Source organism: Armigeres subalbatus, chromosome 2, assembly GCF_024139115.2.
Source record: "Armigeres subalbatus isolate Guangzhou_Male chromosome 2, GZ_Asu_2, whole genome shotgun sequence".
Classification (NCBI taxonomy): domain Eukaryota; kingdom Metazoa; phylum Arthropoda; class Insecta; order Diptera; family Culicidae; genus Armigeres; species Armigeres subalbatus.
Genome location: NC_085140.1, coordinates 62,337,244 through 62,481,422, shown reverse-complemented (window position 1 = coordinate 62,481,422; position 144,179 = coordinate 62,337,244). Strand labels below are relative to the sequence as shown.

The 144,179-nt window shown below is 40.2% G+C and overlaps 1 protein-coding gene and 1 long non-coding RNA gene across 5 annotated transcripts in view; one reads left to right on the top strand and one right to left on the bottom strand.

Moving 5' to 3' along the window:
- LOC134208740 (uncharacterized) overlaps positions 1 to 8,877 on the bottom strand; it is a 10,200-nt gene extending 1,323 nt beyond the window's left edge. The window contains exons 1-2 of the long non-coding RNA XR_009978693.1: positions 8,516 to 8,877; positions 1 to 1,952 (exon numbers count right to left, since the gene is read on the bottom strand). The exon at positions 1 to 1,952 is cut by the window's left edge and continues 1,323 nt beyond it. This is a non-coding gene — a long non-coding RNA (uncharacterized LOC134208740). The remainder of the gene's footprint in view (positions 1,953 to 8,515) is intronic.
- Positions 8,878 to 80,392: 71,515 nt separating this feature from the next.
- LOC134214455 (uncharacterized) lies at positions 80,393 to 143,920 on the top strand. Of its 4 annotated transcripts, XM_062693824.1 has the most exons (6): positions 80,491 to 80,510; positions 80,586 to 80,626; positions 91,785 to 91,959; positions 131,290 to 131,365; positions 131,429 to 132,057; positions 143,145 to 143,920. In XM_062693824.1, exons 3-6 carry the CDS (start codon positions 91,792 to 91,794, stop codon positions 143,259 to 143,261), a joined length of 990 nt encoding a protein of 329 aa, XP_062549808.1. In that variant the 5' UTR covers positions 80,491 to 80,510; positions 80,586 to 80,626; positions 91,785 to 91,791; the 3' UTR covers positions 143,262 to 143,920. The 4 variants fall into 4 exon arrangements, with proteins under 4 accessions (XP_062549805.1, XP_062549806.1, XP_062549808.1 ...); XM_062693821.1 differs by lacking the exon at positions 80,586 to 80,626 and having other exon boundaries at positions 80,393 to 80,515; XM_062693822.1 differs by lacking the exon at positions 80,586 to 80,626 and having other exon boundaries at positions 80,415 to 80,510.
- Positions 143,921 to 144,179: the final 259 nt, after the last annotated feature.

Sequence of the window (144,179 nt, the reverse complement as noted above, 5' to 3'; positions counted from 1 at the left end):
AAGCAAGCAATGCTTGCTCACTGACAGCCTTTGCAATAACAGGTCAAATGGAAACTTAACAAAAACTTAAAACAGAAACTTAATGGGTTTTAACACAACAGTACAGACATGTGGATTTTGAATAACAGAATGGATCGAAATTGCAAAACAAAAACAAAAACATAACAGTTTGACAATGTTCGGGTGCAAAACAAAAACAAACACATGCTCAAGTGTCAAAATGTCAACAACAATCAACAAACATGAAGACAAACAAAACAAGGCTCGAGCAAAGCTCATCCGTAAACGTGACATCCCGAGAGATGAGACGTTGATGGTTGCGCAATGCTTAAGTTTAGTAACGCGGTGACTCCAACAATGAACGCATCGAAAACAGATAGGATGTAACGGGAACAAGAACAAAAACACATAACGGGTAACAGTAACAACATAACGTGTAATGGAATCCGAAGTCGGGGCAGGCAAAACCAGCGTTCATCGCTCGTTGGAATCCTAAGAACTCCACCAAGCGACGAAGGAGTTTTGGCTCGAGTTTAACAAACAACAAATGCATCCGAAGTGGATCCATTGCCGGCAACAGATGAAGGGAAAACAAAAACAAGATAACAGAAACAAAACTAAGTGCGGTAACGAACGGTGTAAGTCCTTAGCGGATAACGGATAACTGATAACAGGGATAACGGTGAACTAATAACAGAAATAACGGTGTAACAAACGCTTGAGCTGTCAGTAAGAAAAACATTGCAAAGAATGAAAAGAGAAACATAAACATAAGAAATTAGAGATAAAGTTAAAAGGCACTCGTAAAACGCTTACATCTAGATGAAAAAAGAAAATTGAATTACCTATTCTAGTGAAATGATAGGTAAGTAATTTCTTAAAAGCTAAACACGAAAAGCAAAACACACAAAAACAAGATAAAGCATATTCCAACAAGCGACAAAAATACGCTGATATCCGTACCACGTACCAACCACTTGCCGTAATGAATTGGAAAAAGATGAAATATTTATGGATGGAAATTGAAAAATGTCGTGAAGTTGCCGCAGTGAACCGATTCCTAGCAAAACACGTTTGTTCCGATCCATTCGTTTGTTCGCTGTTTTTTCTTCTTCTCCGCAGCTCTCGGCTGCCTGCCGAATCCAGGAGTCAGGAAATCGAGCCATGAAAAATGGGATTCCGTTGTTCGATTTGGCGCTTCCTTCTGGAATAATGGCGCATACATTGCCGCAATTCTCGGGAATCCGAGGCCGAGAGCGGGGAAAAAAGTGCAGTTTCAGCTAACTTCCGCCAAACGACGGCGACTGGAGTCGAAAGCTCGAGTCCGGTTCGACTTCGGCAACGACGGGTGTGGTGTGCAGTAAATTGAACTGTTGCTGACATTTCACGTATTCCATTGTTGGATCTTTTGTGTCGCTGCAGCTTCTTCCTTCGGTTTTAGGAAGGGGCTTCCGGCGGCGGCTGCGGCGGGATCGGAGGGAGAACAATCACAATCAAAAACGATTACGAAGCAGGATTTTTTCCTAGTTTTGGCGATGCAGGGGGAAAAAACCCGTGGTGTCGGACCAGACTAAGCCTTTTGTTCGACGACGATTGATCTATCACCTTAGTGCTGGAGTTTTGCTTGCACCGCAAAATTAGACCGTTTAGCTTCTACCGGTGCTGGTGTTTTGGGTCACACGTCTTTTTTTTTTGTTACCGCCATATTCGCAAGCATCGGATCCAGGGGCAGAGCGTTCCAATGCTGTCCCTTGGAGCCTTGGTGGATGCAGGGCAGCGGCAGTGTGGTGGTTTCGAGAAAACGCCGTGAACCGTCTCCCTCGGCCGTGTGTCGGTGCTGTGGTCCGTCCGAGGCCCCTCGGTTCGCCAATCGCGCAGTAGACCGGTTGAGCTGGAGGGGGACTCCCCAGAGGGTGTTGAACCGATGACAGTCCGTCCTTGGTTTCAGTTTCCTGGAACGAAATGAATCAAGCCGAAATGCACGCGCGTTAGTTTAAGTAGGTCTTTGGCACCGAAATGGAGGAAAAGGGGGGGCATGTTAGGCGAGCGTGGTGCATGAGTGTTAGTGGTTCGGAGGCGAGTGAATTTTGAGCATTTCGTTCCATTTTAATCTTTTTGACGATGAGTTTAATGAAATTCGGTTTGAAAGTTGTAAGACCTAGCATGGAAAATCTGATTGATTGCTATTTTCGATTGAGGTTATATTTCATGTTTGTGTTTTTGCATGGAGAGAACATTGTGTAAAATTGACTTTAACTGAGGATTATCCTAAGCATCAATCGAGAGGGAGCTATGTAAAATCAATTTTAAACAATAGCTAAACGAGCGATTCCTAATTGCATTCATCTGATTTGGAAATGTTTGTAAAACGTTTGATTCTGTTTGAGATTTTTTCCCAGTGTGTTTCTCTTACGAAACTCAACGCAAAATTGTGAAGCCTTGTGTTTGTGTGTGTGTGAGTGTGGTCCGGTCATCCCTCTTCTAACCCTCGGAATGGCAACGGATTGTAGTTGTGTTGGTCAAATGGGTGGATGGAAGTTGCTGCAATTGTTTGGTTTGAATTTTGATCTCTGTAAGCCAGTGTTGCCAGAATGAAATAATTAATATTCCATTGATTGTTGATGTCTTTTTTATTGGCACGATGAAAAGTCGAACTATAGCAAATGAAACTAAATATTAACAACATTGATACAAGTCTTTGAGTTGAGTCAACAGCGAGACATTAGCACGGTGAAATATTCCAATTTTTAAATAAGTTTTTTTAAAGAAGAAATATGTTTTGCTATTTAGATTTGAATTAAATTTTTTGATAGAAATTAAGGATGTGTTTTTTGTCTAGATTCAGATGGTATAAAAGTTGAAAAGTGCGATGTTTCCAAAAAAAAAGTTCTCGTCAATTCTAGTTTTTTTTAGCAAGCATGTGTTTCGATGGAAGTTATTAAAGAACTCTGAAAGAAAAATCTAGAAAATTTAGGCCTTGCGGATATGCGCTTTGCTTCGTGCCGTATCGAGATCTGTTTTGCTGTCTGATGGATTGGAATTGAAATTAATGAAACCCACTGGAAATATAAATAACAAAATTTGTTTACTTGGTTTGAAATCAGATTTTTTTTTAATTGCAGAATTTTGATTCTAGCGTTATATTAAAAAACTCAAAGATACAATCCATTCGTGTTGTACGCAAAGGTGACGTAGGACTACGGTGGCAAAATTTATTTTATTTTATTTGTAATTATAATTTGCGCGTCTTTACATTGATATTTTGGGTGTTTCAATCTTAGTATAAACTGTTTTATGAATCTCTAATACGCCTTTTTCATTATATTTTTTTATAAAAGCGTTGACTCCTTACTGATCGAATGAAATCGAGAAATGGCAAAAAAATAAATGTCCAAAGTCTATAATATTTTAGTGACGCTTTTTAGTTTTCGCAATCGAAAAGTGTACCCCGGTATAGAAAACACAGAAATAGTTCTACGTCAAAAAAAATCCTTACGCGAAATCTATTCAAATTCATATGTTCTGAAGATATCCAGAATGCAATTTGGGATTTTGATGGCTAACAAAAATATTCAAGAGTTTTTTTTTTTTAATCTTGCTTTTATTTAGAAGGCAATTTTTAAGAGTTCGTGAATCGCAACAAAATTTCGCATACTGAATATCGAACAAATAAAACATCACGCATACCCCTACATTGCTTACATCCAAAATGGTCTTGAATATTTAATTAATTTTGGAATTACTTGAGGGATCGATACTGATACTTTTGATTCCATAGCATCAACCTAAATGTATTTTTTTTTGCCAATAACAAAATCGGAGAAGTGTACCAAAATTAATAAGCACGGTTTACTGTTGTAGAGGTTTTCGAAAATAACTTTTTAATTAAAATTTCATCCCTTCAATAGATTTTGCTTCTGGTTATAAAAGTTTTGACATTTGTTTGTATCTAAAAAAAATATAAATGTATGCATCTTTTGATTCAGTTTAATAAATGGGTTTAGACTTTTATTTCATTTGTGCTTTGAAGATGAAGTGTTATATGAAAAGAAGAAACAAATAACGAGATTTGTTTTTTGATGGGCTGCAAAACTGTTGAATTTGTTCAGCCAAAATAATTCTATAAAATAAAAATAAAAAACAATACTGTGTTGCCATTTTTAATTGAATCTACTTAATAACTTTGATGTCAAAATCAAATTAATGTTTGTTGATAAAATTGTTTCTTTTCTGGTGGAAAATTTCAAATTATTGAAGCTTCGAAACAAATGATTTGAGGATTAAAGATTCAGCACTCGAAGACTTAAAGGTTCAACACATCTTGATTTGGAAGTGCTTCAATTTGCTTCACCGAACTAAGTTTTTTGAATGAAGAATTTTTGAGAAGAAAGGTTGTGATGAAAAGAATTCAAATCGAGGAAATGGCCAGAAGATGTTTTCAGATTTGTTGCAACACAGTATTTAAAAGATTTGAATTTTGAATTTGTTTACTCTGAAAAAAATATAGCATGTAGCAAATGTTCATGATCTCAAATTTTTGTTTCCTATGTCAGTGTATTCAAATTGGTTAGAAATTTTGCAATAATTGTTCGAAGGGGATACACTTTTCAAATCAAAATCTTCCACATAGTGCACATATTCACATCGGAGTTTTACAGAACATTGTAAATCATAATTGTTTGCCAGTCTATTTTTACATTTGCATTTCGTTTTGGTTTTTTTTAATATCTTGTTGGTTTGAATCGTCGATTTAAATGATTTTTTTGTTTGCATGCTTTTTCTCTTTTTCAAAGGTGACTTTTTTACAGAAAAATAATCCGTATTATGTTTTAATTACAGCAATCAGACATAGTTTTTTCAAGAATTTCTCGAACGCTTTTAGGGTAGGGTGAGTTCGCTAAAATTGTCGATATTTAGAAAAGATTTTTTTGTGTTGTTAAATGTACAAAAAATATTTCAATCCACACAGGACTTATTTTGAATTAATTAGAACAGAACTCCAGTATGATGCAAATGTTTTAGCAAATGATAAACAGAAGAGGCATTTTAAATGCAGTTTGCGTCTTTTACTTAAAACTGCATTTGTCGTGAATTCCAACTTGCTCGATTATGGCCAGTGTTTCCAGAGTATTGCAATAGCAGGACGCAAAAGCCCAGGTAGAACTTTTTTTTCAGTGTGATGATCCATTTGATAATAATTTTCAGTGTTGTCAAATTTTCAGAAAATTAATTCATTTCTCAATCCACACAGGATTTGTTTTGAATTCTCATATTATGTATAAACGGCTCGAGAGTTTGACTGCTTCTAGGATTTGGCAATTGCTTAGCATAAAATGATTCAGATGAATGAAAATTTTGTGATCTGTTCGTTGGTTTGTTAATTGTGATCGATGACTCATTGATTCCATATTTTAGTTGCTTTCAATTCGCTTGTTTGGAATATCATCCAATTGTTTTATGACAATATATTTAGTTCTCCCCGTTTGAATTTCACCACAATGTATTAGCTACGGCGAACAAATGAATCGTTGCATAATTATTGTCCGAATATGGTTTGAATTTTAGTTTGAATAAACTCGAAAGCCCATCCTTCGGCTAGAGAAGCACAAGCCATTGCATTGCAGAGTGCAATTGCCCAGAAGTTTTTTTTATCGTAGATTTGGAGTAAGACACCATCAGTGTTGCCGGAAACATATTTTCGTCATTCGAAATGGTCCAAAAATGGTGCACTGCGATGCAGGATGTGATTGTTTTGTGACTGTTCTCGTCCGCAACTAAGTTGTTCCATTTTTTTGTCGCAATGAAAGTAATTGCCACTGATTTTAAGGAAGAACTCGAAATGCGAAAATTCTGAATTTCTGACTTCACAGCTGCCGAATGTATTTTTTTGAATCCAATGGTGTGCTCTTTTTATCCGTTAATTTTAATTTTTTCTCCAAGTTTCCTTTACAGCAGTGTTGCCAGTTATGAAATTATTATGATTTTTTAAGGATTTTTTGATGAACGTTGGTTTTTGAGGTTATTCAAAGGTTTATAGTTTTGAATCCTTTATCCAGAATAACTTAGAGTTGCAAATGATAGAGCATCATGGAATGCAACTTTTGTGAACTAGGGGAACTGTTCTATTTTCCACATCGCTGTAAAAAAATCATCTCATTCGTGTTCTTTTTTGAAGTAAACTTTCAATTTTTCTTCATGTTATCTTCGAAGCAGTGTTGCCAGATATGAAATTATTGATTATTGAAGTGATATTTGACTAACGTTGATTTTTGTAGTCATTCAAAGGTCATGTATGCCGGAAACGGTCTATAATCTAAAACATGATTTAGCTGTCACATCGAATGCATTTTTTATAGCTTCGAATTTCTTTTCGAGCTTCACTTAATGTTTTGGTTTATTGACATGGAACGAAACATTTGCGAAAACAATAATTTGTTATATCCACTCTCTGGTGTGGTCCAAAAACATCCGTTGGGATAATTTTGTTTCTTCTAAATCTGTTCATTATTCTCCTTTCCTTTCTATATATGAATAATTGTTGATCAGTACCGCGTTTATCTTGCTTTTGGAACAGCTTTGATCTGACATTTCAATAAAGCAGTCAACTTTAAAATATACGACATTGAAATTGTAATATGTTTCTTTCTTTTTTGCGAAACTTTTGATCACAATCGTATATGAATTTGGATAACTTTTTTGGTTCGAAAGAAAAGGCAGCATCTTTCAGATGAGAATCAATTTTCATAGTGCTGTCTTAAAGTGGAATAATTGAATTTGTTCTAGCTTCTGGCGATGGTAGAGAGAAAAGTGGTTTACATACTTGAATTTGAACATTTTTCTTAACAGTGTCAGTGAGATAAAAGAAAACTGGAATTTTGGATGGTAAGTGCTGAAGAAATGACTTATAGCTTTTGAAAATTAAGTATCATTATTGAAGTGTTACCAAAAATGCTTCAGTCTCTAATTGTTTTATATTTTAGCAAATGCAGATTAAAAGCAAGATTTTTTTTTGTCAATTTCAAATTTTGATTACTTTTAAAAGGCTTTCTATTTATCGAATGTGATTGAAAAATCTCATGAATATGTTTCGAAATATCAAATTGTCCGTTACTATTAAATTAATTTGTCTATATTACAAGCTTTTCGCACGCGAGATTTGATTTGTTATTAATAATTTGCCAACATTATGAATTTTTATTTAAGGGTCAAAACCAGTTTTGAATATTGAAACTAAGAGTTTTGATAAGTACATAGCCAAAAATCAATTTAAATAATTGTATTTTTGTCAAAAGTATTCTTTAACGTATTGTGTGACTATCGAAGGACTGTTTTGAGATCAACTCTTTTTGAAAGCATTGATACCAACATGAAAAAAATTATTTTTGAAATCGAGGATTTGTGTTTGTATTCTGATATAAACTTATTAGAATAGAATATTTTGTTTGCTTGATTTGTACATCCCTAATTTCCTAATAATGCAATTTATCGAGAAAATTGAAAATTTGATTCAATAGTTTTTTAAGTGTGATTCAATAGTTTTTTGTTTCACACAAAACCATTTGGTAAACTTTTTGATAAAATAATTGCTTATGTTGATTTGGCAAACAAACAATTGCAACAATAATTTCTTTATATCTGAGATTTTGTTTCATTTTTTTTGTTCGTCAACTTTTTTTCAATGTAAGGTAGCATGAAATTTGTGTTCATAAATATTATCAGTATTAAGAAGTTATTTACATTAGAATAAACCTAAGCCGCGTTTCTCTTTTCGATATTAAGTCGAGTTACTAATTTCATTCATATCATCGGTCTTGCCAATTTTCAAAGTGAAAGAAAATATTTATGATACAAATTTCAGCTGCTGATGGACAATCGCAAAGAAGTAGAGTGGCAATTTTGATCAATAACACAAATTAGAACACAAATTTAGAAATTCAAAACAGAAAATTAGAATACTATACAGGTTTAAAATTCAATTCCAAGAAAAGTAATAATAAGTTTTGATTGTGTGCCAAATTTAATAATAGGAAAGAAAACTAATTCTAATGATAATAATTGTATTAACAAAAAGTGTAACAAAAATTTAATGAATGAACGAAAAGATAATAAATCATATGAAATAAACCGAAACTAGAGTTAAAGAAATATGCACATAAAAATAATTTTAAGAACCAGCTCTACTTCAGCGCTGACATGAATCCATTTCCAGCACTGCAGGAAGACCTGCAGCACATTCGAATCGGTGGTGATGGCAATCTCGGTCGAATCGTTTACCCCAGGGCGTTCCTCGTTTGTTAAGGGGCAAATCGCCTTTTCCCAAGAAAACACTTTCCAACCCAAATTCGACATCTCAGCTAAACATTTTACAAACATTTCGCTTTCTGTATCATCGCGGACTTTGCTGAGCTTTTTTTTCGTTTCCTTCGGACAATTTACTTCCGATAATCAAAGTTTTAATCTTAATAAGGCACTTGATTTTTCCTTTCAGCAAAAGTGAATTTTGAAAATAACCTACCTCCTTGAAGCGCGGAAACAGGACTCCTCTCTGTTCCAATCCCGCCGAGCTCCAGCCCGTCCTTGCGGATGCGTCCCTGATAAGGCGCTCGATCTCCATCCCCGGAATCTCTTTCGCACACACACCGATCGGCACCGGTTGATCCGGTTCGGCACTTCCTTCCTTTACGAGCCCCAGTCACTTCCGAAACAGATACTCAAATCAAACGTTCCAGCAAATCACAAACTTTTTGGACACTTATCACAAACTGACAGAACTTCGTTCGTTCCTTTTGCCGGAGGATTCAAGGGAGCTCGAAGGCTCCCTTTGCAGAACACTGCTCCGCTGCGGAACGAGCTACCTTCACTCGCCGAATGCTCACTGAACTGTGAATGGCTTCTGGGTTGCGCGCGGCGCTTTTATAATGCAACACGGTTCGCTCGCAAGGATCATGGAACACAGCTACCCGGACCGGTCTCAAGACGCAGAAAGGGAGCGAAAGCGAGACACCGAGAATGCGTCACCGCACCAGTCAGTAGTGGGTCGGACGGGTGCCGCGCCGGCTAGCTCATTGCGCCGCGTCGAGTCGGTCGATGTTGTGTTGGTGACTTTCTTTTGTTACGCCGATTCGTTTTCCCCCTCTGTTTCTAAACATTCCCATGCGTGCTCGCTCGTTAGGGACTCGTTCGTCTTGGTCGCCGTCGCTTGTGGCTTTGTTTGCCGTGCGTAATCGCAGTTGCCCAAGAAAAAGGGGACGACAACGCAACGTCGACAAGGATAAAGGAATCTTTGATAAGCGATTGGTTGATTGTGTGGCTCGGGGTAGTCGACGGAAGGGAAGTGTGTAAGCGCGCGAGATCGTTCCCAAGGACTTTCTCTGTCGGTTGCCCTCTAGCTGGTAAGGAATCAAGGGGACTTGGACGATTTCGGGTAAGGGGACTTGGCTTTTCTTGACGGTTGAATCTGGATGGCAGAGCCGCTATTGTTAGCGGCTTTTGATTTCGTTTCGATTAAATTATGCAGCTGACAGTTGGGTGATTGGAAGGAGAGCGTTGGAATCTATGGAAACAAGACATAGAACGAGCGATGCGGTACATTTTCATGGGAAAGTGAAATTAGTTGAAAACTGGGGGTAAATCTTTATATGTGTGAAGATACTGGTTTTTGGTGGGGTCGGGGTTAAATTCTAGAAAGATCTATGAGAATTTTCAAACCGCCATAACTGAATACTTTAGGGCAAAATTTCGTCCGAAATGAATAAAACTAATTGAAATAGAGCATACATAGTTGACATGTATTCGGTACATCCCTAGAAATGTAAATTTCAATGATAATTACAGTTTTAAAAGCTAATCGACTAGTTATAGTAGTTGAAATTACATCGAAAAATATGTAGGTATCGATGGTATTTATTTCATTGCATATTAATAACATTCATCTGTATTAATTGTATGTTGAAACAGCCGGTTTCGGCTTAATATGTGTAGTTTTCTATTGCTATCATATTTATTCGCTAACGAAATTAATTACGAAAATAATAAATCAAAACTATTTTTTTGGTTTTAATTGAGATTGAAGAGAAGAAGGAGAGGCGAAAAAAGCCTAAGAGTTTTTAAGTTTAATTCAAGGAGCAGTGTATTGATATGAACATGATATGCAGCTTGATGCCAACATTAGCCATTGGATTCAAAGTGTGAGTCAGCACAAGAGCAATATGCTTCGAAATGTATCTCTGATGTTTTATTTGCTGTTGTATTAACAGATTTGTTCTAACACTTGCTCTTATCAACAAACTCTCTTATCTAACAGTAGTGTATTTGGGAAAACATGAATCATGTGCCAGGCCTTCCAAATCAGGCGAAACCACAAACTGTTTAACAACAGGCTTGAACACGTCCATTGTTGCGAAGTTGATAGAATGTGCGACAAGTGAGTCGATGCAGATACTCATGTAGCAAAATATCATTTCAAATAGGTACGCACCATGGCTTTACCTTCTTCAAACTCAAATTCAAATGATCATTGATCGCGCGTATGAAATATTTAAAGGCTTTCCATCGGTTTCTCACCATTGTTTTTGGATAAATTTCTGGTTTGCTGGAGTCAAAACTTTCATTGGGTTAAATACAGACTTTATGTGCTGTTTTGAAGAAGCAAATTTGTCTTAAATCTACTCGAAATCCTAATAAATACTTCACGGTATCAGTCATTAGAGCAAAAACGTCCTTCGGAATTTGATCGACTAGTTCAGTAATTTTTTGGCACTTATCCTTAACCGATTTCCTCGCAGGTTGCATTCAACGCGGAATCCTGTCTAATTGTTTCCTATTTAAAATTGGCCGGATCTGACTATAGGCTCAGAAGTTATGGTCAAAACACATTATTTTTATACAAAAAGGGGTTTACGTTAAAATGTTTCACTCATTTTTTTGCAGTTGTCTTCAACATGGCAAAAGTTTGAATTGATCGTGAAATCCTATCCCATTGTTTCTAATTGAATATTGACCGGATTGGACTATGCTATGGACGTTATGGCCAAAATACATTTTTCCATACAAAAAGTGTGTAAAGATTTCTCACTTATTTTTTTGGCAACAGGCTGCATTTGACGTGGAATCCTGAGGTTGTGTTGCGCATTTCGATTCTAACGAAATTCTATCGAATCGAGCGTGTTTGGCATTGTGGTTTTCGATTCGATCTCGAAAACGAATTATCATTCGAGGAGGTACAAGAATAGCGAGTTGTTTAGGCATTATGGATACTCGATAGCACACACGAGAACGACTCAAGTCGAATGAAAACAGCTTGTCACCTATATTGTTTTCGAATGTTAAAATACTTCACTATTCCATTTACTTCCGCTATATTCACTTTTGTATCAACAGATACGTATTTCGTTTTCTACTTGAAAACTTCTTCAGTGTTTTGTTATCGACTAAGTAGAAGTAGAAAACGAAATACGTATCTGTTGATACAAAACTGAATATAGTGGAAGTAAATGGAAGAGTGAAGTATTTTAACCTTGTAACATTTTTCCCTAGGACGCTCAATATCAATTTAATAATTTCGAATGTTTTTCGAGAGTTAATTCTTGCTGAAAGTGTAGAAGTATATTCGAAAATTTTTCTGTACGTAAAGAGAATGAATGTTTTATTATTGTATCTCGAATGAAAGAATGTCATTAGTATGCCTTCTTTTAAAGTTTCAAGGCAATATGCTATTTTTAATTATTTTTTAAATGGAATTCAAGTGTGGTGTAATACGAGTAAATCTTCAGTTATGTTGGCATATTCGTTTTATTTGGTTGATTTTGATAAATCATAAAACATATTCATAAGGGAACAACCATAAATTACGTAACGCTTAGAGGGGGTGGGGGGGTTGAGCGATGTATGACGATTCATTCAAAAAAAATCAGATCATTCATGCAAAAAGTGTGGCATAGGAGGGAGAGGGTTGACAATTGCCACTTGTTGCATTACGTAATTAATTAATCTTCTCTAAAGTGGGCCAAAAACAAGTTACTTTGTTCATTATTATTAACTAGTTTATTTGTGGACGCAGTAGCGCCCATGGCAACTTTTTTTTTAATATAAACGGTTCATGATTCCATGCAATAAAAAAATCAAAATTTTCAAGGTCTGTTGTCTGTGATTTTTTCATCAAATGCTGTGTCTGGTTGTCTAAGGTTGTCAGTGGTTATGTTTCCGGCATCTGATATTTAAAAAGAATTGAAGTGTCAAATATTTTATTTTGCATGCTGCGTCTGGTTGGCTAGTCACCGGACAGACAAACAGGGCTATTATATATTATTTATATTTATATATATATATATATTAAGGTGGCTCATATATATATTAAGGTGGGGCCCTCCTTAGCCGTGCGGTAAGACGCGCAGCTACAAAGCAAGACCATGCTGAGGGTGGCTGGGTTCGATTCCCGGTGCCGGTCTAGGCAATTTTCGGATTGGAAATTGTCTCGACTTCCCTGGGCATAAAAGTATCATCGTGCTAGCCTCATGATATACGAATGCAAAAATGGTAACCTGGCTTAGAAACCTCGCAGTTAATAACTGTGGAAGTGCTTAATGAACACTAAGCTGCGAGGCGGCTCTGTCCCAGTGTGGGGATGTAATGCCAATAAGAAGAAGAAGAAGAAGAAGGTGGCTCAAAAAACACTTTTCCAAATTTTTTAATGGGCCTCCCTCTTGTTAGATTCTATTTGATGCCCTGATGCTCTGGACAAAATTTCAGCCGAATCGGTCAACGTTGTGCTAAACTCGTTGGAAGTTTATATGAAAAAATGTATACATCCGTATCCGAAAACAGTGATTTGCAGTTGGACGGCACAATTTACGATCAAGAACCATGATACTCATTCAGTTCTTGTAGAATTTAATACAGAATGTTATGCTTAAAACCGCGAAAAGATTAGAGTTTATTAGGCAAAGATATTAGCATATTACTGGAGTGTTGTAGGGGTGAATTTATTTCTTTTCAAAGGTAAAAGAAACGAAATTTGCTCAAACCCCACTGCAGAGAAATGCTAATAACTTAGCCGGTCAAACTCGAATCTTCTCGCGGTTTTCTGCATAACATTCTGTATTAAATTCTCCAAGATCTGAATGAGTATCATAGTTCTTCATCGTAAGTTGTGTAGTCCAGTTGCAATTTACTGTTTTTGGATGTTTCTGCATACATTTTTCCATATAAACTTCCAACGAGTTTAGCACTGGCCAAACGTTGACCGATTTGGCTGAAATTTTGTCCAGAGCATCAGGCCATCAAATAGAACCGAATAAGAGGGCGGCCCATCACAAAAATTTAACAAAGTTTTTCCCATACTAATTTGAGCCACCCTAATATATATATATATATATATATATATATATATATATATATATATATATATATATATATATACAGTGAGCTCTCCCTTACTCGATATTGAAGGGACCATCGAGTTAGGGAGGTATCGAGAATCTCGATTCGAGATAGGTACTTGGCCGAATACCGTTTGGCCGAGTAGTTAAAATTTGTTTCCTTATTAGATGAAGTGACAAGTGAGATGTTCGAAGTGAATATTGAACAGCGAGAAATGAGATGTTCGAATTAAATACAGAGTAGTGAGAAGTGAGTACTGAAAAACGGAAGTAAGTATTGAGTAGTGAGATGTGTGCAGTAACATGTGAGTAGTGTTAAGTGAGAAATGAGAAGTGAAAAGTCAGAAGTGATAGTTGCGAAGTGAGAACTAGGATGTGAGTAATGAATAAACAGAAGCAAGGAGTGAGAAATGTGAGATGATAATTGGGTGGTGAGAAGTGAGTGGAGAGATACAAGACAGAAAGAAGAAGGAAGATGGAAGAAGGAAGAAAGAAAAACAAAAGGAGGAAAGAGAATCTCGTTTCTTACTTCTCGTTCCCTGGTCAACACTTCTTTCTACGCACAACTCACTTCTCACTCCTCATTTCTCACTACTTACTTCTTACTTCTCTCTTCGCACATCTCGCTTCACACCTCCCTCTTTCCACTACTCTCTTCTCACTCCTAACCTAAAAGATGCCGTTTTGCACTTGAATGAAGATTTGCGTTCTCTAAGTAGATGGTTGAAATACAAACAGTTGAAATTAAACATAAATAAAACTAAATATATGATTATTTCGCGAAACCGAGTTAATGAAGATGCTCAGTACACAATACACATTGATGAAGAGACAATTGAGCGCGTCCGCGAGATTAAATTTCTTGGCGTGATTATTGATGACAAGCTAAAACATTGACAATGTTATCATGAAAATAGCCAAGAAGTATGGAATTCTCTGCCGGCTGAAAAACGACTTAACTATTGCAAGTAAGATACAATTGTATAAATCAGTCATCTCTCCTCTTCTAGACTTTTACCCTTCCATTTTATTTTTGTCGAACGCGACACAAATATCGAGATTACAGCGTTTGCAGAATAAAATAATGCGTTTAGTTTTAAGGTGCAACAGATTCACTTCCTCAATTTTTTTGTTGGACGCCTTACAGTGGTTGTCAGTGAAGCAACGGATTGTATATCTAACAATGGTGTTTATTTTTAAAGTAATTAATGGTTTGCTGCCTCGATATTTGTGTGATCGAATTGAAAGAGGAAGTGACGTCCATAGACATAATACTAGATCCGCGAATGATGTACGAACACCATATTTCTTGAATAGCGCTTCACAAAATTCGTTATTTTTCAAAGGAATAAATGTTTTCAATTCGATGCCTACGCACATCAAACGTGCAGCGACACTAACACAGTTTAAGCGACCATGTATCTCACACGTTAAAGCTGCCTTTTGAACAGCTACTCGATCAACTTTTTATTATTGACTAATTTTGTATCTTGACGAAGTTGTTTTTAAACGGATATTTTGTATGAACAAGTTTATTTACCTAATCATTGGGGCTTTAATGATCTATTAGTTCGCCTCTATGATGATGATGGATTTTTATATAGTTGACGTAATTTTGATTTGATTTTTTTGTGTAGTCTACAAAAGTTTGAGCCTCGCGCGCGTATTACCACAGCAAATAATTTTGAAAATTCAACGACGTGTAAAATTGCAGCTTATCCCATCAAACGAATTAGCATTCGAAATTCAATAAAATTTGATTGAATTTTACAAGCAAGCACCGTTTACATTTATTTCGATTTAAAAAAAATAGTGAGATCGATTCAATGTTACGTTTATTGGCATGCTCCAAATATGTGCATGAAAATACATTTAAAATCACAACATATTTTTATCTGTGCAGATATAGATAATTTTTTCACATTTATTTACAATTGTGCAAGTTTCGAGCTGTTTGAAGGATTCTTTAGATTAGTAGTAAGTCATCTGGTAGATTATTTAACTCACGACTGAACTCAGAACTTTTGATATCGACGGAGAGGTACCACAAGTTTTGGATTTTGTGATGTTCGAACTCCGTAGAAAAGTATGATGCTTACGAGATGTAGATTGCGGTCTTATAAAATTACATGAATACGGTTTTGGTGAAACTTATGAAATCTGTGCGAGAGGTTTCACAAGTATTGCCTTTTGTAGAGCTCGATGTATCACTGCTTGCAAAAGTTTAAAGTTGATATCAGCAGTTAATTTTTAAATTTATGTTTTTGCTGTATAGTAATGGAAAGTTACATACAAGTTTATATCTGTAGAAATAATCGGATCGTTTTTTATTTGTTTGCAAATCTGATTAAATTGATCTTAATTAATTATCTTAAAGATAACTCGTCCAGCTCAAACCTTTGTAGGGGTATGTGGCGGAACCATCATCATCATCATCATCATCCACACTTCTCACTTCGCAATATTCATTTTTTACTTCGCACATGTTTTTCTCACGTCTCTCTTCTCATTTTTCACTTTTCACTTCTCTCTTTTCACTTATAACTTCTTATATCTCACGTCTGACTTCTCATTTGTCACTTATCACTTTTCACTTCTAACTTCTCACTTCCCATTTCTCACTTCCCACTACTAACTTCTCACTTATTATTTTGCACTTCTCACTTCTAACTTTTCAAATCACACTTCGATTTTCCAAGTTCTCACTTTTATCTTTTCACTTCTTTCTTTTTATTTCTCACTTCTTATTTTTCACTTTTCACTTCATACTTCGCATTTCCCTTCTCACTTATAACTTCCTATATCTCACTTTTGACTTCTCATTTCTCAGTTATCACTTTCCACTTCCAACTTCTCACTTTTCACTTTTCATTGGTTACTTTTTACTTCTCACTACTAACTTCGCACTTCGAATTTCTCACTTCTTACTTCGATCTATTTATTTCTCACTTCTCATTTTTCACTTCTCACTTATAACTTCGTATATCTCACTTCTGATTTCTCATTTCTCACTTATCACTTCTAACTTCCAACTTTTCGCTTCTTACTTCTCACTTCTCACTTCTCACTTCTCACTTTAAAATTTCCACTTCTGAATTCTCATCTCTCACTTCTCGCTTATCACTTTTCACTTCTCACTTTTAACTATATCGTGCATGCAACTGTTTCTGGCAACATCGAGTTAGCGAGATGAAAATGCATTGGAAAATTACTTCGACTCAGAGAATGTCGAGTAAGAGAGATATCGACTTACGGAGGGAACGTAGTATGCTAGATTCAAAGGGACTTTGAATTTCATTGAGTAGAGGAAAATATCGAGTAACAGAACATCGAATTAGGGAGCGATTACTGTATATAAAGTACTGGAGCCGCTGTTTATGTGGGGGATACGGACTGCGTAAATTCCAAAATCCACATGAAAATCATGTTAATCCCGAACCTCATGTAGAAAACGATTCCAACGAAATAATTTAATTGAATTGAATGATCTTTATTTACGAGATTTTCGGCCCAAGGCCGGTTCATCTCGTCAACGAAAATAGTTTTTCGTGATTTTTTACGTATTTCCTGGCAATTTCGAAAAACCACGTAAAACATCTGGAGAAAATTCGCATAAAGGGGTGTCAAACAACTCCAGTGCATTTAAGTGAAACACATCTTCTTCTATATAATAAAAATGAAATGGTCTGTGTTCGTATCCGCATAACTCGAAAATGGCTGGACGGATTTTCTTCATTCCTTCAGCAGATATGTTCGTTATAGTTTCCGACGGGTTTATATGATATTTCCTAATGCAAAAATCATAAGCAAAGTTGAGTAAATCGTAAAAAAAACTAAAACAAAGATTCGTATGAGAATTTCGCATGGGCGGTTCACAATGCTCATTTTCGCCTACTATGCAGGACAACGTCTGCCGGGTCGACTAGTTATGTATAGAAACAGCAAGGTAATTTATGATTGAGCCTAGCTTTAGATTTATTTTTTTAAATAAACGTCGGTTGGTTCCCTAAACTCGATTAAAAATTAAGTTTTTTTTTGTCGTAGCAGTATCTCAAGTGGAAAGATGTTAGCAAAAGATGTTGAAAATCGGTCGCAACTGCTAAATAAAATTTTGCCTATCCATGCGCTGAAGTATGTCTTTCGAACAAACAAATTTTACAATGATATAAACAAATGTGAAAAAGAAGAGCTGTCTACCTATAAGTGTTGTTTTACTCATATATAAGCATATAATTCTCAACCCTTTTGAGCGAACGAGAAAGGCAATATCACTGCTATATGTAATCCACAATTAGGGTTTTATAATATTTATCTTTGGGCCCTCCTTAGCCGTGCGGTAAGACGCGCGGCTACAAAGCAAGACCATGCTGAGGGTGGCTGGGTTCGATTCCTGGTGCTGGTCTAGGCAATTTTTGGATAGGAAATTGTTTTGACTTACCTGGGCATAAAAGTATCATCGTGTTAGCCTCATAATATACGAATGCAAAAATGGGAACTTGGCTTAAAAACCTCGCAGGTAATATCTGTGGAAGTGCCTAATGAACACTAAGCTGCGAGGCGGCTCTGTCCCAGTGGCAGTGTAGGGATGTAATGCCAATAAGAAGAAGAAAATGTATCTTTCAAAGGTTCAAAAATAAAATTCCATCAGTTTGTAATATTTTTTTTTCAATTTTACTCATCTTTCCATGATGTTCAATGGTTTACCCTCCTGACTAAATAAAAATCATAATGAGATATTTTTATTGGCATTTAAAATGGCCTTTAGTAAATTTCAATTCGAAAAAAATTATCGAAAATCATGTCCTAGAAAAGTATTTGTATGAAAGGGCATGAATTTTTCTTTCCATTTCGGATTAAAATACTTGCCCGGCATCTAATTAATTTGACTTCTGAAGAAAGTTTTTCAGCTTGATCAAATTACGCTTCGTACTTGTACTGACTTCGTACTGACTTGTAATATTTTGTTCGTAGAATAAAAACGGAAATGAATTCACATTAATTCATTCGTACATTTGTTGTTGGATATCCTTGGTTGTAGTGTGGAAGGATATTTGGTACGAATTGTGGTCAATGTGGAAAACTTGTGCATAAAATGGGTACCAAATTTTTCATTGGCGCTTTGTGCGATTTGGCAGAACCCCGACCATGTCTTATTATGTTATCTTTATCGATGGTCACTTTGGTTTAGAATAAAATCATATTGTGCTTGTAGAATAAAAGAATAAAAATAATTCCTCTTAGAACCTAAATGCACATAAAAATTTACCATTTGTTTTCGTTTTATCATCAATAATTTAATAAAAAAGTTTTTTTTTATAAAAAAAAAGGTTTTTTTTCAAATTTGTTGGTATTCAGATAAATATTTTTTTGTTTACCATGTTCTGAAAACTCAGATGTAAATATGCACATTATGTGGAAGTTTTTTGATTTGAAAAATGTATTGGAGGTAACCACTTTCCCATCGATGGGACTCGATCCTAAGCTGAGAGTCATGAATTCGAGTCCCATCGATGGGAAAGTGGTTACCTCCAATACATTTTTCAAATCAAAATCTTCCACATAAAATGCATATTTACATCTGAGTTTTCAGAACATGGTGAACATGAAATATTTGAAAGATTTATTTATTTTAAATAAATGAAATATTTATTCGAACACCAACGCATTTGAGAAAATACGTCATTACTTTGTCTTTTTGTTACTATAGGTGAGGCCAGTGAGCCGGTAAGACGCGCGGCTGCAAAGCAAGACCATGCTGAGGGTGGCTGGGTTCGATTCCCGGTGCCGGTCTAGGCAATTTTCGGATTGGAAATTGTCTCGACTTCCCTGGGCATAAAAGTATCATCGTGTTAGCCTATTTTTTCAAAGAGAAATAATTTGTGTTGGGTATAGCAAAACAGATAGTGCAAATTTAAACTTCAAAATAGTGCAAAAATAAACGAGAACAAAATGTACGAAGTGTATAAAAGTATTGGAAATTTCGTAAGAAAACTGTTATTTATTATAGCTTTATTAAAGAGGTTTTCAGCCGGAGACTGGTTCGCGTTTTAAGAAAATTTGTTATTTATGGAGCTCAAATATATTAATCGTTTATATTGCAGTTAATATATAAGCAAATATGATTTATTTGAACAAAATTGAGGAGCCGTTTGTTAATGTAGACTTTTCTACTGAAATCATAAGTGGATTACTAATGAAATCCCATTCTTACGATTCCGGGTTTGGTTTGATGAATATTGAAAAGAAAATTTCTATGCATACACAAAGCCACGCTATCGCCAAGTTTTAGCTGCTATGGAAAGTAAGGTTATACACTAATCTGTTGTGTTGTTTTTTGATATTTCATGAAAGTCAAACCATTTTACATCTTGCTGGAGTGTTTTGACTTTCATAGAGTATCCAAAAACATCACAACTGATCACAATTAGGTTCCATATTCATAGTAAGCCCTTCACATTTGCACTTTCATATGGATGCCACTTATAGATGTACTCGATCTGCGATCCGCTAAGGCAAAATTCAAATTCTTTTTCTTATTCCCCCTTCTATCGATTATAAGAATGTGTCAAAAATGTATCTGTATTTCGTCTTTACTTGGAAAATTCTTCCGGTTTGTCATCAAATAGATTGAATACGTAGGGATTGATCTGTACAACATAAGTAAAGATTCCATCAGCTCAAAAACAGAGTCTCGAAAACAAAATAGTCTTTGCTATAATATTTCAGAAACTAATATTCGCCAGTGTCAGTGTACTATTCAATACTACTGTTACTGCTTCTAGACTTTATCTCATAGCTCCTATGTTCATCCCGCCATAAACAATGCAATGAAAAGGGTTTTGATTTGTTTCTTATTTATAATGATTTTTTCAGCAGTGAGCTCTCATGTTAGTCAAATGGATGAATATATGAACGGAAATGGAAACAGTTCTCTTAAAATCATTCATGGGCATAGTAACATGAGCCGAAAATTTCCGCATGGTTAAAAAATCATGATCAATATTTACGTCACCATCGGAATGTAAAAAAAAACCATTAACGACTTCATGAAAACAAATTCACTGTTTTCTACATGCCGACAAGAACACAGTTTCGTGTTTCTTTTTTCAAGGCTTGATTTGATGTCAAAGTCGTCATTAGTTCTAGTTTGTTTGGATCAGTTCAAAATTTAAATCCAAAAGAATAACCATTGCAAATTTTCGAATTCATTCGCATTGGACGAATCCTAGGAACAATTTTGATTCAGCACCGCATTGCTGTATAGGCGTTGCGTCGCAATGCACCGTAAGTATGACGTAATTTATGCACCCTTTTCGGCAAGCAAAAAAAAAGAGCCCAACGAAAAGGTAAATGCCCATTTCCAGTACTGCTTGCTTCCCGTCAGTTAGACCGTGGGAATGCGACGTGAATGCATTTGCAATCCGTATCACACTCGATCCAGTTCCGGAGGACGTGCTTTCTCACGAGTTGAGTTTTGAATTCGTGCAACCATCATCAATGGGGAGAAACTGTATCAAACAAGTGTGGGTTGTTGTGTTGGTTGGTATTCATACGTGTTGAATAAATTTTGAAGATGATGAATGCTCGACCGGAACCACTCAAATCCCAGCACGACATCCAATGGTTACGAACCTGCACCTTCATGACTCAGCCCTGTTATCATTCATTTCCTTGGGTTGTAATATCCGTTCTGTCCGACATGCCATTTGCTGCAAATAATTGACTCACCATCATCCTTACATTAGCAAGGATCCCATATCACTAGCAGTAAAGCAATTTTATAGCTTTCTTCCTTTCCATACTGTGTGTGGCGTCGTTGGGCGGCTATCGGTGTCTGTCGTCCTTCGTAAGGATTGTACCCTGGCGACGGTGTCGCCGGACGGATGTTCCGCATCAGTTTCATAATTGCTGCGCCACGCCAATCAAAGGATAGCACTTCGAAAATTGACTGCCTGATGGTTGATTTCGGATGGTGGTGGTCTCGTGACTAAATCCATTAGGTGCATGCTTGTTGTTCCATGAATGTTGCATTGTCGTGAGAAGATGAATTTATATACGGGCTTGGTTCTGGTCTGGGTGCATCCAGCCACACTAGTCATGATGGTTTGCATACAAAATCAACTCATCGACAGGGAGTGGTGCGGTGCGATACCAGCAGGACATTCGTTGGTGGAATTATGTTTATTGAATGATTTCCCATTTTAGCTTGTACCGATATCGGTCGGTTGTCGTCTTCAAACAAGTGGCACGCGTACGATGAACCGTGCTCGGATTTCATTCATCAATCTGGGTTCTCATACGGGTGTCTTAAAGAGTGGCATTCCATTGTTGAAAAGAGAATATATGAATGAAAAACCACCGTTGGATTCTTTGTCATTAGTCGAACAACATTGCTTTTGCTTGATTATTTAAGAACAATAATTATAATTTATTCTTGATTGTCAATTCTGAAACAATATTACATGTACTTTTTATCTCAAAAACATTCGAATCGATTCCGCTCGATTTCTCAAAAGTATTCAACTAAAGAATGCGTTGCAATCGCGCCGATAAAACACTCGCCGGACCGATTCTGTTATTGTCGCTACGAGATTCCGCGTCCACATCGATCCAAATTTATTCGAATTTTTCTCCCATAATCAGATTACCCCAGAACACCCATTACAATAAATGCTTTTCGAAGCGGAACCGAAAGTAGAACAACTCTTTTCCCGCGTTGCATTCCATCCTGTCCGCCGACCTTTGGAACCGGCTTCCGTTTAATATTTATTATTTCTGAGTCTGAATTGTGTCGGTGGAATAAATTTATTTGATTTTCTTTTTCCGTACAGGTATTTTACTGCAAACGACAAATAAAAACTAGGACCGATTTCGTTCCAAACAGGAACCGAAAATTGGAAAGAATTTAAATTCTACTTCGTCACAATCGATAAGCGAATGAATGCATTTCGGTTTTATTTTCCTGCTGCATCATTTTGTGTGATTTCGGTTGCCATTGCACTATCACTCCGGTTGGGTATGTTACAACAGCCAAGGGATTTACTGTGCCGTTCCTTATCGCATGTCCCGTCGTGGTGTGCCTCTCTGATTTCGTGTATGATAGTAAGGGTATGTGAGATTAGTATATTTTTACAGTTCCCGGTTTAATTTGCGTTGATGGAAGATAATTTAATTCTCGATACCTGTGGTGTATATTGGCAGAATATAAAATAATTCCTTTTAGTGTTATTATCTAAATATATTATCTAAAAGTGTTATTTGAAATTTTGAATTAGGTTCAACACCAATTAAATATATAATGTAACTATGTATTGAAATTAAAAAATTAAATAATAATGTAGGAACGGTATTATTTTTCTTAAATACCATGGTTTAGACCAATAGCAGTAAGGTCCAGAGAAGATTTGAATAATTTGATCAGGGGAATCTAAGATTTTTCCTCACGAACATCGGTAAAAAGTATCCTATCATACAACTATAGAAATCAAGCGAGCAACCAACGTCCTTTTGGATTCGACGGATGATATTGCATTACCATCTTCATTTAAGGGATTGAACCTGTTACAAATTAACGTTCGTGGCTTAAATCGTCTGGAAAAGTTCGACAAACTATGCGAATTCGTGCAAAATTTACCGGTGGTGGTCGACGTGTTGATTGTTGGAGAAACCTGGATAAAGAAAGATCGGTCTACATTTTACAATATTAGAGGATATGATAGCATACATTCATGCCGTACTTCGTCTGCTGGAGGACTTTTTGTTTTTGTCAAGAAAGAGTTGAAGTATGAAGTGACTGGAAATTCAATTGACGAGGGATGCCATCACATAGGTCTAAAGCTGATTGTCGAAGCTAATAAATTCTTTATACATGGATTTTATAGACCGCCAGATTACGAATTTTGTCGTTTAGTCACATGGTTGGAAACCATTATTGCTTCTTCAGATTCATTGACACCACAATTCGTATTGGGGGACATGAATCTACCGATAAATAATACAGCTTCAAAAGGTGTTCAAGCATATCTGCAGCTCCTTGCATCATACAATATGGTAGTGTCTAACACTGATATGACTCGACCAATAAGTAACAACGTATTAGACCATGTAATCGTTAATTCGGAACACTGTAACCAAATTCACAATTATACCCTGCATCTTAAGTGATCATCGATATATTCTGACACTATTCCAAGCTAAAGTAAGCAAAGAAACACGGGTATTCACCAAAGTGCTTACAGATTATCATCGTCTGGATGAACAGTTTGTATTGTTCCTAAATTCAACGGATTTTGATGTGATGTCCCCCAATGATCGCCTACTAGCAATAACGGATCATTACGCTAACCTTCATCAGATGAATTCAACAACTATATCTGTTGGAAATCAAAGTTAAAAATAACTGCTGTCCGTGGTTCAATGTGGAAATAAAAGATCTAAGTAGAAAGTCAAACAAGCTTTATAAGAAATGGAAGCGGAATCGTCATGACCAACATTTGAAACTGCTTCTGGACCGTTCTAATAAGGAACTAGTTGATTGTAAAAAGAAGGCCAAGTCAGCGTATTATTATTATCAACAAATAATCCAAAGGATCTCTGGAAAAAAATTAATGAGCTGATCGGAAACAAAGTAAAGAAATGTAACAATATTCAACTGCGAATCAATGGAACAGAACATAAGGATCCTGCGAAGGTAGGCGATGCGTTTAACACATTTTTCTCGACGGTCGGGGAGCATCTAGCACGCAGCTTGAAAACTGATGATGCAGCGGAGATCGTTACTATAATAAGCAACCTGGATACAACAAAGGCAACAGGAATTGACGGATTTCCTGTTGCAGCTTTGAAGAAACATTCTCTAGTTCTTTCTGGTGTGTTGCATCAACGACAGCATCTGCGGAACGAACTATCCAGATTGTCTGAAACGTTCGCTGGTTTATCCCATCTTTAAAGGAGGAGATCCCATGGATGCAACCAACTATAGACCTATCTCAGTATTACCTGCTATTAATAAGGTATTTGAAAAGGTATTATACATGCGACTCAACAACTTTCTTCTGGCATGCTCTATCAACATCAGTTCGGATTCAGACGAGGAGCTTCAACTGAGGTTGCGGTACTAGAGCTAATTGATGAAATTTCGTGTACTATGGATCAAAAGAACTGTGCAGGAACTATTTTCCTGGACTTGTCCAAAGCGTTTGATACGATTAATCACGGGATGCTGTTAAAAAAACTATCCGCATATGGCGTTCGAGGAGTTCCCTTCCGTTTAATAAAAAGCTATTTGTCAGATAGGAATCAACAAGTGGTAATCGAAGGAGTGAAGAGCGAGTCATGTAGTATAAGCTGCGGCGTTCCTCAGGGCAGTAACCTTGGACCATTATTTTTCCTCATATATATAAACGACATGTCCAAGCTTCCACTTATAGGCAAACCTAGATTATTTGCGGATGACACCGCTATTTCCTTGAAAGGCCCTAACGCGGAAAAAGTGGTTCAAGATATGGTACAAGACATGAAGCTTATCTCTGCTTATCTGGAAAACAACCTATTGGCCCTCAATCTGAAAAATCTAAAATGATGATATTCAGTTTGCTCAAACGCGATAAAGCTACATGGCCAAATTTAATAGTCAATGGTTCTATAATCGAAAGAGTATCTGAGTATGAGTATCTGGGAATACACATAGATGACCGCATAAATTGGGATGTGCAGATCCAAAAAGTTATATCCAAATGCTCCTCACTCTGCGGAATGCTACGGAAACTTTCCAAGTTTACCCCAACTCATGCGCTGATAAAAATATATCATTCGTTCATCCACAGTCGCTACCAATACGGCATTTCCACCTGGGGTACTAGTAATAAAACGCATTTGAAACCCTTACAAATCCAGCAAAACCGATGTATCAAAGCAGTCTTTAAGCTACCTTACCTTTTCCCAACAAGTGAACTTTACTCTATGCCTCATCATAAAGTGCTACCAATAGCAGGTATACATGAGCTGCATGTTTGTACTTCTATGTACAAAATTATCAATCGACTACCGTGCGGGACCGAAATCCGTACAGCACCGAAATCCGTCCACCTCTGGAGATATCAATAAATTAAAGGGGGCTAAAGGTAATTATTGTAGAAATAATTTATCTTGTCCTGTTCAGATACTTGGCAGTAAGCTTTTAAGGCATAGAAATGGAAAGAAGGCTTTGAAATTAAAACAACAAAAATCAAAAACAAATCGCCACCCACCAAACGCGGAGTTTTTGCCGCCATTTTGTTTTCGGGTAGAGCATTATTGCACCAAAAGTAACTGTGTTTCTTTGCTAATTGCAAATCATCACATAAGATAAGCGGAATACAAATCGAAGGGATCGCTTCTCAAGGTGCGTATCGAACTATTTACAGTTGTAGTTACAGTTGTAGGGGCCCTCCTTAGCCGTGCGGTAAGACGCGCGGCTACAAAGCAAGACCATGCTGAGGGTGGCTGGGTTCGATTCCCGGTACCGGTCTAGGAAATTTTCGGATTGGAAATTGTCTCGACTTCCCTGGGCATAAAAGTTATCATCGTGTTAGCCTCATGATATACGAATGCGAAAATGGTAACTTGGCTTAGAAACCTCGCAGTTAATAACTGTGGAAGTGCTTAATGAACACTAAGCTGCGAGGCGGCAATGTCCCAGTGGGGGATGTAATGCCAACGAAGAAGAAGAAGAAGTTTAGTCAATCAGACTGTTTCAATTTAAATATTTAATGAAGTAATAGCTGTACGGATTTTGATCCTTTGATTCGAAATCCGTCCGCGGTGGACGGATTTCGAGTTAGGAGTAGTTGATTTTATTCATTATTTTATTATGTTTTTCGTAGTTTTCAATGAGTAAATGTGAAACACTCCAAAAGTAGAAGCCTTCATGCTCCTATGTCAATGAAAAACGTTTTATTTACATTCGATTCCTATTTTCTAATGGCTTTTTCATATACTAAGGTGCTTAAGTGTACGGATTTCGATGCCCCACGGTAGACATTCATCATAACTGGTCATTCACTAACGCTTCTCATCGACATAGTACACGTAACGCGCATCATCTTCAGCGACCCGGATTTAGAACTGAGAGGGGACGACGAAGATTTTCCAACTTAGGACCAAGTTTATATAACAAAATTCCCGAAAACATTAAAAATTCTCCCATTCTTGCTATCTTTAAGCAACATCTCAACCAACACATATGTAATAATTATAGAAATACGATAATTAACTAGTAGTCTCTGAATGAAATTAAGTGATCTGTATTCTTTCCCCTAAAATTGTTTATAGTTAAGTAGCGAACACACCTTTAGAAGAACATAGGTTCAGTAGAAAATGTTCATAATTACAAGTTGTTAATCTGCCATGTATTATTATCTTATTATTATTATGAACTATTGTGATGAAACTTAATACAGTCGCCTCTCCACATCTCGATATTGAAGGGACCATCGAGATAGGGAGAGATCGAGGAATAGAAGGAAAATTGAAATGGGTACTAGATCCAAAAAAGCTCGTTGCTATGAAAAACAACAACAAAACAATCGTCGTTTTCTTTTGTTGATGTGTTTGTTATTGTCCTATGATGGTCTAGTAGCCTAAAAATTTGAACATATCGACATAAGGAGAGTGAATCCTGAACAAAATATGATCAGAACCCATCGAGATAGAGAGATATCGAGATAGGGAGGTTATCGAGATGTAGAATGTCCAAATGCATGTAGATTAAAGGGAATGAGGAAACCGTCGACAAATGGAGAGATATCGAGAGTAAATCCTGAACAAAATATGATCAGAACCCATCGAGATAGAGAGATATCGAGATAGGGAGGTTATCGAGATGTAGAATGTCCAAATGTATGTAGATTGAAGGGACCGAGGAAACCATCGACAAATGGAGAGATATCGAGATACAGAACATCGAGATGTGGAGAGTCGACTGTAAATAAATACACACTATGTTCAGTGAGGATGGAGATCGGACAGTTCCCCTACACCGTGCTGAACCTTCTGCCACTCCGGCCAAACCAGCAGAAAGCATCCCGTCCCAAGACCGCCTCTCTCTTCTTCTTCTTTCTGGTTTGAGTGGTGCTTTTCTTTTGCGCACACACCCACTTAACTGGACTGGCATCGCAGGCCATATGTCCAACCTATTTCAATTTATACTCCGTGGAGTTTACAAATCGTGATCTGCTTTATCGGCCTTTTACATTCGTATTTGAAATTCTGTTATATTGTTGTTATTTTTCTTTTTATGTCCGTAGACTTTGCTTGCTTTTATAGTCATGTTGGCTTTTTCCCTGTATAAGGGCTGTGGAGGGGGTGGGAATCGAACCCATGACCATCTGATTCAGAGTCTGACGTGTAGACAACTACTCTTTGGGGGGGCTACAACTCATGATGAATTGCGGGGAGCACCGGTTCTGATGATGCATTTCAACAAAAAAAAATTTGGTCCCCAACATATAATGAGCGAGAACAAAGCGTTATGTATTGAGAGTGATTTCTGCAGACCCTGCTCAATGTAAAACGCTTGTTCAATTCACAACAAAATGATTGGGCTGGTCGATTTTCTTAAGCATCGAAACATCGACATCGTATTCATCACTGAGACACATCTCAAACCTGAAGTGAATGTCTACATTATCAACTTTCGACTTTTGATGCTCGATCGGCCTGGTCCCGGGGAAGGAGAAACTATCATCTTGCGTTGAAACAGGGTTAAGGTTATCACCATCGTCGGCCCGATCGCCATTATCGCAGTGTACTATCCCGAACAAGCAAACATACAGAAACATCAATAAACTAATCCGGTGGGGTCGACGTTACATCATCGGTGGCGGTGGCCTGAGGGAATAGCACCACCAAAAAGGTGTTATCTTTCAATGGGGGGAAGTGGAACTTATGGTTGAGCCTATTCTGGAATTTTTCTCACCAACATGGATAATAATGCTTCTCAACCGATGATATACAAAGAACGCAGCTTTATAACTCTAGCAGAGATTGCTGATGAGAACGGCCAGCACTTCCACACAATCTTGAACAAGAAAATATCTGTCCGCATGAAGTTGCTGCCATCCCTCATGCAAACAAGCAGCTCCTCCACAGATTCCACAAACAGCTTCAAATCGTCCATAAAGAAGTTGTGTATTTGGTTGGCTTCAAAGTGATCCTATTCTTCGTCACAAGATAAGTAACACCAAGTAATGAATTCCGATAACTGCCCGGGGTTATCAAGTACCATGTTGACCAGTAAGTGGACCGGTATGAGTTTATTATACCAGATATTTGCACAAAATCGGGTCCTTGTGCAGCCCAATTTCCTGTCTTTTCTTCCGCCATCCACATCCCATCGCCGTTGTGTATGACGGGGTTCTCCGACAGATAAGATGAAATCTTCGGGAATTCTCCAATCTCCGGAAGTCCTACACACTTAGTTTTTATTTCTGCAGCTCGGCAAAAAACCGCACAGCCGTGCGCCAGCAAAAAGAAAAACTGCTATTTCGGCAAAAATGACATTTGTTAGCTGATTTTCGGCTAATTATTTGCTGATTTTCAGCAATTTTGACAGAAATCTCGGCAAAAAACATCTTTGCTGGGGCACGGCTGTGCGAATCTCGGTAAAAATCCAACTTTTTGCTAAGATCCCGGTAAAAAAAATTAAGTGTGTACGCCACAGTCGCCTCTGTCGTTTCGGATGTGGTTGTAGAGCTCCCTTTCGTTGATGTTGAACGTTCGGTTTGCTCCTTCCTCTTCGAACATTCTCCATAACGTCGCAATCATTTAGCAAGAGCATTCAACCGCTGTTATTTTTATCATTATTACCGAACTTACATCCATCGAACTTGATTGTCTGCATGAATAAAGATACATTAAAAACCCTACACATTTGAATTTACTACATGGTTACGAAAGACACTAGAACTAACAATGAAATGAAAATCATAATAACATAAATTGAAAAACCTGCACAAGACTTTAATGAGCTCGTGTTGTGCGTAGGGGAGAACCGTCCAAAATGCACCCCTGGGGAAAAATGGCCTCACTCATAAAATCACTCATATAATCTGTTGTAGTACATTTATGAACGAATATTACCATTACAATTCATAATTAGTTATCCATCATTGAGCTCCATTGGAAAAAATAGCAAAATCCCTTCATATTCACTCAAATTTAACGATTTGCTATTTTTCCACCACATCCGTAAGATTGTAGTTCAATCCATTAAGAAAAAAACAAACAACCATGCGTTCACCATCATTTTACATGCAATTGAGTCATTTTAGACCACCATTCGGGCGTTTTGCCCCAGGTCTATTTTTAAAACATTTTTAAAATGCGTTAGAAAGTCATGTAAACCTTATTGTTTTGAATAGGAGATCATTGTGAAATTTAGCAGGGTTTGTATATTTTGCACCTTTATGTTGAAATGGTTGGGTATTTTTGTTTATATGGACGAAAACATCGAAAAAGCTTAAGGGGTGCATTTTGAACCGTTTTCCCCTAATCACTACGATATTGCTGTAGTTTGAGGAAGCTTCGTTCTGTGAGAGGCTGAGGGATGATATTCAAAATCCAAGGAGAATATCAAGAGTTGAGGAAGCATCAATCCCACCCAGAAAAGCTTTGGAAAAAAGGTGGTCCTCATATTGTTCCGTCGCTTCTAGAGCGTGTCTATTCCCAATAATTGGCATATGTGTCAATAGGATGGCCAGTCGTTGGAGTTACGCCATGGCAGTGATAGCATGGTGTATCAAGTGAATTTTGATTAAAATCTTTCAATCCTGTCGATCCAAACTTGATGACAAGGACTCGAAACCACGGAAGCTAATTTTAAAACCGATCGAGCAAGATCGAGTACAATGATCGTAGGCAGTACGGGTTACGGAATTCGGAATAAATTCAGAAAATGAATCCGAGATTTCTATTCACCTTACTAATTTCGTAACTAAAATGATCAAGTATGTTCTGTTCTGAGTCGAAAATAACACTGAGGTCTTTCACTACGTTCATCCTCTCCAGTAGTTCGTTCACAATATGGTAGTTCCAGAGAATTAGCGATCTTTTTCTAGTGAATGGCTGTGCATTTCTTCCCGCTCAAAGTCAGACTGTAGTGATAACACCAGCTTACGAAATGGTCAATAAAGGTTTGTAGTGAACGACAGTCATTGTATCACGTGTGTCTTGATGACTCTGTATATTTTAAAGTCATCGGCGTACACTATTCAACAGCCTTTCGATACAACGAAGCAGACATCATTAAAGAACAAGGAGTACAAAAGTGGGCTTAAATTACTGCCTTGTGGTACTCCATAGTTGTTGCAAAATGAATCAGATTTAGTGGTGCCGATTTAGATCCTGACAACAAGTTGACGGACAGTTAGGTAGGACTTCAGCCATTCAACGACTTCGGAATTTCCACTAAAACTTTTTTCCACATACCTGGGATTATTTAAAAGTTATTTTCTTAGGAGTTTCCGAACGAATAGCTAACGGAAGTGACAACGGAGCTCCTGAATGCATTTCCGACATTAAATTTGTCCAAGAATTTCTTTGGACTTTCCTCTGGTATTATTTTTTCGAAATTTACTCTATGGATTTTTCTAGAAAATCCTCTGGGAAATTCTTTGGAGATAAATCCAGAAATTCTTTTGGAGATTCCTCAAGACATTCTTTTGAAAATTCAAAGAAGCAATTCTAAGAAAATTTCTAAAGTTTCTTCGGAAATTCTTTTATTAATTCTTTTACAAATTTCTTCATTGATTCTTTTAGAAATTCCTTTGAAAATTTCTTCCTCCAGGAAATCTTTTGTAAATTCTTTTAGTATTGTTACTTTTCAGGGACGTGCCTTAAGGGCACCGGCTAATATGAGCTTGAACTCTCAATTCTCAGAGTCGGCTACTTTCGAGGGGCTAATCAAGGTATTAATAGCGAAGTACACTACTTACAATCAACATTTGGTTTTTATTCAAGTGTAGGTGTAACTTACAGAATAGTTTGGTGTATGTGTGTGGAGCCGGCCGGCTAAAACTGCGTCGGTTACCACGAATCGACTGGGGCAAAGTTGGGAAAGACCTCATGGGTTGCGGCTGGGTCTAACGTGCGGGGTAACTAGTGTCCGGAGGCTTTGGACGGTGTGTTCAGCTGACCGAGAGACACTCGGTGAAGCTGACTTCAAGGGTTCGACGTAACGGGGGTTCGAAAAGCCTTCCGATGTGGGTCAAACGGTTGTCTGTAACCCGGATTCGTCCTCTGTACGGGCTTCACTTCCGTAAACAACTAGGAAGGCTTAGTTGGAAGTGCTCGATTCCTTGGACCTTGACTCGGCGTCCGTTTCAGGTTACGGTTAATGGGTCCTGATTAATGAGAGCATTTCAAATAGGTTAGGGTATCGCTGGGCTACTGGAATTTGGGGTTTGTACTGCATAATTAAGTGCTCTGCTAGCATACCTGATTTGATATGGGGTTTTCTCGCAGGTCAATTTTTCCACTCTCAAATACGTGCGTATTATAGCTCACAGCACAAACTGTATAAATAAACTTTTAGCTCTACTACGTATTGCTTGATCGGCGTACAATGTGGAAAAGAGCGCTATCATCGTACAGTACCCAGTAGCTTACCCTTTCTTTACGAAATTCCCTTTTGCTCATAGTCCTATTCCCAACTCGTGACAAGACGTGTTCTGTCCTCTGCAGCAGTTTTTCTATGTTTTGTGTAGTGTTCATGTTATACAAACTTTGTTTTTAATTCTATTTGACGGTATATTATTTATTGGATTCCATTCAAATATTCTAATTTTATCAAACGTGCATGTTTTTTTTTTATTATTTTTAACTTGTATATATATCTTTTATTTTAGCATAGATTATTTTTAAACAATATTTATTATTTACCCATGCTTAATGTTTATTCGGTATGCAATATAGGATTTTATGTCACAACTGTAACAGTATAATCCCATGGAATTTCTTCCAAGATTCGTGCAGAAACTGTTCCGGAAATTTTCTTGGATGAATTTTTCAGAATTTGTTTTAAAGAAAAAAAAGGAAATGCTAAACGAAATTTCGAAGGAAATTCCAATTAAAATTTATGAAACAACTTTTAAAGTAATTTCTAAATGATCTTAAAAGAATTTCTGAATGAATTTGAATGCTGAAGCTATTTCATTAAAAAAAAGTTCGAAGGAATTCCCAAACCAATTTCCGCATATAATTGGCCAAAACCATTTACAAAAGAAATCATGAAGAAATTTCCGAAGGAATTCTCCTAAGAGAAATTTGGAATGTGTCCCTGAAGCAATTTCCGTAGAAATTCCGACCAAATTTCCGAAGCAATCTCTGATGGAATTTCTAAAATAATGTCCCAAGAATGTCTTAAAAGAATTCGTTAGGGAGTTTTCGAAGAAGTCCCAGGAAGAATTTTTGAAGAAATTCTCAATTTGCAAGCATTCCTGAAGGAGTTTTTAAGGTTTTTCTTAAGGAATTTTTGAAGGAATATCTTGATGCATTTCCAAAGGATTTTCTGGTTCTATCTCCAAAGCTATTTCCTGAGAATTTGCCTTGGAGGAAATTCTGAAGAAATTTTTGGTGAAATGCACAAAGAAATTTTAGAAATTTCATCAGGAGTTCTTTTGGAAATTGCTTAAGGATTTCGTTTGGAAATTCTAAAAAAAATCTTAAACTAATTTTTAAGGAGTTTTCGAAAAAAAATTCTTGAGGATTTCTTGAAGGTCTTTCTAGATTAGTTGCGGTGGATTTTTAAAGAAATTTCTTGAGGAAAGAGAAGAAATTTACGATGGAATTTCTGGAGGAATTATCGAAGGTATGCCTGAAAGAATCTCTGGGTGACTAACCGAATTAATTCCTGGGAGAGGAATTTCCGAACGATTTTTTGAATAAGTTTTTAATTACTGAAGAAATTTTCTGAAGCTCTTCTCGAAGATCTTCTCGAGAAGCTCCGAAGAATTATGATATATTTTTATTTTTGTTTTTTTTTTAATTCCTTCAGATGTTCCTGAAGGAATTCTTGTAGAAATCCAAAAAAAATAAATGAAAATTTCAATAGGAATTTATTTGGAAATTCCATTGGAAATTCTTTCAATAATCTTCCAATAATTCTTGAGGAAATTGCTTCAACGATGGCTTCATAAATTCGTTTACAAACTCTTGTCCTAAATCTACTGAAAGTCTTTTGGGGAAATTTCTCCTGAAATACATTTGGAAATTCCGCCAGCAATTTCTTCTAAAATTTCTCCAGAAAATCAACCAGAAATTTCTTTGCGAACTCCTCCAGGAAAAATTTATAAAATTCCCCCTGTAGGGCATATTTAGTAAAAATTTAAATGTAAAATTCCTTCCAAAATTCCTGTCAGAACTATTCCATAAATTTCTTTGAAAAAAATCTTCCGGAAAATTATGAAAAAATATTAAGAATGAAAAAGTAAATCATAAAGGAATGTTCGGAAATTTCGTAAGGAAGTTTTATAGAATTCTCGAAGAAATTTCAAGCTTTGAAGTGTTTTCAAAAGGAATTTCCGAAGGTCTGAAGAAATCTCGGCAAGAATTGGTTAAGGTGATTATACAATGAACCCAGTAGTAAATTTCAAAATCATTACTTGTTTTTCTATCTCAATTCCAAAAGCCCAAATCTGACGTAATATATCCTGTACAATGCTGAAATTAAAGTTGATTATTCAGCATAGCAAATGAGCTCTAATAGTTTAATTCTCTCAGCTTTTGCTCTTGAAAAATCGCTGGAAAAAGCACGTGGTTTTCAAAATAGCCAATAAAATCCAGAGGAATGACCGAAGGAATACCTAACAATTTTCAAAAGAATTTCTGGATGAATTTCTGAAAAAAAAAATCCTTTGGGAAATTTTGAAGGAATTTCAAGAATTTCTTCCGAGAGTTTCCCAAGGGGTTTCTTGAGAAAATTAAAGTTCTGGCAGAATTCCTAAAATATATTCCGAAGAATTTCCAAATGTATTCCTAAGGCATTTTCAGTAAGTGTTGTAGGTATTGAAAAAAAATCCTAAAAGAAGGATCTTTCGAAATGGTCCTATAATTCCTGCTTTTAATTTTTTTCGAAGGAATATTATAAGAATTTCCAAAGAAAATTCTGGATGTATTTTCAGAAGAAATCCCAAGAAAAACCGAAAGAATTTTTGGAGGAATGTCCAAAACATTCTTGCAGATATTTAAGAATGTTGGAAATCTCGTCAGAATTTAATTCGAAAATTCCATTAGGAAATTCATGTACGAATTCTTTCAGAAATTTCTTTGCAAATTCCAAGAATTCCTTTAAGAAATTCATCGGAAATTCCTTCAGGAATATATACAGAAATTGTTTCACGAGTATCCTACGGAAATTGTTTTAGAAGAAATCCTTGAGAAATTTTCCCGGGAATTCCTCGAAAGGTACAAATTATTTACGAAAATACTTTTCGTAGTTTCTTCGAAAATTCCTTCAGAAATTCCCTCGGAAATGCTTCTAGAGATTCCTTCGAAAATTCCTTTACAAATTCTTTCAAGAATTTCTTCCAAAATTCTTTTAAAAAATCCTTCGGTAAGTCCTTTAGGAATGCCTTTGTGTGCATATTCCATAAGAAATTTGTTTGGGACTTCTACGGATAACCCTTTACAAATTCCTTTAAGAATACCTACGGAAAATATTGCAAGAATTCCTTCCAAAATTTCTTTAGGAGAATTCCTTCTATGAATTTTTCCATCAATTCCTTTGGAAATTGCTTTAGCAATTATTTCAGGGATTCTCAAACAAATTCTTCCAGTAATTCCTTAAGATATCCCATCTGAATCTGTTGGAGAAAATTCTTCGAAGTCCTTCGAAATTCTTCTTATAAATATCATCAGAATTTCACCCTGAAATATTTGCGAAAATTTGTTCAGCAATTCCATCGGACATTCATCCGGAAATTTAATTAGAAGTTCCTAAAGAATTTCGGATATTCCTTCGGAAATTCCATTGACTTTTCCGTTAGAAACCCTTCCGATAATTTCCTTAGGATTTTCTATTTCATTCGTTAATAGATTTCCGGAAAAAGAATCTCTCAACAAAATTTCGAAACAATTACCTACTGTGCAATTTCAGAAGGTTTTTTTATGGTTTTACTTGAAGCAAAAGAAAAATCTGAAGAAATATCCTGATGAATTTTCAAAATTTTAAAATGAATTGTCAAACAAATTTCCAAAGCAAAACATGAAAGATTTTTACTTGAAAGAAATTGACGAAGAAGTTTCCAATAGAATTTCCTGGGACCCATCAGAATTTCCAAGAAAATCCCAGATTTATCCAAAAATTCTTTCGGAAATAACCCTAATAAATTCTATGAAAATCATTTATTTTTATTCAGAGTAATTTTGACGTATACAATAAAATATCAAGGAAAATATCCGATTTGGTGGGTAACGTGGCCAACACATTTCGTTTGTCCCCCCGGGTAGACCTGATAGACCAATTGGACCAACTTGGACAATTTGAGAACCTAGAATATCTGAGTTGGACTTATTTGAATAATAAAGGATTCGCATGTACTCTAGGGACTTATATGGACTTGTTGGATCACTATAGGTTCATGCTTCAGGCACATAAAATTTTAATTTATTCAGATCAACTTCTCTACAACCTGCCGGATGTATTGGAGGCCTTAAGAAAGTTTTTGTTACAATATTTGCACAAATCTCATACAAATGAATCAGATTGAATAGCTCTGTTCATACAGGCTGTTAAACAGACTATTAAAACGCCAAATATGACCAGTTTCATATATCACTGCCTAAAATTACGCTTTTGGGCCATCTAGTTTTATACCAGTTTATACCAATTTAAACCATAAAAAGAGGGGATGGTGCCGTGGGGAGAGTTTGCATGTGCCTAAAAGTACAACTATTCCCCTTGATTTTAGTGAAAATCCGAGTAAAAACCTCTAAAAACTTCAGAGATATATGGTTTTCAAAATTAAAAGTTCGTCCTGGGCATTTACGGGTTAAAAGCGGAAAAAAAGGAATTCTTCCAGCAATCGGGAAAACACCTTGCTAGGTAATTTGTTGAAGATCGAAGCTATCGGTCCGCAGATAGCCAAGGAGCATTTGACGGGAACGTTTAGAGCAATTCAAACCACGGTAAAATCGGACGAACCGTTTTTGACATTCTTCAAACAAACATTGTAATAACGTATTAAGCGTATACAATGACGATGTCGTCACCATCTTCTACCATTGGTTGTACTCCATTCTTGAGATGCTGTTATTTAAAAACGGTAAAAGGAAAATCGCTCCCAGATTATACTACAAATTAGGAAATAAATATCGCTGCTATTCTAAACTAAAATTTAACCAAATTAAACAAAAGAAATTCGACAATGCTAGTCCAATGAAAATATGCAAAATATCGAATCTCAAAAGCGAGATACCACATCCCCTCACTTGAGCATGCGATTGTAATTTCCCCAGTGACGTTCAACATTCCGATCCTGGCCATGTACGAGCGCGTTTATATTTTTCTTTCTTCGGGAATTGGATTGCCATATCAGCATTGGAATAAATCACCATTGATTGTTTTACAACGACTTGAGCTTAAATCATTCGAAAATGCATCCATATCTACATATTTGTGTTCCCTGTCGCATGATATGAACATGCGACGACGACACCGACCGAATTTAAGTGAGACAGTAGAACAGTGTCGCGAGCGGTTTACATAATGGGGAACCGTGTTGAGCCGTCAATTGAGGATGACACGGGACTAATCGAGCAGGTTGCAATTTCGGGATAGGTAAATGAAGGAAATAACGAGTGGCACGAGTTTGATTGTCTTAGCAGGTAAAACCCGGCTGGGTCTAGACTCCGGAACACGAATTTAGCGAACAACTGTCTGAAGAATGAGTGGCCGGAAAGACGGTGGAATCCACTGATTTTGTTGATTGTTACCGGCTGGAGGGTTTAATATGAACGAGTACGATAATTAGTTGGTGGAAGACAGAAACATTGATTAGCATATGGTACCGAGAGTTCATGAAACATTAAGTGAGTTAGTCCCGGACGTAAATGACATTTCGGACCTGACATCAACATCACTTTTCTATTAAATTTTCGTAGAAGTGTTAAGAGTAATAACTTAGTATGTTTGCCAGCAATACCATTTTTATGCGAATTATAACTTTTATTTCTGTTTGCGTTGAAAAAGGTATCAAACTCGACATATTCCCATGAATTAATTTTTGATTTTTTTTTGCACGCTGAACCCTGATTGCGTTGTAATTTCTTATCCCTCTACTCGTGCCCGACCAGTAGATAGTAACAGATTTATATCAGACCTTGTTATTCTGTTACAGTAGTTTTTCATAACAGCGGTTGTTATAAAACATGTACCATTAGTAGTTAAAATAACAAAAATTGTAACAAAATCTCTTCTAGTTTTAACAAAAACATTACTAAATATGTTATTTATTGAACAAAAATATAACTCGTTGTGTTACATAAAAACTGGTGAAAATAGCTTGTACTATAACAAATTATGTTCTTGATAAGATTATGATTATCCATAATGTAGGCAATTAACTTTGTCCAGATGGCTCAAATTTGAATGTAGGTTCGAGTTATACTGTAGGTGGTACCTTCGTTTTTTTCCAATTCCTATCTACCAAAAATATAGGCAATTTTTTTTCGGTAGAAATAAACATAACACATTATGTTATAATCATGTTATGACGATCATGAAATTCTTTTTCCTCCATCTTTGGCAGAGAATTTATAACAAAATTATTGCAAGTTTTGTTATTTGTAACACATATTGATATAATTGTGATAAAATTTTGTTATGACTAACTGGTCGGGTGAGCCTGCGGCCCGTGAATCGTTAAAAACTAGAAGCGGGGCTCTGATTAAAGAATAATATTCGCGCTCTTAACGTCGCAATAGCACCCGGCACAAAACTCCGGTCTTATTTTGAAGACGAACGAATTTCCCTCAAGTAGGGTCTTTGACGAGCAACACGATGTTGTTTGTTCTCTTCGGTGTGTTGGTAGAGGTCTTTCCTGACGACGATGATGCAATGCCTTTCATTATTATTCGTCTGTTCACGTGGATTTATTTTCGCTGCTTCAATTTACTTTCTTACCCGCTGGCAAAAAGAATCAAGAACATAACCCGGCCGAAATAGGCACACGTACGGAGCTATTTAATTCCGGTTTCTTGGCGCACCCTTGTCGTAGGATACATTGCTTTGCCGTGCACAATCCCATCGTACCTTCTGAAGGGTGGTTGCTTCTGGTATTTTATTTTTTTTCTTATGTTTTGTGCGCAACGATGTCCTCGAAGGATACGGCGAAGAAAGACAAACGAAAAAGGCCAGGCAGTTTCTTTGCACACCTGGTTTTGGCGCACTTACGGGCAAGCTGCAAGCAGCAACTGATTGAATACAAAAGATGCAACGGTCATCATGAGAATCTTGGGATGATTTACGAAATCTCAAAGGTGACAAAAGGAAGGAAGAAGAATTCGCAGCCAGGTTGCGTAATTCTTGTTTCTAGCTGCACAAAGGGCATTTAAATTGAAGGCAACCGAAACAATAAGAGAAAATGAAACCAATTCTGGGTGCATATCACTAGGATCTTAGAACTTTTTCTACGCTCTCTGATTTATTGGGTGTCTCGAATGGTGAACCAAAATGCGTTGAGCCGAGCTGATTCACTAAGGATTCACAAGGATTTGCATAATTTGTAGTAAACTAGCTTAACCGGCAAGCTTTGTCTCGTCAAAAATTAATTAATTTTCTGATACTATTTTTTGCGTACACAATTTATCAAGAAAACAAAGCGGCTCTTCGGAATGATTTTGCCTTTTTATTAATCATAACATTTTGTTAAGAAAATTATTTTGAGCTTTTTAGTGGAATGTCTTCACTTGTCATAAGACGAGTTTGTACAATCGACTTGAGTCGAGTCAAGTACGAGACACTGAAGACGACCTTACTGTTGAGGTCGAAATACGTATCTGTCAAGATACAATTTAAGTGGTGGAATTCAATGGGATTGTACAAACTCGTCTTATGACAAGTATCATAACATGTTTCCCATTAACACTGCAGAAAGCGTAGAACGGCAACTTTGCCTCGATATATCTCAGGTGTTGTTAGTCCAATTGTCATGATTCTTTCCAGAAACAAGCTGTAGGATATCAGAACTTCGTTAGTGATAACAGATTGTAAATCCATGCATTGGTCGCTGAGAACCAGCCGGAATGTTCCATTCCACGTTTTTTGCAACACTTACAAATCGCATATGTTGCTTGCAAGTCATACCCGACCAGTTAGTCATAACAAAATTTTATCACAATTATATCAATATGTGTTACAAATAACAAAACTTGCAATAATTTTGTTATAAATTCTCTGCCAAAGATGGAGGAAAAAGAGTTTCATGATCGTCATAACATTATTATAACATAATGTGTTATGTTTATTACTACCGAAAAAAAATTGCCTATATTTTTGGTAGATAGCAATTGGAAAAAAACGAAGGTACCACCTACAGTATAACTCGAACCTACATTCAAATTTAAGCCATCTGGACAAAGTTAATTGCCTACATTATGGATAATCATTATCTTATCAAGAACATAATTTGTTATAGTACAAGCTATTTTCACCAATTTTTATGTAACACAACGAGTTATATTTTTGTTCAATAAATAACATATTTAGTAATGTTTTTGTTAAAACTAGAAGAGATTTTGTTACAATTTTTGTTATTTTAACTACTAATGGTACATGTTTTATAACAACCGCTGTTATGAAAAACTACTGTAACAGAATAACAAGGTCTGATATAAATCTGTTACTATCTACTGGTCGGGTACCTCACTGCTTGTATGAAATCCGTTCGAATTGAAACCATCAAACATTTTATGCCAAATAAAACTAATATTATGTTTTTATCATTTTGTGTTTCTAAAAATGCTATTTTGAAAAAATGAGCGAAAAACAAACATCTTCTTATACCGAGCGAGAACAAGGGTTTCGGAATTCGATGATTTGTGCAGTTGATGAAATTATAGTTTCTGGAAAAAAAGGAGTTGGATCGCGGCGCAAGCGCACTGGCTAGGCTGAAAACTGCAATTTAATAAATAATGACAAGTAATAACGATATGTCAAATTTAAAAACTAACAGTGGGTAATGTCTGTGACATAACCGCGAAGTGGACGTAGGACTTGGCTTGATCATGCATGTAAAAATAAATATTTTGCTCAGCATTATTACACGTTTCGTTACCAATCTAGAGAAAAAATATCAAAATGGAAGGCTATCAATCGATTTTTTATCTAATGTTTATCTAATGTTGTCCCTGTCCGGGCTGACAATAGTCATTCTCGTCGTATGAAGAAAGCGAAAAAAATATAGTCTTCGTCATAACATTGCCCGACGTGACATCTATTCGGTTTCTGCATGCCGCATGCCCACCACGAAGATAGTCGTGAAGCCAAAAGTAAAAAGACGATTTCCGTCGTCACTACTTCATATAATCGATTGCACGTCATTATAGACGGAGTAGTTAAAAACATAATGACGTCTAGAATAAAGAAATAGTACGAATTTTGGTAACATAAATGTTTCGATAGCATTTATAACATCTTCATACGTTACTTCAAATTCATTTTCACAAAGAAATAATAAAAATCTTCGCTGGGCAGCTGCCGCTTGAAGAATAATTGTATGAAGTCTTCGTTCTTCGCTGTCGTCATGACGATTTGGTTGCACGACGAAAGCTAACGTTGTGCGCGTCATTGACGATGCGTCGATTAGCAATGAAGACAATAAATCTCGTCGCTACTGCGGTTTTTCTTGCTGCGACGATGACTATTGTCAGGCCTGTCCCTGTCGCTGGATGTTGGTTCTCTACCGACCGCTCAAGATAAAATTTGAGCAGGAACTAAACTCGCGTGAGCCATGATTTTATCATTATATCAGAACTCTAGCCGAAGCTCCGCCCCTTTGATGAATAAGACCATAAGACATCGTTTGCTCACTGCTAGTCGTGGGTAATTAAAGTGACAAAACATTTCAAAATTATTATTTTCTAAATAATAACTAATGAATAAAAGAATTCACTATCAAAATAATTATATATGGGACATTCGAAGTATTTTCAATGCCATAATTGCCAAAAAAAGATGAACTATAGCATAGGAAATCCGCCGAAGCTCCGCCTTTTCGATGAATAATACCATTGTAAATCAGCTGATGGCTACACCTTTACATTGATCAATAAAGCGAATGATTTCTTCATTATAGCATTGCAACTTAAGCCGATGTTCCACCTCTTTGATGAATACATCGCAAAACATTTGTTGGTTCTACCTTTACGTTGACCAACCAAGCAAAAATCCCCATATATTGGGCAACAGACAGCACATTCACACCATCTTGGGTTACCAAAGATGACTAACGCCTAAAAATGATTGCCAGGGGTGCGATAATTGCAAATATTACACTAATTTTTCAATTTTTGAAAAATTTTATTACATTTTTCAGCATTTCATTTTTAAACTAAGATTCCAAATTGAGATCATGTGATGATTTCTAGCACATTATTTCGACATGTTATGCTGCACATTGAATTATACGTTTAAGCACCCCTCGCAATGTCTCTTCACTACATTTCTTGTCTTTTGTGATACCGCGACGCTACTGAGTTAACTCTTCAAATTAGCTAGAGTGGTAATAGTGGTAATAGAGTATACTTGCTGAAATACAAAATCACGTTAACCAAGAATATTCAAAAGCTTTCTACCAACGTTTGAAAGTTACACAAAATTCAGTAGCTATTTACCTATTTACATCAACAAATAAATCAAATTTTAAATTGAAATATTTAGACTCAAAACAGTGACAATTTTTGGAATTCTAATGAAGAAATTTCAAAATTTTTTGTTGAGATCTAAGAATAAGAAACGCATTTTCTTTTGTCGTGAGCGAGGAGGACAGAATTTTGTAACAATTTATCGCCATGAACGCGAATTAATAAAATTGTCACACAAACGCTCTCTAATTAGTTGATTGTACTACATTTTCAAAATGATTCTATTGCGAAAACGCTTTAGTAAGTATATTAGTGGTTCTGAAAAAGATCCATTCACAATGTTAGATGTAAATTTCCTCTTGACCGGTTCAACTGGGAGTTTATGATTGTTTAAAACATTATGAATCGATGTCTGCAGGAATACCAAACGCTTAACCGCTGCTGCCATCGGCCGAGAAAACTTGATCAGTAGTGTTGTCGTGACGATTCTGCCTTGCTCTTAAAAAGGCTTTAGGTTTGCGAATGCGTGTCTGACACGATGATGCAACCGTTGTAAATTCCGACGATGCGATGCTGTTATTGCTTTGCCTGTTTCGGTCTGATTGAGAGGAAAATTCGCGCTGTGCTATTTTATGCCTTCTTAGCAGACCTAGCGGGAGCGCATTCGTTTACGTCTGCATCAATCATATCGTGGGATTTGAACGATGCAAGAATGATGCGTTACCCATATCTATAGGTTCTCGTGAATTCAATGTTTTGCTTTGAAAACAGTTTTAGGCCTATTGAAACAAGTTTTCGGATATTATCAAGCATTAATATGAAAGGCATACTTGAAAGCTGTCGATTGAGGGGTTAACTGCAGAAATCTGTTCACTAGGGTAAAAGCTGTTACCGTTTGAAATCTTTCAACACAGCGTAACGCGGCCGATTTAGAAATTTTGAAATGACACCCGGTATAGTAAAGAGAGACGTAAGTCCTACGTCAAAATATTTGGTAGGCGTACTAGCGAAAACCATCCATCATAACCGGTACCATATAGTTTTCCATGAAAAGTTCCTAATTTTGAGAAAACCCGAGTTAGATGTCTTTCGCCACATAAATTTCTGGAGGTTAACTCATGCTGGCTATTTGCGCATATACGATAGCGCCTGGCTGTGGAAGTGGCGGGTAGAAAATCAGCCACTGCCAATAATTCATTCATATCACTTCAAGACAAAATTTCCAATACGACTAATCTGCTTTTGTAAACAAAGATTCAAACGACGATTTGACGAATCTGATAGCCCTCCCACGCAAACCAACGCCATCAATAGGTAGCGGAAACCTTCATCTACCTATTGATGGTGTTGGTTTGCGTGGGAGAGCTATCAGATTCGTCAAATCGTCGTTTGAATCTATGTTTACAAAAGCAGATAAGTCGTTTTGAAAATTTTGTCTTGACTTGATCAGTGTTGTCATTAACAGTCTATAGCAGACCCCACACGACGGAAAAAGTTTGACAAACTCTTGATTATTGAAGAAAAAGATTGATAGTGTGAGTGCGAACCCAAAATATTGAAGTAAATATTGAGGGAAATCAGAAAAGTTTGATATTCCTTTCAATATTTCCCCTCATCTCCCCCCGCAGTTTGCCCACAGGAGTCGATGACGGTTGAGTCTGTGCGTGTTTTGTGCGTTATACCGCTATTTGATTCGTATTAGTTCACGAAAAAAATGAGTTTTTCTTCAGCTACGACCATGCCGGCTAATCAGTGAAAATATTGAAGAAAAGTTTGATGAAAAGTTTGACGAAAAAAGTATTGTCAATATATGCCTCGTGTGGGGTCTGCTTATGGTCACACCGCAGAGCCGCGCTTACTGTTGACTTCTCCTTTGTGCGGCCTCGACAATGCCGGACCGAAAATGCCGATGATGCTGACGATTCTGCCTTGCTCTTGAGAAAGCTTAAGTTTGCGATTGCGTAGCAGAGACGATGGAGCAACACTTCAAAAGTTCTGGCGATGCTGTGGTTGCTTTGCCTGTTCTTTGTCAGATCTCAGGGTCAGATTGAGAGGAAAAAATCGTGCTGCGCTTTTCTATGCCTTCCTGACCTAGCGAGAGCTCATTCGCTGACGTCTGCACCAATCAGAGCGTGGCAATGGAATGATGCAAGAATGATGCGGTACTCATATTTATAGGTTCTCGTGATCTCAATATTTTGTTTTGAAAACAGTTTTGGGCCTATTGAAACAAGTTTTCAGATATTATCAAGCATGAATATGAAAGGCATACTTGAAAGCTGTTGATTGAGTGGTTAACTGCAGAAAACTGTTCAATAGGGCAAAAGCTATTAACGTTTGAAATCTTTCAACACAGCGTAACGCGGTCGATTTAAAAAATTTGAAATGACACCCGGTATAGTAAAGAGAGAAGTAAGTCCTACGTCAAAACTCTAGGATTCAGGATTTTTTTGGGGATTTTGATTGATTTATTTATCGGCTTTATCGGTCAGTACTACTCAACCCTAGCAGCACAATTCAGACAAATCTGGTCAGCAACTCAAATGTAACTAAAGTTGATTGCATTTGAGTCACAGGCACTTTTGTTAGTGGTATGGAAGCCACCACGCCTAGACAGGCCTGCCATAGCCTCAATCGTAATCATGATTGCAAAATCTGTTTCAAATTAGGAATTCAGGAATCTGAGGATTTAGAAATGGAAAATAGAAATGGGAATTTATTTAGGCATCAAGGAATTAAGGAATCTATGAATTCAGGCATTTGGAAACAAAGGAGTTCAGAAAAAAAACATCGTTGGGGAATCCAGAATGAATTCCTGGAGAATTCAGAATGAATTCCGGAAGGAAATCAGCATGAATTCCGGAGGCAACTCAGCATTAATTCCAGAAGGAATTCAGCATGAATGCCGAGGGGAATTTGGAATGAATTCCGGGAGGAATTAAGAATGAGTTCCAGGGGAATTCAGAATGAATTCCAGGGGGAATTCAGAATGAATTCCGGGGTAAATTCAGAATAAATTCCGGGGGAAATTCAGAATGAATTCCGAGGGGAATTCAGAATGAATTCCGGGGAACATTCAGACGGAATTCCAGAGGAAATTCAGAATGAATTCCTGGGGGAATTCAGAATGAATTCCTGGGGAAATTCAGAATGAATTCCGGGGGGAATTCAGAATGAATTCCTGGGAGAATTCAGAATGAATTCCGAGGGTGAATTCAGAATGAATTATGAGGGGAATTCAGAATGAATTCCGGGGGGAATTCAGAATGAATATCTGGGGGGAGTTCAGAATGAATTCCAGGGGGAATTCAGAATGAATTCCAGGGGGAATTCAGGATGAATTCCAGGGGGAATTCAGAATGAATTCAAGAGGGAATTCAGAATGAATTCCAGGGAGATTTCAGAATGAATCCCAGGGAGAATTCAGAATGAATCCCAGGTAGAATTCAGAATGAATTCGGGGGGGAATTCAGAATGAATTCCGGGGGAATTTAGAATGATTTCAAGAGGGAATTCAGAATGAATTTCAGGGAGATTTCAGAATGAATCCCAGGGAGAATTCAGAATGAATCCCAGGTAGAATTTAGAATGAATTCCAGAAAGGAATTTAGAATGAATTCCAGAAAGGAATTTGGAATGAATTCCAGGGGGAATTCAGAATGAATTCCAGGGGGAATTCAGAACGAATTCCAGGGGGATTTCAGAATGAATTCCAGGGGGAATTCAGATTGAATTCCAGGGGGAATTCAGAATAAATTCCAGGGGGAATTCAGAATGAATTCCAGGGGGAACTCAGAATGAATTCCAGGAAAAATTCAGAATGAATTCCAGGGGGAATTCAGAATGAATTCCTGGGGGAACTCAGAATGAATTCCAGGGGGAATTCAAAATGAATTCCTGGGGGAATTTCAGAATGAATTTCGGTGGGAATTCAGAATGAATTCCGAGGGGAGTTCAGAATGAATTCCGGGGAGAATTCAGAATAAATTCCGAGGGGAATTCAGAATGAATTCCGGGGAGGATTCAGAATGAATTCCGAGAGGAATTCAGAATAAATTCCGTGGGGAATTCAGAGTGAATTCCGGGGGAAATTCAGAATGAATTCAAAATAAACTCTGCGGGGAATTCAGAATTAATTCAAGGGGGAATTCAGAATGAATTCCAGGGTGAATTCAGAATGAATTCCAGGGGGAATTCAGAATGAATTCCAGGGGGAATTCAGAATGAATTCCAGGGGGAATTTAGAATGAATTCCAGGGGGAATTTAGAATGAATTCCAGGGGAAATTCAGAATGAATTCCAGGGGAAATTCAGAATGAATTCCAGGGGAAATTCAGAATGAATTCCAGGGGAAATTCAGAATGAATTCCAGGGGAAATTCAGAATGAATTCCAGGGGAAATTCAGAATGAATTCCAGGGGGAATTCAGAATGAATTCCAGGGGGAATTCAGAATGAATTCCAGGGGGAATTCAGAATGAATTGCAGGAGGAATTCAGAATGAATTTCATGGGGAATTCAGAATGAATTCCAGGGGGAATTCAGAATGAATCCCAGCGGATATTCAGAATGAATTCTAGGGGGAGTTCAGAATGAATACCGGTGGGACATTCGGAATGAATTCCAGGGGGAATTCAGAATGAGTTCCGGGGGAATTCAGAATGAATTCCGGGGGAATTCGGAATGAATTCCTGGGGGAATTCAGAATGAATACCTGGTGAATTAATAATGAATTCCAGAGGAATTCAGAATTAATTCCAAGGGAAATGCAGAATGAATTCCAGAAGAAATGCGGAATGAATTCCATAGGAAATTCAGAATGAATTCCAGAGGAAATGCAGAATGAATTCCAGAGGAAATTCAGAATGAATTCCAGAGAAAATTCAGAATGGATTCAAGAGGAATTCAGAATTAATTCCAAGGAGAATTCAGGAATTCAGGAGGAATTCAGAATGAATTCAGGGGAATTCAGAATGAATTCCAGGGGAATTCAGAATGAATTCCAGGGGAATTCAGAATGAATTCCAGGGGAATTCAGAATGAATTCAGGAAATTCAGAATGAATTCCAGGGGAATTCAGAATGAATTCTAGGGGAATTCAAAATGAATTCCAGGGGAATTCAAAATGAATTCCAGGGGAATTCAAAATGAATTCCAGGGGAATTCAAAATGAATTCCAGGGGAATTCAAAATGAATTCCAGGGGAATTCAAAATGAATTCCAGGGGAATTCAAAATGAATTCCAGGGGAATTCAAAATGAATTCTAGTGGGGAATTCAGAATGAATTCCAGGGGAGAACTCAGGATGGATTCCGGGAGGAATTTAGAATGAATTCCAGGGGGAATTCAGAATGAATTCCGGGGGGATTTAAGAATGAATTCCGGGGAAATTTAAGAATGAATCCCGGGGGGAATTCAGAATGAATTCCAGGGAGATTTCAGAATGAATTCCGGGGGCATTTCAGAATGAATTCCTGGTGGAGTTCAGAATGAATTCAGGGGAATTCAGAACGAATTCCAGGGAATTCAGAATGAATTCCAGGGGAATTCAGAATGAATTCCAGGGGAATTCAGATTGAATTCCTAGGAGAATTCAGAATGAATTCCAGGAAAACAATTTGAAATGAATTCCAAGAGGAATTCAGAATGAATACCTGGGGGAATTCAGAATGATTTTTTGTGAGAATTCAGAATGAATTTCAAGGGGGAATTCAGAATGAATTCCAGGGGGAATTCAGAATGAATTCCAGGGGGAATTCAGAATGCATTCCAGGGAGAATTCAGAATGAATTCCAGGGGGATTTCAGAATGAATTCCAGGGGGAATTCAGAATGAATTCCAGGGAGATTCCAGAATGATTTCCAGGGGAATTCAGAATGAATTCCGGGGGGAATTCAGAATGATTTCCGGGGGGAATTCAGAATGAATTCCAGGGGGAATTCAGAATGAATTTCAGGGGAAATTCAGAATGAATTCCAGGGGATATTCAGAATGAATTCCAGGGGAAATTCAGAATGAATTCCATGGAAAATTCAGAATGAATTCCAGGGGGAATTCAGAATGAATTCCAGGGGAAATTCAGAATGAATTCCAGGGGAATTCAGAATGAATTCCAGGGGAATTCAGAATGAATTCCAGGGGAATTCAGAATGAATTCCAGAGGGAATTCAGAATGAATTCCAGAGGGAATTCAGAATGAATTCCAGAGGGAATTCAGAATGACCCAGGAATTCAGAATGAATGCCAGGGGAATTTTGAATGAATTCCAGGGGAATTCAGAATGAATTCCAGGGGAATTCAGAATGTATTCCAGGGGAATTCGGAATGAATTCAAGGGGAATTCAGAATGAATTCCAGGAATTCAGAATGAATTCAGGGGAATTCAGAATGAATTCCAGGTGAATTCAGAATGAATTCCAGGAATTCAGAATGAATTCCAGGGGAATTCAGAATGAATTCAGGGGAATTCAGAATGAATTCCAGGGGAATTCAGAATGAATTCCAGGGGAATTCAGAATGAATTCAGGGAATTCAGAATGAATTCCAGGGGAATTCAGAATGAATTCAGGGGAATTCAGAATGAATTCCAGGGGAATTCAGAATGAATTCCAGGGGGAATTCAGAATGAATTCCAGGGGGAATTCAGAATGAATTCCAGGGGGAATTCAGAATGAATTTCAGAGGAAATTCAGAATGAATTCCAGGGGGAATTCAGAATGAGTTCCTGGGGGAATTCAGAATGAATTCCTTGGGGAATTCCCCCTGGAATTCATTCTGAATTCCCCCTGGAATTCATTCTGAATTCCCCCTGGAATTCATTCTGAATTCCCCCTGGAATTCATTCTGAATTCCAAAAAAATTTCTCATGAAAATCCTCCTGGAACTAGTTTTGGAATATCTGTAGGAATTCTTATCTTTTTCCTGGAATTCCCTAGTAACCCTAAGTGCCCTAGTAACATTTTAGTTCTATTCTAGTTTAAGATGGTTTGGTTTTCAAGGCCGTTATAAAACTAAAAATGTTACTTGGGTGTTGATATTTGTATCCCGTATTTCCTAAAATAACTTCAGGATTTCCGAGAATTCTTGTAGAAGCTTTTTGAATTTGGCTTTTCTAAAATTTCCATCATTTTCAGTTTTTCTAGGGGAGTTTTTGATATACTCTACTCATGAAATGATGCCTCCAGAAAGCAACTATTGTGGGAAATGTGAGTCGATGTGGGCTATACGCAAGCTATAAACTTTTCATTTATATAGTTTATTATGCTTTTTTTTTATATACATATTTTTCTAAAATTATCTTCAGAGGCTCTAAGAAAGTGTTTGAATATGTTGGATTGCTATTGGCATTGAGCATTGTAGCAGTTGTGGTGGACGAAGTACATAGATGTAAACTCTATAAAAAATAAAAATCAAGAACGATTGTCGTATGGCTGCCATCATGTAGTTTACTGATTATGAATCGACTGTACGTTTTAATTATATTTATTGAACGGCTACTCAGTCTTATAATTATTACAGAGAGTTTATTATTCACCCGACGTTTCGACACGGGGATCGTGAAATCCTCGTGTCTAATCGTCGGGTGAATAATTAGTTCGTTGTAATTATTGTAAGAATGAGTAGCCGTTCAATAAATATGATTAAAAATCGAGGAAGTTCTAGGAGATATTCGGTTTTATTTCATCATCCTACCTATCTCATTACCTTCTTATTTGTTTGGATGGATCTAGCGAGTCCTAGGAAGTTCCTAACCCGAAGGCTATCATGGCTCTTGATTGCAATTTCATTCAATATCTGTAGATTTTGGTACAGACCACCCAAGACGAGCCAGCCATGGGCTGAAAGTCTCGTAAATAAAGAATATAAAAAAATAACAAGCCATCGTGGTTTACAAATATTATTAGAAGTATTTTAAAATTGCTTTCCTATTTGCAACGTAATGTTCTTCTTCTTATTGGCATTACATCCCCCACTATACCACTTATACTAATTTTGTATAATTTACCACAATTTCAATCATAATAAAAGATTTTAAATACTTTTTGTTGGTTGTTTGCTATCATATTGTACTCCCCCTCCCCCTGTACGTACAACTGTAAAATGCAAAAAGGTTCGTCTCCTTTGTACATTAGTTTAACAAGAAATTTAGTGGGAATTAACTCCCTCAACAGCAAATTAAAATATTTTTTAGCTAATCAAATTGTTTGAAAATCTAATAAAGTATTTTTTCTTGTTGGACGTAACACAAGACGAGACCCATACAAAAATGCTTTTATCGTTGAGTACCGGTGCCTTCTGAATCGAAGTTCTATTGTTTCCAGTTCTAAACCATCACCAGAAAACCAATTGCCGATTCAATATCGAATTATGCTAATGCAAACTCGCCCACCGTAGCCGGTACCCACAAGGCATAAGCCATCCAGCATCCAAAATCATATCCGAGCGGTTTTATTGCTCCGAAAAGCATACATTTCTATTCAATCAGGCAAACTTCATTAGCGTGTATTCTCTGCCGCTTCGGGGGGAGCTGCCTGCCGACGACGACGACGACGGCGACCTTTCCGAAGCACGCTGTTCGTGAACGGCTGGCTCGTGCTGCTGCTGCCACGGCTGCTGTGTACCGGCAATAAATATTCAACTGAACGCATTATGAAAATTTATTTCACGTGCGAGCACTTGGTGCGACCCCATTTGGCGCATTCCCGTGCCTATTAGAGAGAGGAGCAAGTTGGTCGGTCCAATAGTATAATAGTTGGCTCCATGCAGTTCCGGCCTAGTGAAATCCTACTTTGTGCCGTTTTCTGAGTCCCGTGCGCACTGCAGAACCAATGTTGGAACCAATGCCGGTAGTTAACTGAGGACGGACCGTTGCGTTGTTGTATGCAAAATAAGCCAAAGGCTTATAGTTTTCAATTTAGTCCGGTCAGTCTCCTGGGGGGTTGCGTTCTCACCGCACACCACACAAACCACAGAGATAAAAAAGGATGGTGAGGATTTTTCTCTCTGAATTTTTGCATTCATTTATTACAAAATAGTGTGCACATAAGATTATTGCCACCACGCAGCGTTCGTAGGTCGATGAGATCCAATGCATGAAACGGTCTTTCCGTACTTTAGAATATTCAAGACGAGTTTTCGAACAATTCACCAGTAGAGGACCCGGCTCCGTTTTTCAAAATCAAAACCAGTTTCATTCCTTTAATTTCCCCAACGGACATGTAACAGAAATTTCGCAGTGCTACGTCGCGTCACCCAGCTTTTTCTGGAATCGACAAACGGCTGGGGTTATTTTATGTGAATTTCGGTTTTCAAAGCGAATCTTGATGACGTACCTCACATCCATTAGATGATGTCACCTACAATCCTTTAGAAGACCGAACGTGATGGCATTATGCGGTATATAAATCAGAAACGTTTGACTCATTAAATCTTCCGGATTCTTCTGGTTGGGTAAATACGTCGTCACGCTTGCTGTTTATGGTGTCGCATCCAGGGCTTAGGATGAGTTTAGCTAAATGGAGACATTCCAGTAATTATCTCTGTGACGTCTTGGTTCTAAACTTAATAGATTTTGAGCCTTCAGTAAATGATGTCGTAGATTTATGTTTCAAGCTTGTTGTGTCACGTTGTGTCGTGTTTTTATTCACATACTAAGCCTTCCAGTGACAAGCTTTTTCACAATAAATGAAAACCTAGCAAAATTTGTTTAACTACTCCAATGGCAACATTGTTCACACAGAATATATTTAGCATTAGCATCAGCATTAATATTAGCATTGTCCAACAAACACAATCCAAATCCAATCCAAATCCAATCCAAATCCAATCCAAATCCAATCCAAATCCAATCCAAATCCAATCCAAATCCAATCCAAATCCAATCCAAATCCAATCCAAATCCAATCCAAATCCAAACCAATCCAAAACCAATCTAAATCCAAACCAAAACCCAACCCAATCCAAACCAATCCAAACCAATCCAAACCAATCCAAACCAACCAAATCCAATCCAAACCAATCCAAACCAACCAAACCAACCAAACCAACCAAACCAATCCAAACCAATCCAAACCAATCCAAACCAATCCAAACCAACCAAACCAATCCAAACCAATCCAAACCAACCAAATCCAAACCAATCCAAACCAATCCAAACCAATCCAAACCAACCAAACCAATCCAAACCAATCCCAAACCAATCCAAACCAATCCCAAACCAATCCAAACCAATCCAAACCAATCCAAACCAATCCCAACCAATCCAAACCAATCCAAACCAACCAAACCAATCCAAACCAATCCAAACCAAACCAATCCAAACCAATCCAAACCAATCCAAACCAATCCAAACCAACCAAACCAATCCCAAACCAATCCAAACCAATCCAAACCAATCCAAACCAATCCAAACCAATCCAAACCAATCCAAACCAATCCAAACCAACCAAACCAATCCAAACCAATCCAAACCAATCCAAACCAATCCAACCAATCCAAACCAATCCAAACCAATCCAAACCAATCCAAACCAATCCAAACCAACCAAACCAATCCAAACCAATCCAAACCAATCCAAATCCAACCAAACCAACCAAACCAACCAAACCAATCCAACCAATCCCAAACCAATCCAAACCAATCCAAACCAACCAAACCAATCCAAACCAATCCAAACCAACCAAACCAATCCAAATCCAACCAAACCAATCCAAACCAATCCAAACCAATCCAAACCAATCCAAACCAATCCAAACCAATCCAAACCAATCCAAATCCAATCCAAACCAATCCAAACCAATCCAAATCCAATCCAAACCAACCAAACCAATCCAAACCAATCCAAACCAATCCAAACCAATCCAAACCAATCCAAACCAATCCAACCAATCCAAACCAATCCAAACCAATCCAAACCAATCCAAACCAACCAAACCAATCCAAACCAATCCAAACCAATCCAACCAACCAAACCAACCAAACCAATCCAACCAACCAAACCAATCCAAATCCAATCCAACCAATCCAAACCAATCCAAACCAACCAAACCAATCCAAACCAATCCAAACCAATCCAAACCAATCCAAACCAACCAAACCAATCCAAACCAACCAAACCAACCAAACCAATCCAAACCAACCCAACCAATCCAAACCAACCAAACCAATCCAAACCAACCAAACCAATCCAAACCAATCCAAACCAATCCAAACCAATCCAAACCAACCAAACCAATCCAAACCAATCCAAACCAATCCAAACCAATCCAAACCAACCAAACCAACCAAACCAATCCAAACCAATCCAAACCAATCCAAACCAACCAAACCAATCCAAATCCAATCCAAACCAACCAAATCCAACCAAACCAATCCAAACCAACCAAACCAATCCCAAATCCAATCCAAACCAATCCAAACCAATCCAAACCAATCCAAACCAACCAAACCAATCCAAACCAACCAAACCAACCAAACCAACCAATCCAACCAATCCAAACCAACCAAACCAACCAAACCAACCAAACCAATCCAAACCAATCCAGATCCAATCCAAACCAACCAAACCAACCAAACCAATCCAAACCAATCCAAACCAATCCAAACCAATCCAAACCAATCCAAACCAATCCAAACCAATCCAGATCCAATCCAAACCAACCAAACCAACCAAACCAATCCAAACCAATCCAAACCAATCCAAACCAATCCAAACCAATCCAAACCAATCCAAACCAACCAAACCAATCCAAACCAATCCAAACCAACCAAACCAATCCAAACCAATCCAAACCAATCCAAACCAATCCAAACCAATCCAAACCAATCCAAACCAATCCAGATCCAATCCAAACCAACCAAACCAATCCAAACCAACCAAACCAACCAAACCAATCCAAACCAATCCAAACCAACCAAACCAATCCAAACCAATCCAAACCAATCCAAACCAATCCAAACCAATCCAAATCCAATCCAAACCAACCAAACCAATCCAAACCAATCCAAACCAACCAAACCAATCCAAACCAACCAAACCAATCCAAACCAATCCAAACCAATCCAAACCAATCCAAACCAATCCAAACCAATCCAAACCAACCAAACCAACCAAACCAATCCAAACCAATCCAAACCAATCCAAACCAATCCAAACCAATCCAAACCAATCCCAAACCAATCCAAACCAATCCAAACCAATCCAAACCAATCCAACCAATCCAAACCAATCCAAACCAATCCAAACCAATCCAAACCAATCCAAACCAATCCAAACCAACCAAACCAACCAAACCAACCAAACCAACCAAACCAACCAAACCAACCAAACCAATTCAAACCAATTCAAACCAATCCAAACCAATCCAAATCCAATCAAACCAAGAATCAAACCAATCCAAACCAATCCAAACCAATCCAAACCAACCAAACCAATCCAAACCAATCCAAACCAACCAAACCAATCCAAACCAACCAAACCAATCCAAACCAATCCAAACCAATCCAAACCAACCAAACCAATCCAAACCAACCAATCCAAACCAATCCAAACCAATCCAAACCAATCCAAACCAACCAAACCAACCAAACCAACCAAACCAATCCAAACCAATCCAAACCAATCCAAACCAATCCAAACCAACCAAACCAATCCAAACCAATCCAAACCAATCCAAACCAATCCAAACCAATCCAAACCAATCCAAACCAATCCAAACCAACCAAACCAATCCAAACCAACCAAACCAATCCAAACCAATCCAAACCAATCCAAACCAATCCAAACCAATCCAAACCAACCAAACCAACCAAACCAATCCAAACCAATCCAAACCAATCCAAACCAATCCAAACCAATCCAAACCAATCCAAACCAACCAAACCAATCCAAATCCAATCCAATCCAACCAATCCAAACCAATCCAAACCAATGCAAACCAATCCAAACCAAACCAAACCAAATCCAACCACAACCAAATCCAATCCAAATCCAATCCAAATCCAATCCAAATCCAATCCAAATCCAATCCAAATCCAATCCAAATCCAATCCAGACAGATCATTAAGCTGAAAGTCATTTGGCTGAAAAGGTCATTTATCCAAATAGCCACTTGGCCGAAAAAGTCATTTGGTTGAATAGCTATTTGGCCGACAATGTCATTTGGCCGTGAAGGTCATTTAGCCGAACAGGTCATTTGAACGAATAGATCATTTGGCCGAATGACCTATTCGGCCACATAACCTGTTCTACTTAAAGACCAGCTCGGTCAAATGACATGTTCGGTCAAATGACCTATTCAGCCAAATGACTTTTTCGGCCAAATGGCTGTTCGACCAAATGCCTTTTTTGATGAAATGGCTATTCGGCCAAATGTCCTAAAGGGCATTTTTTTGTCAAACGACCTATTCGGCCAAATTACTTTCGGCCTAGTAGCATTCGGCCAAATGGCTTTCGGCCGAATGGGTATCTGCCGAACGACCCTTCCCCAAAATATATTCAATATAGCCAGGAAATGTCTAAATCGTTGTTCATGATTTGACAGATACCAGTCCTGTAAAATATATTTTTACCGAAAGCAGATATTTGTAGGTAAGTCATTTGAAGCAAAAATTATAGAAAATGAATACTTTATTGTACTTGAATATATTTTTAAAAATCATTATTGTTCATCATTGGATATGAGAACAACAGTTGATATTTTGAACCTATATAGTTTTTTTATTTAAAAAATATGCCATGACTGTACTGTACTGTACAAAAAACTGCCCTCAATGCCATATGGTCGTAAATGCCAATGGTCCAAGTCCAAGTTCAAAGGAAAGGGTAGTCCATCACGCTATAACCGTTCCGTGGAGAAAAGTAATTTTGTAATCTTGTGGAATTAATCACTACACTGTTTTCGCAACCTTTCAGATTTCCATGGTGGCCGGGCGCGGTCGTCGTTGTTACTATTGTGGTGGCTTTTATAACCCAAAAATAAAGTCTCTCTTTATTGACACTAAACTCGGCCAATCCTGGTAGGATAGATATGGCCATGACTGAACCTCCGACTTCGTGGTGATAAAAAAGTTTCTGGTCGGATAGTTATATTATTTGCATTTCATAATGATTCAGAAAGACTAATTTAGAAAGTAAAATATGCTAAACTAAAAATAAACCTTTCAGTTTTTTATAAGTTGTTCTCATTGCAGAGTGCAGAGCAAACATTAACGATTTTGTTTATGGAATGCTAAAAGAACCAAAAACTCGAGGCTCAAGACTACTTGAAAGTAGGCTATCTAAACAAAAAAAGTGGATACTTCATTTTCATTTAAAAAGAAAAACAATACTTTTTTCTTAGTCATTTTTCCGAATCTCTTTAATATTTGTTTTTTTTTTTCAAAATTCAAGCTTCCGGTTGTTTCTTGACCTAAAATCAAGTAAATGGGCGGAATCACGTTCCACCGTTTTGGCGTCGCGTCATTGCCGTTGGCTGGTCGCTGATCATTGGTTCCAACATAAAATTGTCGATCCAAATCCAAAAGGTCTTTCCCGTTCGGGGGAAATTTAATAATCATTGGGCAGCCAGCAACGTGCGGCCACTCGATTTCGTATGCAAAACCCGGCTTCAGTTATTCAGAAGATGGAACTCTAAAATGGGTGTTGTTTGAAGTTGTGGAAATTGAATTGAATTCTTCTCGATGCGACGGAGCGGGATGGAGTGAATTGGTAGGTGACGCAAAGGCTGCATGATTGGGACATTTAAAACTTCGGAAAGGGTTCTAGAGTTGTTCAATTGAATATATTTGCAGATCATTATTGCAATCGTTTTAATTTTGGAAGAGTATAAAAAATTTTACTATTAATTTTTGTTACATGCATTCTAGGTTATTGATGTTATACAAAATGTATTCATGCATTAATGTGTCAGGGCATATCTCAGCTTTTCTTCCATATCATTGTCTTAGGTAAATGAAGTTTACAATAAGTCAATTGTTGGGTTCAATGCGCAAATCGTTTGTATTATAAAAATAAACCAAATTTGGACCCATCCAGCAAGTATGTTGAATGTTACGAGAAAACTCCTATTGATAGCTTTATTGCAAAGTATTTCATCTTTGTATCAATCAGAAGTGATTCTTCCATCGTCGAATGGCTTTACATTGTTCGAACATTTACACCAGAGCAAACCATTAGTGCTATATCCTACAGAGCCGTAAACGAAGCTTGCCATTAACATTGCACCACATTTATGGAGATGTCTGCTGGTCGTTGGGGACCGCCATGGCATTGACATCATCATTGTACCATTAAAGAAGGATAACAATATAGGTATTTCCGTATGTTCGTTTCCTGAGAAGGAGCGAGAGATGCAAAAGTTTCACCCAACGATTCCTTAACCAACTGAACGACGGTGTAGTAAAAAATAATGCGATTCTAAGCTATTGAATGAAATTGAAAATTTCCCCCATATTTGAGGTCGTTCCGTTCTGGAGCTGCTATTCGTTCCTCACTGTCTAACATAAATACACGAACGAAGGGTATGCAGCATGGTAGAAAGAAAAAAAATGAAAAAGTTGGTACAACTATAGAAGAATAGAGATCCTTGAAACTGACAGAAAGGAAAGTTGGAACTAGTTACCAACTACAGGAATTCCTCCTTACAAGTTTTTTTTTTGACATGGTACGAGAACTACAAAAGGATGAGTCTATGAAAAGGTGAAATAGCAGCTACTCTACGGTTGAATGAGTAGCTGGTAATAATGGTTGGAGAATATGCTCCGATAGGAACAATGTTTTCTTGATGATGCTGATGGTATTTAGTTGAGCACGGTACTGGGTCTTATCGTGCAGGGTTTTTATGCAGAAAATGTGTTGAACGTCCGGAATGCTAATAGAATTTGATGCATTTTTTACTTTTAAAAATTAATAAGAAGAAATGTGGGGGGTGCTTTGCGCTGTTTGAATTTTCGAACCGAACAAACGAGCATCACTTACCCAATAGTATCAACTAATCTGCTGTGAAAAGTCAGATTTCCAAAAGGAAAAACAAATCGAGTGAGGATAAGTACCAAGCAGCACAGTTGAGCAAGCAAACACATATTCAGATTTCCAGGAAATTGGGAACAGTACCCGTATGAAATTCAATAAAATACCCCACGGCGGCAAAACATACTTTTGCATATAAACAATAAAGACGGATCCTTAAAAAAACGAAAATCGATCCATAGATAACTTCTGAATGTTCCATAAAACGCTACCATAAATCCATAAAATAGTTCAGGAGATCCCATAAAGAATATTTTTTCGATCCATAACTAAACTAAAATTTAGCAATTAATGGGAAATATGTTCCATTAACATAGTCAAGAAAACCAATACAATTCCTGCTATTTTACCACGAACGTATGACAAATGATCCATAAATCGTAGGAAAATGATCAATAAAAAACTATATTTTAATCCATAAAACTTTATCGTAATGATGATCCATAATTTCAGTAATATGATCCATAATTTTAGTCATATGATCCATAACTCTGGCCATTTGATCCATAGCTTTGTTCAAATGATCCATAGTTTTGGTGATATGATCCATAAATTTTGACAAATGATCCATAGATTTTATAAAATGTGTGGATCAATTAATATAGTTTCATTGGCCTTCTTTCCAAGCATTATGGATCATATAAACAAAATTATGGATCATATGACCAAAATTATGGATCATATTACTGAAATTATGGATCATCATCAGGATAAAAATTGCGCAAATTTGAAATTTTATGGATCAAAATATAGTTTTTATGGATCATTTTCAAAGATTTATGGATCATAAAATTATTCTTTATGGAATCTCCTGAACTATTTTATGCATTTGTGGTAGCGTTTTATGGAATATTCAGATGTTATTTATGGATCGTTTTTCATTTTTTTATGGATCGCTTTTACACATTGAACGGTGCAAAGTAAGGGCTGCCCCCCACGGCAGTTCTGATGAATTTCGTCTCATCACTTGAGCACTGAAAAGCTAATATAGTCAGCCATTTTTACTCCTGTCGTTTCGCCTGACGTCTTAATTGACCAGGATCTCTTGACAATTGAGAGATGGGTTTCGTGTAAGTGTCTCTGCTTACAGGTCCACCGCCCCCATTTTTGGCCCTTCATACAGCAATATGTTGAATTCAAAATGATATTGAGATTTGACCTTACTGTTAAGTGGAACCGCATGCAGAGCAAGACTCCAGCCAGGATGGTGGCTTACTACATACATACATACATAGAATCTCTTGACAATTGAGAGATTTTATTCTGTCAATTACATACCGGGTCATTTGATTATATGAAAAATAAGAGATTGTTTGAATAACATGTTGCTTTTCTTAGTTTTGATATGTAATATTTCTGTCGAATTATTGTTTGTGCCAATTGTGGCATATAGAGGAAATCGTTAAATGTTGAACGGCTAATTTTTTCGCCTATTGTTGAACGACCATTAAAAATGCACGTGCGTTCAACAATAGACGAAAAATTTAGCTGTTCAACATTTGGCGAATTACCCTATAACTCCGAAAATGAGGCTCTCGGCAAGTTTTCGAGCTAACATAATATGTAACTGGATAACTAGATGGCTACATCATTGACAGGATGGGTGTACCAATCGTCGCCATACTTTAGATCAACTATTTTTAAATAAATAAAAAAAAATCGGTGATTATTGGGTCTTTTTCAAGGATTCTGTAATTTAATTTCAACATTACAAACATTTACAACATAGTTACATTAACACATTACCGAAATTTTGGTTGTTTTTTCGTCAATTATAGTTTTGTTTTAACCTTAGTAAGATGTTGGGATCAATATGACCCAAAACGGAACTTCGAAGTAGAATAACTTTTTACCTGATGATTCGATCGTTCTGAAATTTCTTGACATTTAATATTGGAATATGGAATATGGAAATGAAGCATCTGACATAAAACGAGTGTTTTAAGGTGCAACAGGAACGACTCCACAACAAAGCTACGAATAAAATGTTAGGGTCATATTGACTCAGAAATGTAAATGCTTATAAAATAGTCAAATCAGTGGCGTAGCCACGGGGGTGGTTTTGGACATAACCCCCAGAGACAAAATTTTCAGAAGAATTTTTTTTTTTCGAAAAAAAAATGTTTAGAAAACCTCCTCTCCCTCCCAGACCAATTTTCTGGCTACGCCACTGAGTCAAATTATAACCGAATTACAAAGTATATATATACCGTTCGAAAGATGAACTTTTGTGGCTATGTGATGATATGCTGGTTCTGGAGACAATGGCCACGGGGAAACGACTTCCACGGGGACCTTGTCAGTCATATAAGGGGAGCACAAAAATCGATCCATATATGCCTTTCGATCGCTAATTCTACATAGATTCTCATAAAACGGTAATGTATGGTCCCTGAGAGGGCCTCCGACGAAAGTGGCTACTCCTGGAATCTGGAAGGTGCCCCGGGGAATCCGTAGGAGGGGACATTTCCGTTTTAACACCAAAATATGCCGTGCGGCGGCTCTATCGTCATGATTTTGATTCAAACAGTTGGTCATGCGCTCGAAATCGATAAGTGACCACATTGGCCGCTCTTGGATCCTATGAGGCCCCCCCGGGGAACCCGTAAAAGGGGACATTTCCTTTTTTGCACCAATATATACCAAGCGGCGGCTCTTTCGGTGTGATTCTCCTCCAAATAGGTGGTTATGCGCTTGAAATCGATTACAGTCAAACCTCCATTAGTCGATATTGAAGGGACCATCGACTCATCGAAACATCGAGATGTGGAATAGAAAATCCTTGAAAAGCTGCTTGAGGAGGCCACCACAGTAGCCCAGAAAATATTTTGCTTCCATGAGTCGATATCTAGTCATAGAACATCGACTCATGGAGGTTTGACTGTATTGACCATATTGTCCACCCTTAGAACCTATGAGGTGCTCCCCTGAGAGCCCGTATAAGAGTGCATTTCCATTTTAACACCAAAACATGCCGTGCGGTGGCTCTTTCGTCGTTATTTTCTATCAAACAGATGGGCATGCGCTTGAAGTCGATTTGCGACCACATTGGCCACTCTTGGAACCTATGAGGTGTCCTGGGGAACCTGTAAGAGAGGACATGTTCATGTGTATATCAACAAGTTTTTATGTTTATATAAACATGTACGGTGCAGCTTTATCTTCATGTTTTTCCAAGTAATAGATGGTTTTAAATCGATTTAAACCACGTTGTCTACACAGGCTCATGCAAAAAGCTCCAGGAAATCTATCATGTCTATACATTTCTAAGGTTGCGAAGGATTTCTCTGATCCACACTGCTGGAAATCATTGTACTGCGCACTCGTCCGTCCAATTTTGGAAACTGTGTCTGTTGTTTGGCACCCCCATCAGGTCACGTGGTGCTTAAGACTCGAGCGAGTACAAAGGAGATTCATATGTTCAACACTAAACTGTTTACCGTGGAGAGATACTGAAAACTTGTCCTATCCTAGAAAATGTCGTTTGCTAGGTTCAAACACACTGGAAAACCGACGAAAAATACAGCAATCTTTGTTTATTGCTAAACTATTAGCTGCTGAAACTGATGCCCCCGACCTTCTATCCATGATGAACTTCCGTGTACCGAATAGATCACTGCGGAATACTACTTTACTACAACCACGCTACCATCGAACGGTGTTTGGATACAATGAACCGATCTCGGCATGTATTCGCGCATTCACGGCTGTCGAAGATTTATTCGAGTTCAATGAGTCAACCACATGTTTCGTAAATCGGGTTAAACGTTTGTTAAACTAGTAATAAGTTTTTATTTCTATTAAGACTGTTTGTCAGATAGACCATTTTAAATACAAATACAAATACAAATACAAATACAAATACAAAATGATAGCGTTCGGTTTCTCATTCTTTATGACAAGTATTCAAATAGATGGTTATTCGCTTGAATTTGATGGCCGCAAGTCTTAAAATAGATGGTTATGCGCTATTCTTCATTTGAAATAGATTACTGATCACATTAGCCATTTCTAGATGCTCTGAAGTGCCCCGGTTCACCCGTAGGTGAGCACATTCCATTCTTACATCAAACCTTCATGAGTCGATGTTCCATGACTTATGTTATCGACTCATAGAGGTTTGAGGTTTTCACCGATCGCCAGGGAAAGTGATATGAAAACGCTACATTTTGATATAAAAAATAAAATCTCTCCTTCTATGAGACTCTTGCGGGTACCGTGTAGGTTGTAGATAATAAGTTTGGAATGAATGACCTATTTGATAAAAAAGAACATGAATAAACCCAACCGAGCGTAGTGCTATGATAAGAACACGTAAATGACTCCTTCTATTTGTTCCCTAGAAGAATCTTATAGATATCACGAGCGGCCAATTGAGATGGTAATTAATTTCAAACGCACACTCATCTACTTGATAGAAAATCATGAAGAAAGAGCTACCGCACAGCAGATTATGAAGCAATATTGATAATGTCCCTTTCAATGGATTCTCCGAGGCACTCCACAATTACCGAAACTGACCCTGGGGTCCCCCCGGGTTGATACTAGATTTCAAGAGCATAATCAATAATCATCTGTTTGATGGAAAATGATAGCGAAAGAGCCGCTACTCGGCATATCGTGGTATAAAAATAAAAATGTATCCTTGTACAGGTTCCCCGGAGGCACCTCATAGGTTTCAAAAGTGGCCAATGTGGTCGCTAATCGACTTTGAGTGAGTGAAAGTAAACACGGAAATGTCCCCTCCTATGAGCTCCCCGTAGGTACTTCATAGGTTCCAAAAATGGACCACATTACTTATTGGTTTCGGTATAGAAACGGAAATGTTACCTTCTACGGGTTCCCCGGGGGCACCTCAAAGGTTCCAAGAGTAGTCAATGTGGTCACTTATCGTTTTCGAGCGCATTATCATCTATTTTGTGGAAAATCATGACGAAAGAGCCACCGCACGGCATATTTTGGTGTTAAAACGGAAATGCCCCCTTCTGCGGGTTTCCTGAGGCTAACACGATGATACTTTTATGCCCAGGAAAGTCGAAACAATTTCCAATCCGAAAATTGCCTAGACCGAGAATCGAACCCAGCTTCCCTCAGCATGGTCTTGCTTTGTAGCCGCGCGTCTTACTAGAGGGCCCTATTCGTAGCAGAAATTCGTCTTTTCACTTCACGGGAAACGTCATTGTTCAATATCTTCAAACACATCTCCATCATGCACAATCAGCAACAACATCACTAGATCTATCTCTATCTCTACCCGTTACCATGTACATTGTCTTGGTGGAGCTAATGGTTAAGCCTATCCTCGCAGTCTCCCTCTTCAGTGTGACAAAAGCCTCCACTACTGCCTTGTGATCGATTCCGTCAGAAACGCCCAGATGCATTTGCGGCTGTGTGATTATAGTTCCGTTCCTTTACACGACGGATGAAGCTTGAGGCACGCCGCATGAAGCTTGAGATCCTGGGAGTGAAGTCCGTTGGCCAAACTTTGGAGAACACAGAACGCCGTCGGGACAAGTTCTGCTATACCCTGGTTTACGAGGTGAACACGCTCCCCGGCATCGCGGAGTTGGCTTCCTACTAAGCGCTCAGGCACACTCTGCGCTTATGATGTGGGAACCTATAAGTTAAAGGATAATCGTTGCCAGATTTAGAACACGGGTCCGAAACCTTACTATAATCCAATGTTATGCGCCAACCGATGCTGCCGACCTGCAAGACAAAGAGAACTTCTACAGTCAACTCAATGCCGTCGTAGAAAGAATTCCGAAGGGTGATATCAAGATCTGTTTGGGCGACTTCAATGCGAAGATCGGATCCGACAACTCGAACCATGAGCGCATTATGGGACGCCATGGTCTCGGAGAAATGAGCGAAAACGGAGAGCTGTTCGCAGAATTTTGTGGTAATAACGACATGGTGATCGGGGGATCGCTCTTCCCTCATAGACCGGTTCACAAGGTCACGTGGGTCTCCCGTGACGGCTTTACAGAAAATCAAATCGACCATATCTGCATCAGCCAAAAATGGAAACGGAGCCTTCTTGATGTACGGAATAAACGTAGTGCCGATATCGCATCTGATCATCACCTCCTCATCGGCGAAATACGCCTGCGCATTGCGCGGATTCGTCGGCAGGAGGAAAGAGTTGGACGACGATTCAACACACTGGAAGATGCCACGGTGAAACGGTCCTTCGTTGAGCTATTCCGGAAGGTGCCAGCAAAGATTTTAAAGTACAAGATAGTCCACTCTTCAATTTTCCATACATGTCACTGGCGAACAAATTTTTAATGATTGCAGCGCCAACTTATGGCGAAAAGTCAGACTATTACAGTGAAAAAGATCAAGTCATCCCTGATATTTCAATAACATTTTAATGTTATTGAAATGTCATTGGTTAAAGCACGCTACGGTGTTCTTAGCGGTTGTTTTTTTTCAATCCCCTATTTTCACTTTTATCTTGTCCGAATAAATATGATCACATCTGAGGTATTTAATATTACGTCTATATTTGTTACACGAATTTAGCTAAATTCAATCATCGATACAATGCCATGTAAAAAAATAAGAAAGAGACGTAGTCACAAAAATATTAGTCTTACACACACGATGAACTTTGCGCTGCATAACATGTTTATATGTGTATGCAGAAAACACTATGAGCAGTTTATAATCTTTTGTTTCCTCTATCCAGCTTTTTACGCTAGCCATAAATTTACAAGGGGTGAATCAAATTTGACGTATGCCGTGAACAGAATTTGAAGTAGGATATCTTGGTAGCCATGAATTAGAGTCTATAGATCTGTCATATTATCTAACATCAAAATATGTTGTGAAAATAATGTTCAATTTTGCGAAGCTAAATTTGTATTTTGTATATGCTATTAAATATAGAACTAATATCATTTTTTTCTATAGATTTGGAAGTGCAATTGCAGAGCTTAGATTAGCATGCAACGGGTGCAACTTGCAAACTGCATCGGGAAAAGAGGAACAATACATGGGATTAATTTGACCGGCTCGTATTGCCCTATGATTTTACAGTGGGCGTTTTGAATGACCCATGTTACGCAGGATCGGCGTAAACCAGTTCAAGCGAGCATCAGGATGGTCGGAGGCGATGGCGGATTGAATTTTAGTAATTTTGGGATAATTTGTGATCGCCAGCCGCAAGTATTGGACAAATAAATGGTCCACATAGTTTCACAGTGACCAATATACTATGGGAGCTCAGAACTTTTTCGGTTTGATCTAGAAATGGACTACGGAGTGGGCTCGTAGTCGTTTCTATGTTCGTTCTCAGAATCACAACACAGATTATGAGCCATGCTTCAAGAGAGATGCCCCATTTAATCTGCCTGCGTGATTAGTGGGTTTGAGGGTTTCATTCCTTCATTTACCCTATAGTATAGGATTTGCCAATACATTTTCCTTTCGTGGAGCTTGAGAAGCGTCGAAGCTATCGGATTGTCGCCTATGTACATGAATGTGTAACAATAGTGACATCGCTCTATAATCCCACTTTTCAATTCAGTTGCATGCATATAAAACGATAATTTAGCTTGTCAATATGCCTTTTAGGTAATAACATCATGTGGTCATACGATAGGACACAGTATTAATTTTGCATTCGTGATGGGAATTAGATAATTAAGCGAAAACGCTCGAGACCGCATCGTGCTTTCGTGCTGTGCGGTTCTTTCTCTCGCTGCGGAAGGAAGTTTTTAATACTACCCGAAGCTATTTTAATTTCAACGGTGCTTCTTAGCGCTATTTGTACCCACTGATCCCGTTACGATCTTTGCAAGGACCCGTGCCTTCGTTTTACGTTGGACCCGTTTGCGGAAGTAAAATTCCGACAAGCGGTGGTAATCCTGCAGGGACACCGTTCTGGGAAAAACCTCTTAGAAGGTCACGTCTCCACGCTCAGCCATGAGCATTAATAAAAACAAGAGGAAGGGGGAGTCTCTGAATTCTCCACTTCCTTCAAAGAAACAAGGTTTCAAGACCGTCCTGCCAAAGCGCGGAAAAAATAGAAGGAAGCTGGAGACTTCAGATATTCCTTCTAAATCTAATGTTGACATTGTTTCTTCTCCTATTGAACTGAGCAATCAGTTCGATTTGATTAATGATGAAATTGAGCAAATCGAATATACCTCTAGCCCAGGTGATTCGATTCATTCGAAAAAGCAAAGGATTCCGCCAATTGTGGTATCTGTTGCCGAGTTTTCTGGCTCCGGAATGAGATTTTGAGTAACCTTCGGGGGATCAAGGTTTCATTTCAGATTGCTAGGAAGGGTGACTGCCGCGTTTTGCCGGGATCCTTTGACGATCGCAAACGTCTTCTTCAGTATTTAACTGAGAAGCGCCATAAATTCTTCACATACGACGACAAAACTGAGCGATTGTTCAAAGTCGTCTTGAAAGGTCTCCCCAGTGATGATAAATCACTGGATGAGATTAAAATTGAAATTTCTCAATTACTTGGATTTTCACCAGTCCAAGTAATTAAGATGAAAAAGAAATCTAACTCTTCCCAGAGGGGCATTTCTCAAGAATTTTATTTAGTTCATTTTAACAAAAGTGAACTAAATAATATGAAAAGTTTGGAAAAGGCCTGTATTATGTCCCATGTCCGTGTTACATGGGAACATTTCCGCAGTCCTGGGGGAAATTTCCAAAACCCCACCCAGTGCCGTAAGTGCCAAAAGTGGGGTCATGGAACCAAACATTGTCACATGGATGCTAAATGCATGATTTGTGGTGGAACCTCTCACGCCAAGGACGCATGTCCTGTGAGAGAAGATTCCAATAAATTTAAATGTGCAAATCCAATTTCTGGGAATGCCCTTCACGCAAAAAAGTTTTGAATTCCCGTGCAAAATTGATGACGGGAAATTCCAATCGGATCCCAGATTCGACGGGTAGAAATTTTTCAAACGCTCAAATTTCGAAACCAGTTACCGGTCGAGCAATTCATACCCACCACAATTCACAAACAAATTTTGCCGCTCGTCAACGGGTAGCAAGCACTTCAGTAAATTCCAATTTTTCGAATGTACCTACGTATGCAAACATCGCTGCTGGTAGACAAAATTTCTCTTCTCAAAATGAGGTTTATACCCATGTCCCAACGGAAAATAATGGTCATGTTGCCGATTCAGGTAGCATGACTGCTCATGATTTTTTAACTGAACAATTGCATCACATGATTGATGCAATGTTCAAAGTAAATACCATACCAGAAGCTGTTCAGGTTGGTATAAAGTACACACAAAAATTGTTATTGGACTCCGTTTCAATGGATCTAAATAATTGTGTGAAAGTTCTAAATTGGAATGCCCGCTCTCTAAAGGGTAAGGAAGATGAATTATTCAACTTCCTAACAGTTCATAATGTGCATATTGCCATTATAACTGAAACCTATTTAAAACCAGGACTCTCTATTAAACGAGATCCAAATTATTTTATCTACAGAAATGATCGTCTTGACAGCGCCTGTGGTGGGGTCGCCATTGTCATCAATAGACGTATCAAACATAAATTATTTTCTTCGTTTGAAACCAAAGTTTTTGAAACCTTGGGAGGTTCTGTTGAAACAAATTTTGGTCAATTTTCCTTCATTGCAGCCTATTTGCCTTTTCAATGCAATGGGCAGCAAAAGAATTTGTTGAAAGCTGATCTTCAAATTCTGACTCGCAACAAATCAAAATTCTTCGTAATTGGTGACTTCAATGCCAAACACCGTTCATGGAATAATGCTCAAAGCAATTCCAACGGCATCATTTTATTTGAAGATTGTTCTGCGGGATATTATACTATTCAATATCCCAATGGCCCAACTTGTTTTTCATCCACTCGAAATCCTTCGACAATTGATTTGGTTTAACGGATTCAAGTCAGCTGTGTGGCCAATTGGTAACTCATGCTGACCTGATCACCTTCCTGTGACATTTGAAATCTCACAAGAAGCCATTTATAATCCAATCAGCTCTACTTTCAATTATCATAGGGCTGATTGGGATTTATATAAAACGTATATCGATAGGAATTTTGATGTTGATATTCCTCTCGATACCAAAAGTGATATTGATAATGCTCTCGTATCTTTGACAAATTTAATTGTCGAAGCCAGAGGCATTGCAATTCCTAAATGTGAAATTAAATTCAACTCCATTATTATTGACGACGATCTTCAGCTACTGATCCGTCTTAAAAATGTGAGGCGAAGGCAATACCAAAGAACTCGTGATCCCGCGTTGAAAGTTATTTGGCGAGATTTGCAAAATGAAATTAAAAAACGTTTCGCTATTCTGAGAAATACCAACTTTGAGAATAATGTCTCGAAGTTGGATCCCAGTTCGAAACCCTTTTGGAAATTAACGAAAATTCTTAAAAAACCTCAAAGCCAATTCCAGCGCTTAAAGAGGGAAATAAAATTTTATTAACAAATGGCGAAAAGGCTCAAAAACTTGCTCAGCAGTTCGAGAGTGCCCATAATTTTAGTCTAGGTCTCACTAGTCCAATTGAGGATCAGGTTACACGGAGCTTCGAAGACATTCTCAATCAAGAGAATGTTTTTGACCCTTCGTTGGGAACTAATTTGGATGAAGTGAGATCTATTACTAGAAAATTTAAAAATATGAAAGCCCCGGGTGATGATGGTATTTTCTACATACTTATCAAAAAACTTCCTGAGAGCTCTTTATCCTTTTTGGTTAATTTATTTAACAAATGTTTTCAATTGGCATACTTCCCAGATAAATGGAAAAACGCCAAAGTTGTTCCTATTTTGAAGCCGGACAAAATCCAGCTGAGGCTTCTAGTTATCGCCCAATCAGTTTGCTTTCTTCAATAAGCAAACTGTTTGAAAAGATTATTTTAAATAGAATGATGGTTCATATTAATGACAATTCTATTTTTGCTGATGAGCAATTTGGTTTTCGCCATGGGCATTCAACCACTCATCAGTTATTAAGAGTTACGAACTTAATTCGGCTCAACAAATCTGAAGGATATTCGACTGGAGTTGCTCTTCTTGATATAGAGAAAGCATTTGACAGTGTTTGGCATGAAGGTTTGATTGTAAAATTGATGAATTTTAATTTTCCTCTGTACATTATTAAACTGATCCAAAATTATTTATCAGATCGCTCACTGCAGGTAAACTATCAGAATTCTAAATCTGATAGATTACCTGTTAGAACTAGTGTCCCCAAGGCAGCATGCTGGGGCCCGCGTTGTATAACATTTTTACTTCTGCCTGACCTGATTTACCACCAGGGGGTCAGAAATCTGTGTTTGCAGATGACACGGGGCTTTCAGCCAAGGGCCGAAGCCTTCGTGTCATTGTAGTAGATTGCAAAAAGTTTGGATATTTTCTCCACTTACTTGCAAAAATGGAAAATTCCTCCGAATGCTTCCAAAACTCAGCTTATAATTTTCCCACATAAGCCGAGAGCTCCTTATTTGAAACCTTCTAGCAGACATATTGTCACTATGAATGGGGTTCCAATTAATTGGTCTAGCGAAGCTAAATATTTAGGACTTCTGCTAGATCAAAATTAACTTTAAAAATCACATTGAAGGCCTTCAAGCCAAATATAACAAATATATTAAGTGTCTATATCCACTGATGAACAGAAAATCAAAACTTTGTCTTAAGAACAAACTTTTGATTTACAAACAATTTTTTAGACCTGCCATGTTGTATGCTGTGCCAATATGGACTAGTTGCTGCAATACCAGAAAGAAGGCACTTCAGAGGATTCAAAATAAAATTCTGAAAATGATTCTGAAGTTGCCTCCGTGGTATAGTACCAATGAACTTCATAGAATTTCTAATATTGAGTCATTGCAACAAATGTCCAACAAAATAATTTCCAATTTTAGACAAAAATCGTTGCAATCTTCTATTGCAACGATTAACTCCTTGTACCCTTAGTATAAAATAGGTTAAGATTAGTTTAAGTTGAAAACATTGTAATTCCTACATGGTTCAATTCAACCAGAGGAAAAATTCTAACTGCCAGAGGCAATTGAAATATATTAATAATAACTAAAAATATAACATAGCAAATAAGGATGATAGTGTTAAGAAAACACGGAACACCTAGTCTAAGAGATGAATGCATGTATTAGATAATTAGCAAATAAAATTAGTTAAAAAAAAAAAAAAAAAAAAAAAAGCGAAAACGCTCTGCTGGCCCACAAAGTACGCGAAATAAATCGTTACAAGATGTTCCAGTTCCAGAGATTGAGATTCGTTCCTCAGAAACGTGCCGAGTTTGTATTTTAATGGACACCTAAAATAAGTATAAGAATTAAAATATGTTTTGATTGATTAAAATATTGAACCAGGTTTGGGGACATGCTTGAACTTATAAAAATTATGACAGCTTAATGTTTTCGTGGAAAATTTTAACTAGTCATAGATTGCTAAGATCGATTTGCAAAAATTATAGTGGACACAGCATGTGTCAAAAGGGGTGATTCAAAGCATTATGGCACTTTCGCGTAAAAAGCTGGATAGATTTATTTGTCAATTGTGATCATAATGTTTGGATTGATATTTTCGGTTTAAATAAAGACGGTCTCATTTGCGGTTGTGGCTCAAGATGTGCACATGAAAAATGATTAAAGAGAATGAAACATTATAATCCCCACTCTTATTCCGAACACTAGTGTTCAAACACCACAAATCCAAAATTTTCAATATTTTTCAACAGGGTAGATGAAGATCTCAATTCAATTCAAGAAGCGTGCGGGTAATTGTGGTAGGGAAGAACTTGTCCGGTGATGAAAACTGGTCGCTCAAGTGCATTCGGAATTGGTAGGTAATTACGTTTTGAGTTGGTCCGCAGATAGCGACACGAGTACCTGAAAATATTTGGCATATGCTAGGATTCGTGGTAATTTGATAAACTGAACTCGCCGTGAGGTTTGAGTTTGCCGAGCACGAAAACGACAAGTCGTCCTCTCCGGAGGTGGCGCATAAGCCATTTGTTCTTAAAATCATTTAAACGCCCCCTAGGCCAGGCTACAAGCGATCAGTGAACGCTGCCTTATTTATCTCTGAAGCACTTTTTAATAAGGACTGAATTTGGCAGCAGAAGCAATGTTGGGAAGGAGTGAATTGAACAGATTATTCAAAACATTAACACCGAATTCAGCCAGCATGACGTCTATCTACTGATACCTACTTAGATTTGTTCAGATTGTTATGGAAGTGACGATGCACCTTTACGCAATTCAACGATTTAATCAAAATAACGCGTTGCTTTGATGAAATAGTTCGACCGCCATCCATTGGAGCGCTGAGGCTGCGTTCGCCTATTTTTGGCAAGAGTGGACTATATTGTTAATATACTATATTTGGTGCCAGCGCGGAAGACCAATGGGCCGCCATCAAGAATGCCTTCATCGCCACCAGCGAGAACAATCTGGGCGAACTACGCACCCAGAGAAAACAATGGATCACCGATGAGACCTGGAGAAAGATAGAGGAGCGAAGAAAAGGCAAAGCCGCGATAGAGCGATCGAAAACCAGAGGAGCCAAAGTCTTAGCCCGTTAACGATATTCGGCTCTCGAGAAGGAAGTAAAACGCTTATGTCGACGGGTCAAGCGAGCGTGGGCAGACTCTCTGGCCGACGAAGGAGAGAGAGCCGTCGCAACCGGGGACATTCGCCTCCTCTACGATATCTCACGACGCTTAAGCGGGGCGAAGATGAATGCAACGATGCCTGTGAAAGACGCGAATGATCAGTTATTGACTGACCCAACTGACCAGCTGAAACGCTGGTTCGAGCACTTCGAACAACTTTTTCAAGTGCCAGCCAGGCCATCACCACCTCGGGATGATCTACCTAGAATCCGACGTATAACACGCGTCAATACCGAAGCTCCATCACTGCTAGAGATTCAAACAGCCATCCAAAGCATGAAATCGAATAAAGCCCCAGGGGTCGACCGCATATCAGCCGAGATGCTCAAAGCTGACCCCATGACAACTACTGCATCGTTTATTTCGTAATATCTGGGACATCGCAACTTTCCCGGTCGACTGGATGCAAGGTATCTTAGTGAAGGTGCCCAAAAAGGGTGACCTGACTGTATGCGATAACTGGCGAGGCATTATGTTGCTGTGTACCGTTCTCAAAGTTCTATGCAAAATTATCCTAGCCTGGATTCAGGAGAAGATCGATGCGACTCTCCGGCGGCAGCAAGCCGGATTCCGTGCCGGAAGATCCTGTGTGGACCATATTGTCACGCTCCGCATCATTCTGGAGCAGGTCAACGAATTCCAAGAGTCCCTTTACGTGGTATTCATTGACTACGAAAAAGCTTTCGACCGTCTCAATCACGAGAATAAGTGGGGCGCCCTGAGACGCAAGGGGGTTCCTGAGAAAATCATCGGCCTCATCGAGGCACAGTACGAGGCCTTCTCGTGTAGAGTGCTGCACAATGGGGTCTCGTCCGACCCTATCCGGGTCGTAGCTGGTGTGAGGCAAGGATGTATTCTATCACCGTTACTGTTCCTCATCGTAATTGACGAGATTCTGGTAGATGCGATTGACCGTGAACCAAACCGCGGGCTGTTATGGCAGCCTATAACCATGAAGCACCTAAATGACTTCGGATTGGTGGATGATGTCGCACTCCTCGCGCAACGGCGCTCTGATATGCAGAGTAAGCTCAACGACCTTGCCTCCTCTTCGGCAGGTTTAGTCATCAACGTCAACAAAACTAAATCGTTGGATGTAAACACGGTGACTCCTTCCAGTTTCACAGTAGCCGGGCAACCAGTGGAGAATGTTGAAAGCTTCCAATATCTTGGTAGCCAAATGGCGTCAGACGGTGGTACCAAGATCGACATAGGCGCACGGATCAAGAAAGCAAGGGCTGCCTTTGCGAGTTTAAGAAATATATGGAAAAACAGGCATATAAGTGAACGCACCAAAATACGAATTTTTAGCTCTAACGTGAAGTCTGTGCTGTTATACGCTAGCGAAACATGGTGTGTATCAGTGGAGAACACTCAACGGCTGCAGGTGTTCATTAACAGATGTCTGCGGTATATAATTCGGGCCTGGTGCCCTCACAACTGGATTTCAAACAACGAGCTCCATCGTCGTTGTCACCAAAGGCCGATAGCAACAGAAATTCGGGATCGGAAGTGGGGCTGGGTAGGCCACACTCTACGTAGGGGCGGAAACGAAATCTGTAAACAAGCATTAGACTGGAACCCAGCGGGACATCGCAGCAGAGGCAGACCCAGAGGCTCATGGCGGCGAAGCCTCAATAAAGAAATAAAAGAAGTCGACCGAAATCTAACCTGGCAACAGGTTAAAGCGATAGCCGGGCAATGCTCAGGATGGAGATCTTTCAAGTCGGCCTTTTGCACCACCGGAGGTGTACAGGCTCCATAAGTAAGTTCCTTTACACGCCAGATCTGCTAATCGCGCTCTCGAGTGCACTGTTGAACAATAGATTTGAAAATGCATTACCCTGCTTCAACCCATCTGAGGTTATAAGCGCGGTAGACAATTCGTCTGCAATCAGTTTTGCCGGAAAACCATGTTCAGGCATTATCTGCCACAGCTCATTTCTTTTCACTTTTTATATGGTTACGCTGCAAATTGTATTCCCGGAAATTGTAAAGCTAAACAACCGTTACGAAAACCTGTCGGTTTTTCGCCGACGAAAAACTCCTCAAGCGGTCTCAGTCTGTTGAACAGAACACGCGACAGAATTTTGTACACCCGAGTTCAAAAGAGTGATCTCTCTCTGATTTGAACTCTCCAGTCTTACTGAAAATAATATACACGCTCATGATACTGGTTTCACACATGAATTCTCACTACTTGGGGAACATATCAACATAACGTGTGAATTCAGTTCCAAATGTCAAAACATGGAACGTTCGATGATATAATGAGCATGAGCATGAGCATGAGCATGAGCATTATGACCGCACAATTCGTAGTTGCTACTCCGTGATTGACTGAACTTGCGAAATTGTACAGAGAACACAATGAATGGGGCTTGGGATTAGCTACCCATTCTCAATGTACACGTTTCGGGAGCTCAAATATTTAAAGTCAATAACGGCGCCGGCCACGTCCTTACGGTCATATAGGAATGGAAGGATTGTTAGTCCGACTCTCGTTGCTACTAGAGACCGAGTATACCTCTGCATCTCCACGATTGTCTTGGGATAGGATATCTTCTTAGTTACAAAGGATAATTTATCTGGATTCACTTTGGTAAGCGATGCGATCTATGGGATGGGAAATGACACTAATACGAGTTAAAAGCTAAAAAAACATGCACGCCCGGTGGCATGTGAAGGCTAAGGAGATTCGCGTTTTGGACGACCGCACGGAAGCGCTGCACTCTGTACTCACTTGTTCGATGGCTACATCAAACTATTGAAGAACTCGCTTTTTTCGACCGCGCGCGACATGCGCATGAGCCACCGAACACAAGATAGATACTTTATTCCTTTCCCGACGACTAAAACACGCACTGCACTTACTTGTTCGATAGCTACTCTTATTACCGGCCGCGCAATGCAGAACAAATATTTCGGCCGTTCGCGCGATCATTCTGCAGTCCGAAACAAGAGAAATCACGCACTGAACTGATTTTTATTACCGGCCGCGCAATGCAGAACAAATATTTCGGCCGATCGCGTCATCGTTCTGCAGTCCGAAACAAGAGAAATCTCGCACTGAACTGATTTTTATTACCGGCCACGCAATGCAGAACAAATATTTCGGCCGATCGCGTCATCGTTCTGCAGTCCGAAACAAGAGAAATCTCGCACTGAACTCATGGAACGTCCGATGATATAATAGAAATAAAGTAAGAATAGAAATGAGAAACACGTTAAAATGTGGTGGAATGTTTCAGTGGAAAATGGGGCTCAATGTTTTTCTTTATTAATTTCAAAATGAAGGTAATAATTCGAACATTATCTATTGATGAAACGCAGTAACAACGTTCGTAGAATAATTCTTTTTTGAATCTCAGCCAAATTCCCTACATGAAAGTTTTCATGCCAAATATAATTCTGCATTCCGAAGTTCAAGTTAATCTGAAAAAGTTGGGCATAAATTCATTTACATTTTTTGTAAGTTTGAATTTATCAAAACTTACCTTTTTGAAGCAAAACTCCGATCAAAACACTAGAAACTTGCAGCCATGTGCAAAACAATGAAAATTTACATTTTTTCTAGGCGTTTGCTATTTTTTCGATTCAAACATATTGAACAAATATTTTCTGTTGCAAATTGTTATTTGCTTTCTCTATCATTGCTACGTCAAACCAAGTTCAAAACGCGTCACAATCAACCGTTTTTTCAAGTGGTGTTGATTCACATTATCGTTGGGTCGCTGCAGGCAATGTTCTATCTACGCTTCCATACCAACGGCGACAAAATCGCGGTCGCCAAGCGATAGAACACGCGGCACGACAGTCGCGTTTGGGGGAGCCTTTATTCCTTGCGACTTTAACGTGGATGGGTAGTGAAATGGCGATTGATAAAACACGTTCGATTCACATTTAAAATAATGTTGTGTGAACGTGTATAATATTTTCAGTGTGTGCCCTTTCTTATGGAACGTTCACACGGTCAAGCAGTTTGACCAACATTGACTCCACCTCTCGTTTATTCAAACATCCATCAAGTTTTACCAACAGCGGCACCAGCAATCAATTTATTCGACCAACAATAGCACACACGAACGACCGAAGCGCCAACTTGAGCACCAACCATAAAAAATATAAGGGGGTTTGTACAACTTCACTACATATACTCAAACATGTTCGGCAAACCTTGACTCCACCCCCGACAACTCAAACCAAAATCAAACCGTTTTAATTTTTTCCAACCGAGCCGCCAACTGTCAAATGGTTGTTCGAACCTGAGATGAGATAAGACAACTCAAAGCTGAATGCCCTCACACAATTTTCACCACGATTTTTGTGAAGGGGCGATTCAAATATGACGTCCATTAGGGTAAGACGGTATAATATGCCCCCCCTAAGACAACTCCTTGATAACTTTTTACTTTTCAACGCAATTTATGCAAACTTTGTGTTATTTGGTAGTCCAGGAAGTCGCAAATCCATTGCCCGTGAGTAGTCATATAAAAATATTACAGAAAACACGTAATAAAGCTTTTTTGAAAAGTCGCGAAAAAATGGATTTCAACAAGTGCCTGGGCAATACGCCCCACCTTAGCCAAAAACGTTTCATAGCCCTTAATTAGTATTTTATCAATCCCATAATAAAAATGTTACAAATCATTATGCGCTTGATATTAAAAAACCAACATAGGTCCATTTAAGCAGATGTGAATTACATTTCAATATTTTCCATACAATTTGGAAGCAACTGCTGCAGGCTCGCTGCGCTTGTGTCCAGTTGGTAAGGGCATATCGTCCTGCCTACACTGGGGCGTTTTGGCCAGTGAAACATGTTTTCGAAAATCGTTACATTTTTGAAGATGGAAGCAATTTTATATCATACTAGTTGACCCGGCAGACGTTGTCCTGCATAGTAGGCGAGAATGTGCGTTCCGAACTGCCCATGCAAAGTTCGCATAGGAATCACAATTTTAGTTTTTCACGATTTGCTCAACTTTACTCGTAATTTTTGCATTAGGAAATATCATATAAACCCGTCGGAAACTATAACGAATGTTTCTGCTGAAGAAATGAAAAAAATCTATCCAGCCGTTTTCGAGTTATGCGGATACGAACACAGACCATTTCATTTTTGCCTTTCTCGTACAACAAAGTTGTACCGAAAGGCTATCATTTCACTCCAAAATCGAACTTTTGATAGAAGTCCCGGAGACCCATAGTGTTATATACCATTCGACTCAGCTCGATGAGCTGAACAAATGTCTGTCTGTCCGTGTGTGCGTGTGTGTGTGTGTATGTGTGTGCGTGTGTGTGTGCACAAAATGCCATAAAAAACATTAGCCAAATTTTCACATAGAAACTCTTAACCGATTTTCTTGCAACAAGTTGCATCCGACAGAGACTAAAACGCTGTTGATCACTATTGAATTTCATTATAATTGCAAATTGCAAAAAATAGATAATATTAAAATAATAATGAGACATAGTCACATAGAACAATAATGTGTTATGAAAAATGCCTTGCATCTATGAATATTTATGAAGTTTATCCGTGGCTTGCTCCCATTAAGAGTTTCATCGTACTATAAAGATTCTCAAAGTTGCACGCATTTAGGCGTAAGTATGCTCTTCGTTCAGTTTCATAGTACCATGAAATTGTCCGAAAGTCAAAATTCGAACATAGGAAATTCGAGAAACTTTTGGCAGCGCCATCTGTCGTCTACTAGTGTAAATTTCCTATCATAACATTAGACGGTGTAACTGTTTTGCCTTTCTTGTACATCATCGAGGTGTAAGCGTAAAGGCTACATTTATTACCTTTTTACACGAGAAAGGCGCCATCACCACTAGGTTGATCAATCTGGGTTTTATATATAAGATTAACCACTGAGAAAAGTTATTTTGTTGCCCAACTGAGTGTTCCAGTGCAAGTTTTGTGGACAGTATGCCAGAGTCGCTCCAGAATGTTGGGGTAACAAACATAAAAAGTTACATCAAAACTGTAACTTTTTGTATTTTGCCATTATTTTCATTGTGTAATACAAAAATACTTCCACATTCACATAGTATGATGGGTTTACAAATACCTATAGGTACCAACTGATTTTGACCCTTAATTAGTTATAGTTTTCTAGAAATCAAAGAGGGGCGTTTTGGCCAGGTGGGGCGCATTATACCGTCTTACCCTACTTTTTTGGATTTCTAGACCCCCCCCCCTAATTATACAATACTTACTCTTTAAACGGTAGTCCTTGATTGCAATTGTTTTTGTTATTATATCAGATATTTTTTATTTGTAATTCACGTTCACAAAACCGAAATAATTAGTTCGACCGAGATTATTTGTTTATGAAAAAAAAACAGGAATGTACTACGGAAAATAAAAGGGCGGAATTTCGAATATTTTCCCCGAAAATCCATCACATTTTCTGGAGAAATTTTAAAATCTAGAGAAATATTGCGCTAGGTAGGTGCGATGCCAAAACGACGCCGTACAGTGTTTTCCTTCGTAATTTTTACGATCGAATTGCTGAAAGTATAAAAACTTAAAAACTTTTGATTTTGGACTATGCTTAATTGAAGAACGTTGACAGTGAAGCACAGGAAGTTAAAAATACATAAAGTCAAATCTATTCAGATAACTCTTTTGATGTGTTTTGACGGTCGCTTCAACATGTAGGTCTCAAGTTCGGTAAAGGTGCAAAATTGACAATTTCTCGATTGCTTATTCCATAAATAATGCTATTGCTAAGTACTAGCAATGAAGTGTTTCCAGGATTGTCAACATATTGTTTTGTAACGAAATGTGGCAAAAAATAACATTCTCGAATTTTTCAACATTCTAACACCGTAGTGTTTTTACCCCATTCGGTGTGAGTAATTCTAACCCAAATATTTCATTGTCTATCCAGTTCTCTTTTTCTTCACTACCGCCCGATAACAGATGTTGATAAGTGATGTTATGCATTATGACGATCTGCTGCTGGTTGAGTGTGGACCTACCATCGTCGTTATCAGCACAGCATGAAGCGATAAATTTAGGCAAGCTACTCTTTCTCCCTTTGGATTCGTTATCGCTGTCGGTAGACTCATAGGAATGCCTATTCCGTGAGCGGGCCCTATGACTGGCAGGGTGGAATGATAACAAACCGTTGCGGCAGAGTTTTTTTGTTTATGTCTAAAATGTTGGTTATGTTTCTTAAAAAAGACGTGTGGCGTCTCAAATTATAGTAATTTGCAAAATTCATGGAGCCTATAGGGTGGTAATTCTTCCAAATTGAACAAAAATAATTTGTTTGTCATCACTAATTTCTTGAATGAAAATTGGGTGTTTCGTGGCATTGAATAGTCGTACTGGTCGTACAAAGCCCAAAAAGCATTATCAATTTTCAATACTTTATGATACTTAATACTTAATTTATGATCAGTTGCATTCGACGGCAAATGAATGCATTAATGATGACCGACCAAGATGATTGATGTCCCTTTCATTCATTTCGTCAGATTGGCGCCTTGGATTATAAACCAAGCTAATTAGTGTGGTGTTTAATGCTGAAGCGTTTCGAAAAACCAAATCGCGATACACAGTTGTGATTCATTATCATTAAACTATGTCAAAACTGTTCGTATCATCAAATACAATAATATGCGACCGAATTGTTGCACGTGTTGCTTGCAAAAAGTATTTGGTTACAGCCATGCACTTGTCAGGATTCTCTCTACGGCGGTAGATAGGGAACCAGCCACTGCTTTCGATTCATAGAAATGGCTCGAAATGCAAACGTGGGACAAAATGATCCACCATGTTAAATCAGTTTTAGAATTTCATCAGGTCCAACACAAATTTGCATAGATTTCCAATTATTAACCCGACATTTTATTCATTTAAAACTGTTTATCGTTAATGCTAGAGTGCCATTATTTTTCAGTTTTGTCCCAAACCACATGCGATGAATCCGACCTGCAAATAATAATGTAAATTATGTATCTTTATTTTGAAATGATTCAATATATATCTATAAGGTTTTTGCTGAGTAAAACTTAAAAAAAAAAACGTATAGAGTGCATTTTGAGTCATCCTTCCTTACACCTACTAAAGTAAATATTTCTACAGTCCGAGCGATCGTCGGTAACTCGTCACCGTTCTAGGTGTGAACGATTTCCCATAGAATATGCACAAACTTGAAGCAAATAAACTGAATAATCTCCCTAATGGTATTACCTTTCCGAAAATGATTGCAATTTTGAATGGATTTTTTTGGATGACTTATTTGTCCGACTGTTCTGTTGAAAATGGAAAAATTAAAATGCCTTTTAGAACTGAGTTTTCCTGTTCCACCATTGCATATGATCGTTTCAGGAAAGCAAAAACATATTTACATTACCATATTTACGTATAGTCAGGCGGCATGTTTACATTTTTTTTCCTGCTACAATTGTGAGGAAGGATAGGGGGGATAATAGGATCTACACTTTTTTGCAGGCTTCCATCCGTCCGCCAGTCAGTCAATGCCATACTGTGAAAGCTCTCGGTTAGTCGGTCAATTCGTCAATTCGTAAACTCGGATCGGATGGATCTAGCTCTCGGAAATATTGTTAACTGCTGCCAATCCAGGTCAGGTGAGCGAGTGGGTAGATGTGCTGCACTGCTGTGCAACTGTATTTTTTTATTAATCAAATAATTCCACAGAAGCAGCAGCTGCGGGTTTATGCCTCACGTGACGTTTGCAGGTATTTGCTAACTTGTCGATGGATGGCAGAGTAATAGAATGTGATTTAAATTAAATCCGACAAACAAACATAAACGAGTGCAGTGGAATGGAAGTGCATGCTGTTGATTTTGTTATGGTTGGTGAATCAGTGATTGTGCTATTGAAACAAATCTCATTTTTTATGATAGTGGGGTAGTCTTCCATTTGAGCCTTTCCGATTTTGAAGGTAATGCTGTTATTATTGCCAATGAATAAATCAACATGTTTTTTTTTAAATCATTGGTAGCTTCTCCGCAACCATAAAACAATTACCATCAAATAATCAGCCGATAATCTTATAAATAAGGTGAGACGAGCTCGGTGGTTTAGTGGCTACCACTTCTGCCTTATAAGCAGGAGGTCGTGGGTTCAATTCCAGGCTTGTTATTTTCCTACTATGTATTTCTATCTTAGCTCTTTATGTGTTTCACGTTCTACCAAAACTATTCCTACTGTTATAACCTTCCACACAATCCTGAAACCTCCCCTGGCACCAATGAGAGGTCATAGAGTTCTCTGCATCTTTCTTAAGTGCGAGGCGGCAATGTCCCAGTGGGAGATGTAATGTCAATGGAGAAGAAAAATTGTCGAAGCCAGAGGCATTGCAATTCCTAAATGTGAAATTAAATTCAACTCCATTATTATTGACGATGATCTTCAGCTACTGATCCGTCTTAAGCATGTGAGGCGAAAGCAATACCAAAGAACTCGCGATCCTGCGTTGAAGGTTATTTGGCAAGATTTGGAAAATGAAATTAAAAAACGTCGCTATTCTGAGAAATACCAACTTTGAAAATAATGTCTCGAAGTTGAATCCCAGTTCGAAACCCTGTTGGAAATTAACGAAAATTCTTTAAAAAAAAACCTCAAAGCCAATTCCAGCGCTTAAAAAGGGAAATTTTATAAAATATATAAAATTTTATTAACAAATGGCGTTGGGAACTAATTTGGATGAAGTGAGATCTATTACGTATCAGAAAATTTTAAAAATATGAAAGCACCGGGTGATGATTGTATTTTCCACAAACTTATCTAAAAACTTCCTGGGAGCTTTTTATACTATTTGGTTGATTTATGTTTTCAGTGTGTATACTTCCCAGATAAATGGAAAAACGCCAAAGTTGTTCCAATTTTGAAGCTGGACAAAAATCCAGCTGAGGCTCCCAGTTATCGTCCAATCAGTTTGCTTTCTTCAATAAGCAAACTGTTTGAAAAGATTATTTTAAATAGAATGATGGTTCATATTAATGACAAATCTATTTTTTCTGATGAGCAATTTGGTTTTCGCCAAGGGCATTCAACCACTCATCAGTTATTAAGAGTTACGAATTTAATTCGACTCAACAAATCTGAGAATATTCGACTGGAGTTGCTCTTATTGATATAGAGAAAGCATTTGACAGGTTTGATTATAAAATTGATGATTTTTTATTTTCCTCTGTACATTATTAAACTGATCCAAAATTATTTATCAGATCGCTCACTGCAGGTAAACTATCAGAATTCTAAATCTGATAGATCAGCGGTCCTCAACCTTTTTCTAAAAAGGTACCCCTTGAAACTAATGCTTCCATCGAGGTACCCCCAAACCACAAAACTAAAAATTGTATGAAGTTTTCATTATTCCGTGAAACTTTCTGATTCAAATTGGTTTTATACGTCAAGCCTCCCACATAACTTTTGGAGGCTTCCAAGCCTCCTGAAACTAAGATTACGACTTACGAGACACTTGATACGGACTAGGTTCAAGAAGGCTTCCGATTCTCTTGGAATGGAGACTTCCCAGCCTCTTGAAAGGAGGCTTCCGAGCCTCTTGAAAGGAGGCTTCCGAGCCTCTTGAAAGGAGGCTTCCGAGCCTCTTGAAAGGAGGCTTCCGAGCCTCTTGAAAGGAGGCTTCCGAGCCTCTTGAAAGGAGGCTTCCGAGCCTCTTGAAAGGAGGCTTCCGAGCCTCTTGAAAGGAGGCTTCCCGAGCCTCTTGAAAGGAGGCTTCCGAGCCTCTTGAAAGGAGACTTTCGAGCCTCTTGAAAGGAGACTTCTGAGCCTCTTGAAAGGGGAGGCTGAGCCTCTTGAAAGGAGGCTTCCTAGCCTCTTGAAGGAGGCTTCCGAGCCTCTTGAAAGGAGGCTTCCTGAGCCTCTTGAAAGGAGGCTTCCGAGCCCTCTTGAAAGGAGGCTTCTGAGCCTCTTGAAAGGAGGCTTCTGAGCCTCTTGAAAGGAGGCTTCCTGAGCCTCTTGAAAGGAGGCTTCTGAGGCCTCTTGAAAGGAGGCCTGAGCCTCTTGAAAGGAGGCTTCTGAGCCTCTTGAAAGGAGGCTTCTGAGCCTCTTGAAAGGGAGGCCTGAGGCCTCTTGAAAGGAGGCCTGAGCCTCTTGAAAGGAGGCTTCGAGGCCTGCCTCTTGAAAGGAGGCCTGAGCCTCTTGAAGGAGGCTTCTGAGCTCTTGAAAGGAGGCTTCTGAGCCTCTTGAAAGGAGGCTTCCGGGCCTCTTGAAGGGAGGCCTGAGCCTCTTGAAAGGAGGCTTTGAGGCCTCTTGAAAGGAGGCTTCTGAGCCTCTTGAAAGGAGGCTTCCGGAGCCTCTTGAAAGGAGGCTTCTGAGCCTCTTGAAAGGAGGCTTCTGAGCCTCTTGAAAGGAGGCTCTGAGCCTCTTGAAAGGAGGCTTCTGAGCCTCTTGAAAGGAGGCCTGAGCCTCTTGAAAGGAGGCCTGAGCCTCTTGAAAGGAGGCTTCTGAGCCTCTTGAAAGGAGGCCTGAGCCCTCTTGAAAGGAGGCCTGAGCCTCTTGAAAGGAGGCTTCCGAGCCTCTTGAAAGGAGGCCTGAGCCTCTTGAAAGGAGGCTTCCTGAGCCTCTTGAAGGAGGCTCTGAGCCTCTTGAAAGGAGGCTTCCTGAGCCTCTTGAAGGAGGCTTCCGAGGCCTCTTGAAAGGAGGCTTGAGCCTCTTGAAAGGAGGCTGAGCCTCTTGAAAGGAGGCTTCCTGAGCCTGCCTCTTGAAAGGAGGCCTGGGCCTCTTGAAAGGAGGCTCTGAGCCTCTTGAAAGGAGGCTTCCTGGCCTCTTGAAAGGAGGCTTCCTGAGCCTCTTGAAAGGAGGCTTCTGAGCCTCTTGAAAGGAGGCTTCCGAGCCTCTTGAAAGGAGGCTTCTGAGCCTCTTGAAAGGAGGCTCTGAGCCTCTGAAAGGAGGCTTGAGGCCTCTTGAAAGGAGGCCTGAGCCTCTTGAAAGGAGGCTTCTGAGCCTCTTGAAAGGAGGCTTCTGAGCCTCTTGGAAAGGAGGCTGGAGCCTCTTGAAGGAGGCTTCCTGAGCCTCTTGAAAGGAGGCCTGGAGCCTCTTGAAAGGAGGCTTCCAGGCCTCTTGAAAGGAGGCCTGAGCCTCTTGAAAGGAGGCTTCCAGGAGCCTCTTGAAAGGAGGCTGAGCCTCTTGAAAGGAGACTTCCGAGGCCTCTTGAAAGGAGGCTGAGGCCTCTTGAAAGGAGGCTGAGGCCTCTTGAAGGAGGCCTGAGCCTCTTGAAAGGAGGCTTCTGAGCCTCTTGAAAGGAGGCTTCTGAGCCTTGAAAGGAGGCCTGAGCCTCTTGAAAGGAGGCTTCCTGAGCCTCTTGAAAGGAGGCTCTGAGCCTCTTGAAGGAGGCTTCCTGAGCCTCTTGAAAGGAGGCTTCCGAGGCCTCTTGAAAGGAGGCTCTGAGCCTCTTGAAAGGAGGCTTCCGAGCCTCTTGAAAGGAGGCTTGAGGCCCTCTTGAAAGGAGGCTTCTGAGCCTCTTGAAAGGAGGCTTCTGAGCCTCTTGAAAGGAGGCTGAGCCTCTTGAAAGGAGGCTCTGAGCCTCTTGAAAGGAGGCTTCTGAGCCTCTTGAAAGGAGGCTTCCTGAGCCTCTTGAAAGGAGGCTTCTGAGGCCTCTTGAAAGGAGGCTTCCTGAGCCTCTTGAAAGGAGGCTTCCTGAGGCCTCTTGAAAGGAGGCTTCTGAGCCTCTTGAAAGGAGGCTTCCTGAGCCTCTTGAAGGAGGCTCTGGAGCTCTTGAAAGGAGGCTCTGAGCCTCTTGAAAGGAGGCTTCTGAGCCTCTTGAAAGGAGGCTTCTGGGCCTCTTGAAAGGAGGCTTGAGCCTCTTGAAAGGAGGCTTCTGGGCCTCTTGAAAGGAGGCTTCCTGGAGCTCTTGAAAGGAGGCTTCCAGAGCCTCTTGAAAGGAGGCCTGAGCCTCTGAAAGGAGGCTTCTGGAGCTCTTGAAAGGAGGCTTCTGAGCCTCTTGAAGGAGGCTTCTGAGCCTCTTGAAAGGAGGCTTCCTGAGCCTCTTGAAGGAGGCTTCCTGAGCCTCTTGAAAGGAGGCTTGAGCCTCTTGAAAGGAGGCCTGAGCCTCTTGAAAGGAGGCTTCTGAGGGCCTCTTGAAAGGAGGCTCTGAGCCTCTTGAAAGGAGGCTTCTGAGCCTCTTGAAAGGAGGCTTCCGGGCCTCTTGAAAGGAGGCTTCTGAGCCTCTTGAAAGGAGGCTTGAGCCTCTTGAAAGGAGGCTTCTGAGCCTCTTGAAAGGAGGGCTCGAGCCTCTTGAAAGGAGGCCTGAGCCTCTTGAAAGGAGGCTCTGAGCCTCTGAAAGGAGGCTTCCTGAGCCTCTTGAAAGGAGGCTCTGAGCCTCTTGAAAGGAGGCTTCCGAGCCTCTTGAAAGGAGGCTTCCGAGCCTCTTGAAAGGAGGCTTCCGAGCCTCTTGAAAGGAGACTTTCGAGTCTCTTGAAAGGAGGCTTTCGAGTTTCTTGAAAGGAGGCTTTCGAGTTTCTTGAAAGGAGGCTTTCGAGCCTCTTGAAAGGAGGCTTTCGAGTTTCTTGAAAGGAGGCTTCCAATACTCTTCAAAAGAGGTTTCCGAGCATTTTCAAACTAGCCTTTCGAGCCTCGTAAAAACAGCTTCCGAACCCCTGGAAAGATGTTATTCATTTATTTAGTCTACATCTATACAGATAACACTGAATCAACAATTTGACGCCACAATACACGGTTCGAGGCCGCATCTCTCCATCCTCGAATACGCCCCACGCTCGCCAAGTCGTTCTGCACCTGGTCTGCCCATCTCGCTCGCTGCGCTCCACGTCGTCTCGTACCTGCCGGATCGGAAGCGAACACCATCTTTGCAGGGTTGCTGTCCGGCATTCTTGCAACATGTCCTGCCCATCGTACCCTTCCGGCTTTAGCTACCTTCTGGATACTGGGTTCGCCGTAGAGTTGGGCGAGCTCATGGTTCATTCTTCGCCGCCACACACTGTCTTCTTGTACACCGCCAAAGATGGTCCTAAGCACCCGTCTCTCGAATACTCCGAGTGCTTGCAAGTCCTCCTCGAGCATTGTCCATGTTTCATGTCCGTAGAGGACTACCGGTCTTATTAACGTCTTGTACATGACACATTTGGTGCGGTGGCGAATCTTTTTCGGCCGCAGTTTCTTCTGGAGCCCGTAGTAGGCCCGACTTCCACAGATGATGCGCCTTCGTATTTCACGACTAACGTTGTTGTCAGCCGTTAGCAAGGATCCGAGGTAGACGAATTCCTCGACCACCTCGAAGGTATCCCCGTCTATCGTAACACTGCTTCCCAGGCGGACCCTGTCGCGCTCAGTTCCACCCACAAGCATGTACTTTGTCTTTGACGCATTCACCACCAGTCCAACTTTTGTTGCTTCACGTTTCAGGCGGGTGTACAGTTCTGCCACCTTTGCAAATGTTCGGCCGACAATGTTCATGTCATCCGCGAAGCAAATAAATTGACTGGATCTGTTGACAATCGTACCCCGGCTGTTACACCCGGCTCTCCACATGACACCTTCTAGCGCAATGTTGAACAACAGGCACGAAAGTCCATCACCTTGTCTTAGTCCCCGGCGCGATTCGAACGAACTGGAGTGTTCGTCCGAGATCTTCACACAGTTTTGCACACCATCCACCGTTGCTTTGATCAGTCTGGTTCTGGTAAGCTTTCCAGGGAAGCTGTTCTCGTCCATAATTTTCCATAGCTCTACGCGGTCTATACTGTCGTATGCAGCCTTGAAATCAACGAACAGATGGTGCGTTGGGACCTGGTATTCACGGCATTTTTGAAGGATTTGTCGTACAGTAAAGATCTGGTCCGTTGTCGAGCGGCCGTCAACGAAGCCGGCTTGATAACTTCCCACGAACTCGTTCACTAATGGTGACAGACGACGGAAGATGATCTGGGATATCACTTTGTAGGCGGCATTAAGGATGGTGATCGCTCGAAAGTTCTCACACTCCAGTTTGTCGCCTTTCTTATAGATGGGGCATATAACCCCTTCCTTCCACTCCTCCGGTAGCTGTTCGTTTTCCCAGATTCTGACTATCAGTTTGTGCAGGCAAGTGGCCAGCTTTTCCGGGCCCATCTTGATGAGCTCAGCTCCGATACCATCCTTACCAGCTGCTTTATTGGTCTTTAGCTGTTAAATGGCATCCTTAACTTCCCTCAAGGTGGGAGCTGGTTGGCTTCCATCGTCCGCTGAACTGACGTAGTCATCTCCTCCGCTGCCTTGACTTTCATTGCCTGTACTCTCAGCGCCATTCAAATTTTCTTCGTAGTGCTGCTTCCACTTTTCGATCACCACACGTTCGTCCGTCAAGATGCTCCCATCCTTATATCCCTGCACTTTTCGGCTCGCGGCACGAAGCGTTGAGCTTCTGATAGAACTTGCGTGTTTCTTGAGAACGGCACAGCTGTTCCATCTCCTCGTATTCCGCTTCTTCCAGGCGGCGTGTTTCTTCTCCTAAAAAAGGCAGGTCTGCTGTCTCCGCTTTCTTCTATAACGTTTCATGTTCTGCTGGGTACCTTCCTGCAGTGTGACCACCCGCGCTGCGTTCTTCTCCTTCAGAATCTATCTGCACTCTTCATCGACCCAATCGTTACGTCCCATATACCGACGTTGTTCTCCGCTGCGTCGTTAATGGCTGCTTTGACTGTATTCCAGCAGTCCTCAAGAGGGGCCCCATCGAGCTCACCCTCTTCCGGCAACGCTACCTCGAGATGCTGCGCGTATGCAGTGGCGACATCAGGTTGCTTCAGTCGCTCTAGGTCGTACCGCGGCGGTCGTCGGTACCGAACATTGTTGATGACGGATAGTTTTAGGCGCAGTTTAACCATCACCAGATAGTGGTCAGAGTCGATGTTAGCGCCACGATATGTCCTGACGTCGATAATGTCGGAGAAGTGCCGTCCATCAATCAGAACGTGGTCGATTTGTGATTCTGTCTGCAGTGGCGATCTCCAGGTGTACCGATACGGGAGGCTGTGTTGGAAGTAGGTGCTGCGAATGGCCATATTCTTGGAGGCGACGAAATCAATTAGTCGTAGGCCGTTTTCGTTCGTCAGCCGGTGAGCGCTGAACTTTCCAATAGTCGGTCTAAACTCCTCCTCTTGGCCAACATGAGCGTTCAAATCTCCTATGATGATTTTGACGTCGTGGCTTGGGCAGCTGTCGTACTCACGTTCCAGCTGCGCGTAGAATGCGTCCTTATCATCATCAGTGCTTCCGGAGTGTGGGCTATGGACGTTGATTATGCTGAAGTTGAAGAACCGGCCTTTGATCCTCAACCTGCACATTCTCTCGTTGATCGGCCACCACCCGATCACGCGCCTTTGCATGTCGCCCATCACTATGAAAGCTGTTCCCAGCTCGTGTGTGTTGCCGCAGCTCTGGTAGATGGTATGATTACCTCTAAACGTTCGCACCATTGATCCCTTCCAACAGACCTCCTGCAGCGCTACGATGCCGAATCCACGGTCCTTGAGCACATCGGCGAGTATGCGGAAGTATGTTGAGAGATTTGCAGTTCCACGAACCGAATTTCCAATCGCTAGTCCCTTTTCGTCGCAGTGGTCTTCGCCGATGGTTCCGGTCCGTACTCTCTTGTTGATTGTTCGTTGCTTATGATTTTTTAAAGGCTGGCTTGCAGGGCCTGACACCAAACCCCCTAAATTTCCGGAGGATCATTCCTCCTTATTTCCGGTGGACCATGGTGCACAGTTTCACTTCACGACGATCAGCCGCTCTTAACATGGAGAACAGACGCTGTTATGAGCCTATCCTGACATGGAGAACAGACGCTCAATAAGATTTGCACCTCCGGAGAGGAGTCAGCATACGACCATAGTTCCCACCGGGGTTGGTTCCCCGTCCTTCCCTAAGGTTGCTCGTATCCCGGCCAGCACCGCGGGGAGGTAGGGATAGGAATTGCTGGGTAAGAGGCTAAGGACCGCGAGATGGGGTCTATTTTATTCCTTCAGGTACGCGAAGTACCAATGGTACGCTTTACCCAGCATTTGCCGTGCCACCGTGCCACCGTGCCTGGAAAGATGTATTCCGAAGTATTCTTGAAACTAGGCTTCCGAGCTGGAGGTTTCGGAGATTATTGGCTCCTGCCTTCTGATCTTCTTGAAAAGAGGCTTACGAGAAGGAGCCTTTTGAAAGGAGGCTTCCAAGCTTCTTGCAACGAAGCCAAGCTTTTCGAAAAAAAGGCTTCATGTCTCTCAACTGGATGCTTCAGAACCTTTAGATTTTTTATTTTAGTTCGGAAGCATATTATTCAATATTTTGTCTCGATCAGGTAGATTGCATTGAAGATTTTTAAAATTTGTTCATTCGACGTTTTGTCCTTATGATCTTTTGTCCCACAGCTCTTCATACACTGCTCTGCTTGGGGTAGACAGGATTCAAAAGTCTTTGAACTACTGACCGCCATGCATATTATGTATAATACAAAGTTTAGGAATAAGAAATTTTATTTTCTCTTTTTGAATAAGTTTTCATTGGAATTGTAATATATCCGCCATTACGCATTTTTGTTCGAGGTACCCCCTGGGGCCAGCGAAGGGACCCCCAGGGGTACATGTACCTCAGGTTGAGAACCACTGTGATAGATTACCTGTAAGAGCTGGTGTTCCCCAAGGCAGCATACTGTGGCCCATATTGTATAAACTTTTTACTTCTGACTTACCTGATTTACCACCAGGGTGTCAAAAATCTTTGTTTGCAGATGACACGGGCCTTTCAGCCAAAGGGCGAAGCCTTCGTGTCATTTCAAGACAAAATTTTCAAAACGACTTATCTGCTTTTGTGAACAAAGATTCAAACAACGATTTGACGAATCTGATAGCTCTCCCACGCAAACCAACACCACCAATAGGTAGGTGAAGGTAGGCGCTACCTGTTGATGGTATTGGTTTGCGTGTGAGAGCCATCAGATTCGTCCAATCGTTTGAATCTTCGTTTACAAAAGCAGATAAGTCGTTTTGAAAATTTTGTCTTGAATAACTTAACATATTGTCACTATGAATGGGGTTCCAATTAATTGGTCTAGCGAAGCTAAATATTTAGGACTTCTGTTATATCAAAAATTAACTTTAAGAAGTCACATTGAAGGCATTCAAGCCAAATATAACAAATATATTAAGTGTCTATATCCACTTATTAACAGAAAATCAAAACTTTGTCTTAAGAACAAATTTTTGATTTACGAACAAATGTTTAGACCAGTCATGTTGTATGCTGTGCCAATATGGACTAGTTGCTGGAATACCAGAAAGAAAGCACTTCAGAGGATTCAAAATAAAATTTTGAAAATGATTCTGAAGTTGCCTCCGTGGTATAGTACCAATAAACTTCATAGAATTTCTAATATTGAGACATTGCAACAAATGTAAATGTCCAACAAAATAATTTCCAATTTTAGACTAAAATCGTTGAAATCTTCTATTGCAACGATTACCTCCTTGTACCCTTAGTATAAATTAGGTTAAGTTTAATTTAAGTTGAAAACATTGTAATTCCTACATGGTTCAATTCATCCTGCGGAAATATCTTAACTTCCAAAGGCAATTGAAATGTATTAATGATTACTAAAAATGTAACATAGCAAATAGGGATGATAGTGTTAAGAAAATACGGAACACCTAGTCTAAATGATAAAAGCATGTATTAGATAATAGCAAACAAAATTAGTAATTTTATTCAACAAACAATGTGTATTTGCAACCATGGGAACGGTTTACATCCAGGTCTCTGTTGTCCGATCTCCTCTTACATACAAGCAAGGCTCCCCGAGGGCACCACGCTATGTCTCTTCTCGATAATGACACTTTACCACATATGTAGCTGTTAGAGAGCCAACATCAAACCTCTAATGGATGACCTGATAGAATATCACACCAGCTGGAAAATTTCATGCAAGTAAAGAACGTGCCTCCATATAACCCACATGATAGGTAACGGATCAGTGAATACAGTAATGATTAGATTTCACCTTGGTCGGACGGTCATGGTTAAAAAATCCACATGCTCTTCAATAAACCTTCAATACACCAATGAAGAAGAAGAAGAAGAAGCTATTGTATAGTATAGTACAAAATACAATTCCTAAATATAATAATTTAATTTAAATCTTTTTGAAAATATTGGTTTTGTTTGAAATTAATTTGAAGCTCATATAAAAATGGATAAAATCAAATCCATAAACTTTCTGAACACATCAGCCGATACCACCATATGATGATGACGATGGAGCACAGTTCCACTTGTACCTTTTTTTTCAATCGTGAGAAAACGATAAAATACATATAATAATCATTGCAGGATTTATTGGCACTGCAAGCAGTCGTTCTGCTAGCCCATAATTTACTGCTGGGAGGGCGTGATGGGTGGCGTTTTTATTTTCCTTTCCAGCTTCGACATCGAATGGAGCAAGACGGATGAAACGCAATTGCCTTCGTCAACCGACCAAACGAATAAAGACACAGCAGGGGTAAAAAGCACAATGCAAGGGATCATTCATATATCACGTGGGACAAACGATTTTAAGACACCCTCTAAGCCGCAAGGAGGAGCATGGACTTTTCTTTATTATTTCCCTTCCATTATCGTGTGGTATATGGGCCGCCCTCACAGTGCCTCACCTAGGTTGCAATGGGTTTGAAGCTCTGCCAGTGGGGATGGGTACCATGGAAAGCAGCATTATTCGGAAACAGCAAAATCATCAAATCAAATAAAAGAAACACGAACAGAATTTCAGATGAAAGACGTGTCAGTTTGAGTGGGAGCTCGGAAAGCTTTTTATTCACCGTTGATTTCGTCGGAAACGGCTTGTTTAATGTTTCATTCTTTAATGTTCCGGTTTTTCGTACATTTTATTTCAGGTGAAGAATGGCACTAAAAGTCCTTTTCGTGGCGGCATGCACCCTCGTATGGTTGTACTGGCTGCAGGTGCCCAACGTGGCCGAGTCGTTCTCCTCCGTCACGTGTCGCCAATTCGGACGAGTCGAACGAGCCGTGCTGTATGACTTCGTGACCTACAGTGAGCAGATGGATAAGGTTGGTAGATAAATTGGCACTTGAAAGAAGGGCATGGGTGTTGAGCACGGGCCGTTGTCATTGCTTCGGGTTTCCAGGTGTGATAAAAATGCCGAAACTGTTGGAGGTGGTCATAACTTAGTTATGATAGTAACAGACGTTTTTTATATACCCATTGAGTAATATTTATCCTTTTTTACGTATATTAGGGTAACGGCTGTATTTTGGACCGGGCTTATATTTTGGACCACCTTGCTAAATTTTGCATTTATATCACACAAAACTAAATAAAACATGCAACATATACATTTTATTGCAAAAAGAAACTATCCATAAGGTATCTCCTACATTTGTTTTATATAAAATATAGCAATTATGAAAAATATTGTCAAGAATTTAATCATTCCTGCTGGATTAGACCAAAATCAAGACGACATTGTAAAATTGAAGTCACCTTTCGAAAGCTGTAAATTTATTTGTACATAGATTTAAAACATGGCAATGATGTTGTTGACTTATTAAAACCTTATTGAAGCAGTTTCATATCTCGAACAAAACATTATAAGTTTAAAAACAGTATTCTGAGGCATGTCCAAAATAGGTTCATTTTTAATTGAACCGAACATATTTTCGACATATCTTCTTTTTAAGATCTAGATCTCTTAAACTTTTGTTTTTACCAACCATTTGTTTCTCTAGTATCAAAACATTCATAAATTACTGTTCATACCGCATTTATAAATGATGTAAGCCCTAGAAAAATGTCTATCAAACCAACATGTAACTGTTTTCATTATTTCCATACGATCGTTTGGAAAAGAATGTGCAATGAGCAAGGAAGAACCGGGTAACAAACTATCAATGACGCAAATGGAACAAATCTGGGAAACTATATAAAAAGATATGGCAGGGTTAGAGTGATCAGGTGCATACATCACGGCCATGGGCCACACGTTTGTTTTGCTTCGATGATGCTGCACCGAGTGGTACTGAATTTGATATTAGCTTCAATACCCTTAGCTGGCAGATATTGTTCTAATCCTAAAAGTGCTTAAAAAATGCATATCTTACAAGAACTTTAAGGATGAAATCGCCGAAAATGCTGGAGATCACTTATATAATCTAATAGTTACATAACTTTGCAAGCAATACAAAATTATTCGAGTGGTCCAAAATATGTTCAATAGGTGGTCGAAAATAAAAACAGGTGGTCCAAAATTAAATCTTACATATCTTCAGAATTTATGATAGTTTGGTTCTTTCGGTGGGATTTACAACATTTTTACCTACAAATCTTACTTAGCATTCACCACTTTTTAGTTGCATAGGGAAATGATCAAGCATTATTACAAAATCCAACTTTATTCGAAAAATTGTTTAGCTATCTCCTAAAGTGGTCCAAAATACCTCCCTTACCCTACCATGCGATATTAAAACCAACCGTTTGAATTATAACTTGCCTTGCCTTTCAACATGCTAAATCCATTCTAATCATCCATGATTCATCACCCCCAAAATGTCAATCCTATGATTTTCGTTTCTTAGCTATCTATTAAATGCTTTTTAGAGTATGTGCAACTTCATGAACAGGCAAATCCCTGTTCGAATGATTCTATTACAGTGAGAATGTGTCTGCGGCTATTAAAATATAGATAGTTACTTCATTAGATTTCAGGTATATTCAGTTACAGTTATCTTCGTCGATTGAGTGAAAGGTCCTGGAATCAGAGAACCTTTTGAATGTAAAATAGATGTTGGTTGGCTGATTTCCAAAAAAGAATTCTAGCTGTAAAAAGTCGAGATAGTACAAATTTTATTTTCACCACTTGATAATAGTTTTAGCTTCCAAAGAAAGGCCATCTTCGATGTTTGGTAATTGTCAAGACTCAAGAGTTTTGTACGCAGGGTTTAGAAGAATAATCCTTCTTTAACTAGCACACTCTAACCTGAGAACTTTCGGACAACTCCTCCTACCAGCCGCTAGAAGTCACTCTCACCTGTTTTCTGAATAATGTGTTGGATTGGATGATACAGCTGCTCACAACCCAGTTTAAGAAGACCACCAAGCAGCTTCACTTTTCTTTTGCTCATTTATGGCTTTCTAAACCCTGCCCAGAATTGATGGATCCACAGGTTTACTGTACTCGATTATGTTTATCCTGTTTCTTAATGTATTTTCGTTACCATCGATCAGTGAATCCTCGAAATGTCCCTCATACTGAGCTGACATCATGGCACATAATCATGGTTTATCAGCAAATAAACATCTCTCTGTTGAACTTCTATAAAAAGCTGCATGTATCCGTGCAGCTCAAAGCGCACTAGCCTTATCTTGCAGCGGGGGGACTTGAATCAAATTCACATGAGCGTCTGCTCAGGGGCGACAAAAAATAGCGTTTGACCCGTAGCGGGCGACTGAACAAAGAATCGCAGCCCTGGTAATACTATCGACAGACATATGATTTCCGCACAATGATTTTCGTATCACGCTGTACGCGTACAGTGACAAGATGACACACATCCAAGCACACATCTTTTATTTCCACCGTTGTATCTATTTGACAGCTTGTTTTGAAACTGATTCTACCGCTTTCCAAAACTATTTTTCATCAAAATGTATAGAAATCATAAATTGTTACTATAGTTTTTATGAGTATTACACAATATTTATCCATATTTTTTTTAATAAATTGTGAATTCGCGTCAGCAGTTCATTCATTGATATGAAAACGTCATAGTTTTCCAATTCTTCGTATAGGTATTTTAGCAAAAATATGCGAGTTCTTGCAAATATTCCGCAGGGCAATTATTTCTGCGGACGTTAATTACTCTATTCTATGGTTTGGGGTGATTTCAGTGCAAACGGCACTGATCGTTTAATTCATTTTGACATTTTGAAGGATACAGCCAGCATCGTTCAATTGGGTCATAGATCCTGTAACAGGTTTATTCGGACTCGGAACTCCGAATTTTTCAAAAACTTATTAGTGCTGTCCAATGAGCAGCTCGAAGTTGTTCCCGTCCTGCTCGTTCTTTTTTGTCAACAAACGGGCATGAGCGTGACAGGAACAACTTCGAGCTACTTCGAGCTGCTCATTGGACAGCACTATTTATTCGCGCTGACTAGCGTTTATTTCTGCACTCCACTTTTACCTCAACGAGATCCTCCTCTCCTATCCTCCTTCCTTCTCCAAACACTACAGATCCAATTTTAAATTTGTCCAAAACAACGGTGTAAAACATTCTTTCCATCTAAAAAAGTAGATGCTGACTAATAGCAAATCAAATAGCCCGCATTCTTCCCAACCCTCTCATTCCAATTAAAACCCATGGGATCCTTGCACAAAATGTTCGAAATCACACGATACAGAACTCAAACCATTGAATATCATGCAAAAGTGACGGTAGATCTTTCCCGGAAACAACCCAAGAGCTGGCAAAATCAATAGGAAGACATCTTCAGAACGTAATTGTAGCAAATAATGGGCTTACAAATAATTATTTTGCCAATGTTGTGAAAAATATCATCCGGAATTGCAGAAAAACGAATTATACTCAGTCAGCTTGCAAATGTTTGTTTTTATTTCATATGTCAAACGGCGTATTTGACATTTCAAAACAACAAATTATGTTCTGTTTCGTACAATACAACGGTCGCAGGGCAGGGTACGGAAATCATCGTGCTATCGTGATACCAGCGTGATTCTGGGTGACAGACATATGATTTTATGCTGTACAGTGATATTGATATCATATATGTGTCACAAGTATAAGGTGGCATATCATAAAACCAACAATTAGCTCCAAAAAATATAATCGATAATACAGGAATGAACAATCGGAATGAACAATATCCTGAGCACTTCTAGGGGTACATATAGAGATTTCGCAAATTAATCGATTACTTCAATTAATCGATTAATCGTTGTGATAATCGATTAATTTTGAATCGATTACTTTGCAACGATTAATCGATTTAATAAGCAACAATAATCAAGAGCAATCGATTAGTTACTAACTGATTAATTGGGATTTCACGACGTCTCTAGGTACATAGAGCCAACGTAAAAGATCTCCATCCTGGGCGGTGCTCGCTTTAGTCTTGACCTGGGGACAGGTCAGATTCCTGTCGACTTATTTTATTTCCTTGTTAAGGCTACGCTGCCACGAGCCCCTGGGTAGGCAGGCAGAGGCAGCTCTGCTGCGATGTCCTGCTGGATTCTAGTCCAGCGCTTGTTTTCAGATTTCGTCTCCGCTCTTTCGTAATGTGTGGCCGACCGACCTTCATTTACGTTCTCGAATTTCTGTCCATATAGGTTTTTGATTACATCGTCGATGGAACTCAGCATTCGAGATCCTATTGTGAGGCTACCAGGCCAGAATTATAAAACGTGGACATCGATTGATAAATACTTGTAGTTTCTGCGTAATCTCTGCTGATACACACCAAGTCTTATTGGCGTATAACAACAAGGATTTCACGTTGAAGTTGAATATTCAAAATTTGTTGCGTAGACTAGTCTGATTGGATGTCCATACATTTCGTAAACATCGTGTTTACATTGTGTTTACATCTAACGATTTGGTCTTGTTGACGTTGATGGTGAGACCCGCCGTTGAGGAGCATTCAGCCAGGTCGTAGTGCTAGTAGAGCAATAACATCAGCCAAATCGAAGTCGTTTAGATACTCCATAGCAGTAGGATTCTAGTGCAGTCCACGGTTTGGTACACGGTTGATCGTACCCACCATGATCTCGTCGATTACGATGAGGAACAGTAGCGGAGATAGAATACATCCTTGCCTCAATCCAGCGACTACCCGGATGGGGTCAGACAAAGCTCCGTTATGCAGGACTCTGCAGGTAAAAGCTTCGTACTGCGCTTCGATGAGGCCGACGATTTTATCAGGAACTCCCTTGCATCTAAAGGCGCCCCACAGATTTTTGTGGTTCAAAAGATCTCATGCTTTTTCGTAGTCAATGAATACCAAATTCTTCAACTACAGCTTGATTAATACATACACACCAACCAACAACAAACCCGGTGATGTGGAGGACGAGTTTTATGAGCGACTAGACAAGACCTACGGAGAATGGCCAAAAACTTGACGTGTAATTCATCATCGACGACGCAAAAACACAGGTCAGAAGGCAAGAGTTATTTCGCCCAGTCATAAGATAGGAGAGCCTCCACGCAACACCAATGACAACGGTCTGAGGCTAATCAATTTTGCCGCAGTCAAAGGAATGGCTATCTGTAGCATTTATTTTGCATGTGAGAATATTGGAAGCACACCAAATGGCGATGCGTGTTCTCAAACCGATCAGGTTTTGGTAGTAGATGTGAAGACCTTCTGAGGCCCAAATATCGACTCTGACTACTATCTAGTGGTATGTTAGATTCGCACAAGGCTGCCTAGCAAAACCAGGCCAGGAGCCGCATGCTAATGGTGGATATGCGCCGAAATAGAGAACGATAAGAAGAACTAAGGGCAGCTGAGTAAACACGACGGAAAATACGATAAAATACTCTCGGAGGGAGAGGGAAGTTTTGCCAGAAACGACGTGCGGAAGTTCTAAAAAATGATCAACAACATGCGCAAGAAAAGCGCATCGGGCCCAGTCAGGAGGTGGAAGGAACACTTTGAGTTATTGTTGAATGGACAATCTGACTGTAGCTGGGCAGGCTTTCCGCGTGCACTACCACTATCGCGGTTGATAAAGCGTGCTACCTTTAATATCTAAGTCTGATTAATAGAAGGACTAATTACGTAAGTTCACAATCAATTGAATGATCTTTGTTAAACTAACCTAAATAAATCTCGCAGCTTAAAGCATTCTCTACCTCAAATCCGAGTTTGCTAGAAAGGCGTCCCGAAATCCCCGTTTTGTTCACTCACCGTAACAAACTTTAAGATTAAGGTCACTCCTGACGGAATCCAAGATTAAAAGTGCTCGCGTTTTCGGGCGCTCATTACTCGCTACGGAAACAACACAAAACTGTCATTTTTATTATTTCACGCATGCTGCGACGCAGCAAAGCTAAATCAACAAAAATGACAGTTGTGCACCGCCTCTGAATCGAGTGGTGTGCCCCCGAAAACGCGAGCACTTTTAATCTTGGATTCCGTCAGGAGTGACCTTAATACCTCGAAGTGAGTGCTACTAGCTGGCGGAATGTCGGACTCGAATAGAGTGCCAGACAAGCATCGTGGTGTCATCCGACAGCTGACGGACGAAGAAAGCTACGTCGTCGGCCGTTGCCCCTCCTGCGACCGCCCAGATGTAGCTGATAGATGGATGGTCCAATGTGATTTATGCCAATGGTGGTTTCACTTCTCATGCACGAGAGTGTAGTTTTGCGTGTGACACTTGCGCACTGCAACATGGCTTAGAATCAACCCGATCAACCACGTCCAGCACCAATTCACCGAGAAGACGGCTCGAGCTTCTTAGATTAGAAGAAGAAAAGGATGTACAGGACTGCTGGCGGAACAAGTTGAAGAGGAAGCCGTGCTACAGAAGAAGTTAGTGGAAGAGGAAAAGGAGCGTCGGATACTCCCTGTAACACTCTACGGAAAAGATTCGTCACATTAGCATTTCTTGACGATGGATCTTCGCACACGTTGATCGAGAAGGACTTAGCCGCAGGGTTGGTCGTTTCTCACACTTCGTCTTGAAATGTGTAGAGAATTTACAAATAAAGAGAAGTGTATTGATTCACACTCGAGAACGTTCACACGTACACGCTTAAAGTCAAGTACACATCGCATGAATAGCTTTCACACATCCCGGCGACGCCTTAGCCAACTCTCACTATGAGTGAAAATTTTGTGTGAAACATAAGCAGTCGCTGTGTACTGTCTCACATGTGCATGATATGTGTAAGTGAGTTTGCCTCGAACTGTCAAAGTCCCTTCGGGTCGCTATGATGGCGAACGTGTGCAGAATGTGCTGCAAGAAATCCTACTTTTTCGGAGGTTTTTCCTTTTGTTTTGATGGCGAAACAAAAAAAAAAGTGCGAATACCACTAGCGTGCACAGCGATCATATGAAGGGGGGGCACGGAATGACAAAGGTGCATAATAGTCCAAAGTGGTGGCGTGGTGCGAGGTGCGAAAGGTGCATAATGCAATAAAAGGTATCTGGTAATAATAGCTTATCAGATGGTGTAAAAATGATCACACAGAATATGGTGCAAGGAGATATTGATATAAGAAAGAGCTGCGACAGGGCTCGTCTTAGAAACAGTGTTACGAATGGGGATGGTCTTCTTCTTTGGCGGTGTGCAGAAAGGTGTGTGGCGGGAAAGTATGAACCACGAGCATGCTCAACTCTACGACGAACCCAGGGAAGGGTACAATGGGCAGGACATGTTGCAAGAATGCCAGACAGCAACCCTGCAAAGGTGGTGTTTTCGACCAACCCGGCAGGTACTAGAAGGCGTAGAACGCAGCGAGCGAGGTGGGCTGACTAGGTGCAGAACGGCTTGCCAAGCGTGGGGCGCAACCGTGGCCTCGAACCGTGTATCCAATTCTCCGCGAGCGGTAATGGCCGCAAGCTTGCCTGTGGGCTAGTCTCTGGAGAAACTTACATTTTTTTTATTAGACACTTTTTCGCGCTTTTTTTTGTACATGCTAAGGTTTTTTTATAATTGGTTTTGCTCCGTTACACTTTTTGTATTAAACCTTTAAAATTTTATATAGATCGCCACGCTGCTCGGAACACTAACCCCCCTCGCTCCCACTTAGAAGCGGGACGTACTTTGTGGATGATGCCTATTTCTTTTTCTGCAGCTTCATAATCAGACTAGAGCATGCTACACAAATTTTCACGGGATATGGTTTATAATTTTCACGGGTAATTTTTTTATTTTAATCAGGAAATGCTTTATTGGGATTCTTTTATATTCACACAAGCAAAACCACAATAGTACTTCTTTGACTTTCTAAGGAAAATTATTTTTCATTTTAACGCGATTTTTTTCTGAATTTCCACGAAAATACTTCTCTGCACGCAGCACTTTCTTACTTGAATTTTCACTGAAAATGAGACTGAAGAAGAGATTCTACTAAAACTCCACGGGATTTTTCTCAAGTTGTCAAGGTAAATTATAACATTTCCAAAGAAAGTTCAAAATTTTAATTAACTTTAACATGAAGTGCATTTAAATTACACAAAATTCTTCAGCATTCCTACAGGAAATCAATCTTAACTACCACAGGAAAATATTCTTAATTACCATGAGAAATTCTTATAAATATCGACGAAATATTCTACTAATTCGCCAAATGTCCTATTTGTAGATATTCAGAATTTTTTTTCTTTATTTGCATAGGAAATTCTAATCAAATTCGTAAGAAACTTGTTCTGAACTTCTCCGGATGTTCTCCAGGCATTTTTTTTTTAGATATTTTCATGAGCATTTTTTTTCGATTTTTTACACGAAACTTCGATTTTTTAACGATTAATTTGTATTTATTTTCTAGTATTTGTTTTTAACAATAATTTTACATTATAAGTTGTTGACCACATGGCCCTTGATCTTAAGAATTATTAATTTCTTTATATAATTAAACTTTTCGCACCGGGGAAGTTAATCCTACATAGTAGCCTGAGCAAGGATTTGTTTAATGAAAAAAAGACCTAAAATTAAATTTGATATTCGAACTATTCTATATACAGTACGATAAAATTTGATAACCTTATTTGATACGAGCGCCCTAATTGCATCTTGGTCAGAGGAAAAGCAACAGACCCTAAACTTTTCTTTGTGCTCACCAAAGCGATCTTGCAATGTTTTAATCTCGGTCAGACGGTGGACCTCAGATGTTCTTTTCCTGGTGAGGTGTTCATGCAGGGTTGTTAATAGATAAATTATCATCTTTAATTTAACGTCCACTACGACGACGATAACGGTTGTACGATGATGCTTCGTTGGCGATAAAGTGAGCGTTGATTCAACGTTATCGTTATTTTGTATTCGTTGCTTTATCTATAATTATCGAGTTAACGGTAACATGTACTACAGTTATTTTTAGAATTGCTTCGCCTCAAAATATTCAGTGACATCCTTAAATTATGGGGTTAAATTGGTAAGAAGAACTCAAGAGAAATACTTCCGGAGAGAATTTCGGAGCAATATCCGCAGGAATTTTCCGAGGAACTTCGGATGAATTTCTCGAAGAACTGCCGAAGGAAATTTTAGAGGAATTTCCATGGGTATTCTCAGATGAACTTCTGGGGGAATTCTTAGATGAACCTTTGAAAGAATTCCAAGAGAAACTTCCGTAGGAATTTCCTGAAGAACTTCAATAGTATATATCGAAGGATCTTTCGGAGGGATTTTCGTTGTAATTTCCTTAGAAATTTCGGAGGAATTCCCAGAGGAAATTTTGTACGAATTTTCAGGGTGGAATTTCTGAAGGAATTCCCAAAGGAACTTTCAAAGGAATTCCAAGAAGAACAAAAGAATTCCAAGAGGAGTCCGGAACAGCTTCCATGGGAATATCCTGAAGAGCTTCTGGAGAAATTATAGGGGAATTTCACGGATGAATTCACGTAAGAACCTTTGGAGGTATTCCTAAGTGAACTTTCGTAGAGCTTCCCAGAGGAACTTCTGGATAATCTTCTGTAGGCATTTGCTTAAGAACTTCCAAAGGAATTTTTGAATGAATTTCCTAAAGTATGTCCGGAAGAATTACCGGAGGAACTTCCGGATGAATTTCTGGAGGAATTTCCTGAAGAGCGCCCGATGAAATTTGCTAAAGAACTTGAGTCATTTGTTGAGGAACTTTCGAAGAAGTTCCCAGAGGAGCATTTAACGGAAGAATGCTGCTGAAATTTCTGGATGAATTTGAAGTAACTCTTTGAGGAACTTTCGAAGGAAGTCCCGGAGGAGCTACTTGAGAAATTTCAGAATAACTTCCAGAAGAATTGCCAGAATAACTTCCAAGAAGTTCTAAGACGAACTTCCAGAAGAATTCCCAGATGAAATTTTAAGGAATTCCTAGAGGAACTGTCGGAGGAATTCCCAGAGGGACTATCAATGGAATTCTTAGAGGAACTTCCGGAAAATGCCAAGAGGAGGAACTTCGGTAGGGATTCCCTGAAGAACTTAAAAATTCTCAATTCTCTGAGCAACTTTCGTAGAGATTTTCGTAGAATCTTCCTGAGGATTGTCTAGAGGAACTTCCCGAAGAATTCTTGGAGGAACTTCCGAAGGAATTTCTATAAAAAAAACTTCCAGAAGAATTCTAGAGACATTCCCAGAGGAAATTCCATTGGAATTCCGAGTGGAATTTCCGGAGCAATCCACAGAGGAACTTCTAGAGGAATGCCTGGAGTAAATTCCGGAAGCTTTCAAATGAATTATTATAGAAATTCCCTGAAGAACTTCAAGAAATTTTCGGAGCAACTTCCAGAAGTTTTATTGGAAGAACTTCCTAAGGATCTACCGAAGGAATTTCTTGAAGAATTTTTGAAGAATTTTTTTTTTAAACTTCCAGAGGAATTCCCGGAGGTATTCTTGAGAAAATTCCAGATAAACTTCCGGTGGAATTACCGGAGTAACTTCCATAGGCATTCCCGAAGGAACTTTTGAAAGAGTTTCTGGAGGAATTTCCAGACGAACTACTAGAAGAATTTGCGGAGGAATTCCCAGAGGAATGACCGAAAGAATTCCAAGAGGAACTTCCGGAGAAATTGCTAGCGAAACTTCCGTAGTAATTCCTGGAGGGTCTTCCAGAGGAGCTAGCGCCACCAAGCGAATGAACTAAAAAATAACATGTTTTTTAATTCTTTATTACCGAGACTTTCATCCCGAGACAGGCTCGTCTCGAATAATATGTTCTTCATCAACAAATTTGATGACGACGACAACTTTCTAAATATTACGGATTCGAACCAAACGAGTATTGCCATATATACTAACACCATCAAGCGGATAGGTTTCAAAATAATATATGGTTAATAAAATGGTTTTGAGCTGCTATAAAAATTGTAAATGACGGCAATTTTCTGAATATTACGGATTCCGAAATATTTAACTCAACGAGTTTTTTATATACACTATCGCCGCCAAATGGACGAGTTCCGAAATAATATGATTTGCAACAGTATGGTATTGACCTCCTGAACAAGTTTGTAGAAGACGACACCTTTCTAAATCTATGGATTGAGAAATATGAACCGGTGCCAGCGAAAGTGGTACATAAACCATTTTTGTCGATTTTGTGTTTTTTACACCAACTGCTTCTGTGAGCAAAGGTTTAGTAAGGGAATAACGAAAAAGTGATTTTTGACAACTAAATCTGGAGATATGCACTTTTTAATTTCTGGTAAATATCACAATGGCAATTTCGTTGCCAGGAAAAGTGGTACATGTGCAATTCTACCCACTAAGATAAGCTTATTGAAAAGAAAATTTTACAACACAGATATTTCCGTAACAGATTTTAACCCTATTTTGAATTTAAAGATGGTTTATTGCCGTTTAAAATAATTTTAAAAATGTACATGTACCACTTTTACTGGCAACGATTTTCGGTTTCTGTTGCATTTTGTTCCCATTAATAGTGGTACATGTGTATTTTGTTCCAACAAACTTGAAATTTGTCAAAAAACTTCGCATATTTCTCATTACTACCTTTAGGCACATCAGTCATAACACGTTGGTATAGTTGAGATGCAGAAAAATGCTAATTTGAATTTTATTTTCGAAGTTTTTGGAAAAATGCGTCTCCTGTAAAATTTACTCAATGTAACATGTACCACTTTCGCTGGCACCGGTTCATATATTACTAATACTATCATGAACATCAAAGGTCATTTTTGGTCCGATCGGAGGTCTCGACATTAAAAAAAATCTTGATGGACGGGAAGATTTGTGAGTCCCAAAATTGTTCAAATCGGATCACTAACGGCTGATATACATTTCGAATAATGGTCGTTCGTGAAAGTAAAACCTATCTCGGTCGGAGGAGTATTAATAAGATGTTTAATTACAATGTTTATTATAATACTTATACTATGTACTGGTAATTTCAAAATACAATCTACTGGTAATTTCAAAATACAAAATTTATAGGCTCTCCATTATTTCCATTTACTAACAATTGTAGGGTGCAGAGTAGGGTGTCCCAAAAAAAATCTATGTTCGAAAAGTCATGGTGCTCAACCCTGAAATTAAAGATATACCTGTCTGGATAATTTTTGTAGAACAAACCGAATTTCTAAAAAATCGTTTAGAGGTCGCGCCAGATCGATTTTTGAAAAATGAGCTTTTTTTAGGTGAAAAATCAAATATTGGGTCCTTTCACAATTTTTTCTCAGGATCACCCATTCGTTTTATATTTTTTTATTTTTCTGTGGATCTTTGCCCGTATTCTCCATAAATTAGTTTTTGGTATTTTCCGTTTTTACAGTCTGCAGAACATTTTAAATATCGAAAATAACACATTTTTTTGACTAATTTTCGAAGTTACTTCATCCTTACACAAAAAATAATTTTACTCGTGCAGAAAACTTACATACTACAAAGAGCTATTTATAAAGAGTATTTTATAAATAAAGATTCAAGAAATGTTGTTCTGGGGCAGAGCTATTGCAGTTTTAGTAGATACTCAAAAAGTGTTCAAATTCGGTACTTTTCCTCTACATGTTATAATTTTATCAAAATTGCACCAATATTTTAATTTAAATTAAAAACAATTAAAAAGCAAATAAATGGGAATATTTTCTAGGTAGCATAGCTTTTCTTTCCAATGGAGTTGGTTACCTGAATCACAGGATTTGGTCGGTGTAAGTAAATGGAGCCAGTAATAAAATGATATCACACCCATCAGTTAATATGTAGCCATATACAAGTAATCAGGTTTACCATGATCTCTTTATTAGTTTTGATTCAATCATAGGATGCTTTTCACAGCATTCAAAAAACAAGGCAGGCTCAGCACGTATGTAAACATTCAGTTTGCACGTAAACATGTGTCGTCACTATTATCTTCGCATAAGCTGAACTGAGACGATGCTTTACGGTATCAGCATGCTTACTTTTGTACTCTAACATGTGGCGTTAAAATATGCGTCACTCTTGACGTGTCACTTTTCTTACGAGCCTACCTTGTTGTCTTATACAGACGTGATGCTTTTGATATTTCATATGACAGTCAAACAAATTTTTCGTCGTATCAGTTCGACAGCTTTTCCATGAGTTCACTTGAGATATTTAAAAAAACGGAATAAACGTAAAGTAAAAACGGAAAAATGACAGTTCAAGGGTGACGCATATTTTGTCGCCACACTTTAGAGTACAAAAGTAAGTCTGCTGAGACCGTAAAGCATCGTCTCAGTTCAGCTTGTGCGAAGATAGTAGTGACGACACATGTTTACGTTCAAACTGAATGTTTACATACGTGCTGAGCTTGCCATGTTTTTGAATGCCGTGAAAAGCATCCTATGATTGAATCAAAACTAATAAAGAGATCATGGTAAACCTGATTACTTGTATATGGCTACATATTAACTGATGGGTGTGATATCATTTTATTACTGGCTCCATTTACTTACTCCGACCAAATCCTGTGATTCAGGTAACCAACTCCATTGGAAAGAAAAGCTATGTTACCTAGAAAATATTCCCATTAATTTGCTTTTTAATTGTTTTTAATTTAAATTAAAATATTGGTGCAATTTTGATAAAATTATAACATGTAGAGAAAAAGTACCGAATTTGAACACTTTTTGACTATTTACTAAAACTGCAATATCTCAGCCCCAGAACAACATTTCTTGGATCTTTATTTATAAAAATACTCCTTATAAATAGCTCTTTGTAGTATGTAAGTTTTTCTGCACGAGTAAAAATTATTTTTTGTGTAAGGATGAAGTAACTTCGAAAATTACACACTTAAAATAATCGTCGATTTGGTAATTTATTTGAAATCTCAGTTGAACTGTTCGGTAAATAATTTTACTGATTTCCGGTGATTTTAACAGTTGAACAATGGAAAAATTACAAAAAATCTGTAAAATTATTTACCGAACAGTTCTGTTGTTGAGATTTCGGTAAAATTTACTGAATACTGTGAAATGAGTTATGTGTAGTCAAAAAAATGTGTTATTTTCGATATTTAAAATGTTCTGCAGACTGTAAAAACGGAAAATACCAAAAACTAATTTATGGAGAATACGGGCAAAGCTCCACAGAAAAATAAAAAAATATAAAACGAATGAGTGATCCTGAGAAAAAATTGTGAAAGGACCCAATATTTGATTTTTCACCTAAAAAAAGCTCATTTTTCAAAAATCGATCTTGCGCGACCTCTAAACGATTTTTTAGAAATTCTGTTTGTTCTACAAAAATTATCCAGACAGGTATATCTTTTATTTCAGGGTTGAGCACCATGACTTTTCGAACATCGATTTTTTTTAGGACACCCTAGTGCAGAGTGTATGTAATTAAGAGTGGCGACACTGTCAGAATTGGATCAAAATTCATCTGTCATTCCCATACAAAATCGTGTTCCAAACGAGCAGGAGACCTGTCAAATGCGGCACATGTCGCCACTCTTAATGACATACACTCTGGTAGTGTGTTTTAAATAATCGAAATTTATTTGTGCCCTGTAGTTCGTGGGGAAGCGGCAGTTGAATGTTTTTTGTTCATACAGTGAACAATCGGAATTCATTAACGTTGCGTAGGTAATTCGCGTTGTTACTCTTCGCGATAAATAGAATCATACAAAGCGAATGATGAATTAATATTCGGCAGTGCGTGGGGTTTGTTTTGTTTTCAATCGTTGCTTTCCGCGGCGGGAAGAAAGCAACGCATTTGTTTCGGTTGGGCTTTTTGTTTACGAAGTGTACACTGAGAAAAACATCTACCTACATAATGGATGTGTGGTTATAATGGTTATGTGTGCATCAGTTGAGTCGATGGTTTTTTGACAATAAAATTTTGTAGATTTTTAGTAGTGCCGTGAATTTTAGTGGTATTTTTTTTCTTCTGCGGTAGTGATCGAAATTTAAGTATACGCTTTGCTTCGAGAAACCGATTGATTGAGCACTCATCCCATGATTAAGTACTTTTTATATGCTATCTCTTTTTCGCTGCTGCGAAATTTACCCATTTTTTATGTTCAGTGGTATAACATGATGGCACAACTTATTAAACGAGCTATGCTATGCCTGAATTAATAAAAAAAACTATGAGTTTTACAGCAGAGAAAAAGGGATAACAAAGAAAAAGACCCATGGGTGACTTGAGTTTCAGCGTGTAAGGAAGATAGTTGACGGGCTTCATGGCCGTGTGATTAGTGTTTACATGCAATCAAAAGGCATTGTGCTGCATTACCATTCGTGCGATAAGTGCGATTACCACCTCAGTCGCTATACATTTTGTAAGGAAACATTGTTCGGCAGAGCCAAAGACGTTAAATGCTGGTAACGTTGGTCCGTTATCTAGTGTGATGCTTCCTTTAAAGGGCGAAATGCTTACTGGTAGCAATAAAACGTTCAGTGTCTTCAAGAAAAAGGTAACTTATTCGGTATATAGCCCCGGAACATTAACTTAAAATTGATTATGATAAATTCCTGAAGCCTTCTGCAGTATTCAGGATATCCTTAGGATCTAAATAAATGAGTTTTTGGACATTGAAGATAAATTAAAAATCGTAAATAATTCAGGGATTTACTGGAAATATGTGAGATTTTATTAGGATTTCAGAATATCACGAAATATACACATTCATGAGAATTTCTTTGCATTGGCATTTTTTAAATTATCTCTGTTTTTTTAGTATAATTTTAACAATTCCTTAATATTTTTGAAAATTCACTAACTAAATGGGTGGAAATTTCCTGTAGATATTGGGCGTTTTTGTATAAATATCAGACATTTTTTGGATATCGCTAAAAAGTTTGAAAATTTTTAAGAGACTTCTAAGAAAAAATGAAAATCATTATATTTTCCAGGAAATAAAATCCCTTGTTTTTTTTTGCTCCAGAGCTTCCTTCTGGAATTCCATAACAACTTCCGAAAGAAATTTTACCGGAAGTATTTCCATTGATTCCAGCAGAAGTTCCTCCAAGAATTCCTCTGAAAGTTTATCCAGAAATTCCTCCGGAAGGTCTTCCAGGACTCCTTCGAGGATATTCTGCGGGTGTTACTCCAGGAATTCCCCGGGTGTTTCTTCAAGAGTTCCTCCATGAGCTCCTTCTGAAATTCCTCCAGAAGTTTCTCCACGAATTCCTTCGAAAGTTCTTCCAGAAACTCCCCTGGAAGTACCTCCAAGAATTCCTCCAGAAGAATCTTTGGGCATTTCTCCGAAGTTCCTACAGTCGGAAATCTTACCAGTTCCTCTAGCAATATCTCCAAAAGTACATTTGAAAGTTTCTTAAAAACATCCTCCATATATTTCTACAAGAATTCCTCCAGCAGTTCCTCTAGTAATTTCTCCGAAAGTTCATCCAGTAATTCTACAGAAAGTACATCCGGGAAGTCCTCAGAAATTTCCTTCTCGAACACTTCGAAGTCCTTCTGGCAGTTTCTGCAAAAGTTAATTCGAGAGAATTTTAATGGAATTCCTCCACATTTTTTCCAAGACGTCCTCCGTAAGTTCATCCAGAAATTCCCCTAAAGTTCTTCCAGGAGTTCTTTCGTAAGTACCTTCTGGAAATACTCCGGCAGTTCATAGAAGAAATTTCTGTAAATTACTTCAGAAATTCCTAAACTGTGCGGTAAGATGCGGGGCTACAAAGCAAGAGCATACTGAGAGTGGCTGGGTTCGATTCCCGGTCCGGTCTAGGAAATTTTCGGTTTGGAAATTGTCTCGACTTCCCTGGGCATAAAAGTATCATCGTGTTAGTCTCATGATATACGAATGCAAAAAATGGTAACTTGGCATAGAAACTTCACAGTTGATTACTGTGGAAGGGCTTAATGAACATTAAGCTGCGAGGCGGCAATGTCCCAGTGTGCGATGTAATGCCAATAAGAATAAGAAGAATTCCTCTGGAACTTCCTCAAGGAATTCCTCCAGGATTTCCCTAGAAGTTTCTGCAGGGATTCCTGTGACAGTTGCTTCAGAGATTTATCTGGTAGTTTCAACAGTAATTCTTCATATAATTTCTCTGGAAACTTCCTCCAAGGATTCCTCGGGAAATTCCCCCAAAAAGTCCTCAGGAAGTTCCTCCAGGAATTATTCCAGGAATTCCAAGGAAGTTTTTCCAGGAATTCCGCCGGAACTTCCTCCCGGAATTCTTCCAGAAGATTCCCCAGAAATTCTTTTGAAGAATTTCTACGGAAGTTACTCCAGGAGTTCCTCCGGAAGCTTCTTCATGAAGTCCTCTGAAAGTTTCTCCAGGAATTGTTTCGGAAGTACATCCATGAATTCATTCGGAAATAGCACCAGGAACTTCTCCGGACAGTTCCTCATGGAATTCCTCCAGGATTTCCCTGAAAATTACTACGGAAATTCCTGTGACAGTTGCTTCAGAAATTTCTCTGGTAGTTTCAACAGGAATTCTCCATAGAATTTCTCCGATAACTTCCTCAAAGAAGTCCTCCGGAAGTTCCTCCAGAAATTCTTCAGGAAGTTCCTCCACAAATTCTTCCGGAAGTTCCTTCAAAAATTCCACGGAAGTTCTGCCAGGAATTCCATGGAAGATCCTCCTAGAAATCCTCCGGAAGTTTCTCCAGAAGGTCTTTCGGATGTACCTCCAGCATAGCCTCCGGAAGTTACTTAAAGAATACCTACGGAAGTTCCTCCAGGAATTCCTCCGGAAGTTCCTCCAGGAATTCCTCCGGAAATTACGCCACGAGTTCCTCCGGAAGTTCCTCCAGGAATTGTTTCGGAAGTACCTCCAGCAATTATTTTGGAAGCGTCAGAAAATCCTAGGAAGTTCCCTCAAACAATCCTCCGAAACATTGTCCAGGAAATTCCACGGATGTTAATCCCGGAATTACTACGGAAGTTCCTCCAGAAATTCCTTCAGTAGTTCCTTCTGAAATTCCTTCAAAGTTTCTCCAGGATCTCCTCCAAAAGTTCTTCCATGAATTCCTCCTGAGATTCTCCAGAAATTCCTCTGTAAATTTCTCCTTGTATTCCTCCATGAAAAACCTCTAGGAATTTCTGTTAAAGTTCCCTCAGGAATTTCTCCGGAAATCTTAGATGATCCTCTAGCAATAACTCCACAAGTACATTAGAAAGATTCTTAAGAAAATCTTTCATAAATTTCTACAAGAATTCCTCCGAAAAATGTGCAATAATTTCTCCGGAAAAGACTAGACGAAGCAAGTACCTCCAGAAATGTCTCTGGAAGTTCCTCCAGAAATTCTTCCGACAGTACCTCGGGTAAGTTCTCTGATATATCCTACAAGAATAAAATAATGTCTCTGTAGCAATTATTTTAAAAGTTCATTCCAAAGAATATTGACCTCTCGATACTCACTCCGTTGTAAAAATCACAATACTTTCCAAAAAAAACCACAAGACTGCGGGATTGCGTGAGTGGTTCCGGACTATGCGAGTTCCAAAAGGTTAGGGAAATTCTCCAAAAATTCCTTCAAAGTTCTTCCAGGAATTTCTCCCAAAATTTTTCCAGGAATTCTTCGGGATATTTCTACAGAAATATTTCCAGGAACTCCTTCTCAAGTTCTTTCAATAATACCTACGAAAAACCATACAATAATTCCTCCGGAAAAGAATCCTCCTTTGGAGAATCCTACAAGAAAATTTCGGAAATATTTCTGCGAGTTCTTCCAGGGTATCCTACGATAGCACCTCCAGGAAATCCTCTGGAATTTCTTTAAAATATAACGTTGAAGTTCCTCTAGGAATTCTTGCAAAAGTTTATTCGGAAGAATTTCATGGAAATTCTCCTGGAATTTCTCCGAAAGTCCTCCAGAACATTTTTGGAGCATTTTTCGAAGGAATGGGTGAAGAAACTTCAGGAGGAATTCTTGAAGGAACTTCTGGAGGAGTTCCTGGAGAATCATCCGGAGAATTTCCTGGAGGATCATTCGGAGGAATTCTTAAAAGAACTTTCGGAAGATTTTCTGGAGGTACCTGAAAAACCATTCCTGGAAGTATTTGCGTAACATTTCCTTGAGGAGTCTAGCGCGTAAAAACGTCTAGTTTAATGCACTTATCCTAAGCCGATTTCCTTTCCCAAAATCTCGCTCAAAATACTTTTTTTTTACCGCACGAGAAAGGCATCATCACCGCTAGGTGGATTAATCTGAGTTTTTTGGAAAGTATTCTGATTTTTACAACGGAGTGAGTATCGAGAGGTCAATATTCTTTGGAATGAACTTTCAAAAGAATTGCTTCAGAAACATTATTTTATTCTTGAAGGATATATCAGAGAACTTACCCGAGGTACTGTCGGAAAAGTTCCTGGAGGAACTTCCAGAGACATTTCTGGAGGTACTTGCTCCGTCTAGTCTTTTCCGGAGGAATTATTGCACTGGACCAACTTGAGGAAAAATAGTTATATTGGTTTCAAGAGGAATTTCTCCATGAACTTACGGAGGATTTTTTGTAGAAATTTCTGGAGGATTTTCTCAAGAAACTTTCGAGTGTTTATGTGGAGATATTGCTAAAGGGTTGATTTCAAGATAAATGATTCAGGTAACTTCCGGAGGACTGCTTGAAGGACTCCTTAAGTTACTTCTAGAAGAGTTCTTGTATGAATTCCATGGAGGTACATAAGAAAGAATTCATGGGAAACTTTCAGAAGAATCCCTGGTGGAATTTCGTAGTAATTGCCGGAAGAATTTCGAATGAACTTTTCAGATATTGCTATTGGAAGTCCATGGTTTTTTCATGGTTTTTGAAATAAATTCCATAGTATTTCCTGGAGTTACTTTCGAAGGAATTCTGAAGGAACTTTCAAAGGATTTCCTGGAAAAACTCACAGATAAACTTTCGGAGAATTTCCTGTAGGATGCCGGAAGTATTCCTGAATGAACTTTCGGAGAAATTTCTTCAGAAACTTACGGAGGAATACCTGGAGGAACTTGTAATTCCTGGAGAATCTTGCGAAGATACTTCCAGAAAATCACTTGGATGTTCTTCCGGAGGAATACGAGGAGGAACTACCGGAGGAATTTCTGGAGAAACTTCCGGAGGAATCCCTGATGGAATTACAAAGGAATTCAGTGACTTCGAAGGTAGTAGGAAGTAAGGAACTTCCAGAGGCTATCAAGAGGTACTTCCCAAAGACTTTCTGGAGAAATTCTTGGAGAATGTTCCGGAAGAGTTACTAGATGAATTTCTGGAGCACTTTTTAGAGAAATTTTCGAAGAAATTTTATAAACAATTCCTGTTCAAACTAATGGAGAAATTCCTGAAGTAACTGTCATAGGAATTCATGGAGTAACTTCCTGCGAAATCCTAGAGAAATTTCTATGGATCTTTCAGAGGTTTCTGGAGAAACTTCCGGAGGAATTCCTGAAGTAACTTCCCGAAGAGTTCTTGAATGAACTTCCGGAGTATTTCCTGGAGGGAATTACGAAAGTATTCCTGGAGGATGTTCTGGAGGACTTTCGGAGAAATTCCAGGAGAATTACCATGAAATTCTTCCGAATAAACTTTTGCAAGAATTCCTAGAGGAACTTCAACGTTATATTTGAAAGAAATTCCAGAAGAATTCCTGGAGGTGCTATCGTGGGATACCCTGGAAGAACTCGCAGAAATATTTCCAAAATTATCTTGTAGGATTCTCCAAAGGAGGATTATTTTCCTGAGGAATTATTGTATGGTTTTCCGTAGGTATTATTGAAAGAACTTGAGAAGGAGTTCCTGAGAATATTTCTGTAGAAATATCCCGAAGAATTCCTGGAAAAATTTAGGGAGGAATTCCTGGAGGAACTTTGAAGGAATTTTTGGAGAATTTCCCTAACCTTTTGGAACTCGCATAGTCCGGAACCACTCACTGCGGGTCTTGTGGTTTTTTGGAAAGTATTGTGATTTTTACAACGGAGTGAGTATCGAGTGGTCAATATTCTTTGGAATGAACTATCAAAAGAATTGCTACAGAGACATGGAGGTATTCTTGAAGGATATATCAGAGAATTTACCCCAGGTACTGTCGGAAGAATTCCTGGAGGAACTTCCAGAGACATTTCTGGAGGTACTTGCCCTCCGTCTAGTCTTTTCTGGAGGAATTATTGCTGATATTTCGGAGGAATTCTTGTAGAAATTTATGAAGGATTTTCTTAAGAATATTTCTAATGTACTTGTGGAATTATTACTAGAGGATCATCTAAGATTTCCGGAGAAATTCCTGAGGGAACTTTTACAGAAATTCCTAGAGGTTTTTCATGGAGGAATTAAAGGAGGGATTTCCAGAGGGATTCCTGGAGAATCTCCAGGAGGAATTCATGGAAGAACTTTTGGAGGAGATCCTGGAGAAATTTTTGAAGGAATTTCAGAAGGAACTACTGAAGGAATTTCTGGAGGAACTTCCGTAGTAACTCCGGGATTAACATCCGCGGAATTTCCTGGACAATGTTTCAGAAGATTGATTGAGGGAACTTCTGGAGGATGTCCTGGCGCTTCCAAAATAATTGCTGGAGGTACTTGCGAAACAATTCCTGGAGGAACTTCCGGAAGAATATCTGGACTAACCTCTGGAGTAACTCCTGGAGTAACTTCTGGAGGAATTCGTGGCATAATTTCCGGAGGAATTCCTGGAGGAACTTCCGTAGGAACTCTTTAAGTAACTTCCGGAGGCTATTCTGGAGGTACATCCGAAAGACCTTCTGGAGAAACCTTCTGGAGGATTTCCAGGAGGATCTTTCACTGGAATTCTTTTCAGAACCTCCGAGGAATTTTTGAAGGAACTTCCGGAAAAAATTGTGGAGGAACTTCCTGAAGAATTTCTGGAGGAACTTCCGGAGGACTTCTTTGCGGAAGTTATCGGAGAAATTCTATGGAGAATTCCTGTTGAAACTACCAGAGAAATTTCTGAAGCAACTGTCACAGGAATTTCTGTAGTAACTTTCAGGGAAATTCTGGAGGAATGCCTTGAGGAACTGTCCGGAGAAGTCCTGGTGCTATTTCCGAATGAATTCATGGATGTACTTCCGAAACAATTCCTGGAGGAAATTTCAGAGGACTTCATGAAGAAGCTTCCGGAGGAACTCCTGGAGCAACTTCCGTAGAAATTCTTCAAAAGAATTTCTGGGGAAACTTCTGAAAGAATTCCGGGAGGAAGTTCCGGCGGAATTCCTGGAAAAACTTCCTTGGAATTCCTGGAAATTTTCCGGAATAATTACTGGAGGAACTTCCTGAGGACTTCTTGGGATTCCTTCCGGAAATTCCTCCAGGAATTCCTCCGGAAGTTCCTCCAGAAATTCCTCCGGAAGTTCCTCCAGAAATTCCTCCGGAAGTTCCTCCAGGAATTCCTCCGGAAGTTCCTCCAGGAATTTCTCCAGAACTTCCTCCAGGAATTCCTCCAAAAGTTACTCCAGGAAGTTCCTCCAGGAATTTCTTTGGAAGTTGCTCCCGGAATTCCTACGGAAATTCGTCCAGGAATTCCTGGGAAAGTTCCTCCAGGAATTCCTCCGGAAGTTCCTCCAGGAATTCTCCCGGAAGTTCCTCCAGGAAATCCTCCGAAAGTTCCTCCAGGAATATCTCCGGAAGTTCCTCCAGAAATTCCTCCGGAAGTTCCTCCAGGAATTCCTCCGAAAGTTCCTCCAGGAATTGTCCCGGAAGTTCCTCCAGGAATTCTCCCGGAAGTTCCTCCAGGAATTACACCGGAAGTTCCTCAGGAATTTTCTCCAGAAATTCCTCAGGAAGTTCCTTCCAACATTCCTCCGGAAGTTCCTCCAGGAATTTCTCCGGAACTTCCTCCAGGAATTCCTCCGGAAGTTCCTCCAAGAATTCCTCCGGAAGTTACTCCAGGAAGTTCCTCCAGGAATTTCCCCGGAAGTTACTCCAAGAAGTTCCTCCAGGAATTCCTCCGAAAGTTTCTCCAGGAATTCCTCCGGAAGTTCCTCCAGGAATTTCTCCAGAACTTCCTCCAGGAATTCCTCCGGAAGTTCCTCCAGGAATTCCTCCGAAAGTTACTCCAGGAAGTTCCTCCAGAAATTCGTCCGGAAATTACTCCAAGAAGTTCCTCCAGGAATTCCTCCGAAAGTTCCTCCAGGAATTCCTCCGGAAGTTCCTCCAGGAATTCTCCCGGAAGTTCCTCCAGGAATTCCTCCGAAAGTTACTCCAAGAAGTTCCTCCAGGAATTCCTCCGAAAGTTCCTCCAGAAATTCCTCCGGAAGTTCCTCCAGGAATTGTCCCGAAAGTTCCTCCAGGAATTGTCCTGGAAGTTCCTCCAGGAATTCTCCCGGAAGTTCCTCCAGGAAGTTCCTCCAGGAACTCCGCCACAAGTTCCTTCAGGAATTCCGCCGGAAATTCCTCCAGGAATTCCACCGGAAGTTCCTCAGGAATTTTCTCCAGGAATTCCTCAGGAAGTTCCTTCCGACATTCCTCCGCAAGTTCCTCTCGACATTCCTCCGAGAGTTCCTCCGGAGGAATTCCCGGAGGAACGTCCGGAGGAATTCCTGGAGGAACTTCCGGAGGAATTCCTGGAGGAACTTCCGGAGGAATTCCTGGAGGAACTTCCGGAGGAATTCCTGGAGGAACTTCCGGAGGAATTCCCGGAGGAACTTCCGGAGGAATTCCTGGAGGAACTTCCGGAGGAATTCCTGGAGGAACTTCCGGAGGAATTCCTGGAGGAACTTCCGGAGGAATTCCTGGAGGAACTTCCGGAGGAATTCCTGGAGGAACTTCCGGAGGAATTCCTGGAGGAACTTCCGGAGGAATTCCTGGAGGAACTTCCGGAGGAATTCCTGGAGGAACTTCCGGAGGAATTCCTGGAGGAACTTCCGGAGAAATTCCTGGAGGAACTTTCGGAGGAATTCTTGGAGGAACATTCGGAGGAATTCCTGGAGGAACTTCCGGAGGAATTCCTGGAGGAACTTCCGGAAGAATTCCTGGAGGAACTTCCGGAAGAATTCCTGGAGGAACTTCCCGAGGAATTCCTGGAGGAACTTCCCGAGGAATTCCTGGAGGAACTTCCGAAGGAATTCCTGGAGGAACTTCCGGAGGAATTCCTGGAGGAACTTCCGGAGGAATTCCTGGAGGAACTTCCGGAGGAATTCCTGGAGGAACTTCCGGAGGAATTACTGGAGGAACTTCCGGAGGAATTCCTGGAGGAACTTCGGAAGGAATTCCTGGAGGAACTTCCGGAGGAATTCCTGGAGGAACTTCCGGAGGAATTCCTGGAGGAACTTCCGGAGGAATTCCTGGAGGAACTTCCGGAGGAATTCCTGGAGGAACTTCCGGAGGAATTCCTGGAGGAACTTCCGGAGGAATTCCTGGAGGAACTTCCGGAGGAATTCCTGGAGGAACTTCCGGAGGAATTCCTGGAGGAACTTCCGGAGGAATTCCTGGAGAAACTTCCGGAGGAATTCCTGGAGGAACTTCCGGAGGAATGCCTGGAGGAACTTCCGGAGGAATTCCTGGAGGAACTTCCGGAGGAATTCCTGGAGGAACTTCCGGAGGAATTCCTGGAGGAACTTCCGGAGGAATTCCTGGAGGAACTTCCGGAGGAATTCCTGGAGGAACTTCCGGAGGAATTCCTGGAGGAACTTCCGGAGGAATTCCTGGAGGAACTTCCGGAGGAATTCCTGGAGGAACTTCCGGAGGAATTCCTGGAGGAACTTCCGGAGGAATTCCTGGAGGAACTTCCGGAGGAATTCCTGGAGGAACTTCCGGAGGAATTCCTGGAGGAACTCCGGAGGAATTCCTGGAGGAACTTCCGGAGGAATTCCTGGAGGAACTTCCGGAGGAATTCCTGGAGGAACTTCCGGAGGAATTCCTGGAGGCACTTCCGGAGGAATTCCTGGAGGAACTTCCGGAGGAATTCCTGGAGGAACTCCCGGGAAATTCCTGGAGGAACTTCCGGAGGAATTCCTGGAGGAACTTCCGGAGGAATTCCTGGAGGAACTTCCGGAGGAATTCCTGGAGGAACTTCCGGAGGAATTCCTGGAGGAACTTCCGGAGGAATTCCTGGAGGAACTTCCGGAGGAATTCCTGGAGGAACTTCCGGAGGAATTCCTGGAGGAACTTCCGGAGGAATTCCTGGAGGAACTTCCGGAGGAATTCCTGGAGGAACTTCCGGAGGAATTCCTGGAGGAACTTCCGGAGGAATTCCTGGAGGAACTTCCGGAGGAATTCCTGGAGGAACTTCCGGAGGAATTCCTGGAGGAACTTCCGGAGGAATTCCTGGAGAAACTTCCTGAGGAATTCCTGGAGGAACTTCCCGAGGAATTCCTGGAGGAACTTCCGGAGGAATTCCTGGAGGAACTTTCGGAGGAATTCCTGGAGGAACTTTCGGAGGAATTCCTGGAGGAACTTTCTCTCCAGGAATTCCTCAGGAAGTTCCTTCCGACATTCCTCCGAGAGTTCCTCCCGACATTCCTCCGGTAGTTACTCAAGGAATTCCGCCGGAAGTTCCTCCAGGAATTCTTCCGGAAGTTCCCTCAAGTATTTCTTCGAATAAATTGTTTTCAGGGTACCACCATGAAATCCTCTGAATGTTCCTTCAAGAATTCATTCGAAAGTTTCTCCAGGAATTTATGTTAATGTTTCTCCAATAATTTCTCCAGAAATTCCTCCGCAAGTTTTTTCACGAATTCCTTCGAAAGATGCTCCCTCCGAAAGCTCCTCCAGGAATTCCTCCGCAAGTTCCTCCGGGAAGTCCTCTGAAGTTTCCTTCAAGAAAGCCTCGTAGTCCTGTAAGCAATTCTTGCAAAAATCATTCTAAAGTGTTTTAAGGTCACTCTGGACGGAATCCAAGTTTAAAAGTGCTCGCGTTTTCGGGGGCACACCACTCGATACGGAAGCAACTCACAACTGTCATTTTTATTTTTTCACGCATGCTGCGACGCAGCAAGACTAAATCAACAAAAATGACAGTGACCCTCCCCGTGCTTCCCATAATCCTAAACATCCGGATTGTCTGATTCCTGCAGCGGAACAACAAATGCATTTTTGGAACTAACAAATTCCTGCTGAAAACATTAAAATTAACGCGAGCGGATTCCCCCTCCGTCACGCAAACTAACCGAGTCTTTTGGATTGCTTTTTCGGTCTTTCCAAACATAAATCCGTCCAGATCGATCTGCCCCAGCACCGGAACACCGAACGCCTTCTGGAAATCAACAAATTTCTGTCGAAAATGAGAAAAAAAAATCCCCCCGCGATTTGTAAACAAAATGTTCCGCTCGGTGTTCCGGACGGCGTTTCCCGCTATTTTTATAATCGCAAACATCCGGATTGCACCCGGAGAATGTGCGGGTGATCCTCCCCGTGCTTCCCATAATCCTAAACATCCGGATTGTCTGATTCCTGCAGCGGAACAACAAATGCATTTTTGGAACTAACAAATTCCTGCTGAAAACATTAAAATTAACGCGAGCGGATTCCCCCTCCGTCACGCAAACTAACCGAGTCTTTTGGATTGCTTTTTCGGTCTTTCCAAACATAAATCCGTCCAGATCGATCTGCCCCAGCACCGGAACACCGAACGCCTTCTGGAAATCAACAAATTTCTGTCGAAAATGAGAAAAAAATCCCCCCGCGATTTGTAAACAAAATGTTCCGCTCGGTGTTCCGGACGGCGTTTCCCGCTATTTTTATAATCGCAAACATCCGGATTGCACCCGGAGAATGTGCGGGTGACCCTCCCCGTGCTTCCCATAATCCTAAACATCCGGATTGTCTGACTCCTGCAGCGGAACAACAAATGCATTTTTGGAACTAACAAATTCTTGCTGAAAACATTGAAATTCACGCGAGCGGATTCCCCTCCGTCACGCAAACTAACCGAGTCTTTCGGTTCCCTTTTCGGTCTTTCCACAAACCCACTCATATCGGTATGGCCCTGCACCGGCACATCTATTGTATTTTGGGAATGAACGAATTTCAGTTGAAAACAATAAAATAAATCACTGGTCAAGCCATGTGCCACTTTGTCACCCATGAACCATCTTGGTGCGATTTGACTATTTCTTGCACCACCCAGGAAAACCGTGCACCACTTTGCCATCCCATCCACCATCTTGGTGCAGCATGCGCCACCGTGCAGAACCATGCACCATCTGGTCAAACCGTGCACCACTTTTCCACCCCATCCACCATCTCGGTGCAGCATGCGCCACCGTGCAGAACCATGCACCATCTGGTCAAACCGTGCACCACTTTTCCACCCCATCCACCATCTCGGTGCAGCATGCGCCACCGTGCAGAACCATGCACCATCTGGTCAAACCGTGCACCACTTTGCCACCCCATCCACCATCTTGGTGCAGCATGCGCCACCGTGCAGAACCATGCACCATCTGGTCAAACCGTGCACCACTTTTCCACCCCATCCACCATCTTGGTGCAGCATGCGCCACCGTGCAGAACCATGCACCATCTGGTCAAACCGTGCACCACTTTGCCATCCCATCCACCATCTTGGTGCAGCATGCGCCACCGTGCAGAACCATGCACCATCTGGTCAAACCGTGCACCACTTTGCCATCCCATCCACCATCTCGGTGCAGCATGCGCCACCGTGCAGAACCATGCACCATCTGGTCAAACCGTGCACCACTTTGCCACCCCATCCACCATCTTGGTGCAGCATGCGCCACCGTGCAGAACCATGCACCATCTGGTCAAACCGTGCACCACTTTGCCACCCCATCCACCATCTTGGTGCAGCATGCGCCACCGTGCAGAACCATGCACCATCTGGTCAAACCGTGCACCACTTTGCCATCCCATCCACCATCTCGGTGCAGCATGCGCCACCGTGCAGAACCATGCACCATCTGGTCAAACCGTGCACCACTTTGTCATCCCATCCACCATCTTTGAGCAGCATGCGCCACCGTGCAGAACCATGCACCATCTGGTCAAACCGTGCACCACTTTGCCACTCCATCCACCATCTTGGTGCAGCCTGCGCCACCGTGCAGAACCTTGCACCATCTGGTCAAACCGTGCACCACTTTGCCACCCCATCTACCATCTTGGTGCAGCCTGCGCCACCGTGCAGAACCATGCACCATCTGGTCAAACCGTGCACCACTTTGCCATCCCATCCACCATCTCGGTGCAGCATGCGCCACCGTGCAGAACCATGCACCATCTGGTCAAACCGTGCACCACTTTGTCATCCCTACCACCATCTTTGAGCAGCATGCGCCACCGTGCAGAACCATGCACCATCTGGTCAAACCGTGCACCACTTTGCCACTCCATCCACCATCTTGGTGCAGCCTGCGCCACCGTGCAGAACCATGCACCATCTGGTCAAACCGTGCACCACTTTGCCACCCCATCCACCATCTTGGTGCAGCATGCGCCACCGTGCAGAACCATGCACCATCTGGTCAAACCGTGCACCACTTTGCCATCCCATCCACCATCTTGGTGCAGCATGCGCCACCGTGCAGAACCATGCACCATCTGGTCAAACCGTGCACCACTTTGCCATCCCATCCACCATCTCGGTGCAGCATGCGCCACCGTGCAGAACCATGCACCATCTGGTCAAACCGTGCACCACTTTGCCACCCCATCCACCATCTTGGTGCAGCATGCGCCACCGTGCAGAACCATGCACCATCTGGTCAAACCGTGCACCACTTTGCCATCCCATCCACCATCTCGGTGCAGCATGCGCCACCGTGCAGAACCATGCACCATCTGGTCAAACCGTGCACCACTTTGTCATCCCATCCACCATCTTTGAGCAGCATGCGCCACCGTGCAGAACCATGCACCATCTGGTCAAACCGTGCACCACTTTGCCACTCCATCCACCATCTTGGTGCAGCCTGCGCCACCGTGCAGAACCATGCACCATCTGGTCAAACCGTGCACCACTTTGCCATCCCATCCACCATCTTGGTGCAGCCTGCGCCACCGTGCAGAACCATGCACCATCTGGTCAAACCGTGCACCACTTTTCCACCCCATCCACCATCTTGGTGCAGCCTGCGCCACCGTGCAGAACCATGCACCATCTGGTCAAACCGTGCACCACTTTGCCATCCCATGCACCATCTTGGTGCAGCATGCGCCACCGTGCAGAACCATGCACCTTCTGGTCAAACCGTGCACCACTTTGCCACTCCATCCACCATCTTGGTGCAGCCTGCGCCACCGTGCAGAACCTTGCACCATCTGGTCAAACCGCGCACCACTTTTCCACCCCATCCACCATCTTGGTGCAGCCTGCGCCACCGTGCAGAACCATGCACCATCTGGTCAAACCGTGCACCACTTTGCCATCCCATGCACCATCTTGGTGAAGCATGCGCCACCGTGCAGAACCATGCACCATCTGGTCAAACCGTGCACCACTTCGCCACTCCATCCACCATCTTGGTGCAGCCTGCGCCACCGTGCAGAACCATGCACCATCTGGTCAAACCGTGCACCACTTTGCCACTCCATCCACCATCTTGGTGCAGCCTGCGCCACCGTGCAGAACCATGCACCATCTGGTCAAACCGTGCACCACTTCGCCACTCCATCCACCATCTTGGTGCAGCCTGCGCCACCGTGCAGAACCATGCACCATCTGGTCAAACCGTGCACCACTTTGCCACCCCATCCACCATCTTGGTGCAGCCTGCGCCACCGTGCAGAACCATGCACCATCTGGTCAAACCGTGCACCACTTTTCCACCCCATCCACCATCTTGGTGCAGCCTGCGCCACCGTGCAGAACCATGCACCATCTGGTCAAACCGTGCACCACTTTGCCATCCCATGCACCATCTTGGTGCAGCATGCGCCACCGTGCAGAACCATGCACCTTCTGGTCAAACCGTGCACCACTTTGCCACTCCATCCACCATCTTGGTGCAGCCTGCGCCACCGTGCAGAACCATGCACCATCTGGTCAAACCGTGCACCACTTTGCCATCCCATGCACCATCTTGGTGAAGCATGCGCCACCGTGCAGAACCATGCACCATCTGGTCAAACCGTGCACCACTTCGCCACTCCATCCACCATCTTGGTGCAGCCTGCGCCACCGTGCAGAACCATGCACCATCTGGTCAAACCGTGCACCACTTTGCCACTCCATCCACCATCTTGGTGCAGCCTGCGCCACCGTGCAGAACCATGCACCATCTGGTCAAACCGTGCACCACTTTGCCACTCCATCCACCATCTTGGTGAAGCATGCGCCACCGTGCAGAACCATGCACCATCTGGTCAAACCGTGCACCACTTTGCCATCCCATCCACCATCTTGGTGCAGCATGCGCCACCGTGCAGAACCATGCACCATCTGGTCAAACCGTGCACCACTTTGCCATCCCATGCACCATCTTGGTGCAGCATGCGCCACCGTGCAGAACCATGCACCATCTGGTCAAACCGTGCACCACTTTGCCATCCCATCCACCATCTTGGTGCAGCATGCGCCACCGTGCAGAACCATGCACCATCTGGTCAAACCGTGCACCACTTTTCCACCCCATCCACCATCTTGGTGCAGCCTGCGCCACCGTGCAGAACCATGCACCATCTGGTCAAACCGTGCACCACTTTGCCACTCCATCCACCATCTTGGTGCAGCCTGCGCCACCGTGCAGAACCATGCACCATCTGGTCAAACCGTGCACCACTTCGCCACTCCATCCACCATCTTGGTGCAGCCTGCGCCACCGTGCAGAACCATGCACCATCTGGTCAAACCGTGCACCACTTTGCCACCCCATCCACCATCTTGGTGCAGCCTGCGCCACCGTGCAGAACCATGCACCATCTGGTCAAACCGTGCACCACTTTGCCACCCCATCCACCATCTTGGTGCAGCATGCGCCACCGTGCAGAACCATGCACCATCTGGTCAAACCGTGCACCACTTTGCCACTCCATCCACCATCTTGGTGCAGCATGCGCCACCGTGCAGAACCATGCACCATCTGGTCAAACCGTGCACCACTTTGCCACTCCATCCACCATCTTGGTGCAGCATGCGCCACCGTGCAGAACCATGCACCATCTGGTCAAACCGTGCACCACTTTGCCACTCCATCCACCATCTTGGTGCAGCCTGCGCCACCGTGCAGAACCATGCACCATCTGGTCAAACCGTGCACCACTTTGCCATCCCATGCACCATCTTGGTGCAGCATGCGCCACCGTGCAGAACCATGCACCTTCTGGTCAAACCGTGCACCACTTTGCCACCCCATCCACCATCTTGGTGCAGCCTGCGCCACCGTGCAGAACCTTGCACCATCTGGTCAAACCGTGCACCACTTTGCCACCCCATCTACCATCTTGGTGCAGCCTGCGCCACCGTGCAGAACCATGCACCATCTGGTCAAACCGTGCACCACTTTGCCATCCCATGCACCATCTTGGTGCAGCATGCGCCACCGTGCAGAACCATGCACCATCTGGTCAAACCGTGCACCACTTTGCCACTCCATCCACCATCTTGGTGCAGCCTGCGCCACCGTGCAGAACCTTGCACCATCTGGTCAAACCGTGCACCACTTTGCCACCCCATCTACCATCTTGGTGCAGCATGCGCCACCGTGCAGAACCATGCACCATCTGGTCAAACCGTGCACCACTTTTCCACCCCATCCACCATCTTGGTGCAGCCTGCGCCACCGTGCAGAACCATGCACCATCTGGTCAAACCGTGCACCACTTTGCCACCCCATCCACCATCTTGGTGCAGCCTGCGCCACCGTGCAGAACCATGCACCATCTGGTCAAACCGTGCACCACTTTTCCACATCATCCACCATCTTGGTGCAGCCTGCGCCACCGTGCAGAACCATGCACCATCTGGTCAAACCGTGCACCACTTTGCCATCCCATGCACCATCTTGGTGCAGCATGCGCCACCGTGCAGAACCATGCACCTTCTGGTCAAACCGTGCACCACTTTGCCACCCCATCCACCATCTTGGTGCAGCATGCGCCACCGTGCAGAACCATGCACCATCTGGTCAAACCGTGCACCACTTTGCCACTCCATCCACCATCTTGGTGCAGCCTGCGCCACCGTGCAGAACCATGCACCATCTGGTCAAACCGTGCATCACTTTGTCATCCCATCCACCATCTTGGTGCAGCATACGCCACCGTGCAGAAACATGCACCATCTGGTCAAACCGTGCACCACTTTGCCACCCCATCTACCATCTTGGTGCAGCCTGCGCCACCGTGCAGAACCATGCACCATCTGGTCAAACCGTGCACCACTTTGCCATCCCATGCACCATCTTGGTGCAGCATGCGCCACCGTGCAGAACCATGCACCTTCTGGTCAAATCGTGCACCACTTTGCCACTCCATCCACCATCTTGGTGCAGCCTGCGCCACCGTGCAGAACCTTGCACCATCTGGTCAAACCGTGCACCACTTTGCCACCCCATCTACCATCTTGGTGCAGCCTGCGCCACCGTGCAGAACCATGCACCATCTGGTCAAACCGTGCACCACTTTTCCACCCCATCCACCATCTTGGTGCAGCCTGCGCCACCGTGCAGAACCATGCACCATCTGGTCAAACCGTGCACCACTTTGCCATCCCATGCACCATCTTGGTGCAGCATGTTTCATCTTACCATTTCATGCACCTTGTTGCTACGTTCGCACGTTGGTAAACTTTGACACTCATTTCTATCACACGACTTAATATCCAACATGTAATTTCCTCTGATGAAAACACAATCCCTGTGTCGGAACGTGGCACAATATACATTTTTCGTAACTCGTCCAAGGCTGCGTAGCCTTTTTTTAAATTATTTTTTTTATACATATCTTAAACTATTTTATTATTCCCAATACACTCTTCGGGTAATTTTTTTTAAATTATTTTTTTATAGAAGGGGGGGCAAGTGCCCACCCTTGCCCCCCCCCTGTGCACGCCAGTGGCGAATACAATCATCGCACTTTGTTTTGTTGATCAAAACGATTGGAGAAGCCTCCGAATAAGTATAGAAAAGTTGGCTTACTTAAACATTAATTTGAAAACATACAATTGAGGTTAGGTTCGATTTCCGACTGCTCTCTCGCTGTGTAAAATGAACTCACCGAAAATCATCGGCCATCGGTTACACAAAAATGAGTAACATCGTAGTTACTCATAATATGAGTTGTTCCAGGAGAGGCCCGTTTTGTGTGAACGGAACACAAAAATATGTAAGTCATTTTAAGCGTGTACGTGTGATTGAAGCCAAGAGAAACATGATCGATAAAGAGTGAGAATATTTTCGATCGCGTGTGTTTTGATATTGTATACAAAATGGTCTATGTTTAGGCGCTCACAACAGCGTATTTACATGGAAGATTTAGAATATAGCCTAAATGTATGCATTTTGATAAACAGCAAATTAACATTTTCCTGTACTCTTTACACTTTGGACTTGTGCGACGAAGAGTGGATACTACGCACGCCCCTTCATACAAAGATAAAGTGTATCTCTGCACAATACACTCGGGTAACAGATCGAGAAAAGAGAAGTTTTTACACCTTCTCTTGAATACTCCTCAGAGCAAACCAACCCTGCTTAGCCGACGAGCTGGGCATTTACGGCGAAGTGGAACCTTTGTGCCTACAATGGACCGGAAACATCCGACGAACAAAAAAAGATTCACAAAACGTTCAGCTTGAAATATCGGCGATTGGTAAACATTGGAAGCACTCGTTGGACTATGTGCGTACGATCGACAACTTGGATCTACCTCCGCAGTCGTTGCATTACGCCGAAATGATGCGCAGATTCGACGATCTCAAGGGACTTCCTGTGGACAGTTATCCTAGCGCAGCACCTCGTATCTTGATCGGCGCTGACAATGCTAAACTGTTGTTGACACTGAAGAAGCGAGAAGGGAAGTATTGCGAACCAGTCGCGGCGAAAACGAGGTTGGGTTGGACCATGTACGACAAAGCAGAAGGTCTTACAGGCTTACCGGGACATCGTTTCCTCCATATTTGTGCCCGCTCATCCGATCAACAACTGCACGATACTGTGAAGATTGTTTTTTTTTTAACTGACGGCATGGGCGTAGCTTTGGTTCCGCAAGTTGAAGCCGAAGAAGATCGCAGGGCACGCGAAATTCTGGAAAAAAACAACCGTTCGCATGGCAACTGGGAGATTTCAAACTGGTGTGTTGTGGAAGTATGAATGTGTTGAATTTCCTAAAAAACCCATTCTTGGCGGAGAGACGATTGAAGTGTTTGGAACGCATCTTGTCCAAGAAACCGGAGTTATACGCGAACGTTCAACAGATGCTTGACTATCAGGCGAAAGGTTACGCGCACAAGCTAACCGATGAATAAGCTGTCAGCAGTGATTCAAGGAAATTGTGGTATTTGCCGTTAGGAATCGTGCAGAATCCTAATAAACCCGGAAAAGTTCGGGTCGTATGGGACGCTGCTGCAAAAACTGGTAGTGTTTCCTTGAATTCGATGCTCTTGGCGGGCCTGGACCTTCTTACTTCGCTATCATCGGTGTTGTTTCGGGTTCGTCAACGAGAAGTTGCTATTAGTGGCGATATATAGGAAATGTTCCACCAGATCGTTATTCGGTCAGAAGACTGGCAAGCTCAGCGCTTCTTGTGGCGGAACCATCCAGAAGAACCAGTGTAGGAATACGTTATGGACGTGGCAACGTTTGGGTCAATTTGTTAACCATGCTCTGCCCAATACGTAAAGAATAAAAACGCTGAGGAATGGAAGCACATATCTCCCGAATCATCAGCAGCCATAATGGAGAACACCTACGTAGATGATTACGCGAACAGTTCGGATACGATTGAAGAAGCAGCTCGTGTAGCACTCGAAGTGAAGGTGATTCATGCAAGCGCGGGATTCGAAATTCGGAACTGGCTCTCGAATTCCGTACAAATTCTTCAACGAGTCGGGAGCGAGGTTTGGATACTGCGAAAAGCGGAACGAGTCCTGGGTATAACGTGGCTTCCAGAAAGCGACAACCTCACATTTGCCGTCAAGTTTCGACCCGACATTCAAAAGCTGCTGGGAGAAGAGATAATACCAACAAAGCGTCAGGTCCTCAGAGTCGTGATGAGTATTTTTGACCCCCTTGGACTTGTGGCGGCATTTGTTATTCATAGCAAGTGCTTGATCCAGGACATTTGGAGAGCAGGAGTGGACTCGGATGAACAGATTCCAGCGGAGTTGGTAAATCGATGGCAGCGCTGGGTGGAAGTACTCCGTAATCTTAACCACGTGAGGATTCCGCGTTGTTACTTCCCTGGATGTGAACCCCAAAGTCTTCACAGCTTGTTTTCGTCGACGCGAGTGAGGCAGCGTACGCATGCGTTACTTATTTCCGGATTGTCGACCGCAGCCAAGCCCGCTGTGCACTTGTTTCTGCAAAACCAAAAGTCGCCCCTTTAAAACCAATGTCGGTGCCCTGCCTAGAGTTACAAGCTGCAATTATCGGAGTACGGTTGAGGAAGTCGGTACGGGAAAATTACACTTTGCCGATCACCCGACGCGTAATCTGGGGTGATTCTAGGACAGTGCAGTCCTGGATTCATTAAGACCAACGGAAATATCGACAGTTTGTGGCGTTTAGAGTCAGCGAAATTCTCGATGAAACAAGTTCACATGAATCGCGAAGGGTTCCGACGCGGCTCAACGTTGCGGATGAGGGTACGAAATGGGGCAAAGGACCATGCTTCCAAACTGACAATCGGTGGTTTGTAATGTCGTATCGCTTTGATGCCATTGCTTCCAAATTTATTTGGTCGAACAAGAAACCAACTTCACGGTTTGAGAATAGAACACTGAATGAATCCTTTTTTCCTCACGTGGCACTTTATGCTATTTTCCTGCCTACTGCGATTTGAATACAACTTATGAAATTCAAATTTGATATAATTTCAGCTATAATTTCCCTAATATAATTTTCGCTATAAAACGAAACTCACCTTTGTTATAACTGAATATGGGGTTCGTGTACTGGCTCAATTTCTTTTGATGCTTTAGCCACCGTCAACTCAACTAGATAAGTGAATAACATCGCGGTTTCTCTTACACTATAAACAATTTCAAGCGTATTGAGTATATATTACCCATTTGTCTTTTAAAAGTTATATATTTCATGTATTAAATTCTATCGTACCTGTTCGTACAAAACTCTCGTATGTTAAATAATCATATATTTCTCATCAATGATCGGTAAGGTAGTAGTACAAATGATCATATGAATAATTCGCTATGTATCCCACATGTAAGACCTGAATTTCTTTCCAAGGATGAATCTGAATGACCATTGAAAGAGTCGTCACCACCGAATACTCCAGAAGAAATGCGTACGGCTCAAGCTCACCATTGAGTTGCTGCGGAATCTCTAAATCAATAGAGCCGATTCTCCAAACATGAACGGCTGTTGTGAACTGTGGGTTATTTTCAACGCTTTATAGATCGTTACCGGAGAGCTGATTCTGAATGTTGTGAGAACTATTGAATGCAGAAAATGCAATGGTGCGGTTTGTTCAAGCCGAAGAGTACTCTAGCTGTCAACAGTACGAAAAAATCAACAGTTGCCACCAGAGCAAGCCAATCGGCTGGAGAAGAGCAGCCCACTGCGCAAGCTGTCGGTGTTCCTGGATGAAAAATGGGTCTTGCGTATTGAAGGGCGAATTAGGGCAGCTAAATTTGTTCCATACAAACCCAAGTTCCCCGTAATTCTTCCGAAAAACCACCGCTTTACTGAGTTAGTCATTGAATTCTTCCATCAATGTTACGCTTCGACAGATCTACTATATTCCCAGTTTAAGGACTCTTGTACGAAAAATAGCCAGGGAATGTGCTTGGTGCGCGGTGTATCATGCTGTTCCCCAAATCCCACGGATGGCACCGCAGCCAGCTGCTAGAGTAACCCCATACGTTCGACCGTTTAGCTTCATCGACATTGATTACTGTGGGACCTTTTTTAATTTGTATTGGAAGGAGCAATGTTAAACTATGGATTGTCGTAATAACTTATTTGACTGTGCGAGCCGTTCATCTAGAGGTGGCCTACAGTTTATCCAGCGAGACTTGCAAGATGGCTATCCGGAAATTCATAGCTAGGAGAGGAGAACGGCAGGAGATTTACAGCTATTAGGGCACCAACTTCATCGGTGCGAGCCGGGAATTACGTATCGAAGTTTCGGCAGTAAATCGTGAATAAGCTGGAATCTTCACTAACCATGATACCCAAGGGCGTTTTAATCCTCCAGCGGCACCACACATGGGTGGAGCATGGGAACGCTTGGTACGAACGGTGAAGTATACTTTGGAAACAATATCCGTCAGCAGAACACCGAATGAATAAACCTTCCAGACACTTCTGACCTTTGTACCGTTAGAAACGGAAGATGATGACGCGCTCACACCCAACCATTTCCTTATGTTAAGCTCTAGCGGTGTAGTTCAGCCAACGCAGACAGTGGACGTAAACTCAGGACCAACTGGAACCAAATACGGAGTCAACTGGATGAATTTTAGACAAAGTGGATCAAAGGTTATCTGCCGATGATCTGCCGTCGTACGAAATGGTTCGACAATGTCAAACCGGTCAGCGTTGGAGACTTGGTTGTCGATGAAGGTGTGCGGAACAGCTGGACTCGTGGAAAGATTGTCAAGGCGATTCCTGGCAAAGACGGTCGGGCACGTAAAGTAGAGGTACATACTTCAAATGGAGTGTTCTAGCGACCGGTTGCCAAAGTGGTACGGTAGTGAAAAATTATGTACCCTAGTTTTAAATAATGAAAAATAAAAATCCACAGCTTAAAGCATTCTCCCAGAAAAAAACGGGTTTGATACAGAGGCGTCCAAAAAACCTTCTGTCGTATCCGTCGCAACACTGACAGAGAGGGCACAAACAGAATCAGGATTGAGGATGATGGACAAGCATTGGAACTACCAACGCTAACCAAAGCGAGAAAAGCTGTTTGAGAGCTGAAAACGGTAGGGCCACTGGGAAGGACATAATCCTGGCCGAGCTTCTAAAAGTTGGAAGTGACCGGCCGAATGAAAAAAATCCACCAAGTAATTGAAAAGAAAGAGCATAAACTCGATTATGCTTATTATCGAGGTATAACACTCCTCAAATCCACCTACAAGGTAATCTCCCGTCCGTTTGCGGAGACCTTTGTCGGCGAATATCGAGACGAATTTCGAGAAGGACGATCAACAATGGACCAGATATTTACTCTGCCACAAATCCCTAATAAATTCCGGGAAAACAACTTGCGAACTCATCATCTGATTAGTCTGATTCGTGCGACACTGGATGGATTTAAATCGAACGTCGGAATATCTGGTGAAACATTCGATTCGTTCGTGAGGTTAGATGGATTGAAGCTGGGCGATACGCTCTCTATTCTGCTATGCAACATAACTTTGGAAGTTGCAATCCGAAGATGTGTGAGAAGAAACGGAACCATCATCAGCAAGTCTTACACGCTCCTTGGTTTTGCGGATGACATCGACATCATTGGTGTAGATCGCAGCGCAGTGGAAGACTGAAGACTTAAGAGGCTTCTGTGCTTTTTGATTGGGAGACTGAAAGTATTGGGCTGATAAATAAACACTGTCAAAACTAAGTACCTTGTGGCTAGCACAAAACGAGGCAGTCTAAACAGTCCAGAGGTAGAAATGGATGGGATGCGATTTAAGGTTGTCGACGAATGCATTGACATTAACTGCGAGGTGAAAAGACGTGTTTCCACTGCAGATTCCAGAAGGCTGGATATGTAGTGCATATGCCGGAAGAGAGACAAGCAAAGTCATGTTTAGCAGAGAACCTGGAAGAGCACGTCTGTTCCGGGGTTGAACCCGCATTCACCTGCTGTGTGCAATCAAGGAAGATGCGCGTGCGGCAGGTGTGCAGGGAGACTGGCGGCCCAAGAACGAGTGACCTGGTATATGACATTACATTCGGTTTTGCTCCCGACAACACGGAGTGTACGACCCTCATAAGTATAGGTAAGTAAGACCAACATTACATGGCGCTGCGCTAATATGGTATGTTGTACCATTTTCTTCCTAACTTTTAAACGCAACGGTCAATCGTTATCAAATACTGATCAGCTATGCTTTGCTCCCTGTCGAGTGAAACTTCTACTATGGGTCTTCGAGGCTTCTATAAAAAGTTCGTAATCAGAGAGAATAGGCTTTCGGCACAACTTTGTTGTACGAGAAAGGCAAAAATAAGAAATTCGGTTGAAAAGCGTCTTCCCCTTTATTAATACATTTCTTTCGCATCTTAATTTCGTTTGCTTCCGAAGTGGATGAGTATTGTATCGTTCATCGCAAGCGATCATCGTCCATTGGGCATTGGTAAAACATACAAAACTGTCATAGGTAAATGCATTCATAATTTCTCTAATGAACAGTTTATTCTTTACGCATCCTGTTTACCTCTAGATTCTTCCACAATACTGCACTTCAACGTAACCGACTACATTCCATACCATCACATCGCCCTGGAATCCCGAACGGACTTCCTCCGGCCACGCCTGGAATTTTGGTTCTTCAGCCACCGCAATCGGCAGCCATCATCCGCTACCGGTGATAAACCACCGACGGAGCGACCTTCTGTGCCAAATGAGCCACAGAACACCATCATCATCGATACCAGAAGCAGCAATAACTACAGCTACAACGAAAGTTTTCCCATCGAACTAGCCCCGGATCCGGAGTCGTCGTCGTCGTCATCGTCCACGAAATTGCCACCGCAAACGGGTGTTCATAATGGCGATGGTGGTCGTCAGCATCGCCATCATCATCAACATCCTTGCGGTGGATGTTGCCGCTGCAGTGCTTGTCGGCAAGAAGCAGAGCGTCAACCGGAGAAGCGCCGCAAGGTCATGGATGACAGGTGCGACGGAGCCGGGGAACCCACCGCAAATGTCATTAGTGGCAACGTGGAGCACCATCGTTCCCATCATCATCATCAGCGGCAGCTTCCAGCCCAGGATTGGCTACAGCCGGAGAACGGCCGGAGTAGCCTCAGTTTGAAGTTTTATTTCAAGCATAATTCATTTTTATTTCAGGTGATTATGGAATAATTTTGGGCGTTTTCCAAACCTCTTTACTGTTACTGGTAGGCTTGGCTAGAGCAGCTGAATTTTGTGCAGTTTCTTTTCTGCATAAAAGCATGGGATGGAGGATGCGCACCAAATTATTATCCTTTTGCATGGAACTGAAACCTTGTAGCAGATTCGTTTCTGGAAAAGTGAAGCAGACCGGACTAAACGAATCCTACTTCAAAGGGTTTTACAATGCTTTGGAGACATTGCGACAGATGACGACAGACGCTCACACAATTTTTCGTTTTCCCAAATCCTTCTGAGCTGAAATTGGAATTACAACTAGAAACACTTAATTTCGTCGCAAAAATGTCTTTAATTTCAATCCACCTAGATTTCTTGGAACATCCTCAGGAAAATATAACTTTTATAATCGGACTGTACACGAGCATGAAACAAAGACTGTACGCCGAAATATTACCATCATCCTGAAAGATAAAAGACATTTTTATGTGGGACTCTAAACAGACCTGACAAGATTGATAATACGCCACTATAAAACACTTTTCATATTACGATCATCGTACAAAAATATTTAATTCGACGCAATAGGCAATACGCCGCAAGTCTGGTTTCAGAGCCTACCAGAAAAGACCATTTCATCAAGGATCCAGCCTGGATGTTCTGAATTGTGACCAGATTGACCAATCGAATACCTTCAGTACTGGTGCGCGCCGCCGACAGCTTTTGGCGTCACGTCACATCCTCATCGCCTCTAAAAATTCATCACACCACCGTGCTATAATTTATCACTCCGATTTAATAACTTCTTTGAAACACAAGAAGAAGAAGAAGAAGAACTTCAAAGAAATTCTTGTGGAACTTCCAGAATAAACATCTGCACCATATATATATATATATATATATATATATATATATATATATATATATATATATATATATATATAGGAATCTGAACCTGATAAAGTTGAAGGACATACGAACCGGAATTCGATGGAAATCCAAACCGGATTTCGAGAAAAATCTTAACTGGATTGCGAAATAATGACCGGATTCTAAAGTAAACCTAACCGGGATTTGAAAGAAATCTAAAATGAACTTAGAAAGTAATCCGAAAAAGAAACTAAAACCGGATTTCGAAGCAAATCTGGGTAGAATTTCATAGCAAATTCGACCCGGATTTCGAAGGAAATCCAAACTGGATTTCGTGTGGATTCCGAACCGGATTTCGAATGAAATGCTTTCCGGATTTCAAATGAAATTCAAAAAGGATTTCGAATGAAAACCGAAACGAATTTCCGATCAAATTCAAACCGAATGAAAATTCGATTTCGAATAAAATTTCGTATGAAATCCGAACTGGATTTTGTATGAAATCCAAACCAGATTTCAATGAAATACGAATCGGATTTGGAATGAAATCTGAACAGGATTTCGAATGAGATTCGAACCGGATATCGATTTAAATCCGAACCGGATTTCAAATAAAATACAAACCAGATTTCGAATAAAATACGAGCCGGATTTCGAATGAAATCCGAAACGGATTTCGAATAAAATCCGAATCGGATTTCGAATAAAATCCGAATCAAATTTCGGATGAAATCCAAACCGGATTTTGAATAAAATCTAAACCGGATTTCGAATGAAACCCGAATTAGATTTCGAATTGAATCCCAACCGAATGAAAATTCGATCCTAACTCGGTTTTATATAAAATCCGAACTAGATTTCGAATGAAATCCAAACCGGATTTGAAATAAAATCCGAACCGGATTTCGAATGAAAATCGAGCCAGATTTCTAATGAAATCCGATCCGAATTTGGAATGAAATCCCAACCGGATTTTGAATAAAATTTCGTATGCAATCCGAACTGGATTTCGTATGAAATCCGAATCGGATTCGGAAAGAAATCCGAACCGGATTCCGAATGAAATTCGGACTGGATTTCGAATAAAATCCGAACCGGAATGCGAACTAAACCCGAACATGATTTCGATTTAAATCCGATACGAACCAGATTTCGAATATAATCCGAACTGGATTTCGAATAAAATCCCAACCGAATTTCGAATGAAGTCCCAACCGGATTTCAGATGAAATTTCGAATTAAATCCGAATAGGATTTCATTCGAAATCCAGTTCGGTTTTCATTCCAAATCCGGTTCGGATTTCATTCGAAATCCGTTTCGGATTTCATTCAAAATCCGGATCGGATTTCATTCGAAAACCGGTTCGGATTTCATTCGAAATCCGTTCGAATTTCATTCGAAATCCGGTTCGATTTCATTCGAAATCCGGTTCGATTCCATTCGAAATCCGATTCGAATTTAATTCGAATCCGGTCTGGATTTCATTCGAAATTCGGTTGTGATTTAATTCGGAATCCCGTTTGGATTTCATTCGAAATCCGGTTCGGATTTCATTCGAAATTCGATTCGGATTTCATTCGAAATCCCGTTGGGATTTCATTAGAAATCTGGCTCGATTTTCATTCGAAATCCGGTTCGGATTTTATTTCAAATCCGGTTCGGGTTTAATTCGAAATCCGGTTCGTATTTCATTCGAAATCCGGGTCGGATTTCATTCGAAATCCAGGTCGGATTTAATTCAAAATCCGGTTCGGGTTTAATTCGAAATCCAATTTCGGATTTCATTCGATTTCCGTTTCGGATTTCATTCAAAATCCGGTTGAGATTCCATTCGAAACCCGATTGGGATTTCATTTGAAATCTGGTTCGGATTTCATTTGAAATCTGGTTTGGATTTCATTCGAAGGAATTCATTCGAAATACGGTTCGGATTTAATTCGAAATCCTGTTCGAAGCTCATCCGAAATCCGATTTGGATTTCATTCGAAGTCCGGTTCGGATTTCATTCGAAATCCGGTTCGGATTTCATTCGAAAGCCGGTTCGGATTTCATTCAAAATCCGGTTTGGATTTCATTCAAAATCCGGTTCGGATTTCATTCGAAATATGGTTCGAATTTCATTCGAAATGCTGTTCGGATTTCAATCGAATTCCGATTCGGATTTCATAAGAAATCCGATTCGGATTTCATTCGAAATCCGTTTCGGAATTCATTCGAAATCAGATTCGGAATTCATTCGAAATCCGGTTCGGAATTCATTCGAAATCCGGTTTGGGTTTCATTCGAAATCCGGTTTGGGTTTCATTCGAAATCCGGTTTGGATTTCATTCGAAATCTGGTTGGGATTTCATTCGACATTTGTTCAGATTTCAATCGAAATCCGGTTCGAATTTCATTCCAAATACGATTCGGATTTCATTCGGAATCCGCTTTGGATTTCATTCGAAATCCGCATCGGATTTAATTCAAATTCCGGTTCCGATTTAATTCGCAATCCGGTTCGGATTTTATTCGAAATCCGGTTCGGATTTCATTCGAAAGCCGGTTCGGATTTCATTCGACATTTGGTTCGAATATAATCGAGATTTCGAATATAATCCGAACTGGATTTCGAATAAAATCCCAACCGAATTTCGAATGAAGTCCCAACCGGATTTCAGATGAAATTTCGAATTAAATCCGAATAGGATTTCATTCGAAATCCAGTTCGGTTTTCATTCCAAATCCCGTTCGGATTTCATTCGAAATCCGTTTCGGATTTCATTCGAAATCCGTTTCGGATTTCATTCAAAATCCGGATCGGATTTCATTCGAAAACCGGTTCGGATTTCATTCGAAATCCGGTTCGAATTTCATTCGAAATCCGGTTCGGATTTCATTCGAAATCCGGTTCGGATTCCATTCGAAATCCGATTCGAATTTCATTCGAAATCCGGTTCGGATTTCATTCGAAATCCGGTTCGGATTTCATTCGAAATCCGGTTCGGATTTCATTCGAAATCCGGTTCGGATTTCATTCGAAATCCGGTTCGGATTTCATTCGAAATCCGGTTCGGATTTCATTCGAAATCCGGTTCGGATTTCATTCGAAATCCGGTTCGGATTTCATTCGAAATCCGGTTCGGATTTCATTCGTAATCCGGTTCGGATTTAATTCAAATTCCTGTTCCGATTTAATTCGCAATCTGGTTCGGATTTAATTCGAAATCCGGTTGGGATTTCATTCGACATTCGGTTCGGATTTCATTCCGAATCCGATTTGGACTTCATTCGAACTCCGGTACGGATTTCATACGAAATCCAGCTCGGATTGCATACGAAATTTCATTAAAAATCCGGATGGGATTTCAATCCAAATCCGGTTCGGATTTCATTCGATATCCGGTTTGGATTTCATTCGAAATCCGGTTCGGATTTCATTTGAAATTCGGTTCGGATTTCATTCAAAATATATTTCGGATTTTACTCGAAATCCGGTTAGGATTTCATTCGAAATCCGGTTTGGGTTACATTCAAAATCCTATTTGGATTTCATTCTAAATCCGGTTCGAATTCCATACGAAACAGGATTCGGATTTCATACGATATTTCATTTGAAATCCGGTTAGGATTTCATTCGTAATCCGGTTTGGATTTCACTCGAAATCAGGTTGGAATTTCTTTCGAAATCCGGTTGGGATTTCATTCTAAATCCGGTTCGGAAGTCATTCGAAATCCGGTTGGGATTCTATTTGAAATCCGATTGGGATTGCACACGAAGTCCGGATTGGATTTCGTACGAAATCCGCTTGGGATTTCATTCGGAATCCCGTTTGGATTTCATTCGAAATCAGTTTCGGATTTCATTCGAAATCCGGATCGGATTTCATTCCAAATTTTTTTTTTGAAATCCGGTTGGAACTTCATTCGAAATCCTGTTGGGATTTAATTCGAAATGCGGTTTGGATTTCATTCGAAATTCGGTTCGGATTTCATTCGAAATTCGGTTCGGATTTCATTCGAAATTCGGTTCGGATTCTATTCGAAATTCGGTTCGGATTTCATTCCAAATCCGGTTTGGATTTTATTCGAAATCCGGTTCGGATTTCTTTTGCAATCCGGTTCGGATTTCATTCGATATCTGGTTTGGATTTCATTCGAAATCCGGTTCGGATTTCATTTGAAATTAGGTTCGGATTTTATTTGAAATTCGGTTCGGATTTCATTTGGAATCCGGTTCGGAATTCATTTGAAATCCGGTTCGGACTTCATTTGAAATCCGGTTCGGATTTCATTCGAAATTTCATCTGAAATCCGGTTGGGACTTCATTCGAAATTCGGTTGGGATTTTATTCGAAATCCAGTTCGGATTATATTCGAAATCTGGTTCGAAATTCATTCGAAATCCGTCTCGGATTTAAATCGAAATCATGTTCGAGTTTAGTTAGCAATCCGAACTGGATTGCGAACTAAACCCGAACATGATTTCGATTTAAATCCGAACCGGGTTTCGAATGAAATCCGAACCGGGTTTCGAATGAAATCCGAACCGGATTTCGAATGAAATCCGAGCCGGACTTCGAATGAAATCCAAATCGGATTTCGAATGAAATTCGAACCGGATTTTGAATTTAATCCGAACCAGATTTCGAAAGAAATCCGAGCGATTTCGAATGAAATCCGACCCGGATTTCGAATGAGATCCGAAACGGATTTCGAATGAAATCCGAACCGGATTTCGAATGAAATCCGAACCGGATTTCGAATGAAATCCGAACCGGATTTCGAATGAAATCCGAACCGGATTTCGAATGAAATCCGAACCGGATTTCGAATGAAATCCGAACCGGATTTCGAATGAAATCCGAACCGGATTTCGAATGTAATTCGAACCGGATTTCGAATGAAATCCGAACCAAGGATTTTAAATGAAATCCTATCCGGATTTTGAATGAAATCCGAACCGGATTTCGAATGAAATCCGAACCGGATTTGGAATGAAAACCGAACAGGATTTCGAATGAAATCCTATTCGGATTTCAAATGAAATCCCAACTGGATTTCAAATGAAATACCTTCCGGATTTCGAATGAAATCCCACCCGGGTTTCGAATGAAATCTAAACTGGATTTCGTATGAAATCCTAACTGGGTTTCGAATGAAATGAAATCCGATTGGGATTGCACACGAAGTCCGGATTGGATTTCATACGAAATCCGCATGGGATTTCATTCGAAATCCGGTTGTGATTTAATTCGAAATCCCGTTTGGATTTCATTTAAAATCAGATTCGGATTTCATTCGAAATCCGGTTCGGATTTCATTCCAATTTTTTTTTTTTGAAATCCGGTTGGAACTTCATTCGAAATCCTGTTGGGATTTCAATCGAAATGCAGTTCGGATTTCATTCGAAATCCGGGTCGGATTTCATTCGAAATCCGGTTCGGATTTCATTCGAAAGCCGGTTCGGATTTCATTCAAAATCCGGTTCAGATTTCATTCGAAATATGGTTCGGATTTCATTCGAAATGCAGTTCGGATTTCATTCGAAATCCGTTTCGGAATTCATTCGAAATCAGATTCGGATTTCATTCGAAATCCGGTTCGGATTTCTTTTGCAATCCGATTCGGATTTCATTCGATATCTGGTTTGGATTTCATTCGAAATCCGGTTCGGATTTCATTTGAAATTAGGTTCGGATTTTATTTGAAATTCGGTTCGGATTTCATTTGGAATCCGGTTCGGAATTCATTTGAATTCCTGTTCGGATTTCATTTGAAATCCGGTTTATATTTTATTCGAAATTTCATCTGAAATCCGGTTGGGACTTCATTCGAAATTCGGTTGGGATTTTATTCGAAATCCAGTTCGGATTATAATCGAAATCTGGCTCGGAATTTATTCGAAATCCGTCTCGGATTTAAATCGAAATCATGTTCGGATTTAGTTAGCAATCCGAACCGGATTGCGAACTAAACCCGAACATGATTTCGATTTAAATCCGAACCGGGTTTCGAATGAAATCCGAACCGGCTTTCGAATAAAACCCGAACCGGATTTCGAATGAAATCCGAACCGGACTTCGAATGAAATCCAAATCGGATTTCGAATGAAATTCGAACCGGATTTTGAATTTAATCCGAACCAGATTTCGAAAGAAATCCGAGCGATTCCGAAGGAAATCCGAACCGGATTCCGAAGGAAATCCGAACCGGATTCTGAAGGAAATTCGAACCGGATTCCGAAGGAAATCCGAACCGGATTTGGAATGAAATCCAAACCGGATTTCGAATTAAATTCGAACCGGATTTCGAATGAAATTCGAACCGGATTTCGAATGAAATTCGAACCGGATTTCGAATGAAATTCGAATTGGATTTCGAATGAGATTCGACCCGGATTTCGAATGAAATCCGACAAGGATTTTAAATGAAATCCTATCCGGATTTTGAATGAAATCCGAACCGGATTTCGAATGAAATCCGAACCGGATTTGGAATGAAAACCGAACAGGATTTCGAATGAAATCCTATTCGGATTTCAAATGAAATCCTAACTGGATTTCAAATGAAATACCATCCGAATTTCGAATGAAATCCCAACCAGATTTCGAATGAAATCTAAACTGGATTTTGTATGAAATCCTTACTGGGTTTCGAATGAAATGGAATAGCATCGACATCTGGCTGCTTGGAATAGCATCGACATCTGGTTAAGATTTCTCTGAAAATCCGTTTCGAAATTTCTTTGCGAATCAGGTCAGAATTCATTCGAAATACAGTTCAGATTTGCTTCGTGATCAGATTCGGGTTAGCATCGAATTCTGGTTTGGACTTCTTTCAAAATTCAATTCGTTGAAATCTTAAAATGGGTTTTATCAAAATCCAGTTTTAATTCCCTTCGCAATCCGGTTCTAATTTCTCTTCGAAATGCGATTTAGATTCGCTTCGCAATCCGATTAGGTTTGATTAAATTCGAATTCCGTTCGACATCCGGTTCGGATCTTATTTCAAATACGGTTCGGATTTCATTCGGAATCTGGTTCAGAAGAATTTTGAAATCCGATTCCTATTTGCTTGAAAGTTCTGCTAAGCTTTGCTACAAAATCTGATTCGAGTTTTCTTCGAAATTCAGTACGGATTTCATTCGAAATCTGGTTCGGATTTCATTTTAAATCCAGTTCGGATTTCATTCAAAATTCTATTCAAACATCGTTCAAAATTTAATTCGGAAATCATTCAAAATCCAAAGGTTTCCATTTCATTCGAAATCCGATTCGGATTTCATTCAAAGCTCGGTTGAAATTTTATTCAAAATTTGGTTTAATTTCCGTTCGAAATCTGGTTCGGAATTCGAAATTCGATTCTAATTTGCTTCTTAGTTCTTGTCAGATTTCCTTCGAAATCCGGTTCGAGTTTCCTTCAGAATGTTTTTATTTTCGATCTTGCAAAAGGATATTCAATGATGGATGTTGTCTCTTGTTGCTGGATGCTAACATTTGAAATAAACTATAAGACCAAATAACAGCAAATGCCCTTTGGAAATCGTTTCGTTTCAAATCGTTGGATGGCCATATTTTGTCAATTGGCTTGGAAATTGGAAATTGGTGCAATATTCAATGGTGTGATCCCATATCATATTCAAGACAATAGACTAGAACCTTATGAATAATCAGTAGGAAAACGTTGACTATAATTTTTCGTCGACGTTCTGCTTATTAGGAAAAATGGTATCATAATTATAGGATATCCGGATATCCTGAAACGTTTTTGATATCTTAACCGTTTATGTTGGATGATGGTCATTATTAGTTTCCACAACTGGATGCATTGGATGCCTTCATTGCACACATTATATTTTTATTATTTCTTTGATAAGCATGACACATGTACGTGGATGCACATAAAAAAATCAATTCGATAGAGATGTTTAGTTTATATACAATCGAATTTAAACAAGACATAAGTATGGTCGTATTCTTAAATATCGAAAAAAAAAACATTTCAATATATTTTATGGATTCCCATCTGCGTTCGAAAACAAGTCAACTGTGAGCAAAGTATGTGTGTAGAAAACTCACTCAGAAAAAGATTCCACTTAACGCCAAACTGGAAAATTTATGCCTTTCTAAATTCTGCCTTTTCCGAGTAGACTAGGCAAACTTCGAAACCAGACGGGAATGCATAGTTTACTGAAGTACTTATGTTTTTTATTTGTGTGTGTGGCTGTCACTTCTGAAGAGCGCTTTCCGTAGTTTTGATGTCCAGCCCTTTTTGCTGTCGCTTGGCCCTGTGGAGTAGGTCGTTTCTAATGATGGAAGGATCCAATGCTGGGCCAGAAAGATGTGAAAAAAGTGAACGTATGACATGTCACGTACAGCCATAGGCGATTAGTGTCTGGGAATTGAAAGCTAAAATAATGGAGAGAGAAGCTCTGTCTGGATTATGCGACGTATTTTTGGTGTATGGTGGAAGTACTTTAGTTGAATAAATTTACGGCAGAGCTTTGAGTAGTTTTGATATTTCTTTGACATGTGCAACACGGTATGTTCATGTTGTAAGATAGTCAAACATTTTGTAGAATTTCTTAAATGATGCTTTAGAAATCAGTAACAGATCTATATGCCTGTAAAAACAGCTCCATTTAACAAAATCATCTGGATTTTTTTTCTTTTAAACACAATAAAGCAATATGTAGATTAGACCTATTCATGTTTTCAGAAAGTACCTATCGAAAATTCAACCGGTCAGAATCACAATTCTTATACTAAAATAAGCCTCCTGTCAAATTTTCAGCTGATTCGGATAAAATTTCGAGGTGGCTCAAGTCGATTTAGTGTTTTTGGGATGTTTTCAATTTGGAAAAAAATCTAGCAATATAACCTAGCAAGATATAAACGGCAAAAATCATCCCAACAACCTTTAAACTGAATCTTTCAATGTGCTCTACAAGTCTTGTGAACATTGCGATCCGTTCCGTTCACGATTTGACCATGTTAAAGTGATTTTCGAGCTTTTAAGTGCATAAAAACACTGTTTCCCCTGAAAGTCGTTGTTCTACAAAATTCTTGTATTTATTACAAATCATTGCTTCTTCTTCTTCTTATTGGCATTACATCCCCACACTGGGGCAGAGCCGCCTCGCAGCTTAGTGTTCATTAAGCGCTTCCACAGTTATTAACTGCGAGGTTTCTAAGCCAGGTTACCATTTTTGCATTCGTATATCATGAGGCTAACACGATGATACTTTTATGCCCAGGAAAGTCGAGACAATTTCCCATCCGAAAATTGCCTAGACCGGCACCAGGAATCGAACCCAGCCACCCTCAGCATGGTCTTGCTTTGTAGCCGCGCGTCTTACCGCACGGCTAAGGAGGGCCCTCATTGTTTATTTTCTATATTATTATTTCTCTTTATTCCCAGAAATTTGAGTAATATAATTGCCAATATGCGACTTACCGTATAATTTTATAAAAATCAAGAGCTGAACATTTGTCATAAACTTGCACGTTAGGATTTCTTCAAACTAATTTTTCGACCAAAACCTACATCAAATTATATGATATTTGATGCTTACAACAAACGTCTTCCAAACTTGGCTCATTGCACCCTATGTCTGTATGTTTTTACCATTGAGTGCATTCTAGTAACAAGTGAAATCAAAGTTTCTTTGTTCGAACAACTTGTTTAACGAAATCCTAACGTGCAAATTTATGACAAAGGTTAAGCTTCTGATTTTTAAGAATTTAACGGTAAGTCGCATATTGGCAATAGTCATACTCAAATGTTCAAGAAAAAAAGAGAAATAATAATATGGTAAATTACCAATGATTTATTATACATTCAAGAATTTTGTGGAACAACGACTTTTGAGGAATCAGTTTTTTATTCACCTTAAAGCTTGAAAATCACTTTAACATGGCCAAAACGTGAACGGAATGAATCACGATGTTCACAAGACTTGTAGAGTGCACCAAAAGCTTCCGTTTAGAGGTTGTTGCGATGATTTCCAACGTTTATATCTCTAGTTCGTTTTTTTTTATTAAAAATAGCCCAAAAACATTAAATCGTCTAATGTAGATACTAAATTCGCTTGAACTCAAGATGGACAACATTAACGACACTATGATTTAAAGCTAGTCTTGGTAATTTTAAGAATTAATTAGGATGCATTTTTGTATTGAAAATTTCTCTCACATATTTAATTAAACATACATTTTTTCACATTCAAATTTAGCACACACTTGGACGGTTACTACGAACAATGGTGGAACGCCACTTTCGTCGATCGCTTCGCCATTTGGAGCTGATTCTGAACGATATGGAAACACTTAATCGGGCCCTATATCGATAGCCTATGCAGCCATGCTACATACTAATATAAAATATCAAATCCACTCAGCTAATGGATTTTCCGTCGGTCGTTGGATGATTCGTTGCAGAAGAGGAGCGGCCGTGGCATTGAACACCTGCTGCAGCATATTGGTTACCATCTGTAATGTTTTTTTCTCGATGAAAATTCACATTTTATTGATGAGCGACAGCTTACCTTTACTAATCCCCCAAGTCCATCGGTTATTGAGCCAGGATCCATTCTGTACCGAGAAAGAATATTTGTCTGTATCAATAAGCAGTGAAGCCCATACTAGATGCAATCAGTATTCATGTTTGTCCGCATAACATTCGTTCCGCATTGATTATCATCATTCATGATATATAAAAAAATAAAACAAATGCTATTAACTTTAATCGATCCATTAAGGCCGTTACAAATATTTAATATTTTTTGTCCAAGTGGTGGAGGAGTGGAAAATGGAAAAAATACAGTGATCTCCATGAAAACTGAGCAAGAATAAACATTTTGAGCCTAATTTCTTCTTTATATAGAAATCGACATATTATTACTTCTGAAGCTTTAAGAATAAAGGGTGTACGGAAAAAATGCATCACTTTCAAATGTCGATAACATTTCGCCACCTGGGTTAATTGTAATAAAACTTTGTGTACAACGGTTCCAGCATGTGTTATTTATTCTGCGTGAGTTTCATTGCGAAATTTCCAGTAGTTTTGTCGAAGAAACAGGAGGTGCGCGATATAATCTTATGCACTCACCTCAATAGTCCACATCTTAATTAAAGATGCTAGTACAGTCCCATCTCGATTTTGGCAACACCCGTTTTTATCTACCCCCGATTTTGGCAACACCCGTTTTTGGCAACATTTTCTTCCCGATTTTGGCAACAACCTCGAAAATATATTTTTATTACTTTTT

Coding starts and splice junctions, on each gene's coding strand:
- LOC134214455 (XM_062693821.1), top strand. CDS start 91,792: ATGGCACTAAAAGTCCTTTTCGTGGCGGCATGCACCCTCGTATGGTTG. Junction 131,366..131,428: donor AACATACAAAACTGTCATAG/GTAAATGCATTC, acceptor GTTTACCTCTAG/ATTCTTCCACAATACTGCAC. Junction 132,058..143,144: donor ATAATTCATTTTTATTTCAG/GTGATTATGGAA, acceptor ATTCAAATTTAG/CACACACTTGGACGGTTACT.